The sequence below is a fragment of the Desmodus rotundus genome, chromosome 5 (assembly GCF_022682495.2).
Source record: "Desmodus rotundus isolate HL8 chromosome 5, HLdesRot8A.1, whole genome shotgun sequence".
NCBI lineage: Eukaryota > Metazoa > Chordata > Mammalia > Chiroptera > Phyllostomidae > Desmodus > Desmodus rotundus.
The window spans coordinates 113,086,856-113,231,034 of NC_071391.1; the positions used below are offsets into that span (position 1 = coordinate 113,086,856).

General features: G+C 34.8%; 1 pseudogene; it reads left to right on the top strand.

Moving 5' to 3' along the window:
- The first annotated feature begins 19,969 nt into the window (after positions 1-19,969).
- Positions 19,970-88,066, top strand: LOC112303000 (large ribosomal subunit protein uL6 pseudogene; annotated as a pseudogene).
- Positions 88,067-144,179: the final 56,113 nt, after the last annotated feature.

Below are 144,179 nucleotides of genomic sequence, written 5' to 3' on the forward strand. Positions count from 1 at the left end.
TCCATGTTTCTCTCTTTTTTTCCCTCCCTTATTCTCCTTCTAAAGATAAATAAATAATTTTTTAAAAGAGCAAACATAAGTGCACATCTTTAAAAACATACGTACATTAAATATTCATGAAAACTAGGAAAATATGTCTTAATAACATATAAAGATTTTTATGAAAATCAGTAGAAAAAGAATGTTAATATTATGGAAAAATGGATCATAACTCACATTTTACAGATGTGAAATTTATAATAATATTTAACACATGAAAATATAATCTACCTATTGTTATAAAAGAAAACACAAAGTAAATTTATAATGATGCCATTTTCATTGACAACATTGCCACACACGTTAATAACGTTCCCTTGGCAAGGACGTCAGGAGACAGGCAAACAAAACAGTGGCCATAGCATGATACTTGAGCCGCTTGTGACTTTAAGGTCCCTGATATTTTTGGCAGTTGAATTAAATAATTTCATTCTTAATTAGGGCTTAGGTAGTTTTTAACTGTTTCAATTCATTTGGTTGTCAGGTAATTTATAGTCAAAGATTAAGAAAGTATGTTACTCTTGTTTTGAAATACTGCCTGAAAGCAAGTTCCAGGAGAAATGTTTAAAAGTACACTTTGCTTGAGGTAATGGAAACACATAGCTAGTTAAACACAAAACAATGATAACTTAAATAGTGGCAATAACCACAAGATGGCTAGTTTCTGCTTTTTGCTCTAAAGATAACATTAGTGATACATAATTATGAGATTGCAGAATATAGTTTCTTCAACCCAGCACAGCTTGTTATGACAATATAATTTTGTCAAGCAGGAAGAGAGAACTTCAGGGTCTTGAGGAGTGTTCATGAGTTTATTTGGCAGAAGGAAATGTGTCTCCATGGTAGCTGTGACCAGCTGCTGCCTCCCGGAGAAGTCTAACTGCACAAAATGTGCATTGATTTCTAATGAAACACAGACTTCCTCCTTGGTCTCCTGAAACTCCCCCTCCATTAGTCCCTAGCTGCATACAACTCCCTACTTTTGCTTACCAGGAGAGATAGATTTGAGATATCTTGCTCTCTTGTCCTTTCTCTTAGGCCTAATAGAATAAATCTTTCACTGTCTCCAAGCACCTGTGTCTCAATATTTTGGCCTAATAGCAAATCCGGTCCATGACCCTACAATTTGGGAGGTGATTCTGCAACAGTATTAGAATCTTGTACTTACCAAAATTTCAAATATGTACAAAAATTGACTTAATCATCTCATTTTTATTGTTGAAACTGCTGAATTACTTTAACAATGACTGGCAGCATTTATGAGGTTTATTTATGATTGAAAAGGGCTTTCAATATGTTACATATTTAGCAAAAGAGGATAAAAATCATGATACAGCCATACAAGGGAATAAAAACTAGACAAATGTCCAAAAATCTTCTGTGAATTTAATTCTAAAATAGGATTTTAGTCATATGTGGGATAGAAAACTGAGAGCAACAGACTAACAAACATGATAAGCAAAGTCATAGACACAACCATCAGTATGCTGGTTACCAGAGAAGTACGAGTGGGGAGACAGGAAAAGGTAAAATAATTGAAATACATGGTGACTGAAGATGACTTTACTTTGGATGGTGGACACACATGCAGTATGCAGACCACGTAGTGTAGAAATGTGCACTTGGAATTGATGTATTCTTATCAACCAGTGTCACATCAATAAACAATAAAAAATAAAATACAATAATGAAATTGTTAAGTAAAATATTAAAAAATAACAAATCTAAATATTTAAGATATTTGAAAATTTTAAAGGAAAATAAGTAAATAATTCATAAGAATGAAAATAGGAGGTAGGATTTAACATTGCAAATATATGCATAATTTACAAATAAATGAATTTTTGAAACTTTATTTAACCAACATATCCAGGAGTGCATTATATCCAGAAATGAAATATACATGAAAGCTCCAATGACTAGAACACAATGACACAATACCAAACTAGATCAACAGAGCCTAAAAAAGTCTACAACAAGTTCAGTAACAGATATTGGGAACACAATTAGTGTAGCTTTCCAAATTTGATATTAAAGACAAACTATTTAAAAAATGTACAGGAAATATTTAATTAATTGATAACTATATCCTTATCTCATACTCCAAATAAATTTCAAGTGACTTAAGTTTCTATGAAATTATTTAAAGTTTTGATATAAGAATGTAAGTTTATATTTAGACATGAGATTTATAAGACAATGTCACCAAAAGCAAGTAAATAACATTTTGTATGGTAGTAATTATATTATAAAACTGATATTTATTGGCTATTGCTATATGCTAATATTTCCCCATTTTTTTCGTACTAATACATGAAGACCTGTCAGTTCATAATTCTTCTTACAATTTAGTTTAAAATACAAACATATTTAAACTGTCAAATTTTTATAGCATTACAGATAAATCTGATATTATTATATTAAAAAGCATTCATGTTGTTACATGAGGCTGAATCAGCAAACAGAGAATAAAATTCATCACTATTTCTTCCTTTTCTTTCTTTGTTTTTTAATGTTGCTCAAGTACAGTTGTCTCCACTTCACTCCACCATGCCCCCCTGCTCCACCCTTTGCCTCCCATCCTCAAACCTACCCACTCTTGCTTTGTCTGTGTGTCCTTTATATGTGTTCCTTGATGGACCTTCCCTCCTTCTCTCTGGTAACTGTCAGTTCGTTCTTTATTTCAGTGTCTCTGGTTGTATTTTGCTTGCTTGTTTGTTTTGTTGATTAGATTCCACTTACAGGTGAGATCATATGGTATTTGTCTTTTACTGTCTGGCTTATTTCACTTAGCATAATGCTCTTCAGTTCCATCCATGTTGCCAGGAAGGGTAGGAGCTCATTCTTTCTTTCTGCTGTGTAGTATTCCATTGTGTAAATGTGCCACAGTTTTTTGATCCACTTGTTTACTGTTGGGCACTTAGGTTGCTTCCAGCAGTTGGCTATTGTAAATTGTGCTGCTATGAACATTGGGGTGCATAGGTTCTTTTGAATTGGTGTTTCAGGATTCTTAGGGTACAATCTTAACAGTGGAATTGCTGGGTCAAAAGGCAGTTCCATTTTTAGTTTTTTGAGGAAATTCCATACTGTTTTCCATAGTGGCTGCACCAGTCTGCATCCCCACAAACAGTGCACTAGGGTTCCCTTTTCTCCACAACCTCTACAGCATTTGTTGTTCGTTGATTTGGTTAGGATGGCCATTCTGACCGGTGTAAAGTGGTATCTCATTGTGATTTAATTTGCATCTCTTTGATGGCTAGTGATGCTGAGCATCCTTTCATATGTCTCTGGGCCCTCTGTATGTCCTCTTTGGAGAAGTGTCTGTTCAAGTCCTTTGCCCATTTTTACTCACTATTTCTTTCATTTTGTTCTCTGCATCTGACCAATTCTTTTCCTCACTGTATGCCTGGTCAGAAGGAGTTGGCAACCACTTCTTTAAATTTAAAGAGGGAAGTCAAACATATTTTCCCCAAATGTCAAACAAATCCCAAAGTAACAGTTTAATTGAACATTTTTATGACCTAATTTTTTAATTTCCTTACTGGACTAGTAATTGTCATGCTAATGAACTTATATCTCAGCCATGTGCCCCACCCTAGAAGCAGATGGATGGTTATGGAGAAAAAACAAGGATGATGTATCCAACAGTAAAGTGGATTGAATCTAGTGGGGGGAAAAGAAGAATTGTTCACTCCAAATATATGTGACAATTAAAGTATAAATATTTTTAATATATGAAGAATATCCTCAAGTCACTAAGATATAGTGAATCTTCCCAATATAAACATCAGTTAAAAATAATATGAAAAATAATGCTAAAAACTAAATACAAGTCAATAGACATGTGAAAAAAACTTAACAAACGGCACTTTAGTAGTGATGGATGGGATGCCTAAGTAAACCATAATGAGTCAGGAATTTAGGTCCCTAAATTAGCATATAATACTTTGGTTGTTTTAAAATACGATGTTCTTGGTGCTAAGAATAATGAAAATAGATATTCTTCACTGCTGGTAGGAATGTACAATAGTATCTAGGTTTATATGTATATCTATACATCTATACCAATATATTTGTATATAAGTATGTGAGTGTGTGTATGAGTGTGTGACCAGTGTGTAAATTTGACAGTGTGTATTAATACCTAAAAATTGTCTACCTAACATAAGCTTCATAATATAACTATTTTATTACTGTATATTCATGCTTAAGGAAAAAATCATAAAAGTGAACAGAAATGCTTTAACAGAAGTCATCTACAGTGATTTGTTTTTCATTTATAATCTATCAAACAAAATATTCCTATTTATGATATAATATGGAAAGTAAAAGCATTAATGTTGTATCATTGGAAATTATTATAAACACGTGAAACATTCATGATGTACTAAGTAAAAAGATATCTATAGAAAACTTGGAAAATAGAAGTACTAAAAATAAAATTTATTATCTTATCACCTGGAACATAAACCCTGTTAGCCAAGAGGAAAGGGGTGGTGCGGTGACTTGCGTGTAGAACGCACGTACACATGCAAGCCTTGTGTGTGCGGATTTGTATATTTTCTCATTGCTTCTGCATCAGGCCTAAAACGCATCTTTAAAATGGATGTTAAGTATAAATTTACTTTCCTTAATAATCTCTGCAAAAATCTTTACACTTTTATGAAAAATTATTGATTTTTGAGAGATTAAAATTATATAACTGAAAAAACTTCCCTTATATCTACTAATTTATTTTAGATTCATTTTTCTTTATCAATGTTAGTCTTTATTCTACCTTAAAAGTGTAATATATTCAACATTTGAAGAAATAAAGCTAGGTTGTATTTTGTCAGGACAGAAAATAATACATCTATCATTCTGAACAGCATATTTTAAAGTTTCTAACCTATAATAACAATTAAGTTTTAGGCATAGTTTCAGCATAGTAGTGATTTATGTAGAGATTACTGTGAATAGGATTAATTGGGCAACATATGTACGTTTTATTTTAGATGTAGTGGCGGTTATGGCTATAAGTGCTTTTTTAAATGAGAGGGTAAAAATATAATGAGTGTGAAATTTACTTTCCTTCTATTCCCTTCTTTCTATTGTAAAAACACTAGAAAAACTTTTTCCAGCTCAATTTTATTCAGATATTGAGGTAGTGAGGCAGACGCTAAAATAAATTCTAGAAGAGAAGTTCTTTGTGTATAAAGGACACATGGAGAAACCCAAAGAGGGTAGGATTGAGGGTGGGAGACTGGGGTGGGTGGGGTGGGGAGGAGAGGTGGAAGGAAAATGGTGACAACTGCACTTGAACAACAATTAAAAATAATGTTGATTTTGCTGAAAAAAAGAAGATAATTTTGTTAATAATATCAGGAGAGTGCTTGATTGCTTGAAGACCATTAAGATTCTCAGGTTTTATCTCTGCCAATCTACATACAAGCTCAGGTTAGTAGCCTTCTTAAATGCAAGCACAGATATGATGGTAAGTCTGATATTATTTTTCTTGAGAATGTTCTGAGTGTCACAGATGCTGTTGCAGAAATGGAACTATCCTGGAGTCATTCAGCAGACTCAAATACAGAGAAGAGGAAGTAGGAAAAGAAAATTATAGGGTGAAAACTGTGATGTACTGTGAAGACCTCCAGTGATGAGACCAAAAAATGGGCTCAATTCTGTGTTCTAATTCTGTAACTGGTTATTTTAGCAAGACATTTCATCCACTGAACCTCTTAAGTATTTATGAAATTGTATATTACTTTTATTTCAAAAACTCTTTCTCTCTCTCTTTGTCTCAGTCAGTTTCTCTCTCTTCATACATGCATGTTTATCTATTATATTGTGGATAAATACATATTTAAATTTCAGTCAATTAAATTATTTAGAACTAGCAAGTAGAAATTGTAATTAATACATATTAAAAATATAAAATGTCAGATTAAAAGAGAAGTATCTATTCATTCTATATATTTTATTTTGTATCACACAGGAATGATTCATGATGAGTTTCCCTCACTCTATGGTGTATTGTTCATTTCTTTTTATTGATTTACAGGGAGAGAAGAAATGAGAGAGAGAGGGAAATATCGAGTTGTTCCTCCTATCAATGCACTCATCCACTGGCCCCTGCACGTGCCCTGGCTAGGGATCAAACCCATAACCTTGGCATATTGGGATGACACTCTAACCCGCCCAGCTACTCAGCCAGGGCTGTGGTTGTTTTGTCACAAAGAGTTTTCAACATAATGTTCCCTGCTCACGTTGTGGGTAAAACAGTCTCTTGAATGAGCATATTAAGAGAAACAAAGAGCATTTGCTTGGTTTAAAAAGTTAGGATATCCCTATCACTGGCAGAAATAATACTACTCTAACAATATACTGTTTCTTTTTTTAAATTTTTATTGTTATTCAATTACAGTTGTCTGCCTTTTCTCCCCACCCCTCCACCCCACCCCAGCTGAACCCACCTCCCTCCCCCACCTCCACCCTCCCCCTTGATTTTGTCCATGTGTCCTTTATAGTAGTTCCTGTAATCCTCTCTCCCCACTCCCCTCTGGCTATTGTTACAATGTTCTTAACTTCAATGTCTCTGTTTATATTTTGTTTGCTTTTTTTTTGTTGTTGATTATGTTCCAGTTAAAGGTGAGATCATATGGTATTTGTCCCTCACCGCCTGGCTTATTTCACTTAGCATAATGCTCTCCAGTTCCATCCATGCTGTTGCAAAGGATATAAGCTCCTTCTTTCTCTCTGCTGAGTAGAATTCCATTGTGTAAATGTACCATACTCTTTCTTATTATAAGCTTGAACTCAATTTTACAAATTAGTTCAGTTTTTTAATTCTTTAAAGCTTTACTTTAAAGAATTTTGAATTAAATTATATAATTCCAGTAACTTCCCTTTAGTATGAAGTATAGTAAAAGGATTCCATATTTAACTAAACATAGATGAATATAATTTATTTTTATTTTTCCTTTTTGTGCCAAGTTCAGGCAAGCCACCAAATTTATATTGATTACGGTGGTTTATGATATTCTTATTCATCATCTTATTTCTAGCTGCCCTTGAGATATCAGTGGACAAAATCTTAAACTAAGAACAGTTTTTTTTAATGCTTCATCTGAAAACATGTGTATAGTAGATATAACAGAGATATGCAATTAATTGCCCCTCCCCCCCAAAAAGCAACAACACTAAAGGTAAAGTGCAAAGACAAATAGTTGGAGTTGGTTAAAGAAAATAAGTGATCACTATATTAGTGGAGAAGAAAAAGAGTGGGCCAGAAAATAAAATCTTCAAGAAATGAGGTTGAAAAAACCAGAAGTCCTGAAAAGACTAAAATGAAAGGAAAAAATTTGAGCTTTGAATGAGCTGGAGATTTAAGATATAAAAATAGAGAGTAAATATGGAAGTAGAAATGAAGAATAAGGTGAGTATCTATACCACCTCCAGGTCAATGGAATATTGAAAATATTACAAAAAACATTGGAAATATTGGAAACAAACAAACTAACACAAGAAACAAATTTCACTATAAAGTGCTTTTGGAATAGCACTTTGGCATACAAGAGATTGTCCTCATGACTGAAAATGCATACCACAGGTACACTGGAAGTGTTCTTGGGTTGGAGACCAGAGGGAATTGAGTGAGACCAGATTGTAAGCCTGAATGGAGATGAGAGTCCATAAAGGAGCCCGTCAAAGATGTCACATGATCTGTAATTAAGAAGTGTTCTCCTCAAATTAACAGACAAATATCTAAAAGCATATTTTAGCAGCAAAAAAAGTAGACTCCTAATGAAAATAACTGCAATAACAGCTAATATTCTACATATTTTTTATTTTTAGTTTTAAGATGTTATTTATTTAGTTTTAGACAGAGGGAAAGGGAGAGAGGAAGAGAGGGAGAGAAACAACAATGTGTGGTTGCTTCTCACGTGCCCCCTATTCAGGACCTGTGCCCTGACTTGGCATGTGCCCTGACTGGGAATTGAATTGGCAACAATTTGATTCAAAGGCCTGAGCTCAATCCACTGAGCCACACCAACAAGGATTTTTTTAAAAATACACGACAATTATGAATAAATTTTACTGATATTCCATTAGTTTACAAAGCCCTGTACTTATTCCTTTCCGCTTGATCGTTACAACATAAAGGTACGATTTGAAAGACAGTCTCCACCATTATCCAAATGTGGTTACTTAGTGAGAAATAGCTGAGTATTTCAATCCAGGTTTTCCTGTTACATAACTTGTTTTCTTTGTCTCCGATTTTGCTGTTTTGCATAATAAGCTAGGACACATTGTTCATCAAATAGGACCACACCAGTTGGAAACAGAGAAGATTATTTACTTTTAAAATATTATATAACTGTAATATTAGCATAATATAAATATATATAAAGAACAATAATATGTATCAATTGTTTGTCATTTGAATTTGCTTTGATAATTACATGCATGTATATTACCAATTGAAATAATGTATACTTTGAAGGTGACTGAGGTGTCATTGTCTTATGTACAATGTTTCTTGTATCTTCTTCAATAAATGCCTTTATTTTTCGTTAAAAAAAGAAAGCAATAATGGCTATCAGATATATCATGAAATAGCTAAATTTAAGAACAAAATTCATATTAATAAAATATAAATCATAATATAATGGCTAAAAACTACTGGGATAACGAGATTAAAAACATTTTTTGACTGTTAAAATGATAAATGTAAAGAATGTAGAAGCATAAAAGTGGTTACAATGTCTTGCTTATTAAACATGTAAAACATATACTGCAATAATTTTATAATTAATATTGTGAAAAGGAGGGAAAATGACAAATTAGTCAAAATCACAAATTATCAAAATTATCATTTCATATGTTCTTAAGATACAAAATAATACATTTATTTTTAGGGTGTCCAATTTGTAATTTTCTTTCCTTTTCAAAAAGTTCCCATAACATTTTCTCATTAAAATATACAAGAAAAAATGAAATATTTTGAAGCTACGGTCCAATCAGTGGAGTGTCTCTTCGCACGGCTTTACCTATTGGGTAACTCCGATCTGCATTTGCCATGACCCGTTCTCTATACTTTTTTAAGGCTGTGATCATAGACACAACCCTGGTCCTGTAGTGACCCTTCACTCCAGTCTGCCAATGCAGCGTTCTGCCTTCCTTACTGTTTGCTGGGTTAGTCAGGTCAGTGATTCCCCCTCCTGCCTGTTGAACAGCGTGGCTTGAAAAGAACGTAAGTGTTCATCCTCACCTCACATACATAATGGTTGAGAGTAGGGGACGTGTGGGAAATCGCAGCAGACTGCATCCATAAGTCAATCACAGTAGAACAAGGACGGCAACTCTCATCTTTTAAATTTTATCAAAATTCAAGCTGCGTCATTTGTGATGTTGTGCTTTATATTCATAGATAGTAGGTGAATCATGCATACCTGAACTAAAATTTCACATTCACACTTTCACTTTCTTTAACAATTTAGAGTAAACGATCAATGTAGAGAATAACAAGATATTTACAAAATTCTAAAACTATTGCTTGTTAATCATCACAGACTATAATTTAAATAAAATTAATCAATTAATTAACTTCTATGCTACTTAAAATGTGCACATAGTTAAACAACTTCAAATCCTCTTGAGGGCAACACACTAGTTTCTGTTATAAATGCAAAGTATATCTTCTAAGACCTTATTAGCTAAATCCAATCATGTTCAATAAATAGGCCTTTAATTTACCATGTTCATAATTGCTTATTTTGAGCTACTTGAAAATCAGTTAACAAGAGTAAGAGAAAGTATTCTGTAGTATGAGTAAGAGAAGGAGTCAGATCTCTAGTGTAATGTTAGGATTTTTCAAGCAATTCCTTCCTTTTAAGTAATAAAAATGTCACTAACACAAATGGCTTTACAGATACAGTGTGAATGAAGGAAGAGGGAAAAATTCATGAATCAGACCAGAATTACATTGAGCTCAAAGGATTATTTAGGAAAATATATTTAGGCTCATATTGTGACATGAAAGCTCCAGAACACATGTCTTCCATCTGCTGTATTTACTACTGAGAATTCCAAGGAGGAATCACTGTCCGTATTTGAGACACTCGGGAGCAAAGTGCCTGACCTATCAATCATGAGTATTGAAGCTTCTGGACAGATGTCATATGCTGGGGACCTGAAACACCAGTGAGTTTAGGTAATTGCATTATCTTTAATATTATATTGATTCTAAATGCAAAAGGAAATTTAAAAGTGTACTTAGATATAAACACAGTCCTCGTCTTTTAAGAATAACTTAGAAAAGCCGTTGAAATTCAAAAGAAACACCAATATCTAACACCAATACTTTTACAGGTATGAAAATATTTTAAAGATAAGCTCTATTGAGAAACATATGTAATCTTACTCAATAAAAAAGATTTATATTTTGTCATAATGTTAACTTAGAGCAATAATATCTCCAACTAAAAATAACTATTAAAGAAGCGATTATAATTTTTGTCTAATGATGGTATTTGATTTTAAAAATGTATAGCTGTCATTAAACTTAGAAAAATTTGTGTTAACTTGAGAAAGTTAAAGATTTATGTTCCCATATATTCTAATTTTATTGGTTCACAGCATAAAAATAATTGTTACTGATATGTTAAGAATATTGATGATATTAAATTTCATTATATTTTATTACTCATCAATTATGAATATTAAAAAGAATAGCTCTTCAATGTAGAATGTAAACAACATGAAGTTTAAAGCCATATTTGAATTGTGATATATATTCTCTCAGAACACTCTGATGAATTCAGTAGGAGATATAAATGGGACATTGTTTTCTTTTAGTAGTCCGAATTTGGACTAATACAGAGGAAGGCAGGAAGGCCACTAGACTTTACTGATAGGTTTAAATATAAGCCCAATAATATTTCTGTAGGTGGTATGTACACAGATTTCTTGTGTCTCTAAGTTGGAAGTTGAAAAAGTTGAATTTATTGTTTGAACATTTGCCTTCCCATGAGGTTGAAAACTTCGTTGCAAAATAAGAAACATATATCAATCCTCCAAGTGTCTTTAAAAGAAATGGGGACCTAAAACAATTTGAATTCCTTGGTTCGTTTTTCAGTTGCAAGTTGTCAAGAAGCATTCCCTCTTCCCAAGGCCTACGTGGTGTGCTGTGGTAAATTGCTTTTGCTTTTTGACAGGCTGCTATTCTAAGAACATAGCTGTTAATTTTAATAGGGAATTTTTTTTAAGCTACTGAACTTTCTAGTCATGAAATGAATTTTTTGTTATATAACTGAACTTTCAACTGTCTGAACCCTAAATACATGAACATTTTCCCTATTTCTCAAGATTTTTGTGTCATTTATTTTTCTTCTTTCCATATACATGCGTTTTCCAAGAATACAGCAAGGGTAAGTGGAGGAATTAATGGGGAGAAATTCACATGTGAATTCACGATCTATGAAAAAAACTCAAAATGATTATATTTCTCTTGGCCTAGTGAGTAAGGCAGTCATTCCAATTTCCATAGTGCTTTTTTCTCACTCTCTGTATGTCTCCTAACTGTCCAAATATGTAGATTTTCTAAATGCTTAGATAATTATTTACAGTGTTGGTAAAAGGTCAATATAATACACAGCTAAATTCTGTAACAAAAACTAACCTTTCGGGTATTCCCACTCCAAGGATCATCTCTGTCCTGAGGTCTTGCACCTTTCCCACTACTACCATTTTTATAGGTCTATAAAAGAAATTTAGGGAGAATTTAAATATACAAAGACAATTACTATTTATGGAATTAAAAGGTAATTTTTAGGAAAAATTTCATACAATTTTTTTACTCCAGTATTGATTTCAATGGACAAGACAGTTAAAAAGAAAGGTATGTTTTAGCAGATACTAATAAAAGACAGGATGCTCACACATAATGGTGATATTACAATATATTATTACTGTTTCTATTAATATTGACCCCTATAATAAAGTGATCTTGATATTCATTGTTTCAAAGGCACATATTAGGGCTACTTTTTTCAAGTGATTCAATTCATCAAGGAAACAACGTTGCTAATGTTTTCCAAGGATTTTGACATCCCCCATGGCATTGCCCTTCTTGGTTCCAGGATGCTTAGTTATTGCAGAAATTTACTAAAGTGAACATTTTGTTACAAAACAGAAACACAAAAAAAAAAAACCTATAAGCAAAACAAAGATAATCCCAATCATTCCTTCCTGAAAACCAGTTTAAAATAAATGATTTATAGATATCTTCAAGAAATAATTAGCAATAAAAAAACAAAGTTTTTCAAGACCACAGATTTAGGTGTGCACAAGGAACCATATGTCTTTTGGGTTAATAAGAAATTATTCACTTCTCCAAGTGGAATATAAAATAGTATTAAAATTTTTGTATATGTATTGTCAGGAATATAAAGAATTATTTGACTTTAAAAATCATATTATATAAGCACCTGTTCACCCACTTGACCACCAGTAAAAATCTTTTCAATTCTTTCTCTAATATTTCTACTTCCTACACATTAACAGCTTATTTTTCTTTGTTTCAAATTATACAAGTAATTAGTAATGCATCTAGATCATTTAAAGGAATTCTTTTGTGAAAACAATACTCCATGAGGCAAAGAGAAGATTTACAAAGATAACCATTAAGTCTTTAGTCTCTAGGAGTTTAAAACATGAGTGGATGGGCAAAGGTTATTTAAGGAAGAAGTTTTCTAACTGATTGATGTGGGGGACAGAAAAAAGAGCAGAAAATGGGGTCTGTGTGGCAAAAACTTGAAATATAATTTTTCCCAAAGGTCAGTATCATCCTAAATGGGGAAACACTTAGAAAAAAAGTATGAAGTTAGAAAATGTATTTAGGAAAAGGATAATAATTTTAAGCATAAGAATTGTAAAACAATGAATAACATTAAATCCATTTGCAGATGGTATAATATTTTTATCACTAATTCCTTTGGGTTGTTCATGTAGAGTAAATGAAAACAGAAAACAATTCTCTAATATAGCAGAAGGTAATATCAAGATACAAAACTCAGTAACTATCATATACATAAACAATAAAAAGTTAAAAATATAATGGAAGAGCTTATTTATCATGGCCATACAAATAAAATATTTAGGAATAACCTTAATAAAATTAGATGGAGTAACCCACATAGACAGGAAAACAGTGAAGCTAAAACTAAAAGTGGTGTTGGTGGATGAATAAACTAGCAAGTAGAACAGAATAGAAAGTCCAATGTTTACTAAAGAAACTTTAGCATATCATAAAGTTTCTCTTCCAAATTTCTGGGGTCAAAATTAGCCATTAATAAATGATAGTGGGATAATTAGATAGCTAATTACAAAGATAGAAGTGTTTCATTTATTAAAATACACAGGAAATGTGTATTTTTATTAAAATATACAGGAAAGCTTAATGGATAAAATCTAAATGTAAAAATGAACAATATAAACATCCTGGAAAATAAGACAATTATTTTAAAATGTGTATGTGTAAAAAAACTATGTTGCAAAATTCAGGTGTAATAATAAAAATAATTAACAAATCTGATTTTTAAATCCTTCCATTGCAAAATAACCACAATATCAAAAACAAATCACTAACTGGGTAAAATATTTACAACATATGCCACAGAATAAAAGGACCAATAAGTTTTATATATGAATATATGAATATTTATATAAGAATAGAATATTTATATAATATATTAGGTATAATATTAAACTTTGTATATTGTATATCCATTTGTAGATGTATACGAGATATAATATTCTGAAGAAATTGAGGGAAGAAAAGACTAAAAACTAGATGTGGTAATAAATGAGTTGAATTTAACTTTTAAAATAATCCAAAAATATACCAAATAGTTCTAATATATGAGAAAAATATTTGAATTTACTTATAAGCAAAATGCAAAGTTGAATTATACTTAGTGTCCCAGCATCTCACCCATGAGAGTGACAGAACTCAAAGACAGGACAATGTGCACTGTTGTGTTGGCTGACCTGTAAGGAAACGCATTGTCGTGTCGTCGTTGCTGCCGTGACCGTGAAATGCTACAACCCCTGTGAAGACACTGTCTGTCCAACCTACATATATATTTACCACTCGTCCCTATGTCACACTTCCTAAAATTTCCACTGGTGTTAAGAGGAAAGTGTGTATGTAAGACATAACAGGAAACGAATGTATGAATGTAACTGCTCAGTTTTACAGAAAATAATTGGTTACCTACAAAGAACGGGAGTGAAAAAGACGGTGGGGAGAGGAGAAAGAGTGAGATTTTAGATGGGTGGATAGATAATAGATGATAGACAGACAAATATAAATTACTTATAAATTACTTTACTGAGGTATAACTGACAACTGTCTGTCTGAAGTGTGTTTTCATGGCATACGAACATAGTTGTAAACTCAATTCCTGAGAACATTTCACCTACCTAAAACCAAATTTAAATGAACTAGAATGACTTAATATAGAACGTAAATAGAAAGTAATGAGCCTACGTACATATCAAATTGGTAATGTTTACACAGAAGGAAATAAAAAGAATTAATACCATTAAACTTTGAACATCATTCTGTGTGTTCTCAGTAGGACATACACTAAAGACAAAGACTGCCCAGAACTATTGAACCTTACTAGCAGCTTTACTGTTGCTGGCGGTCCTGTTCTCGTAACCATTATTGTGTGTATGATGCAGCATAGTAACAAAACAAAACAAAACAAAACAAAACAAAACCTTGAGGATTCCTTTGGGAATCAAGGTTTTCACTAGATAAGTTAACTACAGTGGAGAAAAATTCGGTTTGTTGGATAAGAATTGAAGCCTCGATATCAAGTTGTAATTTCCATCGCAGTTATTCCCCTTCTCTCCACTGAAACAGTGTGGACCCAATGACTTTCAATAGTAATAAACAAAGCAAGTGCCCAGATGTTTATTTCTAAATTCCATTGCACATAATTAAGGCACTTTTATTACCCCTTATTAAATTCATTGATTACTAATATGCTGATTACAGCTCTAGAGAAAGTAAAAAACAATCTGTGTTCAACAAATTTACTTAAAAATTAGTAATTTTTCAAAGATTAATTGTGTGAAATTTCTGTATCTAAGAAAATAGTAATGATAATGGGTTATAACATATGAATAAAATAATTACTGACAAGCTTTTTACTGATAATCTAAATAAACATAAAAGGGAAGGAAAGAAGTAGTAAATCTCTTCTCAACAGAAGAACAGTACATAATACACATAAAAGAGAAGATCAAATTAGATAACTTCACTTGGTCACTTGCTAACTTGGATATCTACTAGTTCTCTCTGTCACTTAATATCACCAATAACAGGACAAAGTGATAGAAAAACCTCCTGTGTGATAAACACACATCACTTTTATTGTATTCCTGCCAAACATTCTAGCTAAAGTCCAATCATGAAACAGCTATCAGAAAACCAAAAGTGTACATATTTTAAAATAATGAGCCTATACTGGTCGCCAACAACAACAAAAAGTTCAATTTAGAAAAAAAAAAAAAAGAAAGAACCTCTGTAAATTAAATTTTGCTTTAAGAATATAATAACCTTAATTAGTGTAATTGGATCTTGGAATAAAAGATAAAAAATGAAGTTTGTTACAGGGAGAATTGAAAAGCTGCATTGTGTCTCTCTGATGGCTAATGATACTGAGCATCCTTTCATATTTTTCGAGGCCTCTGTATGTCCTCCTTGGAGAAGTGTCTGTTTATGTCCTTTGTCCATTTTTTAATTGGGTTGTTTGTCTTTCTGGTAGGGAGTTGTGTGAGTTCTTTATATACTTTGGAAATCAAACCCTTGTCTGAGGTATCATCAGCAAATATGTTTTCCCATACGGTTGGTTCCCTTTTCACTTTGCTGATGTTTTCTATAGCCATGCAGAAATTTTTTTAATTTGATAAATTCCCATTTGTTTATTCTTCCCTTTGTGTCCCTTGCTTTGAGGATAAATCAGTGAAAATACTGCTGCATGGAATATCTGAGATTTTCCTGCCTATGTTCTCTAGGACTTCTATGGTGTCATGACTTGTATTTAAGTATTTTATCCACCTCGTGTTTATTTTTGTGTATGGTGTAAGTTGGTGATTGAGTTTCATTTTTTTTTTGCATGTAGCTGTCCAGATCTCCCAACACCATTTGTTAAAGAAGCTATGTTTACACCATTTTATGCTTCTGCCCACTTTGTTGAATGTTAATTGACCACAGAGACATGGGTTTTATTCTGGGTTCTCTATTCTGTCCCATTGATCTATGTGCCTGTTCTTATGCCAGTACCAGACTGTTCTGATTACAGTGGCCTTGTAATATAGTTTGATGTCAGGTATTGTGATCCCTAATACTTTGTTCTTCTTTCTCAAAATTGCTGAGGCTATTCAGAGTCGTTTATGGTTCCATGTAAATTTTTGAAATGTTTGTTCTATATCTGTGAAATATGTCATTGGTATTTTAATAGGTGTTATGTTGAATCTATAGATTGCTTTGGATAGTATGGACATTTTGATGATGTTAACGCTTCCAATGAACACAGCATCACTAGCCATCACAGAGAAGCAAATTAAAACCACAATTAGATACCACTTTGCACTAGTCAGAATGGCCACTGTAAATCAACAAGCAACAAGTGCTGGTGAGGTTGTAGAGAAAAGGGAATCCTAATACTCCGTTGGTTGGAATGCAGACTGGTGCAGCCACTGTAGGAAACAGTATGGAATTTCCTCAAAAAACTAAAAAAGGAACTGCCTTTTGACATTGTAATTCCATTGCTGGGATTATACCAAGTATCCTGAAACACCAGTTCAAAAGAACCTATGCAACCCAATGTTCATAGCAGCATTATTTACAATAACCAAGTGCTGGAAACAGCCTAAGTGCCCATCAGTAAATGAATGGATCAAAAAACTGTGCTGCATTTACACAATGGAATACTACCCACCAGAAAGAAAGAAGGAGCTCCTACCCTTTGTGGCAGCATGGATGGAACTGGAGAGCATTATGCTAAGTGAAATAAGCCAGGTGGTGAAAGATAAATAGCATATGATCTCACCTATAAGTGGAACCTAATCAACAAAACAATCAAGAGAGAAAAATAGAACCAGAGACACTGAAGTAAAGAACAAACTCACAATAATCAGAGGGGGAGGGAGAGGGAGATAATGGGGGAAAGAAGGGAAAGAGTCATCAAGGAATATGTATAAAGGACTCATGGACAAAGCCAAGTGGTGGGGAGACAATTGAAAGTGAAAGGTGGGTGTGGGGAGGGCAAAGGAGTGTAATAGGGAAATTGGGGACAACTGTAATTGAACAACAATAAAAATTTTTAAAATGTAGAAGCTGCATTGTATCAATGTTACATGATTGAAAAAGATGCAGATATTATATTTATGAAGAAGAATGTTCTTTTTCTTACATGTTGAAATATTTAAAGGTAAAAAGACAGTGATTTCTTCAAATTGTTCTCAAATGTATTAGCAAAAACTACTATTTATGCATGCATATATATTAAGTATGTATGTATATATGTATGTCTAAAAGTTGGAAGGAGATATGTCAAGCAAATAATCATTAGATATAATTGAAGAGAACATGGGTATGTTTTCGATATATGGTAGATGTAATGCTTATATAAAATTTTAATTGAATTGTTGTAAGTATAAATAATCCAGGACAATTCAGATATGTGTCCACTGTTAATGGAATCATCAAGAAACCCTCATATGCCAACCAAGATCTGCTTCAGAATAGATACCGCAATTCATTTGTGGCCAGAGACTTTAACTGGGCCAGGAATGGCTCAATTATGTCATATTTGATTTTGCTACTCTAAATGGTCAATGGGGCTTTGCCTAGAAATTAGTAACTGAGGAGTAAGGACTCACCATGTTGTATACTCTTACCATTGTGTGCATGTAAAGGAGCTTCTATTTTAAAGATTATATAGCAAGAGAGTAAAATGTTCTTAACTCTTTGCTAGTTAGGGAAGAAAATAAATCCAAAAAGTTGTTGAAAGATCTTATTTTTGCATCTGTACTCAGATTATCAGAAACTATTCGGGAACAAATTACAACACAACACAATAGAGTGGATGAAACTACTCGTGGATTTGTTTGTTTGTTTGTTTGTTTAGTCAGGCTCAACTAAGTATAATTAACAGTCAACTATTGAAATTTTGAATGTATAATTGAAAATCTAGAAGGCTGGAAAAAAGGAAGGAGTAAAGAAAGAGAGGAAGCAAATAAATTATTCCTGTTTAAAGAAGTTAAAAATTGGAGGAACAAGTATTTAGAAATGTGAAATAATGAGAACATTCTCATGTTGGCAAATTCAATTGCAAATAAAAAATGGCATGCCCTTAATTTTTATTAAATAATTTATATAGACAATTGGAAATGAATAAGACAAAGAAAACATATATTTGAGGAATATGTCTTTCTGACTGCACCAAAATAATTAAATCTAAAAAAATTATAGACTTTAAAATGAAAAAGTGTAAAAATATTATACAGTATCAGAAAAAGCTAAGTAGATATAATATTAGTTACAGAGGTGATTAAGAAAAAATATTGTGTCATTTTAATGTAACTATTTTTTAAATTTTATAACATTATTATTAGTGTAATTTTATATGTCTGTTATTAATGACCAATATTATTTAAGTAGAAAACTTAAATAAACCACCATCCTGTTTTGTAGAATTACAATAAAATATTGTCAAACTGAATATTTTTCAATTGCTTACAATCAGAACTTATATGTGAAATATGCCATACCGTTTAAAATTTCCCAGATCACAATAAAAGTAAATTAAAGGAGAGGGGTGCTAACGCACTTAGAGCTAATCTAAATTGACACACACACATGAAACAAAACCAATGAAATAATGAGGCTGTCCTTGCTTAGGTAGATAATTATAATTGTAAATGATGAAAAAGTGGTGGGAATTGTTGAAAAATAATTATTTTATTTCCTGCATAATCTCATAAGTGTGTAAACAGACTGCTTCTTATCTTAGTAGATAAAATAACACTTTAATATCCACTTACAAATGTTACAAAAGATTTGAAAATTGAGAAATAAAAATGTCAAAATTTTCAAAAGGCTTAATCAATAAACAATGCCAAACACAATGTTTTGGAGCTTATTTCTTATTTTTACATGTGATCCAATTCCCTTTATTCATAAATACATTCCTCGTATGATCCTGAAAAGGAAATATGCATTTCTGAAGGGGGGAATCCCTTAATGAATGCAAAAGGCTAAATGTCAAAAAGAAATTTTTACCAAATATGTATCTTTTTCTTTCATAGTTTTCCTACTGGGATTTTAAATGTGACATCTAGAAATTTAGGAATCACCCTGCAACTATGGATGCACAGTCTCAAGGAAGGACGGTAGAGCAGTCATGTGGAAAGAGTCTCTGCTTCACTGATTTCACTGAGAAGCTTCGGGAGCTTGCACTCTTGTTCCTAGAATCCCTCTAGTCCAGTTTTGTTTAAAGGCAGCAGAATTAAACACAAGACGTTAACATAAAATTTATGAGGATTTAGTTGTGACCATTTAATGGATAAATTAAAGGAAATAAAGAAACATAAATGAAATACACATTGGAAAAGCCAACATTATTGTTTATTACGTGAGTGTACACCAAGCAAACAACATTATTAATTGAAAAACTACGTACCTTGGTAAATATATAGAAATTAAAAATGTAAATCTTGTATAACTTCTTGGGAAAAATTTGCATGAATACATTTCCAGGGCTCTTTTCTAAAAATCTACTGAATTTTCTAAGAGAATAAGAATGCATAAATACAAACATAAAGAGTTAAATGCTTAACTATGTTAACACACTCTATAAACATTGAAAATATGAAGCAAATCCAGAAAAAAGCCATAAACGCTAATGGATGTGTGCTGGATGCCTTTGACCCAGGTTTTGTCAATATTGCTGCTACATCACAGGTTCCTTCTGACAAGAGTGGCTGGCAGCAGAGGCCTGGGTGTGCAGGAGACGTGTCCAGGGACGGGTAATATCTTCTTTTCTTGGACTGGTTAAATTTGAGGTGCTTGATGGTCATTGATAACATGTTTAGCAATTTTGTAAGAGGTTTAAAATTCTTACATTTAGTGACATTATGGAGAACCAATCATTTGTTTTAGGATGCTGCTACTGTTTCTAGTATCAAAACTGAATGTATTTATGATAATAATATTTTAAATTTAATTATGACTACTGGAAAGTGTTGAAAGTGAAGTAGCAGCAGAAGCTAAATGGTGAACAAATACAAATCAGGAATTATCATAGGCTTAGGGACATGATCTGCCTGAAATGTTTACCAATTTTGGGAGCCAATTAAAAGTGACACTGTAACTAAGTTAAGTATAATTAATGTTACTGACTTTGCTGGAGTGGTTGATAGAGGATCCAGTTATGGCAGATGGGAGAGTGATAGTTATGCAACATGAGAGAACTAGTACTTAAAAAAACTAGACAAAAATAATTGTATGATTGAAATGGTATAAATAGATATTATTTAAAAGTGAATAAGATATAAGAGCATGTAGAATATATTTATATATCCCTTGTATATATGAAAAGTTAATTAGTTTTAACATATATGGGTTTACATCCTTTTTCTTAAATAAAATTCAGCCCCCAAATTTAAACATCCATGTAAGTATTTTATTTTATTTTTATTGCATTTTCCCATTACCATTAAGCCCCTTTATATTCCCCTCCCTCCTACAAATACCAATGTCCAAGACCTGGAAGCAGCCCAAGTGTCCATCCATAGAAGAGCAGATAAAATAACAATGGTACATATACACAATGGAATACTACTTGGGCACAAAAAAGAAGAAAATTTTACCCTTCGTGACAACATGGATGACCTGGAGAACATTATGCTAAGTGAAATCAAGCAGTCAGAGAAATACAAGTATCTCAATACCATGTAATTTCTCCCATATGTGGAATCTAACGAACAAACCAAACTAACCAGCAAAATAGAAAGAGACTGACAGAGAGCAGGCTGACAGCTCAGGGCAGAGGGCATTTAGGAGGTGGAGGAATTGAGTAAAAAGGAAAGAAGATCTATGTAAATAGTGATGCTAAATGGGAGACAAGACAAAAACTTCTGGGGGGAAATTTCCAAGTGTCTAGAAACATGTTCTTCAAAATTTAGTGTGTCCAAACAGAAATAATCATCGAGTCTACAAGACCACTCCAGCTCCTGTATTTTCTATTTCATTTTGTCACCTTGATCTTCCCATTCAGAAATACGGCCAAATGTGCCTCACACACTTGAAACTCTGTCACTCTATTCTGTCAAAACGTTCCCTTTAACCTCTCTTTAATTTATTTTGTTATTTCCATTTCTATTGCTTTTCCCTGAGTTCAAATCACTATATTGCACCTCGATCACAACTGACAAGTAAAACTTTTCTCTAGTAAGACTTTCCTTTCATCTTCCTTTTCTCTGCCGATGCAGTTAACTTTCTAAGATGCAAAATTGCTTGTGTCATTTCCAAGCTAGATTGATAGTGATGATAGTTTATGTGTTTTTTTTTTTTTGATAGTTTATGTTTTAAAAAATACAATTGTTTATGCTTACGCTCTATGCCAACTGCAACCTTGGTTGGCATCTTACTGACAATATATTAAATAGTCATGGATGCAAACTTCCAAGTATCTCCGAGGTGATTGATAGAAGATACAGTGTTCTCTGTAGCTAAGGGAAGATTCATTTAAAAGAAGGAAATAAGACAATCACCTAAAACAGTTGACAACTACCTTTTTTTTTACTAAATAAAAAACAGCAAAATTCATTTCAAACCTATTTGCTGTACTATACATATTGTCTTCTCCAAATGTCCAAAGAAAAAAAATAGCACTGCTATCAAAATGAAAATGTCTAGAAGATTCAGCAATTCTGTAAATGATTTATTTCTTAGCTACATTTCATCTATCTAAGTAATATACATCTTTTTTTCTCTACTCTTTCCTTTAGTGCTTCTCTTCAGCTTTATAACCACTATTAATGTAGAATCCAAATTGAGTCCAGGGCAATAAAAATTTGTAATATCCTCATTGTCCTTCTTCTCTATGCATTTGCTTTATATATCCCTACATTTTGAGATAAAAACTAAAATTTTGAGGTATTACATATTATGCTTGTCATTCCATATCTAACAAATACCAGAGTAATGTTATTCAAAATGAGATACTTGATGAAGGTGTCAGTGTATTAAATGTCAAAAGAAGGATATAGGCCCTGGCCTGGCAGCTCAGTTGGTTAGAGTATCGACCCCATAAGCCAAGGTTGAAGGTTTAATCCCTACTCAGAGTATATATAAGACAACCAATGAATGAATAAATAAATGGAACAGTAAATTGATGTTTCTCTCTCCTTATCTTTCTCTAAAATCAATCAATAATTTAAATAAAGAGGGATACAAACTGAGGTTTCAAATGTTAGTCACAACCTAAAGCTCTACTGTCTTTCCAGAAATCAAGACACATGGTTTAAAATATTTTAGGATCAAAACACTTACATTTTCTGTTGAGAACTGCCCTGCCTGGTTTCAGAGGCTGTAACCCCTCATGGTTAAGGCTGAGTCAGAGTTGGGACCATAAGCCACTAAGGAGACAAAGTTTGTCTCCCTGGCAGGTGTACCACCTCTGCCTACTTCACCCTGCTTGGCCCTGAGCTTGGCCAGTTAGCCAATGATGGGTAAGAATCCTCAAGGGAGGATCAACCTAAGACAGGCTCTGGTTACGGAAGAGGCCCGCAGGGAAGGACTCGGGGGGCTGTGGAAAAAGGGGGTGATGGACCCTCGCCCCTCGGCTTTGAAATAGCCTGAGTCCTCATTCTGTCGGCAAGAAGTCTCCTAATCTCTTGGCTGTCTTACTTCCCTTGCCTGACTTAAGCCTGAAGCAATAACAGAGGGCAGTGCAGTCCTGTGCTGGGAGGGGCGGATTCCCTGGGGAATCAGGCCTAAGAAAAATACATGCATTCCTGTGAAACCTACTTAATTTGTACCCTCAGTTTAAGAGATAAGGATCCAGACCTGAGATGAGTCTGGCGCCTAAAGTTTTATGGCCCTCTAGCTGATTGTCTGTAGCTCAGACTAAGCCCTCAGAGTTCTCTGTAAATCTTGTATTGTTTAACCCTTACTGGCTGACAATGACTGATGAGCTTTATCTGTATTCCTATGCGAATGAACCTAATAAAAGCCCCTGGAGAGAGAGGCTCTGGGCCCTTCTCCCCTTGAGAGAAGCGGCCACCTTTCCTCCCCAAGCAGATCATGTCTTGGTAGTCTTTTTCTTCGTCCGTGGCGGAACCTGGGGGGCCGCGTAAAGCCCCCCGACAATTTTCAACAAGACTTTTTATTTAGATTTATTACTAATGGTATTGTTTTCATTATTACGTGCAAATACTAAGTCATCTGCAGATGTAATTAGATACAAAATATGTTTGCATATGTGATAGATTATATGAGTTGAATAAGATCTGATGAGTGTGATGGGTATATTAGAATATTGGTTTTAAAATAATGGACTTTTATACCTGGTTGAAAGGATAATATATTTTGCCAAATGTCCACAATATCTTGTGAGTGTGGACAATTTTTGAATGCAACTGATTTCACCACACATACAAATACACACACGTATAGACAACAGAAAAAGATTAACAAAATATCTGGTCTCTTGGTCCTCCAAGATAAAAATACCTTATTTATACTAACTTAATGAAAATCATTCAATAGTTTATTGCAGAGGAAAAAGGACAGGACCAAACATTAATATATAAGTGATATTCACTTTGGTGCAGTGCTGAAAGAAATGATTTCTGCTTGAGTTGTAGACAGGATGCTTATGGAGCTCAGTTTATATTCATAGCTGTACAAATCCCCAGATATTTGTAAAGGTACATGTCCCAGTCCATCTGTTCTCATGGCAAACAGGAGAACTCTTCAAAGGGATAAGTTTATATAGACAATTACTCCTTCTACTTCTTCAATATTCTGAGCCTAAATATGGGAATATCTTAACAACCAGTGTTTTATAAAGAAATATATTTCTACCCCTGAGTCTCTCAATGAAACAATTACAACCAGAAAAAACAAAAATATTTTACGTGTTTCTGCTAATATATTGTTTAAATTTGTCAAATCATTTAAAATCCACTTCAAGTTTTATAGATTCCACTGCAATCTATTCTTACACAGAATTACTTTTCAAAAAGAAATGTTATAATAAATCAAAAAATGTCTGAGTAGCTCTTGAATTTTTTTTCATACAGTAAAAAAAGTTCATGTTTTTGTAAATGTTTTCTCTCCATGATATTGTTCAGAAAAAATAGAGTCAAATAAGAATCAAATATGGAGTCAAAGAATCAAATAAAGAATCTATGATCAAGCACTACAATTTTAATGAAATGTAAATATTTTAGCATGTTTTATTTTAAAAATAAGTGTGTATATATATACAAACATATATTTTATAAAAATATTGTATAGCATTCAAATATGGCCAGTATTGGCCATTGTGATTGACAGAAATAATGGCAATATGTTCAAAATAAAAATACGGAAACATAAATATACATAAAATTTAAGGGTGTATCAGCACCAATATATAAATGCAAATATTACTGAATGTGCATCTGTCCTCATACGGGAGAGGATTTGCCATACTTAGAATAATGGAAGAATAATAAAAGTAAAAAGAAATTTAATTGTATAAATATATAATAGCTTATAAGCACTTTTAAGCAAAAATAAGAATCAACTAAGATCTGAGAAAACATATTTATGGGAAATATGAAAAACAAATATGTTAAATTATATAACATCCATAAAAAATGTCTTGCTCTGGCCAAATTGCTTCTTTGGGTGGAATGTTCTCCCATACACCAAAATTTTGCAGTTCAATTCCTAGTGAAAGCACATACTTAGATTTTGGGTTTGATCCCCAGTCGGTGCATGTGCAGGAAGCAACAGATCAACATTTCTAACATTGATGTTAATTTTAATTTCTCCCTTTCTCTCCCTCTCTCTCTCTCTAAAATCAATAAATGAATCCTCAGCTAAGGATTCAAAAAATAAAAAGAATATCATGTATTAATGTTATGGGAAGTCCTGCTAATGAATACATGCCATAAGTAGATGTACAGATGAATAAATGCATATGAACATCAGTATATATATAAAACATATTAGTCATTTGAAATATAGATCATTTCTATTTGTCTTTCATTTTACGTTTTTCCCCCTCCATTACGGGTGGTTCCGTTATGTATTAAATGTATCTATCTTCTTCTATTTATCTATCTATCATCTATATATATATATATATATATATATAATCTATCTATCTGTTATCTTTCTATCTATCTATCTATCTATTTATCTATCTATCTCTATATGAAACATTAATTTGCCACCAAATGTGAGCACTGTACAGAAAGATAAACTCAGGTACGTGTCATCTCTCTATATTCCTTCTCTTATGCCCCATTGTCACCCATTGCTACACACCCTTGTGGGAAATATCCATTAATTTTTCTTCCATCTTTTTTGCACTACTTTGCACAAATGAGCATATATTCTTATTTTCCCTGGTACATAGGTTTTGGGGCTAATTAGTGTACCCCCAAAACTATGGGTTGGAAGGCCTAATGCCCAGTAGTTCATAATATGACTCTCTTTGGAAACAGAGTCTTTAAAGAAGTAATTAAAATTAATGAGGTCATTTGGTTGGTCCTAATTCACTCTAACTGATGCCCTTACTAAGAGAGGAAATTCGGACACACAAAGAGACACCGGGGTGTGCGCACACAGAGGACACAGGAGGACAAGCCTCAGCGAGGCCTCAGAGAAACCAAGCTGCGCACCTTGATCTTGGACTATAGCCGCCTTAGAACTTAAACATTTCTGTTGTTTATGCCACACAGTCTGTTGTATTTTGTTATGACACCTTTAGCAAATCAATTCACATAGTCATAAATATTTATTCTATGTTTATATTAAAAGATCATCATTTAGATTTATAAATAAGTAATTATTAGGGATCATTCATTAATCTCTAGAGGAGACCTAACTATATGAAACAAGAATAATTGCTGTTAAATTATATTACAGCCAGTAGAGATAATTTTATATAGGTATTATTAAAATAAGTTCAGTGAATAATCATAAAATTCTTATGACCCTCTAGGCAAATTGGTTCAAAACACTTTATTTGGAAAAACAATAAATAACTTGTGTGTCTTCAGAGGGATGTTCATATAGAGAATTACCCTTTCTATATAGCTTTAATGCGTCATGTTACCAACTTTAACCCACACTGTATGGGAAGTCCACACATTATTGTTCCTGTCACTCCCCAAGTCTTGTGAAAATCCGGTCCACTGACAGTCTGGCCCCTGGGCAAGAAGGCAGGCTGTGTCACATGGCAGGGATGGCGAGGAGAGGTGAGCTGAGCACAAGCCGGAGTGCAGAATGTTGCTCCGATCTTTAAAAAAAGTACCGGTGCAGTGCTGGCTGCCCCAATCCTATCACACAAGGCCAGACTCAATATATGTACAATTTAAAAGAGTCAAATGATATATGTGGGGAAAAGTGAATAAAAGCACCATATTTCCACCACACCAACTGCTGACCTGAAGGGAGTCTTTTTTTCTTTTTCTTCCAACAAAGCCAGATATGATTGAAGCAGTTTGATAGTGAAGATTATTTTCTATTTTCTATCATATTATACAGCTCAATTTCAGTATTTGTTGTAGTTCAACATATCAATCCTGTTTTGTGGTGTTAACAGTCGATGGATAATTGAGAAATAATACCCTTGCAAACAAGGGGTTTCAAGAGTAAAACTGAAAATCATTTTGAACAGTTGAAGTCTCTAAGTGAAAAGGACATTCGTTAAAAGTGGAAGAAACATCAATAGTTTTGCTACAAGAGATTAGAGCATCCGCAGGAGCAGTCCACACCTTTCCAGTCCCATAGTTTGTCTGTCTGTTCAGTTGTAGAAGGACAACAGGGCATAATCACATTGGGTAATTTGCGGAGAGTTTAATACATGGGCTATGTTCAAAGATATGAGAAAAGTTCAGGTAAATTATAAAGAACAGCACGCTATCATCCAAGTAGTAAGAGGTGGGAGGGAAAGTCTGTTAGGACCCCACTGTCGGAATGTGTGAGAGCAAAGGAGAGTCGTTAGTGGAAGTGCACAGACACAGTCTCCTGTACAGAGAGTCCACGGCAGGAGGCTGAAGTCTATGACAACAAATCCAGTAGGAAACAAAAAAGCTCATTCCCTGACCTCAGGTTTCCCACCTCAGGTCTCCTGCTGGAGTTCATCACTGAATATGTCAAGCTCAATGGCAAGTGGAATTTCATGTGCCAACTAAGCTATGGTGTGGCACCTGATTTTTGGGCAAATACTAGCCTCGATGCTGCTGTGAAAGTGCTTTTCAGATGTGATCAACATTTAGATCAGTAGACTTTGAGTAAAGCAGATTATCCTGTGTAAAGTGGGTAGGTTTCATCCAAAGACCTTAAAAATACTGAGGTCCCCCTATGAGGAAAGAATTCTGCCCCCTAGAGTACCTTCAACTCATGACAGCAACATCAACTCTTGCCAGATTGTCTCACCTGCTGGCCAGCCCTGCACATCTTGAACTTGCCAGCTCCCCAAATCATGTAAAACAATTCCTCAAAATTGATCTCTGCCTGTCACCTTCTCTCTCTCCCTCATACACACACACACATATATATGTGTATGCACACACATATTCCTATATGTATATATGTATGTGTATATATATATATAACATATATAAAATGTTTTATTTTATTTCTGGAGAAATCTAATACAGGGAGTGCCTGCCAACAGAATTTTCATGTGAAGGATTTGTGTACAGGTTTTTGTATGCAGACATATAATACTGGCTATGGTAAAAACAGTCTGAAATCTTTCAGGGAATACTAAGAGAATAATAAAAAGTTTTGAAAGTTACCTGGCTGGCAGTAAGTAAACCTTGACCTCGGATGAAGCTGCCTTTCTGTTATGCTAAAGTAAGTATCCAAGGCTCACCTCATTATTTTACAGCAACAGTACAGCGGCAGTAGCAGAGCCTGGGAACTTCTCAGAAGTGCAAATTCTCTGGCTCCACCCCAGATGTTCAGGATCAGCAACTCTGGTATTAAGCTTGGGCATATGTATTTGAGCACGTCATCTATCATCTATGTAATTATAAAGCATGCTAAAGTTCAAAAATCAAGATTATAAGTAACATTGGAAACCCAATATAATTTAACATAGTGTCAGCTTGTACTTATCATTATTTAACTGAACCTGTGACCATGATGAGAAATAAAGATGATTGTGCCATTCAAGTAGAGCCTATCAGCGATGTATATTTTTAATAGATGTCAAGTAGTAAACTACCGTTGGGGCTGCTAACAGTCTTTTGTTCCAAACCCACCTCTGGAGGTGACACAAGAGCCACAGAGAAGTATATAAATATGATACATTAATAATGATTTTGGAAGGTGGTCAAAAGGTACAATCTCTTAGTTATAAAATAAATGTTATGAGGATGTAATATAGAGCATACTGACTATAGTTGATAATACTGTACTGCGTATTTGAAACTAGCTAAGTAGACCTTAAAAGTTCTTATCATGAGTAAAATATTGTAACTATGTAAGGTGATGGAAGTTAAGTACAGTTATTGTGATATTTCACAAAATACAAATATAGAACCATTATGTTGTATATCTGAAATTAATATATAATGTTAGATGGCAACTATATCTCAATAAAAATAATTTCAAGATGAGGGTTATCCTTGGGAAGAAATAAAAAGGCAGGAAAAAGGCAGTGAAGAAGAGATTCAGTTATCAAAACTGAGAAATAGACACATCTCTAAACATGAGTGCCTGCCTTATCAGAATCTCCTGCAGTACCAGCAAGAGATGGGAAAAGAAAAACAGCTTTTGAATAAAAGCAGGGCCTAGGCTGAGGGTATGAGGCAGGATGTGGTGTGCTGTCCTTGGAGGTGCGCGGGCCAGGCTGTGGCACTGAGGCTGTCTCCTCTAAGCCACTCATCAACTAAAATTCACCAAAAGGCCATAAGGAGGGACCTGGGCATCCACCACTCTTCTCAGGTGCATATTAACTGCTCAAGTGGCTGATCACATCAAGGGAAATGAACGAATGGAAAAACAATTAGGTAATTGAGGAGTACAATCACTGTTAAAAAGAAGGTGACATGCCCAACAGAATTCCAATAGGTGAAAGGAAGCTCTTTAGGTCATGGAGTTAGTATTTACAAATATGAATAGTCACATGGAAACAAAGTATTAAAATATACATTTTAAATAACTCAAAAATGTGGCAAAACCAAAAACAAATTATTGAGCTGGAAAATCTAGTTGAGCAACTCTTTGCTTCACAGAAAATAATAGAGATGGAAAATATAAAAGCAAGGTTCAAACACATGGAAAATAGAAACGAAAGTGCCAATATCTATATACTAAAATTGCATTTTTTTAATGTTTGGTATGGAATATCTAATTTTAGGATGCCAGAGAAATTTATATTGGATTAAGATTACAGCTCATAACAAGTATGGAAATGATATTAAAAATAATATTTAAAGCCATTGGAGAGCAACCATTTGGAGGAGAAACAACTTGCAAGCCAAGCCCCCTAGACCCTCCAGCATGCCAAACACCAAGCACATAAATGATACCATTCAAGGTCGCCCAGCCACACGGGGGCCTAAACCAGAACCGTCTGCTTCAGACACTATCACTATAGTCAGCACTGCTGTGGGGTATATTTGAAAGTTGCTTTTAAAAAGCAGATCCTAAAAGTTCTCATCACAAAGGGAAAAAGACATTTTTCTTTTTTGTTTTTGGTAACTATGAGGTGGTGGACGTTGACTAAAGTTACTATGGTAATCGCTTTTCAGGATATGAAAATCAAATCATTATGACTTACACCTTAAGCAGTAAAGTATGCCAATTAGATCTCAATAAAACTGAAAGAGAAAAAAATAAACTCTTGGTGTGATAAAAGAAGCATGCTTATTTTAGAAAAAATACTTGACTGAATCTAACATGACTGCTATTCCAGAAGTCAGACCTCCATATTATGGAAAAGGAGCTGGCAGTGTGTACGTGAATACGTGATGGTGGGCATTCCTTGACTGAGATGATCTTAAAGGTCTTTAATGGAGAGAGTGGTCAGGGCAATTCTGTTCCATCGCTATGTAAAATACAGAAAACAAAACGTAGAAGTGAGAAATGAAATCCCAATAATATAGTTCTAAATCACTATTTTGTGGTGGTTTGTTATGCAGTAAATACTCCTACCTGAAGAAAATCACATGCAGTCACATCTAAAGTAGTTGTGCTACTTCACGCTGTCTTTAGCGTTGTATGAAAGTTGTAGTGCCTACACATCCTTGACAATAATTGGTAAGTCGATCTTTCTCATCACAGTCGTTCTTATAAGTGTATAGTTGTATTTCACTGTGGCTTAACTTCTATTCCCCTAATGCTGGTAACATGGAGCACGGTTTACTGTCCGTACTTGCCATCATATGTCTTTTTGGTAAAGTGTCTGTTTAAGTCCTTTTGGCCTATTTTTAATTACTGAGTTTTGAGAGTGCTTTACATGCCATTTATGAGACATATTATTTGCAAATATTATCATCCAAGTTACAGCTGTTCTTATCATTCCCTTAACTGTCTTATTTGAAGAGCAGAATATTTTAAATCAGTGAAGTCCAACGTATCACTATGTCATTGTATGGACTGTACTGTCCTCACGATATCTAAGAAATTTTAGCCCGGCCCAGGAGCACAGAGTTTGTGTTATTTAGAGTGTGGATTAGGGTGACGTGAGCAAGGCCCGGAAGGGACACAGTTTCCGGAGGCACTCAGGCTCAGGGCCACGCAAATGTGCGTGCACTGTTCCCCTCCCCGTGCCCTCCCCCCGCCCCGGCACTGAAATGCAGTTGTTCTGATGGCAAAGATTTTTGTCTGTTTAGCTCTTGTCTACGTTCCCGGGGATTATAACAGTTCCTGGCATATGCTAGGAACTCAATAAATATTAGTTTAATGAAAGAATAAAATAAAGAACGACATTTTCAATTTTAGAGAGCCCATGACATGTAATCACAAGATACAAAAAAGCGTTGCACTGCGACATATAAGAATTTAACCATTGCGGAGAAAGTACATAGATAAATACATCAATCCCAGAAAAAGATATTATTTTATTTATAATGATCTTGAGATAAAGGAGTCAGTGTAATTCGAATTTTCTTTTTTATACACTTATTTGCAATTTTAAAAACAACCATCCATTTTTTTTTTTGAGACAAGCAAAGCACTGGAGGTTTAGAAAGGGTAAATGTAACTTTTTATATTCTCATAAAAGTACCACAATCACTTAATGCCTGGTATACATTAGGAACAGATAAAAAGAAAAAGAACAATGGTCCATTATTCAGTTTCAATAAAGAGCGCCTTATGTTCTCTCCTCCTTTAATAGCCACAGTGGAATACCACACAGGAGTCTTTAAATATTTAATTAGGAAGAATAAAACGATCTGTGTTTGGATCAAGAGAATTGCCTCCAAAATAATTCACATTGTTTTACAATCTTTTTTTCCTGTAAAAGGGAAAAATCCCTTGGCTCTAAAAAACATACTACCTCAGTAGGTGCTATTACTTTTACCTAGATGTACTGTAAAATACTTTATGTGCATTAGAGCTTCAATAAAGAAAGTAGTTTCTTTCCCTTTGTCATTCTTTTCCCCTAATATTTCCACCAATAAAATATAACTCCCATATAATGGGTTGGGAGGTATGTAGTTTCTCTCACATTTATCAATTTTTTCAACTTTCTTTAAAAATGAAACACCAATAACTATAATTCTCCCAAAATTTCCATTTGGGTTACTTATTGCTGTCATTATTATCAGTTTTTGTTTATTTTAATTTATTTCTTCATTGTTTTTTATTTTTCCTGAATTTATTGGCGTGATGCTGGTTAACAAAATTATACAGGTTTTGGGTGCACAATTCTACAACACATCTGTGCACTGTATTATGTGTTCGCCACCCCGAGTGAAGCCTCTGTCCATCGTCACTTATCCCTCACGCCCTCCTCCACCTCCCTGTACTCCCTCTTCCTCAGCAATCACCACACTGTTGTCTGTGCCCATGAGGTTTTCTCCTTTTTTTTCTATTTCTTGCTCAATGCCTCCATCCCTGCCTACCTAGCCTCCCCATTCCTTCCCCAGACAGCTATCCGCCTGCTTCTGAGAGTCTATAACTATTTTGCTTGTTAGCTAATTTTGTTTATTAGATTCCACGTATGAGTGAAATCATATGGTACTTGTCTTTCTCTGACTGGCTTAGTTCTCTCGCTCTGTCCATGCTGTTGAACAGGGGAAGATTTCCTGCTTTGCTGTGGCTGAGTAGTATTCTATTGTGTAAACGCATCAGAGCTTTTTGACGCACTCGTCTGTTGATACTTGGGCTGCTTTCAAATCTTGGTTCTTGTAAATAATGCTGCAGTGAACATAGGGGTGCATATTTTCTTTTGAATTAGTGTTTCAGTTTTCTTTGGGTGTATTCTCAGAAGTGAAATCGCTGGGTGATTTCTGAAGTAATTCTACACTGCTTTCCACAGTGGCTGCATCAATCTGCATTCCCATCAGCAATGCCTTTTCTCCATATCATAGCTTACACTTGTTGTTTGTTGATTTATTGATGATAGCCATTCTGACCAGTATGAGGTGATATCTCCTGGTGGTTTTACTTTGCATTTTTGATGGTTAGTGATGTGGAGCAACTTTGCATAAGCCTATAGGCCATGTTTGTGTACTTGTTGAGAGGTGTCTATTCAGGTCCTTTGCCCATTTTTTATTGGATTGTTTGTGTTTTTTTGATGTAAAGTTTTGTAAGTTCTTATAAATTTATAAAAATTGGATATTAACCCCCCATCAGATGTATGTGAAAATGTTCTCCCACTTAGTACATGGTCTTTTCATTTTGTTGATGGTTTCCTTTGCTGTGCACAAAGTTTTTAGTTTGGTGTAGAGCCATTTGTTTATTTTTTCTTTCATTTCCCTTGCCCAAGGAGATATATCAGAAAAAATATTGCTATGAGAAATGTTCGATATTTTACTGCCTATGTTTTTAATAAGAGCATTTTATCTGAATTTTTAATTTTAATCAAGGACATAAAATAATAAATAAAATATGAATGTTTTCCTTGTCAAATAAAAGGAAATTGTGTGTATATGTGTGTATGTTTCTGCACATACTCAGTTATAAGAATAAAGTCTATGATTTTAAGGTATTTTATTTAGAATTCTAAACTAGTTATTATTATTTACTAATTATGGTTTATCATTGAGTACTGGTCTCAATTGTTCAAGAAATAATGGCATATCTTTGCCATTTATTATTATTTTATAATACATGTAACCTAAATAACAAGGTTCCTGGAAAACACATTATTTTTTGTCATTAAATTAGTAATTTTAATTTATATAAAATGAGTATATTACTCAAATTGATTATCTTGTGATTAAACACTAACTCTTTTACCTGGATTTTCTTAAGGTTCAATTTAAATGGAGTAACTAAAAAATAATTATACATTTTGGATTAATTTATAGCTAGGATTCAGGGAGTTTAGGTCTACCATTAAAGAATATTTTTAGTTTTCTACCAAAAGAAAATTTGAAACTACATTTTATCATTACCTCTGCATAATTAATTTTTAGTTGTTGGTGTATGTATGACAAATAAACCCTTTATAAGATATTTGTTTGGGGGAATTGTGGCCTATTTACTCAGAACAAATTTCCGGCTAACACAATTTTCAAATCTGGCAATTTCCCCCCCTAATTTCTTAAAAGTGTGAAAGACTTAAGGAGAGGAGATAATTGCCAACTAAATTTAAGAGAATCTAAGTATCTAGAAAGATAAGAAAATAACTCTCAATGAACTTACACCCTGCGGAAAATTTAAGGTCAGAGAAAACTGAGGCTTTAGACCACTGACCTTCAGAGGAAAGTAGGTGAATGAAGGTTCAAGATCTACCCATTATGGGAAACCTATCTTTAATAAGCTGCAGATGCAAAGGGACACAAAATTAGGAAAAAAAATAAAGAAATCTACTTCTTCCTCATGATAACTCCACTTCTAGAAGACTGAAAGAGTGGAGTTGGTAAAAAAAACATAAAAAGTTTTTGAGAAATTGTGGCTACAGATCTCCTCTCTCATTAATTTTTTTTTGGGGGGGAGCTAGAATTTTTTATGCCATAATGTATCATCATATAAGGTTATCTCTGATTTCCAAAGACTTGAGTATCTTGCAGCAGTAAAAGATAATTCTCTGAAAGAAATAATTTTCATTCAAAGTCCAAAATACCCACAAAATTATATAAGCATCATGCCTTTAAAGATAATTAGACACAAAAGATAGCATATATGAAAATACCTCAGATATAGTGATTACTAGACATGGAATATAAAACAATGAAGTTTGATATTTTAAATAAATAAAATACAAGTTTAAAATATCTGTAGAGGAAAAAGAATTATAAAACAAGATATCACATAGTTAAGAAAAAAATGAAATACACAAAATAAGGAAACACATAAGAAAACATACAACACACACACACACTATCTCACACGAGGGACGGGTCCTTTATGGTGTATATCTCATACAATATTGTTTCTTCTCTCACTATGTGCCTTGTCTTCACTATTTTAAAATTTCTGAATTTATCATAATCTAATTTGGCCACTATTTTTCCTTTATGGTCAGTACTTTTTGTATTCTGCTTAAGAAATCATTGCCATCTCTGAGATAATAAAGGTATTTCTTCTATTTCTTTTCTCCAGAGGCATTACTATTTTGTTCTATGGGTATAAATATGAACTCAACCAGTAATGATACTTTTAGTTAATTTTCATCCACTTAAATTTTAAATTCCACCAAAACTTTCTCTTTGCTTCAAAGAAACTCTTCACTGGGAATCATGTAGAGCCCTTCATTTATCAAGTATCATCTAAATCGTATATTCGAGCAATTTTGTTCTGCACTTCTCTACTTCGAGGAATTTTCTATGATCCTAACTTTTGGTTTTATGGAATTAAAAAGTGCAACATAGGCCATAGATGAGAAGGAATAAACAGGAAAAGTGTATGTGAAATTGTGTGTATGTGTTTGATGATCATTCCTTTATTAATGCACTTGTTTTGAAAATATTCAAATTTAATGATTTATAGTCATCTTCAATTACTTTATCCTCTGGATTCTATTATGCAGGTTGCAGAATGTGTGAATGGGCACAGCTTCCTGGACAGTTTACAAGAAAGAAACGAAGATGACTGGGCTCTTGTAAGATAGTGCTCTCTACTGCTTGCTATATTTAATGGGTGTAACCCAAAGTTTTGTTGCTAATAAAAATAATCTTTGTAAAATTACCCAGTCATTTGGAGTGCTATAAAGAAGCTGTTGTCAATAAAAGCTGTGATTATTACTATGGTTTCATTACATTTCTGTGGTAATTAGTTATTATCATTATTTATTACTTTTTTATGGTTATTGCTTGCAATTTCAGACTTTAAGTACTGAAAGCATAAACAGTGCTAATTTAATTACAGTAGTAGAATTCTAAAACTACATTCAATATTGGGATTATCAATAAGTATACTTCAGATGACTATTCTAATAACATTTTGCATTTTGCCTGATTTCTTGTTCATTATAATTTTGAACAAATTCATATGTTTGCGGTCTTGAAAATTGTCTTGCAGAAATGAATGCCATTCTCATGGAGTTAGTTTTAGTAATTAAACTTTATGATGTTTATAGTTAAGTAAGGCGATATAACTGGTAATGAGAAATCTTATACATTTAATCAATTATATAATTATTAATAAAAGCATCTTCTAAGACAGACCTAAAAACTTAAAGTAGCACCCAATATAAACAATGGGAAAAAAGGATGACATTTAAACCCTTCTGTAATTGTTTTCTTTTTGATAAGATACAGGGTCTCTATATAAAATAGTTTTGTTCAAAATTTATCTTGAACTTGCTGATTCTATTTAACTTTGTACTTCCAATCCTTTGTAACATTAAAGCATCAGTGATTTGCATCATTGAAAGGTTAATAGATTTCATGAGTCAGAAAAATAATCCTTTTTGAGCAAATATAAACTAACCAGGAATAAAGTGAAGATGGATGGAATTTAGGATTTTGAAAAGTCTTCTTGTGTACCTTAATGAAAGGTAATAAATTAAAGATAAGGATATTAATACTCTGGCAATACCTTATTGTAACAACATTCTTGGAGGGATTAGAGATGAAAGGCATTTCTATGTGAACTATGAAGAATAATATACATCATATATGCACACATACACATATACAAACACATACACACAAACCTTCAGAGAATAACAATTCACCCCTGGCTGGTGTGGCTCAGTGGATTGAAGATTGGCCTGTGAACAAAGAATCTCTGGTTGTATTCCCAGTCAGAGCACATGCCTGGGTTGGGGGCCAGTTCCCCAGTGGGGGATACATGAGAGGCAACCACACACTGATGTTTGTTTCCCTCTCTTTCTCCAAAAATAAATAAACAAATAAATACTAAAAAAAAACCCCAAAACAAAAGAAAATAACAATTCAGTAGGGTTTGCAGGTTCATAAAAAGTAAGATGGATATATTTTGGTAGAAACAGAAATATATATATGAGTGACTCCATTCTGATTCCCCAGGAAAGAATGATATAGAAGTTTGCACACTAGAAATTTATTGAGGAGTGTTCTCACAAATGTCTGTGAGAGAGCAAGGGAAGCAGGATTGAGTGAGAAGGAGAACTAATCAACTTAGCCTGGTGCAATGAAGAGCTTGCAAAGTCACATACTACTCAGAATTCTCTCCCATTCAGGCACTGTGAGAGTCTTAGAACCACCATGCAGAATAGGAACTGAAGTTTAGCTCTTCCTGGTGAGAGTGTGTAAGGAATCTCCTGAAGGCAAATCCCATGAAGATACTCCATTCAGAGCCAGGAGCCATGTATAGCCAACACTCCTGGAAACTAGAGAAATGAGGGTATTAGTTTTGGGGGAAAAAATCTAAGTGGCACATTATGCAATTTACTTTAGCGATTATTGAAAATGATATAGATCCCCAAAAGTTCCCAGAGGTGACATTAACAAAATGTAGAACTAGGAAGCTCCAGGTTTTTCCTCTACAGAGAATAAATAACAACATACAGATCAGAAAATGTGTGTGAGAATTTGAGACCAACTGATTTCTCAGCAGAAAGCTAGTTAAGCCAGAAGAGAATGGATTGATAGAATTGAAATGTTACAAGAAAAAAAGAAAAAAACTGTCATCCAAGAATACTCTATCTGACAGTAAACTGTCCTTCAAAATGAAGGAGAAATTAATATTTTCCTAGATAAAAAAAGTTGAGGGGGTTCATAACCACTAGCCCTGTATTACAAGAAATGTTAAAGGGAGTCCTTCAAGTTGACATAAAAGTGTGGTAAATAGCAACACAAAGCAAATAAAAAGCTTCTCTAGTAAAGTTAACAATATGAAAATTATATTAACCTATAGTATTGTAAGCTTGGAGCATATAGTTTAATGGCAAAAATGTATAAAGTATAAATGTATATTAAAGATTAAACAACATACAAAGATGTAACTAGTAATATAAATAAGACAATGTGGACTTCTGGTCAGATGGTGGCATGGTAGACATGGCTCATCTCTCACAACCACATACAAATTACAACCAAATCATAGATCAACCAGCACTCGGAATCAGCATAAATAGTAGAATGGAAGTCTGACAACTACAGAATTAAAGAAACCACGTCCATCCAGACTGGTAGGAGGCAGCAGAGGTAGAATTGGCTGGTCCCACACCCATGTTTGGTGGATAAAAATTTGAGAGGGATATCTTGAGAGTTAGGAGTCTTAGCCCCACACCAGACCTCCCAGACTAGGGTTCCAGTGCCAGGAAGATAAGTCCTCACACTTCTGACTGCAAAAATGAATGGGTATTGAATCAATGGAAGACTATGCTGGAGCCTCATGCATTTCCTCTTAATGAACCCACACATGGACTCACCTACTTAGACTCAGTCCCTCTGAGCTCCAGCACCCGGGCTGTATCTTGAAAAGCAACAGTGGTATACAGGAAGAAACTGAGGTGTCTGGCATCAAGATGAGCAGAGGCCATTCTCCCTTTACTAAACCATTCCCCTAAAGAGCCACAGAGCTGGCAAACTTGTGTCATATCTCAAATTCTATCAACCTGGCTAACACTGTTTGACCGGCCTTGGAGATCCCCAGAGACTCTGCCCCACACAAATTACGGACCCACCCAAGCTCTTTCCCATATGAATGGCTGGTCTTGGCTCATACTATACAACTTCCTAAATACCAACAAAATAGCAACAGCTGGCCTCAGTGAGCCCCAGGCCTGGCACTAGCAGCAGCCAGCCTGGATTCACAGGTTGGCTTCACTTGGGAATCTCCAAGCCGAGCAGAAGTACCAGCCATCTCAGATTGCTTTGTAGCTCAGACAGGGTGGCCCCAGGTAAAACACAGGTTGGGGATGACTTTGGCCTGTACCACCAAGGGGATCCTAACACTATCATGCCCAGTGGACAGCTACCGACCATGTCAAAGACATCACCCTGCCCCTGAACAGCTGATCTTCCACAGAGAACAGAGGTTTACTGTCAGTGGTCACAGACAATCCTTGCAGCTGACTGGCCTGGGTAAATCCCTCCCACTGACCTGCCAACGGCAACCAAGGCTCAACTACAGGAGGAGTGTGTACTCAGCCCACATAAAAGGTGAACCTGAAAGGTGAACCTCAAATACCCAGCTCCAGTGATAGGGGAGGCTGTGCCACTGGATGCTACAGGGCACCTACTACATTAGGGCACACTATCAAGACATGAAGTCAAAGCAACTCTACCTAGTACACAGAAAGAAACACAGGGAGGCTGCCAAAACAAGGAGACAAAGAAACATGGCCCAAATGAAAGAACAGTTCAAAACTCCAGAAAAAGAGCTAAATGAAATGGAAATAAGCAATCAATCCAATGCAGAGTTCAAAACACTGGTTATAAAGACGTTCAAGGAACTCAGTGAGGACCTCAACAATATAAAAAAGATCCAATCAGAAATGAAGGATACACCAATTGAAATAGCAAACAATTTACAGGGAAACAACAGCAGAGTGGATGAAGCTGAGAATCAAATCAATGATTTGAAACATAAGGCAGAAAAAAACAACATATCAGAGCAACAAGAAGAAAAAGAAGCCATAAAAATTAGCATAGTATAAGCAGCCTCTGGGGCAACTTCAAGAGGTCCAACATTCACATCAGAGGGGTGCCAGGAGAAGAGAAAGAGCAAGAAATTGAAAAAAAAAAATAGTGAAAGAGAACTTCCCTAATTTGGCAAAGGAAATAGACATGCAAGTCCAGGAAGCACAGAGAATCCCAAACAAGATGGATGCAAAAAGGCCCACTCCAAGATACATCATAATTAAAATGCCAAAGTTCAAGAGAGAATCTTAAAAGCAATAGGAGAAAATAAGTTAGTTACCTACAGGGAAGTTACAAAAAGACTGTCAGCAGATTTCTCAAAAGAAACTTTGCAGGCTAGAAGGGATTGGCAAGAAATATTAAAAGTCATGAAAAGCAGGGACCTATAGCCAAGATTTCTCTACCCAGAAAAGCTATCAGTTAGAATCAAAGGGCAGATAAAGAGCTTCCCAGACAAGAAAAAGCTAAAGAGTCCATCATCACCAAACCATTATCATATGAAATGTTAAAGGGACTTATTTAAGAAAAAGATCAAAACTAGGAGCAAATAAAGTGGCAAAAATACATATCTATCAACAATTGAATCTAAAAAAAATTAAACAAACAAGAACAGAGACAGAATCATGGATATTTTGATGGTTGCCAGATGGAAGGGGGATGTGCAGAAATGGGTGAAGTAGTGAGGGAATTAAGAAGTTCAGATAAGTAGTTACAGAATAGCCATGGGGATGTAAAGTACAGTATAGGAAGTGGAGTATCCAAAGAATTTATGCCTATGACCCATGGACATGAACAATGGTGAGGGAATTGCCTGAGGGAGTGGGGTTGCTGGGTAGAAGGGGGAAAAGGAGAAAAATTAGGACAACTGTAATAACACAAACAAACATAACATATATATAAAATATTTATATAATATATATAATATATAATATATATATATATATATATATATATATATATATATATATATATATACTGCAATTGTGTTGCTGCTTGTCAAGACTGGGCAGGTCCACTCTAGCTTCAGAGATAGAAGAAAATACACAGAGCTGTGGGGATATTTGACGTGCCTTTATTCATGGGCAGGTAAGATATGCATGCTACAAGCTGTGGGTCCCCCTGTGTGTCTCTGCATGGCACACCTGTGGCCCTGGCTCTCCAGCATGGCACCCAGCAGGGAGTCCAGCTGCTTTTTAAATACTAGAACAAGCAAAGCCAGCAGCAAAAAGCCAGAAAATTATATAACACAGTAAAATTCTGTGCATTCAAGCCCACTTCATGTTATGGGAACAGTTTATCAGATCCAGTCTCAAGGCTATGAGAACACTATTTATCAGGCCCATTCAAGGCTATGGGAACTGGTTCCTTTAGTTACCCAGACACCTAGGTGAGGAAGCCAGACTGCCTCCACTTACCCTACAACAATGTAGAGGGGGTTGAAGTGTAAAGGTGTAGAGTTTTTGTATGCAATCCACTAAGATATTTATAAAAATAGATATTTTAAGGAATTACAATGGAAACAACAAAGAAAATAGCTATACAACATACACAAAAAGAAATGAGAAAGAAATCAAAGCTTATTATGGCTAAAAGAAAGGCAACAAGAGAAGAAAGGTACAAAACAGCAAGACATAGTACAAATGATTAACAAAATAGCAATACTTAGTTCATTCTATTGGCAATCACTTTAAATATAAATGGATTAAACTCCACAATAAAAAGACATACATTGGCTGAATATATTTAAAAACAAGATCCAATATATGCTGTCTAGAAGAAATTCACTTTAGATACAAGGATACACATAGACCAGAACTAGGAGAAAGAAAAAAGATAATCCATACATAGTTACCAAAAGAGAGAAGGTATGTCTATATTAATACTATACAAAATAGACTTTAGTCAAAAACTCTCACAAGAAACAAGGAAGAACACTACCTAATGATTAAAGAAATCTATTCACCAAGAAGATATAAAAATTATTAATATTTATGTATCCAAGTCTAGAGCTCTAAATATATAAACCAAACATTGACAGAATTGAATGAAACACAAAGAGGAACACAATAGTAGGAGACTTCAACACCCATATTTCAATAATGGAAAAACAGACAGAAAATCAATAAGGAAACAGATAACTTGATTAACTTCTTATAACAGACATAAAGAGAACACTTCAGTAAACAACAGGATATACACTATTTTTAAGGGCACATGGAACATTCTCCAGTACAGACCACGTGATAGGACACAGGATAAGTTTTCACAAATTCAAGATGATCGAGAAGGTGTGGTACATAGATACAGAGGAATACTACTCAGCCATAAAAAGAGATGAAGTATTGCCATGCGTGACAACATGGATGGATCTTGAGAATGTCATGCTAAATGAAATAAGTTAGACAGAAAAAGTCAAGAACCATATGATTCCACTTATGCGGGGTGCAAGACTGAAAGCAACAAATGAACAAACAAGACCACCAAACAGGAACTCATAGACACAAAAAACAATATGCTGGTTACCAGAAGGAAAGGAGGGTGGGAGATAGTGAAGGGTAGATGGGGTCGATTGTATCGTGATGGAAAGAGACTTGACTTTGGGCAATGAGTACACATGCAATATATAAATGATGTATTATAGAATCGTATACACTTGAAATCTATATAATTTTATTAACCAATGTTATGCCAATAAATTTAATTAAAAATTCAAGAAGATTAAACATGCAAAGTACTCTTCTGATTACAGTGGAATAAAACTAAAAATCAATAGCAGACAGAAAACTAGAAAATCCAAAAATATATAAAAATTCAGCAGCACACTCTTAAACAACTTAGTGTCAAGAAAATCTCAAGGGCAATTAGGAAATTTCTTGAGACAAATGAAAGCAGAAACACACTACATGCCAAAACATGGAATGCAGTGAAGCTGCGCTACAAGGGACGGTTATAGCTCTAAATGTGTAAGCAACGACTTAACCCCTCAGTGAACTAGAACAAAATACTCAACTAAACCCAAAGCTAGCAGTAGAAAGAAAATGCTGAACATAAGGGCAGGGATAAATAAAATATAGAATAGAAAACCAGTAGGAAAAAAATTGATGAAACTACGAGTTTTGATCTTGAAGAGATATGTGTACACCTATGATCATAGCACCACTATTAACAACACCTAAGAGGTGGAAGTGACCCAAATGTCCATCATTAGGTGAACGGATAAACAAAATGTGCTATGAAAAAGAAAATCCCGTCACAAGCTACAACATAGAGGAATCTGAGAACACTATGTTAAGTGAAAGAAGTCAGTCACAAAAAGGCAAATACTAAAAGCTCTCATTTATATGAGGTATCTAAAGTAGCCAAATGCATAGAAACATAAAATTGTGGTTAACATGGAAGGGTGAAAATGGGATTGTTATTTAGTGGGTGTAGAATTTCAGATTTGCAAGGTAAAAAGTTCTGAAGAATTTTCACAACAATGTGAAATAAAATATAAACAGTGATATTTGTATATTATTTACAATAATATAAAATAATAACATGGTATTTCATTTATTAAATATGTTAAACATTATTTTATATACTTTAAATGTATGACAATTTATATAATATCTATAAATGCATTGTATATGTATATATGATCTCTGGGGTTAGAATCCAGGTATCAGTAATTTTACCACTTTGTGGATGAAACACATGTGTGGCTATGGTTAGAAAATTATAATCCTCTTAGTACTGAAGCAATAACTGGACCTAGTACATGGCTCTGAAATTCAGTTTCCTTATTTGTGAAATGACAATAAGAAACCTTACCTGTTTACTTACAAGATATGAGAGAGGGCTTTCTAGACCTCAAAAATAACCAAAAATCAAGTTTTAAAGTAAAATCTTGATAGACTCTAAGCATTGAGGATATGGGTTGTTGACTGAAATTCTTTCAACTTTACTATATGTATACAATATTTTTTAATTTAAAAATCAGGCTTTGTTATATTGCAAAAATTGCTAAAATTTAGACATTATTTCATGGTATTTCATTAAAAAAGTTATTCTTAGTCATTTGGTATGGTAGAAGTATTCTTGGGCCTAATGATTTACTTCTCCCTCAGTGAGAATATTGTATTTATTTGTTCTGTGAACATCGGGATTTGCTATGTGACTCGCTTTGGCCAGTGAGATATGAGCAAGAAAGACTCTTCTGAGAGGATTCCTTAAGAATTGTACCCTGGCTCTTACTGATTGAGAGCCCCTTTTTCTCCAAACTGAGGTTGCTTCTTCAGCCTTTGGACCTTGAATAAAGAAAAGAGCTTCAGGTGAACCATGAGGATATATAAAAAGAACAGAAAGTACATTTTTGTTGTGCAAAGTAACTAAGATTTGAATATTTTCTTAATGTAATATAAGAGGTGAAGCTAGTAAACAAAATCTTACTAGCACAATTTGAAAACTCTTAAAAATAAAATTACCCCTAATAAAGTGAATAATTTTAATTAACAAAAAATAACACCTAAAGGAACTCATGTTTACAGGCAATTTCAGAAAGATCTAGTTAAAAAAATAGAATAAAGAACTTATAATTAATGCTACTCCTTGGTAAATGAATAACAAAACAAAAACCACAATAAACAAACAAACAAAAATGCTCAAATGCTATCTGTATCTTCCTCCCTTAACATATTTTTTGGATCATTTCATATTATCCCAAGTAAAATCTATCATCTTTTGTGATAAATTTATTCTATTTTAAAGTTGTACTTTTATTAACCAATTTTTTGATTGGGAGCCATTAAGATTTTAATCTAGTCTTAATACAGTCAATGTTGCAATAAAAGTCTTTGGAAAAAACAACCCAGTTTACTAAATGAACCAGACTTCATTCTTTTTTTAAAATTTTTATTGTTGTTCAATTACAATTGTCTGCATTTTCTCCCCACCCCTCCACTCCACTCCAGCCAAACCCACCTCCCTCCCCCACCTCCACCCTCCCCCTTGATTTTGTCCATGTGTCCTTTATAGTAGTTCCTGAAAACCTCTCTCCCCACTATCCCCTCCCCACTCCCCTCTGGCTATTGTTACATTGTTCTTAACTTCAATGACTCTGGTTATATTTTGTTTGCTTTTTTCTTTTGTTGATTATGTTCCAGTTAAAGGTGAGATCATATGGTATTTGTCCCTCACTGCCTGGCTTATTTCTCTTAGCATAATGCTCTCCAGTTCCATCCATGCTGTTGCAAAGGGTATAAGCTCCTTCTTTCTCTCTGCTGTGTAGAATTCCATTGTGTAAATGTACCATGGTTTTTGGATCCACTCATTTGCTGATGGGCAGTTAGGTTGCTTCCAGTACTTGGCTATTGTAAATTGTGCTGCTATGAACATTGGGGTGCATAGGTTCTTTTGGATTGGTGTTCCAGGGACTTCATTCTTTTTTACTGACTGTCCCTGCAAGATTGCTCTGTGAGCTCATAACTTCTTCATGCTTACCTAATAAAATATCTCCCAATCATTTAGGACATCCTAACTAATGTTATAGCAATGATAAATTTCATCCAATTGAACAATTGTTTTTCCTCTCCAGTTTTAACCTGCCTCAACTAGGAAACCTACAGTGAAGTAGATGGCAACATAAACTTGTCTGTCTTCCTTCGTCTTAATTTTCCATAATAGCTGCAGTTTGGGGCTCTTCTAGGTTTGGAGTATTGAGTACAGGAGAAAGGTAAAATATCAGAAATATTTTATTTGACTGCTAGAAAAAAATTTGTAAGTATTTTGTCTGGTAAATTTTGGTATTCTGTTGGCCTCTGGATATAGCAGAATCCTCTGATGATCCCTTATCTCCTATCACTGTTTTCTGGATTCTTTAAATAGTCCCTTACCTCATATTGCTGAGGATCCTTCATCTGTAGTATATTTGTCATAGACAATGCCATCTCCAACTGGCAACTTAAAAGTCTCCCCTCACTTTGGAGTTCCCAGCACCTCAGAATCCTAGATGCAGTTATGGAGTCATTATCCATCCCATGGGAAACATGCACACTTCTGCAATTGCAGCCCTTTTACGCTCCTGTCTCTTTGCTGTACCACAGCACTGCAGCCACAGTGAAAGCATCTTCAGGCATAATTCAGGAACTGGACTCTCTGTTCCTTAAACTGAACAAAAAACATGTCAAGCAATCTTAGAAGTTTTTTGAAGGCCCTGTCACTTAGATTGAGAAAGATGGTAAGTAGTTCCTTCTCCTTTCACAAGGCGAAAATACAGAATGTAACACTCTACTGAAAGCTTCTCAAATTCTCTCTGAAGTTAACCTTATCACTGGTCTCCTGACCCACTCAAGATCTTAGCATTTTCCTTTATAGCCCAGAAAGGAATGGTAGTAGGAGAGTTGGCTTTACAATTTCTCAGCATGTTTAGGCTGTGCTGTGAAGTAGCTTATAGGGAACTGTTCCAAGCATGGGAAATGTAGCCGAGCTCCCACTTGGAAAAGCCAGTGGGTGCGAGGTTTGGCAGGCAGGACCCATGCCCATGGACAGGTTCTTCCGGGGGAATTCAGGCCTGCATTGTACCTAGGCTGCTGTGGGAGTTGCTTTTGCTAAAACTCCCTCACCCTGAATTGAGGCAGCAAATGTTTACTGAGTATCTTTAAGTTCCTAAGGTCTGTGCTAAACCACCCAAGTATGGAGTGTAACCAGTTCAACCACTTCCCCCCTTGATCTATAACATCCTTCTCTTTGAAGTAATTAGCAGTATTCTGTCCTTTGTTGTCTGTAAAAGGTAATCACCTACAGTGAACCTGTGCATAGTAAATGAGGACCATCTTTGATGTAATATACCCAGAAAAGCAATAAAAGCCTGTCCAGGCAGGGGTGAGGCTCACTCTTGAGCTCTCTCTAGCCCTCTCATGCTCTCTCACTTAGAGAGTGGCCATGCCAATTGTTTTTCTCCACAGGATTTCTGTAGTCCGTGTGTATTTGTCTATTGCTGCCACAACACAGGATCCTGCTAGCCGGGATCCCCATTAGTAGCTGACTTTAGAATATTCAGGATATTACAGTTTGATACAGAAAATAAGAAAACACAAAAAGACATCATTTAACCTATTATTTTATATCTTGACATTCACATGTGATCTGTATATAGGAGGTATGCTGGAGATGTAGTTGGTTTGTGAAGTAGGTCCACTGTTAAAGGAATTGCCTTGATACCCCACCAAGAGGCCATATCCATTTCCATTATCACCAATAATTTCAAATTTCTTTTTAACCCATTCTTTGTTCACTCAGTTTACATAGTATACTACTTTTGCCCTTTGGAAAAATGAAACCAAATTGTGATGTTTTTAACACAGTCTTTTAAAAAGTTTTAACATTGCATATTTTTATTGTCTTTTATAATTTTTAAAGTATTTATTTTAAATACTTTATTTATTTATTTATTTATTTATTTATTATTTATTTATTTATAGAGAGGAAGAAAGGGAGAAAGAGAGGGAAAGAAACATCAGTGTGTGATTGTCACTCACACATCCCCAACTGGGGACCTGGCCCTCAACCCAGGCATGTTCGGTGACTGAGAATTGAACTTGTGACAATTTGCTTTGCAAGTCAGCACTCAATCCACTGAGCCACACCAGCCAGGGCTTATTAAATCTTTATATATGTATATGTTTTGAGTTCATATTTTTAAATGTGGACTGCTTCACCCACTTGTAGGTCATTTTACAGATACCATAATAGTATTAGCATTATAATTAAACTTCTCCAGATTTGTTGCCAGAGAGAATAATAACTGTAATTTGATTGATGATAAAGAGATTATGATATTATAGTCTATTATTTAATTCATTGAATAATCCTCTTAATAACTAAGTTAATGAAGCTAGAAATCTAGGCATCATCTTGACATTTCTTCATGTGAACAATCTTTGCTAGATGTTCACTTCTTTCATTCTCAAGGCATATCAGATATTTTAAAATTTTGTACAAATTTTGACTCAGTAATTCCACATGTAGATGTAATAAAATATGTGCTCAATGATCTAATGAAGAAAAACTTGTTATAAAAATTCTATGAAGCCCTGACTAGTGTGGCTCGATTGGTTGGCATCATTCAGCAAAGCAAAGTGTCACCTGTTCAATTCCTGGTCAGGGCACATGCGTGGGTCGGGGGTTCAATCCTCAGTAGGGGTACATTTGAAAGGCAACCAATCAGTGTTTCGTTCCCTCTTTTTCTGTCTCCATTATGCTCTCTCTAAAAATAAATAAATAACATATTTTAAAAAGTTCCATCAAGGTACTGAGGACTGTTTATACAAATTAATTTTTTCATTATGATTAAGCAATACCTTATTCTATAAAACATTTTATTGATATAAAGTGCTTATATTTAAAGACAAGGTAAACTTTTTTTAAATAAATAGAGCATTTTATCATTTTGATAACTATATTTTTACATATCTATGTGTAGATATATATGATATGTACAATTACATGTGTGTCAAAGCCCATTTATAGAATATGTATCTAATACATGAAACACAATGTGGGGCACAAGTGAGTTTACAGTTGTGAATACACGAAACACAGTGTATTCTTGTATCATTAGTTACTCATTATTGTATTATTTTTCATACGCACAACTTTACATGCATTTGCCCTACCCTGTGTATTCAGTACACAATATATATGCATCTGTGAGCCCATTCAAAAGACTAAAGCTTGATTTATACAGACAAATAATTTAAGTACAGTGCTGGTGTATTTCTTTAAATAAGGGTATTACAAATGCTTTTATTTATTTATTTTATTGGATTATTATCCTTGTTTTATTTTTTAATTTAAAAAATTAAAAATAGATTTTAGTGATTATACTATTGGTTTTGTTTAAGCATTCTCTTTTGACAATGTAATTGTCATTTAGAAAGCAATTATATGTGATTTAATAGATACGATTACAAATTAACAATTAGGTTCAGTATGAATTAATGAGTTAAATAATTCATGCTAGTAAATAATAATACATTATAAACAGAAAAAAAGAAATGTACACATATACTATTATAAATCTGCTGGAGATGAACCATAAATTTGATTCTTCATTAGACATCAGGCCACTAATAGTCAGTACGAGGATTATGGAACAGGTCAGTGAAGCACAGGTTTTCCATGGTTTTGCAAAGCGGAGCTTATTTTTCTCTTTTTGTCCACTGAGACAGGGTACTGGGATGTGGAGCAAGTGGCAATACTACTTTCCAACCACAATGACAGATTTTATTGGGCTGTCTGTAATAACATTTGGTGGCCATAGAATGATGGTATAAAATGTAATATTTTGAAACTTGGAAAAACGTTATGACTGATAAGGTAAGTTAGGACGAAAAGGGGGACAATTTAAAAATATCGAACAGATGTCAAAGCTCAGTGATTCTCCCCCATGTCTAGTTTGATCTTGATTATATCTTTCAAAGGTTAACACCCTTGGGGGCAGATCCTTTTTGTGGTAAAAGTATTCAATTTTAAAATTACCCATGGTGAAAAGTTGCCTGTGCTCTAGGGAAAACTCTGGAGATAGTAAAGTCAGCTATTATTTGGAGAGATTTTCAAGATAAAATTTTCTTGTGTGTATACTGAATGTTCAGGAAAAAAATAATTGCCTCTTTACAATTCTACCATGAAATTATAAGGTCTACAAAAAAGACCCTGGAGCAAAACCTATGAGTATGGAGGAGGATGTGTATTATTTAACCAGCTGCTATAAAATTAATGTGTAACGTTATCGTCACAATGAATTTCATTGATTTTTTTCCAAATTACTTATCTACACATTTATTTTGTCAGTCCCAAATTTATTTTACACTGAATTTCAGTAAGGACATATAAATTAACTGCTATTTAAAACGAATGTAAAGAAATATGGTTTAATTTGAATAAGGATTTAACTGAATATAAGTATTGTGCTGATATTTAATTTTTTTTGCTTAACTTTGAAAAATGCCACATAATTTGATATTTATTTTGTCAACATGTACAGCGTGACTCCCTTTGAAAAAAACTTAGTTTGTGTTATCCATTGTATGGTATATTTATTAACCTAAATTGATTATTTCATTAATTTATACCAGTACCATTAAAATATATGACTTCTAATAAACTAAGGAACACAAAGACTCAGTAACCATACCAAGCACATAAAATGTTAATGGAGAAAACATCCTTTATTGACATTCCTTTTTCCCATTTTATAAGAAGGAATTCCATATTACAAAATGGAAGCAATTTTAAGAATGTGTCTTACAAAGATAGATTTTTATATTTTAGGTCACAGTTGCCTTTGCGTTTGAATCTGTGGGTAGTTGAATCTGAACCCAAAACATTTTAATCCCACAGATATTACAACTTTTTATTTCTTCCTTTCATGCAAGTTATGCAAAGGAGGGTGTTTTAAGATGTTAATAAGATTGAATTTATATGGAAGTTCAAACTTCCACATAAGTTTTTATATGGAAATTTTTTCTGAAGTATATGCTTATGATTTATTCATTATCTTTATGTACCTAAAGCTAAACAGAATAAGAAAAACAAATCTGCAAAACATCCTCTCTATGTTAAAGCCAATGTTCTAACACCTGATTTTAGCATTTGGTGCTTAATAGCAACATTTATCTGTGGTTCATAGTATTTAGCCCATGCTTTGTATATTGGAGTTTATAGGGCTAATAATTAACATGTCTTGTATCAATTAGTGGTTGCAACAAAAATGCTGCACACTGTAACATGGCTGAAAGCTATAAGAATGTATTCTCTTGGATATACAGAACAGCTGGGAATTGGTTGATCTATGATAGTTTCGGCTGGATGGCTCTACTTTGCACTTGGCTTTCACTCAGATTAGCTAAGGCCACTCCCCAAGTGTGTTCAAGCAAGGGCCCAAGCTGAATGGGCAGCAGATGCAAAAAGAATATTTATTTTGCAAAATGCAAATATCCTTAGTCAGAGAATTGCAACTGGTACATTTTCACTTCCTCCCCATTTATTTAGCTAAAAAATATTTTTCTTTACTGGATTTCTGAACAAATAGAGAGGCAGAAATCAAAGAATTGGAGAAATAAAAAATTGAAGAGTATCTTTTGATGTGGGCTAAGTTGGCTTGGTCATGGTTCACCTTTTTATTAGTATAAGTTATCTTACATATGTGTGGCAACAGTAAAAGAGTAAAACTAGAGGCTCACTTTCATTGAGAATTCCTATAATTTTATTGTATTATAATGCTGAATTGCACATACCCAATTGTTCTTATAACTCTCTCATTAGATTAATTACTGATTTTATTCTTCCAGTGAGACAAGAAGAAAGATTATGGAGAATTCACACAGATGAAAACATGAGGAAGGAGAATGAGTGTCAAATAAAATAAAACAAAACAATTGAACTTAATAAATTATACTAAAGTATATAATAATAACAAAACATATAAAAAGAATTAATGCAGGTGAACTATGAAAAGAAGAAAAATAGAAATAATAAATGAAACAAAAGGAAACATGTTGAAAAGATCAATAAAATGGTAAGTTCCTGGACAAACTCATTAAAGACTATGTCACGGTGAGATTTATGGATATATACCATTTGTACCACACAGTAGGTAGAGAAAACAGGGCTGGTTGCTGAAATTCTTACAAGCAAAGGCAAACAATAGTGCCCACGATCTCCTTAACTCTTGGTCTGATACAAATAATATTATTTATTCTGAAAAAAGCTTCAGTGAAACTAACCTGGCCAGTCTTCCTGAAGCCCCACATCAATAATGCTCAATGCGTTTACAGAAAAAGAGCCCAGTGACCTGTGTGTGACTATGTAATGATGAAGCTTCTTTAACTAAGCAGGTGGTCTTATTATTAAAAGTGTGAAGAGGACATCCAGCTGCTAAAGCTACTTTGTTTAATCTCAAAGTAAAACAGAGAAAGAAAAATACATGTGATAAATTAAATGCAAATATATATGGGAAATGTTCCAACTTTTAAATATATATAAATGTATAGTTCCATTTCCACTTAGGATATAGCAAGACACAAGGGAATGCAACTCTAACAATGACAAAAGTGTGATTAATTTTAAAAAATGTAATTGTTCAAGTTCACCGTAGTGCTGAATGTTCAAGGCAATCATATCAAACAAATTCTAAAGAGTGACAAGTGGCTCCAAGGAAGAACAGATAACATCACTTCTTTCAGCTTTGGTAGAGCATAGTAGAAAGAAGTGGAAGCCATACAATTAAGTAAAAAACAAATAACTTTAAGTATTTACATTTTTGCAAAAGCTGAGTCAGGGCTGGAATGACAATTAGAGTTTTAAGAACCCCAACCAAAGGATGCACGCATTTACCTGCTAGGCATTTTCTGTAGACTTTCACAGCCGCTCATAAGAAAGACTGGGTGGAGGGCACCTTAGTGGAGCAAGTGTGCACGACTTGGCAGGATTTCATGGTGGAGCTAGTAGACTTGGTAATCTGTGTATTTGCAAGGTGAAGGTTGACTGTCACTGGCAGATAAGCATGAAACCTGCTTGCACCTTGTTCTCATGTGATGTCAATCAAATGTTATCTGCTTCTAGGGGAGTGTTACAAAATTTACCTATTCCACCACAATTTTTTATTGACACTAGGCTATAGCAATCTACTGATTGAGAAAGTAAAGGAAACTTGCTTATGTGCCTAAATTTCTAATGATTCAAGGCAAAATTCAACTGCCATAGATGGGAGGGACAGAAAAGCAACCTTGTCGACAGCAAGTAAACTATAGCCTGAAGCCAAATCCATTACTTGGACTGTTTTGGAGAGGCCCATGAGATAAGAATGTTTGATTGTTTGTTTGTTTGTTTTACATTATTAAAAGGTTAAAAATTTAGAATATGCTATATAAAACTTAAAATACTTGCCATCTGTTTTTTTAGAGAAAATGTTTTATAATTTTGATCTTGAGTCTAATTCTGGTGAAAAACTCAGCACCAGGATGGAACAGAGTGCGCAGACTTTTATCTCTGAGGCCTGAGTACACGATGTCTAAGACAGAGCCTGGAAAAAGAGAACTGAAAGCTCTATGCACCTACCGGCAACCTTAAGCCCATTACCACGCATTGCTGAGAAAGACAGACTGTGCCACGTGTTCCATGGCTTCCAGGTTCTGAGGGTGAAGCAAGAATTCTGGGAATAACTGTCCAATTCTCCTGGCCTCACATTAAGCACAAAGAAACAACTGGAGCTCAGGTTTTTGAGATGCTGACTCTGCTAAATGACCTTGAAGTGTATGATGCCTTGAACGTCACCACACAAATGTCCATCCTCATTATTTGTGGAGTATTTATTTGCAAATGTGCTTACTTACTAGAATTTATTTGCAATTTCCAAATGAAAACCTGCAGTATTCTTGTAGTCATGCATGGATATGCACAAGGCAGTGAAAAATTTGCGTCATCCAAAATGCACTTTCCTTACTGAGATTAACAAAAGCAATGCCCAGCCTTCTTGTTTCAGCTCTCATGCTCTAAACAAATGCCTCTTCGTGGTGTATTAGTACCATGTTTTTCATATATTTATGTTTTTCTTTGATTATTTTCTGTTTAGAATGATCCTCAATGTAGTGTTAAAGTGCTGTCTACAGTTCTAAATGGTAACAGGGCTATGATGTTTTTTTATATGGAGAAAATAAACCATCTTCATTCAGGTATGAGTTATAGCGTTGTCGGTCATTAGATCAAGGTTAATGAATCAGCAATATGTATAAAATAAAATTTCTTTAAGCAGAAAAATTATATCAAATCAAGTTATATATTGATAAGTTAATGAAAATGATATGACTTGATAATCTCAGTAACCTAATACTGTAATTACTCTGGAAGCAATAGTTTTGCACTTACTAATTCTAATTTCCTAGAAACTTTATAGGACATAACCATCTCAAATAATGAGAAGTGTCTATACAATACAAGCTAAATCGAGGTCAACTGCAGATTAATTAGACTCAACCACCCTTGTTGAGACTGACAGAAGAAACACATGTCCAATTTCTAACATAAATATTTACCAGACTTTGCCATTTTTTCACTCAATGTCCAGATTTACAATAAAAATAAAGAAATTCACATATTGTAAAAAAAAAAGCAATCCATGGAAAATCATGAAATAGTCAACAGAATACAATAATAAGATGAGCCAAATATTCCATGAGGATAGAGACTTAAAATAATTGATAAATGTGTTAAAAGTTCTTGTGGTGGAAAAAAGATGATGCATTGAAAAAATTAGGGAGATTCAGAAAAAAACTATAAAATGGAGTGAAATGGAAATGATAGAAATGAGAAACATGATATCAGACATGAGGAATTCATTTGATAGCATTATAAGAACAGATAAAGAAGAAAGAAATATCAAAAATATTGAAGATAAATCAATATAATGTATCCAAATTGAAATGAAAAAAAAAATAAAACAGATTATCCAAAAGCTGTGTAATAGTATCAAATGGTCTATAAGACACATAAAGAAAACTGAAATCCTAAAAGGGGAGGCAATAAACAGAACAAGGCAAAATGTATTTGAAAAAGTAATAAATTAGAATTTCCTAAATTTAATGAAAGACAAAAACTTGTGTTTCTTGAAGCCTGGAGACACATAAGAGATTAAATACAAAGAAAAAATTACCTGGAAGAGCATAGTCTGATGGTTTCTGAAGACCGAGAAAAAAGAAAATCTAGAATGCAGCTAAAGATCATTTTATGTATATAAATATTTATTTATTTATTTATTTATTTATTTATTTATTTATATGAAACAATAGTGTGACATTGCCAACGAATGGGGACAGGGTGTTAACCTCAAATTATATTTCCAGTGAAATACCCTTCAAAATTTAGAGACAGTCCTAGCTGGTGTGGCTCAGTGGATTGAGTGCTGACCTGTGGCGAACCAAAGGGTCACTGGTTCGATTCCCAGTCAGGGCATATGCCTTCATTGTAGGCCAGGTCCCCAGTAGGGAGTGCTTGAGAGGCAACCACACATTGATGTTTCTTTCCCTCTCTTTCTCCCTCCCTTTCCTTCTCTAAATATAAATAAATAAAATCTTAAAAAAAACACAGACAAAATACTTTTTTTAACATGAAAAAGTGAGAGTATTTATTGCCAGAAGTCCTATATTGTAAGGATTGTTGAAGGCAGTTCTTTAGGCAGAAAAATTATACCTATGGAAACAAGAATCTAGAAAGTAAATGAAGAGAACAAAAATAAAAATGTTGTAAAACATAATTGGTTATATCTTTAAATTTTTAAAAATATGATTGAGTAAATGGGATAGAAAACAAAATAATATCTAAAACAAAACAAGCATAGCATGAAAAAGAGCTACAAGACTTGATATTGTGTAAGCAAAACTGTGGAGTAAGGTGACGGAAGGCAATGGCCTTTTAGCATCTCCAAGAACCAAGATATCCAAAATTTTCAGTAAGTAGTCAATGGAAAGTTCAGCAGGTCTAAAGCAAAGAAACAGCAAAACCATGAAGATCTGTATTCCTAATTTATATCACAGGGTATGAGAAGGACCATGATAAGGTTTGAAAATATGACAGCAATGTTAGTCTTGTGACCTCCTGAACTAACCATCTAAAACTTTGTCAAACAAAAGCCCTGCACTGAGGATTTTTACTTGCAGTAGAAACTATATCAGGAAGAACAGAGACTAAGAAAAGAGCAAATGCACAGAAAAGGGACACCAAACAGTGGAGACACATGTCAGAAAGGAGAGGGAACATTTTCATCAGAAAGGGAATGAAGACGGATTTGCGGAATTATACAGGGTATCAGAGAAAATTACTGTTTCCCTGCTAAAGCTACAAAAAATATATTTCTCTTAAGACAGAGCAATGATAAAGGACTGTGCTCAATCCCATATCCCATATAAGTTTAGTACATAAATTATTATAAAAATCAGCATAATATTCCTACAGATACCAAAGATATGCTAGAAATGTACATTTGCAAATTAAGTAAAAATAATGCTTTAACATTTTAAAATAAACTAAAGGAATACTTAAAAATCTAAGTACATATACTTTAACCAAGTTTTTAAAAGTTCTATCAATAAAATAAGTATTACTATTATAATCCAATAAAATTTATTAAAATTAAATAAATGTTATCTTAAATTTATTATTGTTTTGTTATTTCTAAATACATTTTAAATGACATAAAGCCATATGTTGAGAGAGTATTGTTAATATAGATATAGAGATTGTTAATGAATTTTAATATGTTTCTTAAGGTAAAATAATTCATCAAAAATGAGTATAAGACCAATAGCTTTAATATTATTATTGAGTTGATAGTATAAAGGTTACAGAATGAAAAAATTAAAAATTGTAGAAAAAATGAAATCATTGATACTTATGTCTGTACATATATAGGGTCAGACACAAATAACACCCCTTTTTATTACAAACTCTTTTACGACAATATCATAAGCATATAATTCTGTAATATATATCACATTTTAGGTGAAATGTTCAAATTAAAATTATAAATTACTGCACCCCATATTATTACCCTACCAGCAGCATTCAAGCAGGCATTACTTCTGCCAGACCCTGTATATTGTGTGTACATGTGTATTGTTATGTGTGTATAATGTGTTCAAAAAGAGAAAGACCTCTTCTTAAGATTATCATTATTTTTAATAGAAAGTGATTACCTTTGCATAAGAAGGAAATCTTTACATTAGAAGATTAAATGCAATATAACTCACTTTCCCTGTATTCATGTATAAATTCAATGTAAACCTAACCCAAATCACATGAGATGTTTTTTACCAATTAGACGGGCAATATCCAAAATTCTGATGACATATTCCATTGACAATCACTTTGGAGTATAGGCACTTGCACAAATTGATGGTCTGATTCAAAAATAATGTAACTCTGGTTTCAGCTTGGAAATTTAGAGAGTTGGAAAGACATCACTGTCTTCCATCCAGAAAATTAATGACTTTTCTTGAACTCATCAAAGAACTAAGCTCTTAAGGCAAACCAAATCAAAGAATAAAATGTAGTAAGAGAATTAGGTTTTGAACAGAAAATGATTGTTAACTCTCCATAGAGGTCAGGAGATTACATGTAAATAGGAAGAAATGTTTAAAGGAAATGTATTTGCAGGGATTTTTTCTCTATTATTTATTTGCTTTTTGAGAAGGGAAAATTAAATAAACAAAAGATAAGCACAACTGTGAGGAGGAAGAACACTGATCTCATTTCTTTAAGAGAGAAAATTCACTGACCTACAGCAAAGGTTTCAGAAAATGAAAAACATTGGACACTCTGCAAAATTGGAATATCAGATAAATAACAAATATTCTATATGTATGCCATATAATATTTGGCACATTTTTATGTTAAGTGTACATTCATTGTTCAACTGAATATCACATTTATCTGGCTGCCCTACATTTTATCTAATAGCACACTTTATAACAAATGTGATTAAAAACACAATAAATTCATGCAGAAATATATTTAGAATATATTTAGAATATAAATTTTCACTCAGAAACTCTGCAGGTGAGTTCTAAGGAAAGTATGTAGAGAACAAAATGATGTAAAAAATAACATATACACTGCCTTTTTTCAGATATTTTTTCTATTCCTCTTTGTTGTCCTGAGCATATGTTTCTATATTACTTTATAATCCTACCTGCTGTTTAAAAGATAAAGATGCTATAAATACATCTAGTTTGATTATTATATGATACGAGTATGATTGAGTTGCTCAAGATCTGGGAATCATGATAAATTTAGTACCAGAGGATCCAGTTGATAGATGAAAAGGAAGCAGCTGCAAACTGTAACTTCATTTATCAATTATATCCATTCTTCTTAGTGGCATAATGAATAGTTAGGGAATGTCTAATGCCAAGAGTGGGAAATAAATAAGGAGGCGGGAGTAGTGTAATATGGAACAAAAGATTTGAAAAATCAAGCACATCATGAAGAAAATCTCACTATTTTGACCTCATAATCAATGTCTGCTGAAACAGAGGACTAGAAAAGGAGTGAGTACACATAAACCTTCATTCCGCATATGCTGCTGCTGACTTTCCAGAGGCAAAATATGCTTTATCCAGAAGTCAGATGTCATTTCTATAACACATTTAGGCAGAAATAATTACGATGATTTCAGTTGTTTGGTTTACAGAAGAAAAATCCTAAAATATAAAGCTAAAAAAGACATGTCTTGTTTCCATCTCCTTCTCTCTCTCTCTCTCCCTCCCTCCTTCCCTCTCTCTCTCCTTCCCTCCTTCCCTCTTCCTCCAGACATTCAGAAAGTATGGTGCTTGGAAAGAGGTTATTATTGCTTGCTGTAAAATCTGTCCAGTAAGCAATTTAACCATCACTACAAAAAATATATAGTTGAACAGATATCTGTACTCCCATACTCACTGCGATATTCTTCACAGTAGTCAAGGTAAGGGAACACCTAAGTGTCTGTCAGTGGATGAATGGATAAAGAAAATGTGTGATATATACACAGTCTGGCAGTTCCTAAAAAAGTAAGAATAGAATTGCCGTTTGACCCAGCAATACCTCTCCTGGGCATCTACCCGAAAAACTTAAAAGCACGTATTTGCAAAGATACATACACCTTATGTTCATTGCAGCATTATTCGCAGTGGTTAAAACATGGAGACAACCAAAGTGTCCTCTGATAGAGGATTGGATAGAGAAGACGTGGTACATATACACAATGGAATACTACTCAGAGATAAGAAAAGGCAGAACATTGCCATTTGCAACCACCTGGATACACCTTGAGAATATCATGCTAAGTCAAATAAGTCAGCCAGTAAAAAACATATGGTTTCACTTAAATGTGGAATATTAAACTGAAACTCATGGGCACAGACATCAGTGCGGTGGTTGCCAGAGGGAAGGAGATGTGGGATGGGGGTTGAATGGGAGGCCTACTATATGATTATGGAACATGGTTTGACTTTGAGTGGTGGACACACAGCGCAATATACAGATCTACTATCTTAGAAATGTACACTTGAAACCTATATGACCCCAATAAATTTTATAGAAAGAAAGAAGAAAGAAAGAAAGAAAGAAATGAAAAAAAAAGAAAAGAGAAAAATATTGAGGGGGAAAAGAAGAAAATCATGTTGGTCATAGCAACATGAATAAACCTGGAGAACATTGTACTAAGAGAAACAAGCCACCTTGAATTTATTTTTGTGTATGGTGTAAGTTGGCGACCGAGTTTCATTTTTTTGCATGTACTTGTCCAGGTCTCCCAACACCATTTGTTGAAGAGGCTATTTTTGGCAAAGGACTTGAACAGACACTTTTCCAAGGAAGACATACAGAGGGCCCGGGGAAATATGAAAAGATGCTCAGCATCACTAGCCATCAGATCGATGCAAATTAAAACCACAATGAGGTACCATCTCACACCAGTCAGAGTGGCCAACATAAACAAAGCAATAAACAAATGCTGGAGAGGATGCGGAGAAAAGGGAACCCTAGTGCACTGTTGGTGGGAATATAGACTGGTGCAGCCACTGTGGAAAACAGTATGGAATTTCCTCACAAAACTAAAAATGGAACTGCCTTTTGACCTAGCAATTCTGCTGCTGGGATTACACCCTAAGAATCCTGAATCACCAATCCAAAAGAACCTATGCACCCCAATGTTCATAGCAGCACAATTTACAATAGCCAAGTACTGGAAGCAACCTAACTGCCCATCAGCAAATGAGTGGATCCAAAAACCATGGTACATTTACACAATGGAATTCTACGCAGCAGAGAGAAAGAAGGAGCTTATATCCTTTGCAACAGCATGGATGGAACTGGAGAACATTATGCTAAGTGAAATAAGCCAGGCAGTGAGGGACAAATACCATATGATCTCCCCTTTAACTGGAACATAATCAACAAAAGAAGAAAGCAAACAAAATATAACCAGAGTCATTGAAGTTAAGAGCAATCTAACAATAGCCAGAGGGGAGTGGGGAGGGGATAGTGGGCAGAAGGGTTTTCAGGAACTACTATAAAGGACACATGGACAAAATCAAGGGGGAGGGTGGAGGTGGGGGAGGGAGGTGGGTTTGGCTGGGGTGGAGTGCAGGGGTGGGGAGAAAATTCAGACAACTGTAATTGAACAACAATTAAAAAATGTTTAAAAAAAAAAAGAGAGAGAAACAAGCCAATCACAAAAAAGACAAATACTGGATGATCTCCTTACATGCGTATCTAAAAAAGTCAAACTAATAACAAGGAGAATGTTGGTTATCAGAAGCTAGGGGGTGACAGAGATAGAAAAATGTTGGTCAAATGGTAAAAACCTTCAGCTACAAATGAGTAAGTTCTGGAAACTCACAGTACAGCATTGTCACTATAGTTAATAATAATGTATAATGGACTTGAAATTTGCTAAAAAAGTACATCTCAAGTGTTCTCACCCCACAAACTCACACAATTTCTAACTATGTGAAGTGATGGATATGTTAATTAGCTTGGTTATGATGATCATTTCACAGTGTGTACATATAACAAAACATGTCTTACACTATATATAATATATCTATATATGTGTATACATATATAGATATATATAGATATAGAATCTTTACTTGTCAGTCATACATCAATAGAGCCTACTGTCAGCCTATCCTACCAAGATCTCATTTGTCTTTGCTTTGTTCTGGGTGCAATCCTTAAAACAAGAGATAAACCAAATAAGCAATTTTGTATACGTAGTAATTAATTCATAAAAAGTGATCAGTGGTTTAAGAGTTAGTAATACAAATGATGAAGGATTACAATCCCATGTCCACTTAAAAAAATCTTCATTTACTCTAATAGGTCTCTCTCATCTCTGATTTTCTTAAAAAACAGAATCCTGGCCATGTTTATTTGCTGTACACTTTGTAGTAAAAAGACTTCTGGATCAGAAGAGGAAAAATTTTTGATTGATACAGAAATGATCTTAGGCTTGTGTTTACTTGTCTGGCCTTGTACTTTATTTCATCTGGGCACGAAATCCTTCACACGGCTTCTCTGAGCGCCAAATAAACAATTACTATTCACATCAGTGTTTTAATCTTGTCTTTAATTACACTTTTTAACATCTCATTACCCACATATTTTGTAAAATCTTTGGGAATAGTAGGACCTTTCCTAAAGCATTCCTTTTCCATAATATCTGCCATTTTCTGTGTAAATTTATAAAAGTAAATTTTTTCAGGCTCTGTGTTGAGTATGTTTTATGCATTATGTGAATTACTATTTCTTAATATAAGACTATCATCACCTCTGTTTTACAGGTGGGTGAAATGATGTCTAGATAAATAGAGTAATTTTCAAAAAGACACACAAATATTGAATTCCAGAGCTAGTGTTTTAAAAACCAGGGCTTTCTATGTTCAAACTCAATGCTAAATCTCAGTGCAATCTGCCTCTCTGTGTCTTGTATGCCAGGTAATTAGTGAATTCATTGAATAAATGAGATGATGCAAAGTACAGACTATCATTGCTTCAAATAATAAAATCTAAGAGCAAAACAACAAGTTGTTTATATCCTTCAAGATGAACATCTATTGAAGAGAATTTGGGGTTGTCAGTTATGATTTTGGGTTCTGATTTTCTCTTAAATTATTTTGCAGATGTTGAAACACACTCAAAAACAGGGAAATGCAAGAATAGCTGGAGTTCTATATCAAGACATTTGGCAAATAGATATAATGCCATGTCTTAGAAGTTGTCTGTGATTCCACTTATGAATTATAATAAAGCTACTGATTCTCAGATGTACTTGTGCATTTGATAGCTTGACATAAAATGAGCGTTCATGGGCATTACCAACAGATCAAGATTCAGTATGTTAGAAAAACTCCGTAAGTGCACATTTTTAAAAGACACCACAGATCCTTCTGATGTAAAAGACTCAAAATTCCTGTAGAATATCCATTCACCTCGTTGCAACCACATTTTTAAGTGAGAGAATTGTTTAGTATAGCAACAATATTGTCTTCCATTGTTCCATTATAAATATAGAAACTTAATAACAAAGTCATAAACAGTTTTAAATAAATCTGAGTTCTCAGTGAAATCACAAATAATTTAAAGTCAATGGAGAACGCCTTATAAATGAAAAAGAGAAAATGACTTTAATATATAGATTAAGGATCAGATATTTTAAGTAAAGTTATTCTAATAATTACAACAGAAACAACATATATAGTAATTTAAATAACAAATTAGAGTTAAATGCACAGAAATCAACTCTTGGAGTCAATAATTTATAGTGGTTTTTATATTTTATAATCTTTAAAGACAAAGAGAGGATTCATTTAGATATTGTCCACCTGAATCATCTTTCTTTCATTTTTAATTAAGTATCTTTTACATCCAAAAATTTAAGATATAATCCACAATCATTTTGTTTATTTCCCTTAATTAAACAAATCCTGCTAAAAAATACTGACATAAAGCTATAGACTTAGTTGTAGATTTTTATGGCATTCTGAATAATTCTTGTGTGTGTAAGTTCTTTTTAAAAACTAATCAGAAAGGAAGATACACCATATACAAGGCAGGTAAAGAAAACATATTAAATTAATATTTTAAAAACTCTAATATCAAGTAGGCATAATTTGTTTTTTTCATTAGACCTGAAGTTGATCCAAAGAATAGTAACATAAAGCAACTACTTACTGAAACTTACTATCTGCCAGACACTTTGTCCAAACTTGTGAACAACTTCCTCACAACCTTGAGGTAGCTCTTGGGGGAAAATTAGCTACTAAGTTTATTTTTCAAAGCGTAAACTTCATAAAAATGATATTATTTCCAACACTATAACCAAAGGTGGGAAAAAGAGAAAATGCCAAAGTTCTGATCATGCATACTTTTTACATTTTTAACTTATAGGAAATATATAGTTGTTATAATCTGAGTAAGTTAAAAGTGATTGTCTTAGAAATAATTTGTCATTTTCTTAAAAACAATGGCTAAATAAATTTGTAAATGCCCTCACAATGATGAAATGAAACACCAGCCTAAACTAGTAACCTTTCCCATAGACAAATGTATAATTTGCATGTGCTTTAAAGAAGAATAAATACCAATCTATCCCACACTCCTCAAAAATATGGAAAAAAAGGGAATATTTCCCAGCTCATTTTATGAGATCATCATTACTCTGACACACAATCTGACAAAGATATTATAGGTAAAATAAGACCAATATCCCTATAAAATATTGATGCAAAAATCCTTCACAAAGTATCGGCAAAACAAATTCATCATCCCATTAAATGGATTATATACCATGACTAAGTGGGATTTACTCATATACCTGCAATAGACTGACATAAGAAAATCAATAAAATTCACCACATTAACAGAAGGAAGAATAAAAACTATTCGATCATCTCAATTGATTCAGAAAACATGACAAGATTCAATATCCTTTCATGGAAAAAAAAAAATTCAGCAGCCTAGGAATAGAAGTAAACTACCTTAACGTATAAAAACCATATATAAAAAGCCCACAGCTAACATACTCAGTTTCGAGGACTGAAACTTTTCCTGTAAGATCAGGAACAAGGCAAGCATACCCACTCTTGCCATTTATACTCACCATAATACTGGAAGTCCTAGTCAGAACAATTTGACAAGAAAAATAAATAAAAGAGATTCAAAATGAAAAGAAAGAAATAAAATTGCTATTGTTCACAGAATAAATAACCTCATATACAGAGAACTCTCTTTTTCCAATAATTTGATAATACAGTTATTTATTTTACTAGTTTTACAGATGAGTAAGCGTTAAGTACTGGCTAAAGTACTGGTTATAGTACTTATTAAGTACTTGTTAGGTACTGGTTGTGCTGATATCATCAGCATGACATTACCAGTAAGTGCCAGAGTCTGTACACCAACCCAGATCCATCTGAAACTAAAACGCTTTTTTGGTATTATATTATGATGCATCTTGTTTTCTTTTATGATTATTTTAAGTTTATTTAGCATAATACCCACCATTTTCATTCATGTTGTCAATAATGGCAAGATTTCTTTCAATTTATGGCTAAATAATATTTCCTTACGTATGTACACTACATTTTCTTTATTCATGCATCTACAGAAGGATGCTTAGGTTGTTTCCATAGTTTGGCTATTGTGAATAATCATTCAATCATGTGAACTTCACAGAAATACAGAAGGAACTGTGGTTGCCAGGGGCGAGGGGAAACAGGAAATGAGTTGATGCTGGCCATAGGGTACACATGTGCGGTTGTCAGTTCTGAGGAGCTAATGTACATTAGGTCCTTGAATAATGTCATTTCATTATGACATTGATAAGATGCCACAATTAGCCTAGGGTAAAATTCATTTCATTATAATTCATTTTGCTTCAAGTCACAGAACCTTTTTAAAAAATATTTTATTGTTTATCCTATTACAGTTGTCCCAATTTCCCTTGTTGCCTCCCTCCACCCAGCCTGCCCCCCCCCAACTTCCATAGACACTGTTGTCCATGTCCATGGGTCCTTCATAAATGTTGACTAATCCCTTCATCTTCTTTCAATCAGTCCCTGCCTCCCCCTCCCCTTTTATACCTGTCAGTCTGCTCCATTATTCTATGCTTCTGGTCTATTTGGCTCATTGGCTTATCTTATTAGATTCCTCTTATAAGTTAGATCATATGGTATTTGTCTTTCACTGACTGGAATATTTCACTTTGTATAATAGTCTCCAGTTCCATCCATGCTGTTGCAAAAGGTAGAAATTCCTTGTTTTTTACTGCTGTATAGTATTAGTTGAAATATCTAGATGTATTTTCAGATCATCTGTTTCTATTAGGTGTCATAATATTTTAAAAAATTCTCTGAGAATTTAATTTTCATTAATGCTTCCATTAGTATGAACATTGAAAGTTTTTTGCAAACCTTCCCTAGCTTAATAAAACATCTGAACAAAGACATGCTTACCACCTCAGTCAGCATGCAGGTTATGATAATGATGTGGAAATACGTGATTTAGGTGTGTAATTCTATCAAAGTATGGGTAGGACTCCTTTTATTTTTCAAGAGTTCTAGTGTTAGACTAGAAAAAGATCTAGAAACAAATCTACATATGTGGTTTGTTAATAGCTTGACTAGAGTTTCAGATCAGATATCTGGTGGATATAAGCCTGGATTTTCATACTCAAAGATTTTTTTTCATTATTTACACAACTTTGAAAATTTCTTTAGCTTGAATATCTGGACCAGATAAATACTGGTTTTTTAGTTATTTTTAATTTTAAAAAGTTTATTAGTTTCTAATTCAAAGAAATACCTGCTTACTCTAGATAATTTGAAAAACAAAATAGAGAAGAAACCCAGTAACATAGATAGAAAAATTTTAAAAGGAATATTATTGTATAATTTCTTAATGTCTATCTTTCTATCTACCTATTATCAATCTACCTATTTTAAAATAAAATTGCTACAGTATTGCACATGCTTTTAAAGAACATGTATTTTTGTACATGTATACAACAATTATTTGTACTATTATTAAACAACTGCAAAGTTGTCCATCTTAAGTTGATAATGTTATAAACAACACTGGAATTAATAAATGTTAGAAGTATATTTGCAAATAACCATGAGTAATTCCTTAGGAAAAATTCATAAAAATGTAAATGCAAGTTCAAATACACTTTACAATTGTCAGATTCCACTAGAAAGGTCGTACCAATTGGGTAGAGTTTAATTATGTAATAGGTTAAATAGCGTATGTAGTTTTATTAGTTTCTATTTTTATAACTTTTTGGATAAAAAATTTGGTCTGTAAAATTTCTCTTCTTTTGGAAATGATTAAGATATTATTTGTGCCATTATGGGTCTATATTATAAGAGATCCAGATGTTGAGAATAGAGCCGAGTTAGAGAGAGCTGAGCTGATAGCTGTCCAAGTAGCTAACTAAGGCAACAAGCCAAAATAAAGCAACAAAACTTTAATTATTTACTGTATTACATAAGCAAGAGACTGAATTGGAAAAACCAGTACTTTTCCTACTGTTCCATTTTTTTCTCGTGGAATAGTGCCCATGATAGTTGGATGGATTATTACAGATGTGGGAGGTAGTCTCATTGCTGAGAGAGCCCTGAGCAAAAAGTCTTTGGGTTTTACGGAGCTGGGGGCCAAAAAGAGGGAGAATGGCAAGGGCTAGGAGTGAAAAATAATTGCATCATAGTCAGTAAAAAGAGCCTTTAGGATTTCTTATCTCAACCCTGGCTGGTGCAGCTCAGTGGATTAAGCATGGGCCTGTGAACCAGAGGGTTGTTGGTTCGATTCCCAGTCAGGGCACATGACTGGGTTGCGGGCCGGGTCCCCAGTGGGGAGTGTTTGGGAAGTGACCCCACATTAATGTTTCCATCTCTTTCTCCTTCCCTTCCCCTCTCTCTAAAAATAAAATGTTTTAAAAAAAAAGATGTTTCATATCTTCATCAGATAAGGGGGCTTCTCAGCAGAAGCGAGGAAAAGACCTTCACTGAAGGCTCTAAGAACCTTCAATACTCAGGCCTTTGAAAGGAGGTGCTTGGGCTGGTACTTCAGATATGCATCAAACCGTGGTCAGCTAGGTTTGCCTAAGTCCTTGACTGCCTGAAACCTTGACTCCAACTACCTTCAGAAACTGCAGTGCATTAACTATGATTACCCCGTGTGTGGGCAGGACAGCTTTTCCTCCTGTGAGGTATGCCATAGGGAGCCTTTGTAATCGCCGGTGGTTAGGCTTGTAAGATTACAAATAAGTTTTTGGCCACGAACTGGACTCCTCAACAAGACATGTAAAATGAAGGTAAATACTTCACATTGCACCTACACATATATATTATATCACACAAGTGTTAATTATGATTTCATGAAAAATAGCAGATTTTTTGCAGATGAGTAGATTTATCAGTCTGCTTCCTGCCAGGGGAATTTTGCAAATCCAACAATTTTCTCTCATTTATAGTCTCTCTCTTTCAGTTCAAGCTGTCAGTATTTCAGCTGATAATGCAATTCTCAAGAACTTCATAGGTCTCCCTTATGTCACGTGGATTCAGTTTATTTAACAAAAGGTACATGCACGCATTTTAGAAAGATACTTCCATCTCTATTGTTGCCTTCTGCTGGAATGGTGAGACCAATGCAAATATGTTTTTAGAGGACCACTCGTTTGGTTGAGGGGATATGCAACCCACACCCTTAATTTCTTGTGACTGAATACTCTGAACTTTTGTTTTTTTCCAGTTCTAAGGAAAGAAATATTGAGTTAAATGTTTGTCTTTTACTGTACAGCATGCTTTTCTGATAGTGAATCTCTTATATTAGCATCTTTTACGTCTGGATAGGCTGAGAAGCAGCCAAATCATCAAGTCCCAATTATTTTTTCTTTTATAATTGTACCTTCAATGGGTTTTTATTTTTCTGTAAGAGGCAAGAAGAGGCCAGTCCACAACTTTAACACCTTGCTTGGAAATTTCCTGGGATAAATATCCGAATTGATTTACCAATGCTATTTTACATAACTGTAAGACACAATTTTGTAAAACTGCCTGCCAGCTTCCATTAATATGTTCATCACCTTCTGAGGCTTATAGCAGCAGCACCTTTAGTGTCCGTATGTTTACTATTAGTCTGCTCAGAATGGCTGAGGCATGCTCTAAGACAATGTCGATCTTCTGTTATGCTACTAAGTTCTTTGGATTCCTTATTAGCAAGTGTGTTAGCACCTCTTTTGCTACTAACAGTTTTTTCCAAGAAACTCTAGGCTTTTTCTTCCATGTTTATCAAAATTCCTTCAGTTATTGCCAAATACCCATTTCCAAAGCCAGTTCCACATTTGTAGATATTTGTTGCAACATACCCCACTTCTGATACCAAAATCTATATTGCTTTTCTATTCTTATTATAACAAATTACCACTAACTGAAGGGATTAAAATAACAAGACTTTATCTCACAGTTTTGTAGGTCAGAAGTCGGGGTGACCTCAATACCAGAATTAAGGTATTAGCCATTGTGGTCCTTTATCTGAAGGATCTGGGGGAATAGCCACTTCAAAGTTTAATTTGTTGGCAGAATTCAGTGCCAACCTAAGGTGAGGTTTTGAGACTGAAGCCTTTGTTTCTTTGCTATCAGTGAGGAGCCGCTCGCAGCTCCTTTAGCCAGCAAGTTAAATTGTCCCTTCTCTGTTCCAAGAACAAATAATGAATGGAATATTTCTCCCGCTTCCACACTTTCCAGCATCTTCTTCTTCTACACCTATCTGCCTCCAGCCAAAGAAAGCTTTCTTCTTTTAAGGCTCTTGTGTTTAAATTGAGATCACCCATAAAATCCAACATAATTTTTTTTCTTAAGGTATGTGAAAAACCTAATTATACTTACAAAGTTTCCCCCCCTGTAACATAATACATAAACAGGTTCTAGCAATTAGTGTATGAAAAATTTCAGGGAGCATTATTATGCATACCACTTTGAGGTTACACACACACACACACACACACACACACAGCTGACCCTTGAATAATATGGGTTTAAACTGCATGAGTCCACTTATACATGGACTTTTTCAATACACATTCTAATACTTTAATATATTTATAATGCATTTATATAGAGAATAAATATATAAATACATATATTTATATATTTCATATATAAATGCATTTGCATAAAATATGAATATATATTTATATATATATATCAGACTCCCTTTCTCAGCTCTAATGGCAAGGGACAGATGTACATAGCTGCCCAGTATAATTCTAAAAAATAAATATTGTTCTCCAGACTTGTTTATTGAGGATTTAGTTTGTAAAACTTTCTGTTATTATAAAGATTTAATTATGATTTGCAGTAAGGACATTTTAATTGCCCTTATAAAACAAATGTCTCATTATAAATCTTTGTATTGATTAAACCAAAGCAATATTAAGTGTAATGACAAATTATAGCCCCTCATTTAACTCCAAAGTGCAAGGGCATAAAGAGGTCAGTATATGTCACTATAAAAGCAGCATTAAAATGAGAAAAAATATATTTTTTAAATAGTACTTGTAAGCGTGGAGCAAATATAAACTAATAAAATTCTGTAGTATAGCATAAAAGTATGAAGAAAACTTTAAAAGACTTAGGAGCTTTAAAGGAAAAAAGCAGAACAAATGAAGTGTAGCTAGTCTGAAAATTATACATAGGAGGATATTACAATATTTTCAGTAACTGTGAATAATAATTTTTAAATCCCATTATTTCACTAGTTTTTTAACATATTGTGCCATGGACTTAGCAGTTTAGGTAGAGAGCTTTGGGAAAGTAAGTTATCCACAAACTCCGGAGGTGCTTGCAAACTGTAAGAAATTCTCATAAGCCGCCTTCAATCATAATTACATTTAAACTGTCCATAGAATTGGACAGCAATATTTGCTTACTCAGACATATTTTTTGGCAAACTTGAAGGTTAGTGAACATATTATTCAGTATAACTATTTGCCTAAAATCCTTGTAATTATGCGTTCTAGAACCCAGCACTGAAACCTAAATTCATGTAACCAGTATATTCAGATGCCAGACAACAGGAAGCACGTTCATGGAACATTGAATGCGTTAAAGTCCCACAACTGACTGACTGGATAACTGTTAGGAATAGAATTTACGCATGCTCTTTGCATTTTTAAAACACATGGGGAATGAAATTCATTTTCTTTCTTTCTTCAATTCCACCTGAGGCAGGCCTTGAGATCATCTGGATCGCCTGCCCCCCAGAGAAACACTGAATTCTATGACTAGCAGAATCGAAGTCCCGGCTCTCCTGCGGGAAGTAATTGGCCCAGGTGTGGTATTTATAGTAGGCAATACTTTTCCCCTGTTTGTAATTTGAATAAGCTAGTATCTTTAGTAAATTATAGTACAAACTCCCAAGTGATTCCAATTTTATTAGTAGAATGACAAAAATCTATAGTAGTTATTGCAAAATCTCCTCTAAAATAGTAATCAATGCAACTTAATGAAAATATAAGCCTATCAAAAAATTCACACTGGGAGTTCACCTACAAAATATGTGTGTAGAGGGAAGAGGAGGGATTGTTTATAGACTATTAATAAAGCTAATGGACCTATGGTATGTGAAATTAGGTTTCCCTTCTTGGACAATCTAGGCTTCAATCCATGAAATAGATCCCATATAGAAAAAGCATTTTTGTCACTGCATGTATCTCAACTTAGAAACCATATTTCTATAGTGGAAGAGCTCCCTAAACTATATTGGATTTTTTTTAGAGGTGAAGCCCATTGATTCTACTCAGCCCCTACTCTTAGCCTTTACAAACTATTCAGATTTACCGACATCCAGTGCAGAAAAGTGAAGGGGAGACTAGAGGAAGGAGCTTTAATACGGCTCACTGTTTTACAGGAAGATTTCCTTAAAAAGTATTCTAGGGGTCATTAACTATGGGCAGAACGCTTGCTGCAGTTTATGCTTAAAGCATTTTCTTTTATTTCTACACTAGTTTAGCATATTATAGTAGCATAGAAGACTTTAGAGTTAAAATATTTAACAGCACTCTTGCATGAAAAAAACTTTCTGAGAAATGAAAATTTTTTCCAAGAGTCATACCAATTATTCTAGCCCCCAACTTAACTTTGAGAAATGAATTCTACCACCATCATTTAAAGAGTAAACACAAGCATCAACCTAAGGTTTTAGGAAATATCAGGACTAAAAAATGTTTCTTTATGTATAAATAGGTATAAGAAAAATATCTAAGGTCTCACATTTCTTCCGTGTTTACCTAAAAGTTGCTAGACTACTCACATGTGCCCTAAGCTGAAGGCTAACCCTTAGTGCATTTTCTCATGTAACCAGCTTAATGGGTGTGGTTACAGGGTTGAGTTACAGGCCACTGCCATAAGAGAGATTTCTGCCTCTTTGCAATTTCATTTTAAGTTTGATGAAAATGAAGCAGTAGAGACAAACTTTTCTATTTGGCTTTATTAGTTATCTGTGGTGCCTGCATCATACATCAAACCTTGTGCTACTGTAGGATTAAAGGAAACAATTTTACAAACAGCTTGATACATAGAAAACACTAGTTCTATGTTGGCTTTTGTTATAAATGCTGCTTATCACCACATGGAAGAATCTGTCACGCGGTATGATTACTTTTGTTTCTGGAATAGGTGTATTTGAATCCTCATGATGTAACATCGTTCCAAGTCAACTTTCTTAGTTTTCTTCCAAAATTGATCCTCACCCTCCTTCCTGACCTCTAAATGTTGACACACTAAAACACTGACTTTCCAAGTCATTGTGTGTTCTTTGCTCTTGTCTAGAATACATTGTAGGTTTTAGATAACCCTCAAAACTTGGGACAAAGAAATGGGAATTTACCTAGTTGCCACCTATTATTATGATTTCTGATGTTTCCCATGTTTTTTATTATTCTTTTTATATTTTAACTTAGATTTAGGTATTCAAGGGTCAGTTCTTGAGTTCAGTTTGTATTATGATGATGTCTTCTTAGAATTTATTTCTGTCTTTATTTTTGCCTCTCTTTTTCTCTCTCTTTCTTTTATTATTTCTTTATTTTTTTAATTTCAAAATTAATAGCAGATTGGAATATGACAGTCAGTATTTTAAATGGAAAACTCAAAGAAATGTTGCATCCTGAGAACACTTAAATAACAGCCACAAACTACAAGGTTAACACCACCCTGGGTAGAAGTTGTTACTCCCAATGTAGGAACTCTGAATCTTTCAGATATGAGGAATGAAGAACTTAATCAACAGAAATGGGTTTAGATCATTGCATGTACACAAAATGATGTCCAGTTCTGTATCCGTGCCTTTAGCTCTGTCTTGAATACTCTACCCAATTAACTTTAAGACTAGCTCCTACTTGCCATCTTAGCTTTTCTCCTTGCAGTAGGCAAAAGTCAAAGAAGGTGTCAAGTTTCCTGTTGAGTGTGGATGGCATCTGTGAATATGATGGTATTGTCATCCTTATGATTATTCCACATTATATAAAACTCTAGTTTAACAGACTGAAAGGAGATTCTCCTTGCTTTCAAGAAGTAGGCTTCTAGTCCTGGCCACTGTGGCTCACTTGGTTGGAGCTTCCTGGGGTAAGCGGAAACAAGTTCATTTCTTGTTTGATTTCCTCTTTGACCCATTGGTTATTTAGTAGGATGTTATTTAGTCTCCACAAATTTGTGGATTTGATTCCCAGTGGTGGGTATGAGAGGTTCCTGGTCCACAAAAGTGAGATGTTTCTCTCTCACATCAACGTTTTCCTCCTTCTCTCCCTACCTTCTTTTCTCTTAAAAAAAGAAATAAATAAAAATCAGTAAAATACTCTTCTTAAAAAGAGAAGTAAGCTTTTATTTTGTGAAGGGACTGAATTGCTAGGATTTGAGCTACCCTATAGTCACTGAGTAGAAAACAGAGACTTTATACTTACCAGAAGAATTGAATTTGCTAACAACTTAAATGAGCTTGAAAAATGACCCAGGGTTTCAAATGAGATTGATGATCTTGTTGATTGATATGCAGCTTATTGATACCTCGATTTCAGTCCGGTGAGACCCTGAGCAGAGGAACCATCTTAGCTCTGCCCAAATGTCTAACTGACCAAACTTAACAATAAAAAAATAGGTGTTGGTAGTTAATATTTTATACCCCAATAAAAACCTATTGCACCTCTCAAATACCAACTTATCATATCCTTTTTTCCAGTGCCCCAATCTGAAACATTCAATCCCATGTAGACAGTGTCAATTACCATTTATTGTGTGCCTGTTTATTTCCTTTACAGAGCTTACCACCATCTATTACATACATTTTAGTTGATCAATAAAAAATCTAACAATAGCTAATAATAACTGCATTCTTGTATCAGTTCTTGTGCATTATTCATTTAAGCTTCATCCTCACTTCATGAAGAAGGCAAGATGATTTGTATGTTATGCTAACTATTCTGAGACATTGATATATTAAGCCAGAGATTTTCAACCAGTGTGCAATACCTAACTATTTAGTCAGGGGCACTGACCTCTTTTTTCTTAGATTGTTAAATAAAAAATTGACAACAGACAACACCACAATAGTCATCTATTGAGACTGAATCAAAATTATACCTATGTTTTGTCACATTGCAAAAAAAATATTTTTTGGTGTGCCACAGAATTTTAGTAACTGGTTTATGTGTGCCGTGATATGAAAGGGGTTGCACAGCACTGTGTTAAGCAATCAAGACCACATAGTTGTGAAATGGAAAGATTTGGATTTAAATCAAAGTTTTTCTCATTTGGTATCTCTCACTATATTTTTCTGCCTGAGGTAATATATTTCATATTACTATAAGTTGCAGTTTAATTTATTACTTTAGTTTTCTTGCTGCAAATTTTAGTATTTTTTCACACAAAAAAGAAAAATAAAACATAACAAGTTTATGATCTCTTATACAGCCAAGTATTTATTTTCAATCCTTCATGTCAAAATATGCTTTCCCCTTCCACATCATGATTGAAATATCTAAAATAAATTTTTCTTATGAAAAGTTGGTGACATTAAACCATCAAAGCAATAAACCCCAGAAAATCAATGGAGTTTTAACACTGAAGATCAGTCACATAATTCTTCTTCCATATTATAGTGGAGAATCCAATGGCTTTATCTGACAGTTATAACATGAAATCGTATCTAAAACATGGATAGAAACAAACTATCATCTATCATAAACGCAAATTTTTATTTTTATTATGAAAATAATGCATGTTTATTGTGGAAAATTTGGACAATCCTATTAAGGAAAAAAAAAAGAAAGAAACTCACAGATAGTCCCCCTGAATAAGAGATGTCAATTATAAACTTTTATCCATATTATTTCAATATTTTCTATATTTACATTTATGCAAATAGGTTTATGCTGCATGTAATTTTTAGAAGTTTTCCTAATTACCAATATATTGCAAATATCTATTCCATACATATTAATTCTATTACTATATTAATCACTATACATATATTTTTATTATTGAACTCAGGAAAAATTTTTTAGTTGTATGATTAATTAAATATGCATGCGGCTCAAAATTATTGTAGATAAAAACATAGGCATACCCTTTTCTGTTCCTGTATGACAAATTGCTCTATCAAAAGGAGCATAGCCACCAACCCACCCACACAGAAATGTTCTGTGCAATTTTTCTATCAGTTTATACATCCATAGGTTGCCTATAAGCATCATCATTGTCTCTCCTATTGGATACTGACATTTTTTAACACCCCTACCATTACTAACCACTCACATATTTAAATTGTATGTGTTAACTTATTATTTTAAAATTTTATTACTTTTTCCAATGATTAGTTTTTAGGAGATTATTTTCCTTCTTCATGGTTTTTACATACTTTTGATATTGAGTATTTAATTTGGTCCCTCTCTCATATGGTTCCAAAAGCATTTCCAAATAAATCTTTGTCCTTTAAAGCCAGATGTTAAAATGAAAACACAAAGTAGGGTATAACAGAATGTACTGTAATTAGAAAATCATTAATATAATATAACATATTGAATCAAAAGGAATACCATGGATGATAGCCTGAGCTAATATCTATTTCCCTGGTAGGAATTATCTTCAACCCCCTCCATTTCCTCCTCATCTTGCTGTTAATACAACACCTATTCTTTCTGAAGTTAATCTCTCCGCCTGTGTCTTTGATCCCATCTCTTTTTGCCTTCTCATGAATGTTGCCCATTTTATTTCTACTCTTCCCTCCTGTAATTCAGGCTGTCCACATCTAATGATTGATTTTGTTATTATATTTCTATAGAGTTCTAAAAAATGAATTCACAGTGAAGAAAATATATGAACACTGATTTCACCATTTGGGCAGAAGAAGGAGTCTATGAATTGATTGAAGGTGAAGGAACTGAGTTGTCTGGCTTCTGGCCAAAAATCTTGTGTTTGATTATTCAGGCCCAACTACAGATAATGACAAAGGCTTTATGTGTCAGGCCCTACAGGGAAAAATTGTCCTTTCCCCATCAGATCTGTTGCATGCAGTGCATTGCAGTCTACCAGAGTAGTTGTAGTCCAGAACTCAGTTACCCTGGTCAGCCGTGCCGTTAACACAGCTGAATTCCTAGCCCAGGCGCTTTTATGTGGAGGCCACTTTATCTGCAGTACCTCTGAAAAGACTTCCTTATGGAAGGAGAAGGAGAGGGAGAGGACACTAAAGACACTTTAACACAGTACTCAGTACTTTCCCATTTGAATAATTCCACTCTGCCTCTCTTCAGCTCTAGGGTCCATAAAATTGGAAGATACATTTAGAAAATGCAGTGCTACTCACAGTATGGAACTAAACTGCCACATCTGACCAAGGAAACTAAGGTGCTACTCACAGGAACAGGAAGAACGCAGGAAAAGAGATGTCACTGTCCCCACCTCCTGCTCTCCAGTCTCCCTGGTGGGCTCTCTAATGGAAGAAAATTAGAGAAGCAGCTGATGTTGTTCAAATGTGGTTTACAGAGTCTCAACCATATCATTGCAAAATATAATACAGAGGAGAAGGACTGGAGCTGAGAGACAATTATTTAATAATCAGCATACCATTTGACTGTTATCATACATTTATCACCTTAAGTTTCAATTTACTCATTTCCAGCGAGTGTGTATGTGTGTCTGTATACACACTTTTACATTATATCAGGTTAACAAATTTACATAATGTAAAATGTGGGGGAAATGTCTAGGAAACCCTAATCAAGGAAATATTTTATTCATGACATTTATAATAGACTATGAATATTGGAATCATTATATTTCTTGTTTCTATGAAGCCCAGTTTTATTTTTTATTTTTTGTTTTTTTAATTTATTCCAAATTGGAGTTGTGCTTATATTACAAGAGTATATAAACCACTGTATATATATCAACACTGAGATATACATGAAATATAGTCATCCTATATACTATCCAAAATTATAACTTTCCTGAAATATCTTGAAATTTGCCAAAACATATATATATTCTTGGACTATACATTTTTTTTAGAAAATAAACCACTCATATAAATTAGGTAAGTAGACTTAATAATCTAGTCATGCATTACAAAATAAATTCTCAGGATTGGCTAATTTGTATATGTGTGTAAAGGTAACACTGCCTGTAACAGCACTTAGTATAGTAGTTACACAAGGAATATTGTTAAATATCTAAATATCAACATCACTAGCCATCAGAGAGATGCAAATTAAAACCACAATGAGGTACCATCTCACACCTATTAGAGTGGCCAACATAAACAAATCCACAAACAAATGTTGGAGAGGATGCGGAGAAAAGGGAACCCTAGTGCACTGTTGGTGGGGATGCAGACTGGTGCAGCCACTGTGGAAAACTATGGAATTTCCTCACAAAACTAAAAATGAAACTGCCCTTTGACCCAGCAATTCTGCTGCTGGGATTATACCCTAAGAACCCTGAAATACCAATTCAAAAGAACCTATTCACCCCAATGTTCATAGCAGCACAATTTACAATAGCCAAGTACTGGAGGCAACCTAAGTGCCCATCAGCAAATGAGTAGACCCCAAAACTATGGTATATTTACACAAAGGAATTCTACACAGCAGAGAGAAAGAAGGAGCTTATACCCTTTGCAACAGCATGGATGGAACTGGAGAGCATTATGCTAAGTGAAATAAGCCAGGTGGTGAGGGACAAATACCATATGATCTCACCTTCAACTGGAACATAATCAACAAAAGAAAAAAGGAAACAAAATATAACCAGAGACATTGAAGTTAAAAACAATCTAACAATAGTCAGGGGGGAGTGTGGAAGGGACAGTGAGGAGAGGGGATTACAGGAACTACTATGAAGGACACATGGACAAAATCAAGGGGGAGGGTGGAGGAGGGGGAGGGAGGTGGGTTCAGCTGGGGTGGGGTGGAAGGGTGGGGAGAAAAGGCATACAACTGTAATTGGATAACAATAAAAAATTTTAAAAAGAAATATAAATGTATATTTACAAATTAAAAGTGTATTGTGATGCATAGAAACAACATAATAAATGTCATTCCGATCCCTAATTCAAAAGACTTCCACGTCAGTTAACATTACATGCTCAGTGACTGACTGCCAGTCATTGTACTAAGCACCTTGCATACAACATCTCATTTAACCTCTGAAGATCACATGACCAGTTGGTGGCAGTGACAGAATCCAAATTTGTCTATTTGCCTCCAGGTGTTCACAATTTATCCCACCGTCCTGCAGCAATGTCACCTTAGTGCATGCTAAACTTGGAACTGTGGCATCTAGGCAGTGGTTAATAAAGAGATTTTGTTTCTTGTTTCTTATGATCATCCAACCTGAGTATAAAGTTAGTAAATGACCAGGATTCTAAATATAGATCTAGTATAGGTCAGCGATGCTGACTTTTCTTCCACAGCCCTCCAAAAGCTCCTCTCTTCCGGAAAATGTGTATTTAAAAACCTTACTATCACATGGTATATTATGCTTTGTGAACAAGACACAGTTTGTTCATTGGCTTCAAATAAAATAACTGTCTAAAAAGAAAGAGGGAAATCAGGATGGCAAGATAAGAAAAAAATAATCTAAAAATTAGTTTCCAATCTTGTTTGCATTTGGCAGTCAATACAGTGTAACAAATGGTACAGCAAGGGGTGCTTTTTGTGCACAGGGCAGGAACTGCCCACTTTATGATTCCTTCTTGACGTGATTCAGTGATTTCACTAGGCCAGCACCGACCTCGTGCATGGAGCAAGCAAGAACACCAGATTTATTGTCGTGAAGAACTGTGACTGAAATTTCATTTTTATTTCACTTTATGAGTATCACAATATCAGACTCACTGCCTCAGAGAATATTGGAAATAAAAGGTATATTTGAATAACTTGATATTTTCCCCTCTTTCTTATTGCCTGCTGTTCTTACCTCAATGTATCTTTGTGTGGGGACAGTCAATACTCAGACACACACCTTCTTGCTCACCGTGACTATGGATAGCATGTTGTCAGCCCACTTGGGTGGCTGTAACAGAATACCACATGGGTGGCTTCAAAAAAAAGAAATTTATGTTGTCACATTTATGGAAGTTAAATATTCCAAATCAAGATCCCAAAATGGTTGATTTCTGGTAAAAGATATTTCTTGCTTCGAGATGGCCATCTCCTCTCCGTGTCCTCATATGTTGCGGGCAGTGGGGGAGACACAAGCTGTCTGGCATCTCCCCATATGAGGGCGTCAATCCTATGGCGAGGTGCCCACTTTCATGACCTCATCTGAATCTGTCACCCATCTCCAAAAGTCAGCACATTGGGGGTTTGGGTTTCAACATGTAAACTAGAGAGAGATACAATTAAGTTTATAGTACATGTTGTGTTAAATTTAACTTTCCTTATTAAAACAACTACATTAATCTACATTATGCCTTTCATTGGTCATTTATCAATTCAAGTTATCTTTGTGAGTAAACTTCTTTAATAGAACATACACTTTGGCAGAATTCAGTGTATTTATGTTATTTGTAAATTATCTGAAAGATGACTGAACCTGGATTTCACTTAGCAAATAGGCTTCCGTTATTACATATACTCTTCAAACATTGTTTTTCTCTGTTTCTTTCTGGTTATCACATAGACAAGGACAGATGTGGCCTGATTCCCATTTACATTGCCAAGCCTGCCATCGTCTAATTTTATATGTTCGGGTGAAATGCTGAGGAATCAGAATTAATTTCCCAGAGGCATTTTCAAAGTTATAAAATATATGCAAAACCACAGAGAACATAGAGATCGTTCAATGAAGACTTTCTGATCACTGCCTTTGTTGCTCTGTTATTATTTCTCACTCCCCTGGAAGAACAGCTAGAATTAAAACAGATAATTACTTATCACCACTTTTTGTACTGTTATTTATCTCACTTTATGTTATTTATTTTAATTAACATGTAATAGTCGTTACTATTTTAATTTTTATTTACCCCATGGAGAAAAATAAGATGCTTCTCTGTAATTAAGTTGTATACAGATATGAACATTACACTATGGGAATGTTCTATGCTTTAAGCAGGTATGTAACACACAGACACACACAAAAGTAGCAATTTCCAGTCAATTATTTCATTAGATTAGATTCCAAGACTATCTGTCTCCAAGTAATTGGAGGTAAAACCTAAATGTAAAGTCACCGAGTAAGTTAAGGAAGTCTTTTATAAACATTCCTAAATTTCAAATTTGTTTGCTTAAAAACTCTTTATACCTTATAGAATGGATTGTAAAAATTATTTACAAAAATGTTTTTGGAAAAAAGACATTCAAATATGCAAAAACTTAAAACTTAATGAGAAAACAGACTATTAAAAATGGGCAAATGATATGAACAAAGAATATATAAATATATATGGTAACTAAGTATATGAGAAGATGCTCAGCATCTTACATAATTAAGGCAATTGAACTTCAGATGCAAATGAGATACTCTTACATATCTATTAGCAAGGCTAAACTCAAAAAAAGCTGAAGGTACAAAATGCTGGAGAGGATGTGAAGCAACAGGATCCCTCGTTCACTGCAGTAGGAACACAAACGATACAGCCACCTTACAAGACATTTTGTCACTTTCTTTCAGAGGTAAATATAATTTTCCTACATGATCTAGCAATCATGCTCCCAGATGTTTACCCAAATGAGTTAAAAAAGTATGTCCACACAAAAACTTGCAGCTTTATTCTTGATTGCCAAAATCTGGAAGTAATAAAGATACCCTTTAAAGTTAATTGATAAATAAACTCTGGTGCATCCATATAGTGGAATATTAAATTGATAAAAATAAATGAGCTATCAAGTCATGCATAGATACAGTGGAATTTTAAATTCATATTGCTTAGTGAAAGAAGCCAGTCTGAAAAAGCTAGATATTATATGATTCCAATTATGTGACATCATGGAACAGGCAAAGATAAAAAAGGCAGTAAAATTTGTAGTGGTTGCCAGGATATTTGAAAAAAGAGAGGGATTAGTAGGTGAAACACTGGGCAATTTTAGGAAATGAAACTATTCTGCATGATACTGTATTTCTGAATACATGATATTGTGCACTTGTCAAAACTTGTAGACCTACATACACAACACAAAGACTAAACCCTATGTAAACTAGGCACTTTAATAATATCAGATCAATGTTGGCTTATCAGTTGTAACAAATGCCTCACATTATGCAATATGTTAATAATGGGAGAAACAGACACTGGGGAAGAAAGGGAGGATTTGCCAACCTTCTGCACTTTCTGCTCAATTTTCTGTGCACATAAAAGTGTTCTGAAAAGTAAGTTGACTGTTGATTAACCGAAAAGGAATGGAAGTGATTTCCCACTTCTCCTCTCAACTTTGGATAGTATAAATATGTGTGTATTATTATTTAAAGTTGCTACATATACCAGATGATCAGTGAACTGGAAGAAAAACTACACTGAAGATAGAAATTCACTCCTGCAGATCTAATGTTAATTCAGCAAACACACAAAAAACGAGAACCTTAGAAACAATAATAAAACATAATGGGGATTTGAAAACTTTCATAAAACTACAGTTAAGTTTATATTTAGGACAGAATAAAAAAATAATTTCCTGCAATCAAAAACATTATGTAGTGACCCTTGACTAAGTCACAACGCACAAGTACAAGGAGGTAAAGCTGTAAAACAAAAGTAAAAAGACAAGAAAAAATGGATTCAAGAGATATAGTTACTGTCTATTGTGAGTTCTAAACAAAGAAAATATAAATCACAGAAAACTTAGCTAGAAGTATATTTCATTATTTTGTTGATTATAGCAGGTTAGAGATACACATTAATTAGATTAGGTTTTTGACTATATGGCTGTGAAATCTTAAGAAAGATAATATGTACATAGAGTGAATATACTCAACAAGTTTGAGGGATTATGGACCAACAATATGCAGAGGAGATGAGAGAAGATATGGGACTAGCAAGTAGATAAATGGTTGGATAACATCTGGGCAATAGTAAACATGACTTGGCAAATGCAGAACTCTACAATTTTAAAAAGCTTATTTAAAATACTTCAGTAGATCTATTGATGATAGCCATTCTGACTGGTGTGAGGTGATATATCAATGTGGTATTAATTTGCATATCTCTGATGATTAGTAAATTCCGCATCTTTTCATATGTCTATTTGCCCTCTGTATGTGCTCTTCAGAGAAGTGTCTATTCAGGTGTTTCACCCATTTTTAATTGGATTGTTTGTTTTTTCTAGTGTTGAGTTTTATGAGTTCTTTATATAATTTTATATGATAACCCCTTATCAGATATATCAACAAATATGTTCTCTGGATCTATGGGTCATCTTCTTATGTTGTTGATGGTTTTCTTTGCTGTGCAAAAACTTTTCAGTTTGAGATACACCCATCTGTTTATCTTTTCTTTTGTTTCCCTTGCCTGAAGAGTTAATTATATCAGAAAAAAATATTGCTACCAGCAATGCCTAAGATTTTACTGCCTATGTTTTCCTCTAGGATTTTTATGGTTTCAGGTTTAATATTTACATCTTTAATCCATTTTGAATTTATTCTTATGTGTGGCATGAGAAGGTGGTCTAGTTTCATTTTTCTGCATGTATTTGTCCAATTTTCCAAACATCATGTATTGAATAAACTCTCTTTAGCCCATTGTGTGTGCTTGCTTCCTCTGTTAAATATTAATTGAATATAAAATTGTGGGTTTATTTCTGGGCTTTCTATTCAGTTCCGATGATCTGTGTATTTGTTCTGATGCCAGTACCATGCTGTTTTGATTAACGTGGCCTTATAGTATAGCTTGACATTAGATGGTGTGATTCCTCCAATTTTGTTCCTTTTTCTCAGGATTTCTGTTGCTATGCGAGGCCTTTTGTATGCTGTATAGATCCTGTATAGTGTGACATGAAAAATTTACAGCTTCATGTAGTATTTTATATTTTTCTGATGGGTTTGCTTAAATATCAGGCCAGCACTGAGATATAAATTGGCTCAAGCTATTTCAGATCCTGAGATACAAGGTCTGTCCAGAAAAAGTCCAGTCATTATTATGAATATAATGAAAAAGGTTGTAACCTGGTAGCGGTGGTGAGTGGATGGAATGCACATGCATGAACAATGACGACTTCACTGTACTAGTCAGCAGGGGGGCTGTAGATGGCTTTCAGTGAGCATGTGTACTGTGTGTCCTTCACATTCAAAATGACTAAGTGAGTAGAGCGATGAATCTGCATAAAATTCTGCATTAAACTTGAACATTTTTCCATGGTAATTATTCAGATGATTCAGAAGGCTGCAGCTATGGGCAACTGGTGACTGGCAGCTTCCTCACAATGTGTCTGCTCAATGCATCATGTCTTATGAGAATGTTTTTTGTGAAACATCAAATCACCCAGTGACTTAGTCCCCCTACAGCCCAGATTCGGTGCCCTGCAAAATCTGTTTCTTCTCAAAACTAAAATAGCCTTTGAAAGAGAAAATATTTCAGACCATTCATGAGATTCAGGAAAATACAATGGGGCAGCTGATGGTGATTCCAACAAAGGATTTTGCAGAATGTTATGAACAGTGGAAGAGACTCTGGGAGAACTGTGTGAGGTCCCAAGGTACCCACTTTGAAGGGAACTGAGGCATCATTTTCTTCTGTACAATGTTTCTGGTATCTTGTATCTTCTTCAATAAATGTCTGTATTTTTCATATCACATGGCTGAATAAATTTTGCACATACTTCATATTTTCAATATGTGGAAGATCCTTGACACATTTAATTTTGAAGCAGGAGTGAGAAGATTCGTCCTAGCTGTATAATGTTCCAGTGTCTTTTGTTGTATACAAAACTATGGAGTAATTAAAATATAACTAACATTCCCTTAATAAATTAATTCAATTTACTAAGGTGTTCTTTGATTCAGAGATAATAGAGATAGAAATACGTTTAAAAATATATAAAAAACAAACTGTAACAGAAAAAAATGCTACTATTAACACTAACTACTGTGTAGCTGTTAACCTAAGTGTATTCACTACTAATTTCCTTAGCCCAGTCCAAGCAAACAGGAAACTCTTGAGTCACAAAATTATTTCCTAAAATAACCAATGCAATATTTTTAATGCAGTGAGATATAAGCATGGGCTTTTGATATGATTAAAACAACTTGATAGTCATTGACAGTAATACTACCAAACATACCTAAATCGGGGTTTATAGTTACCTGGAAGAAATTGCACACCTGTACTGGTTGTCAATAACTAGTAGGTAAAATCTTGTGGTAGCGAGCTTCCTTGAACCTTGCCACCACTCACACATACCCAGCTGGTCCCCTAGACATCTCTTTGGTGAAGCAACTAAAGAATTAATTCCTGGCACAGCTGGCTTATCTGGGATCTTGCTCTAGGTGTAAGGTCAGCATCTGTTCTGATGGGTTAGAGATTGTTCAAGGTCTTGAATATTGCCTTTGTTCTAAACTATCCTCATTTGAACTCGTCAAAACTTTGGAAGGTGGTATAGTCATAAAAGGCCAGGAGAAAAGAAAGCAGAAGAACATTTTTGTTTCTTTTAATCTATACATGATGCTGAAACTCAGAATTTTAAGATATTGAACTGAATTATATGCAACAACATGGTTTTTGCTAAGCTAATTTGGTCTAAATATCTTATCAAAACTACACATTTAATAATTGTAGGAGAGTACATTCAGTAAGAGAAAGAAAGCAAAGAGCTCAAGATTTAGCATTTATCTCCTGGGCCAAGTGATGATCTGGTGATGTTACTAGACCACTGCTCATTAGAGCCTCCTTTCTGGCTGTCAGATGGGAGGAGGGAAAACAGAGGAAACACCTGGGCCTGCACACAGAGGACAGACCCTGGGAGCCATTGTTGCTTAGACAACGTAAATGCAAGACGGAAAGAGGCTTCTGAAAGCATGCCTGGGTCTCATCTCATAAACTAGGCTCAGGGTCACTGCAACCTAATGGTAGAGAAAGGAGGGGAGTAGAGACAGCGAGAAGCATCTCTGTGCACACCAGATTCACCACACATTGATCCTGCCAACAGGTAAGTCCCCATCCTGCAATCTATCACTCAGCTTCGTGTTATTAATAAGTTATGTTGCCTTAATGAGTTAAGAATTTGACCTTACTCATGCCTACAAATATTATGGGGATAATAGACATAGATTTTCATATGTTTCTTATACTTTGCATGTCATACTCTTAAACTCATTTATGCATAAGTGTTGAAAGTGACAGGATTGGGGTCACAAAGAAAGAGGAATGTGGATTGCTTTGGCAAGACTTCAGAAGAGAATGGAAACTTGAAGGTTAGAATCTGATCATTAGTTTCAGAAACATGATTTTCTTGCCACACTTATTTTTGCCCACATTTTCAGAAGAACTAAGACATGAACTAGAATTTCTTCTATCCTGTACAGAATCAGAGCAAGAAAAGTTACCTGGAGGTTTTTGATGGGAACAAGCTGCGGGGTCTGTAATACCCAGCGCTGTTGTAAAGCTCATGTGAGATCAATCTTAGAACACCTTTGTTTGTCTGAGCACAAGACCCTCTGGGGAGAGCTTAAGATGCACTGACAAATACCTTCCCGTAGGGAATCTCACTTCATTTAATTGATTTTATTGTACATAAAGTCTACATCACAACGCCTTTAATTTTAACCAGGGAATTTAATTTAAGATTACCTAGTAGTTATCTCGCTTAGATTTAGGTATATTGTCAGCCATCTACCTGCAGAACACGTATTGGGATGAATCGTTTCTTCAGATAACAAATTGGATTTATTTAGTTACTGATTTTTAAAGCTTATCTGTTAAATGGTCATTTTACAATCATTCTCTGAAGAAAACTTCCTTTAGCGCCATATATTCCAAAAGCATTGTTGTGTGTAAGGAGAGAGGTCACGTGTGAAATCTGAAAGCTCAGGGGAGGCCAGTGTGGCAGCCTTACAAATTCTGAGACCTAAAGTTACCATATAGGATGGTGTGAAATTAAAAAAGAGAGAGAAAGTGGTATATTTACACCGTGAAATACTATGACACAAGGAAAAAAGAAGGAATTCCTATCTTTTGTGACAGCATGGATGGAACTGGACACCCTTATGCTCAATGGATAAGCCAGTTGTTGAAAGACAAATAACATTTGATTTCACTTATAAGAAGAATCTAATGAATAAAATTTAAAAAATGAGCAAAATAGAACCAGAGGCATAGAATCATGGAATAGACTAACAGCTCTAAGAAGGGAGGGAGAGGTGGGGACTGATCAAAAGAAGGCAAGGGGATTTATTCAAAGAACATGTGAAGGACCCATGGACATGGACATGGACGTGGACATGGACAAACAGTGTGGGGACTGACTATGGAAGTACAGGGTGGGCTGGGGGGAGCAAGGTGAAGGGGAAAAAGTAGAGCAACTGTAATAGTATAAACAATAAAATATTTTTAAAATAACTTTCTAACTAAAAGCAGTTCATGGTGGGTAGTTATGTCTTAGTCTGCTATTCTGTTGGCCAAAAAGTCCATTTAGTTTTTTTCCATAAAATAAAACACATATTTTTCATCTTCACCAATAACTTTATTGATTTGGATATTTTGGGTATATTGGCTATTTCTTGCTTTGTACAAAGTTGATTGTTCTCAATTAATATGTCAATATGATCGCTGTCAACTTCAACTGCTCTACCCAACCATGCAGCATCATCCTGCCAGAAATATCCAGCATGAAACGTGGAAAACCCCTTTTGACACATTTGATTGGTCACAGCACCTTCTCCATATACTGCACAAATCTTCTGTTGTGTTTCAGTTGTGTTTTTACCCTTCTTGAAATAATAAAGCACGATATGGCAAAAATGTTGCATATTTTCTTCAAACTTCAAAACACAGAAATTCACCAATTTTTTTTTGGTGATTTTTTTTAATGCACACTGATATGAAGTTTACTACATCATTTCTTCATAAACCATAGGACAAATCAAAAAAGAACATGTGGAATAAGAAAATGAATTTTTATCAGAGAAAGTTTCCAAAAGATATGGTGATGGGCTTAGGCAGAGATTACTAAAATTGGCCATTATGACATTTTTTCTCTTTCCCTATCTCATCCCATGCACCAAGTAGAGAGCAAGGGGGATAAGATCAGCACTCAAGAAAATATATTTCCTTTCCACATGTAATTTAAACTCCAGCAAATTTATGACTTCACTAAAATTATATTACAGTCTTTTCACTAATTGTAAATTTTAACTGAGAAATTTCAATGACTATATATTACAATTTTATCATTGATTAAGGGAAATCAACACTTTTTGATTACTAAATTTCTTTCATATCTATAATTATGTGTAAGTCTTTTATCTCCAATTCCTTTTTTCTTCTGTCATACCACTTGGCTATCAGGACTACCACGATGACATCTTATTTATTTTTTCTTTGCTGAGCTTGTTTGTGTAGCAATATAAATAGTTTTCTTAACATGTAGACAACTAGAAAGATGTACAGCTGGGTTCTGCTAGGTGGGAAGAGAAAAAACGCCTTCAAGTTCAGCATAAACACATTAGCTACATGTGAAGATTTAAACAATCTAATTTACATAATGAACATTTTATGCCACATTATTTGCACTTGGTTTACAAATTTACTGAGCTTTTCACAACAATTACCAATGATCATATCAAAATGTCAAATATGCCAAAGTGACATTTTGTTAGGGAGTTATAAAAAAGATTTATTTTCCCATTGGTATTTTCTGACAGTTTAATTTGTTCCAGTTTCTTACGTAAGGAGAATTATTGAAATTTTTTCTTCTTATTTTGGTCATGGAAAAAATGAAGAAGAAAAAATAAATGAAATTTTTGTTCTCACAATCTCAAAATATTTAATACTTCAGTGTAAAGAAATGTATACATCTTTTGAAATATATTTATGACAAAAATACTTGGTAAGTTAGAAAATGTAGATAGGAAACCAGCATACATTTTATGCCCTAAATCTTGCTCCATAAAAATCATTGATAGATTTATTTCTATTACTCTCAGCATTTTATATTGTGTCTTTATTCTTATATAAAATGAGATCAAATGTACAACCAATTTTGTAATTCTTTTATTTATGAACATATCACAATAGGTTTATGCAGATAGATATTTCTAGTAAACAATTTACTATTTATATTGCATTGCATTGTACTACTATAATTCATCTAACAAAGCTCTATGTAGATAATTATAGTGTTCTTAATTTTACTGTTTTAATGAGGATAACAATGTACATCCTTGCATTCAATGCTATCATACAATTGTATATACTTTTGTGACATAAATACTTAGAATGTGAGTTCTTAGGTTAAAGATTAAGATAAAATTGAATACTCTTTAATTTGTATTACTAAATTGCTTTCAGTAATTTTGCAATGTATATAATATATAATATATATATGTTTACTTATTACTAAGAAGTATTATTGAAACTTCCGTCAATGTTTTGGAATTCAATGAATCACAGGGAAATGTTTATATGAGATATTCACAGCAATATCACAAAGATACTGAAGTGTGACCTCAAACAATTAAGAAAACAGTTTTCTTCACACTGAACAAATACTGGGGTTTGAGATCAAATTGTCATTTAAGAGGATTTGTTGAACAAAAATGAATATAAAAGAAATTCCACAAGTAATGAGTTCAAAGTTTTCTAAGACGAGATGGCAAAAAAAAATCTGGGGCTGGTAAATTTCCAAAATATTTCCATTTCTGCAGAATCAGCCAATATTTAAAGTTTTCTGGCCATATGCAGGGCCCTGATGGCTACAAGAACATGAGGACGAAAGACACTCTTTCTTTGCCACTTCTACTGTGAGGATCAAGACCGTTCTCAGCAATCAGACTGTTGATATCCCAGAAAATGGCCACATCACTCTGAAGTGGTGCACCTTTAATCACATCAACTCGGAACGCAGTCAGTCTCCTTGGAAAGAAAAAGAAGAGGCTCTGGGTTGACAAATGGTGGGGAAATAGGAAGGAACTGGCTACCATTCCCACTGTCTGCTGTCCTGTATAGAACAAGGGTGTCACATTGGGCTTCCATTACAAGATGAGGTCTGTGTATGCTCGCTTCCCCATCAACGTTGTTATTCAAAAACAATGGCTCTGTTGTAGAAATCAGAAATTTCTTGGGCAAAAAATGCATCTGCAGGGTTCTGATCAGATCAGGTGTTGATTGTTCAGTATCTCAGGCCCCAAAAGATGAGTTGACTCTAGAAGAAAATTACATTGAACTTGTATCAAATTCAATTGCTTTGATTTAGCAAGCCACGGCAGTTAAAAGCAAAGATATCAGAAAAATTTTGGAAGGTATTGATGTTTCTGAAAAAGGAACAGTTCAGTAGGGTGATGAGTAAGATCTAAGTTGTCCAGCTATAGAAACAACAAGATGCTGAGTAATTCTTCACACTTATTTGTGATATTCCTCACATTTATTTGAGCAATTTTAAAGATGCAATAAAAGTTATGTATTGATTTGGGGAAAAATAGTTTTCCAACCTTTCAATATTCTTTTTTGTGTGTGTATGTATGTGTTTTTTAATGTTATTGTATTTTTTATTACCACTTATCCCCCTTATACCCTCATCCACCTCCACCATCCTCCACTCTGCAGTCACCGTATTGTTGTCAATGTTCATGTGTCTTTTTTTTTTTTGTTCAGTCCCTCCACCACTCCCCTTAAGAGCTGTCAGCCTGCTCTCTATCTATGAGTCTGTCTCTATTTTGCTTGCTAGTTCATATTGTTCATTGGATTCCACATATAAGTGATATCATATGGTATTTGTCTTTCTCTGGCTGGCTTATTTCATTTAGCATAATGTTCTTCAGGTCCATCCATGATATCGTAAAGGGTAAAATTTCTCCTTCTTCCTCTTCTTCCTCCTCTTCTTCTTCTCCCTCTTCCTCTTCTTCCTCTTCTTCTTTCTTGTTCTTTTATTCTTATTCCTCTTTCTTCATCATTATATTATTATTATTATTATTATTTCTTATTCTTATTCTCCTTTCCTCCTCCTCTCTTGCAGTGGTGGCTTGGTGGGGACATACTCTTTTAGCCTCCTTTTATCTGGGAAGCTCTTTATTTCACCATCTATTTTAAATGAAAGCCTTGTTGTATAGAGAAGTCCTGCTTGTAGGTCCTTGTTTATCATTATCTGGAATATTTTGTGCCAATTTCTTCTAGCTTGTAGTGTTTCTACTGAGAAATGTACTCTGATAGCCTTATTGAGCTCCTTTGTATGTTACTTGCTATTTCTCCCTTGTTGCTTTTAAGATTCTCTCTGTGTCTTTAACATTTGGCATTTTATTTTGTTATGTTTTGCAGTAGGCCTCTTTGGATTCATCTTGATTGGGATGCTCTGTGCTTCTTGAACTTGAGCAACTTTCTCCCTCATCTAATTTGGGAATTTTTCTGTCATTATTTTATCAAACAAGTTTTCTTCTATCCCTTGCTCCTTTCCTTCTCTTTGATATTCATATCATGCAAATGTTGTTAGGTTTCATGTTGTTCTAAAGTTCCCTTAAACTATCCTAGTTCTTTTTGAGTCTTATTTTTTTCATTTTGTTGCTCTGCTTGGGTATTTCTTTCTACCTTGTCTTCCAGCTCATTAATTTGGACCTCTGCTTCATGCAACCTACTTGTAATTCCTTCTAGTGTATTTCTCATTTCAGATATTATATTCCTCATTTCTTCCTGGACCTTGTTCAGAGTTTCTATTTCCTTTTTCCTGCTGCTATAGTTCCCACTCAGTTCCTTATAGTAGTCACCGAGTTCCAGTGAGGCCCGAGGAACCAGTGTACTTTGTCTCCCTGTGGGGTTCAAAATTCACCCTTTTAGCTGTTCCTCTTGCTGTCTTTCTCTTGCAGAAATGCCCCCTGCAGTGTCGTTAAGCCTGCCCTGCTAGTTTTGCAGATCTTCTCCTGTTCCTGCAGGAGGTGGGTGCTGGGCTCAACCTTCCCTTCCCAGAGGTTCTGCCAAGGAAGGGGCTCAGTCTGGCTTTAAATAATCTCAGACACATAGATCCCGGCCCACTGCCTTCATAGCATACAGTAACCTGCACTTTCTACTCTGCAGATGCACCAGGCTAGGGCTGAGAAACTCCTTTGTTTTGCACTTTTTTTTTTTTTGATAAATTTGCCTAGCTGTACTGACTTGGAGCAAATCGAATCCTCAATCCTTTTTCCTTGTTGGCAGGACAGCTGTGTGCACAGGGTCCCTGTCCAGCACACCTCAGCTCCCCTTTTTAAAAAGTCTCTCTGGGCACTCCCACTGCAGCACTGAGTCACTGTCTGGCTTTCCATACATGCCACCTCTCCAAAAAGTCAAGAGTCTATCACAGTCAAAGCCCTCCTCCTACGCCAGGTCCAGGTGCAGATTGCATCTTTCTCACTCTCCTGCACTCTCCAGTTGGTTGGCATTTGCCAGTGCAGCTATGGGTGTGCTGCTAGCTGTGTGTGTGTGTAGACTGGTTCTCCCTGAAGACTTTGTGTACTCAAGTTTCTCCCAGCCCGAGTCTGGGGATTCCATGCTCTGGGAGTGGAGGGAGCCGCTAAGCTGCCATCTCTGACCAGGATCTCTGTGGATGCAGGTGCTGCGGCTGCTGGCCCTGTGGCTGCTGGTGCCACGCCTGCAGATTTCCCCCCGTTCACCTATAAAACCTCTTTACCGCCCATTTTGAAACATCTTCTGTACTCTGGTTTCCAAACTTCATATCGGCTAAGAGTCTGTTGACTGTTCACATTATTTTTCAGAAGAGCAGCTAAATGTCCAAGTTGGGTGCAAGAGCAAGTGGGCTCGACTTCCACCTACTTACCTGCCGACTTCCACTCTCAAGCCCAACTTCTGAACTCAAATCAGAAATAAAAATTTGCTGAGCTTCACCTTTTGGGAAAAAATAGCAAACTATAAAATAATTGGTGGTATTAATGATTACAAATGATCTTGCTAATGACCTTATGATGGTTTTTGTGTGAACATTAATATTTAGACAAAATCTATTTATTTTATAGCTGATTCAGAGCCTCTGGATTGAGATATTGATCATAACATTGATTTGCTGTCAGGCACCAAAGAAAGGCGTTTAATAAGCTGTCAGTTAATACTTCTGAAAATGTGGAACTGAATGTGATCCTCATACTGTTTTGACAATTTACCAGTAAAATGTCAAAATACTTACAAATCAACATATTTAATAATGTCACTTTCAGGTATTGCTAACATAAATGCCAATATGTAGTCATATTTTAAAAACTGCTAATTTATCCTTTCTTCCATGATGCCAATCACTTTACTTTTCATATAGGGTAGAAATTCCCAAACATATGATGAAAATGTAGTCAAGGCAAAATTTAAAATACATTTAGGTTAAAATTTGGGCCTTTATATGAATGATCCAGAAAAGTAAGTTATATTCATGCTCTGATAATATAATAATCATTTGCCTTTATAAAAGTGTTATCTTGAAACTGAGATCTTGGAGCAAATGTGCACAAAGGTGTAATAAAACTTAAGAATTTAAATATAAAATAGTAGTTCAGGAAATTAAGCCTAAACACATTTTAAAATGTGTACACACACACACAAATGCACACCATAGTTTATAGTATAGTATAGTACTGGTATAGTGTAAAGTTGAGCTATAGGCTGTAATTCCTGTCTTGCATAATGAACAAAATAGAAAGAAATGAACTTTTTATAAAGTAGTTACAGTGAGCTAAAATATGGCCTTTTTTTCCTCTGCCATAATGTATTAATTGAGAGAGAGAAAAGAAAGTAAAAAGCCACACAAAATGTATTTAGCAGCTATTATATCTCAAGCTTCATTCAATTTAGTGGAAAGCAGTTGGGGAAAAACTTTAAGGTCTCTCTGAATAAGTTAGAAAAAATCAAGGTGAATAAGGGAGTTTTCTGACAGTTGGGCCAATTAATTAAACTAGCAATGTATGATGATTGTATATGGTATGGTATACACTAATAGTGCAAGTTATTAAGTGGATTATAAAAGAAAACCCAAGGAGTTTGACCTTAACCAACTCCAATCAAGGTGACAAGCCTACACTCAGAACTGGAAACTTACAATACCCCAAACACACTGAATTTATGATATGTACCAGGTGGTCTTTGCTAAGAAGAGATTAATGGTTAAAATGGGTTAAGAAACATACAAGCCAAAAAGGGACAGTTTGAAAGTGTTTAGGGAACACTGACCAGCTGAGATTGAACTTGAGTCTAGATGATAATAAATGATTTGATCATCAGTTTTATCATATTAGTGAGCCATAGATAGATGATAGATAATAGATAGATAGACGATAGATAGATAGATAGATAGATAGATAGATAGATAGACATATAGATAGATAGAATCTCCACACACACCTATATTTGAGGAGAAGGCATGATACATTAGTCTTCACCATCAGCTGGTTACAATATTAGTTATCATTACTTATGTTTATGTTTATTATATTTATGTTTTCCCCCTTTTTACCTAATACAGTAGTTCCCAAAGTGTTGTTACAGGTCCAACAAATTCCATTTATTTTACTTTCTTTAGAATTTTCTTTTTCTACTTCAATCTCTTTACCACCAAAACAGAGGGCCAGACCTGGAAACTTTGATTTAATCTAAGCCCTAGTTTCCTCATCTATTTTTCAAAATGGAGAAAATGATTAAAAATAGATGCTTATAACTAATTGTGTGAACCAATTACACTAATGTATAAAGCCAGTTGCTGATATTGGAGTATGTTTATTACATACTAGTATAATGACTTTTTACAAGTTAGGTAAATATGTATGTCTTTAAATGAAAATTGTTATATAAATAGGAGAGAAAAATGTCAGATGTCAAAATGTTATCACTGACAATGTATAAAATGTAATACTCCAGAATTCTGGATCAGAGATCAGCAGTCTAAGAACCACAGGACAAGTCCAGCTCACCACCTGTTCCTCTGTAAGCTAAGAGTAGTTTTTACAATTTTACATACTTTAAAAAGACAAAAAATATTTAGTGGCATGTGAATACTTTATGAAGTTAACATTTCAGTGTCCATCGGTAAAGTATTACTGGAACACAGTCATGCACACTCATTTACGTGCTTTCTATGGCAACTTTTGTTGTAACCACCAGGTTGAGGAGTTGAAACAGAGACAATGTGATATGGCTTAAAAAGTCTAAACTATGTACTATCTTGCCCTTTATGAAAAAATGCTAATTTCTTCTCTATGTCATTCCTGTAATTATTTTATGCATGGCCCTATTTTTCCAGATATTTCAAATGGAATTGAAATTATTTTGTAAAATTGAAGAAATTATCTATTCATCAATAATTGTAAGTCTGTTTTAAAAACCATCCTGCTCCACTGAATGTGTAGTGCAATGACTCCCTAAAATATTTACTACTATTTTAGAAAAGAGTAAATATGAAGACATTTCACCTTGATCACTTTGTTTAAAAATATACTTATATTTCGACGAATGCTACTTTGAAATCTTAAACAAGCATTTCAATAGAAAACATTACATGTATGTTTATGAATTTCATTGCTTATTTGCTTTCTATGATTGATGTAGACAGCTAACATCCCCATTAGTGGCAATAAGTGGCAAAGTTGTAAGGTTAAGTAATCAAAGTAAGCCCAAGGATTTTTGTACCTGGCTTGCAGGCAAAATAATTTCTCAAATGGAAGCATCCCAAGAGAATTATCTAGCTCGCCTTTCAAATAATAAATGGTTCACCACAGTGATAATTACTGCTTTTCTTTAAAAATGACCTCCCATTGAGAACACATTGAATTGAAATAAAAGGTACATTTGCTCCTATGAAATAAGACAATTGATTATGACCTTTAAAGGCATCAATTATAGAACATTTATCTTGTGTTTATGCATTATTAAGTAAATCACAAATACAAATGTATATATAATATTTATAAATAAAAGGCATATATATGCATGAGCATATATGTGTGCTTATATATAAGTTTCCAAGTCAGGTGATAGATGTCCTCATACAGTGAGTCCTTTTCAAACAATTTACTGGAGAGTATTCATTTATTAATATTCACTAGGCTGTACTATATGTAATAGAAAAGAAACAAATTATATATCAATTTCACTTTGAAATATAGAAAGAAGTCATCTGAAAAGTTTGTAGCCAAACTTTTTAGATATGTATTGCTTTTGAATATTTCCATTTGCCAGAAGAGGTAAAGTAGGGGGCTAGGAAGAGGTGTGCCTTTAATATATTCCAAGAGCAGTCAAATAAATAATATGATACACAACTTATTATGCATCAAGCTTTCCAAGACACAGCAATTTCATAACCTCCATTTGCTATGTGTTCTGCTTCTGTTTGTTAGATCAAGGAATCCAAATATTATACATAATTTGCACCTTTGCTTATGTCTTTCAAACCAGGAAGCTTTTATGCATTGCTTTGATGAGCAATGCGGAGTTTAATGATGTTTATTCTAGGGGTGGCAAGTGAAAATTGGATTCCAGGGATTTAATTATAGATCATCTTGGTGCCTCCTTCTGAGTCCAATAGAGAAACTAATTTGATAGCCAGTTGCAGGATTTTATTGAAGAAACTCCCAAAACGGGATTTCCTGCCCATGCCTTACATTCCTGCTTATGCAGGTTGGTCAATGTAAGAAAGTTAAATATCAAAACCCTCATTTTCTAATATTTTTTCCTTTTTATTTGTGTTTATTTTTCCTCTGACTAGAATTTAATACTCCAGATATAAAGAAATATTTATTCCATTTTAAATTAAAGTAACCAGGCATCTTCTAGGTGTGAGGCAGCAGGTTTGCATGGAAAATACAAAAATGAAAAAGTATACATCTCTTAGTAATCTTCCCATCATTAGAATTATTATATACAAAAATAAAAAAAGAATATATCTTTACTTGTAAGTAATACACTTATTTAACATAAGACAATGACATTTTAATGCCATGGATTATTCCTAGAGTTGGCACAAATAAGCAATTAATATTGGGTGGGTGAAGCTAAATGGGTAACCCAGACCCTGGAAACCACCATTATATTCTCTGTTTCCATAAATGTGGCTACTCCAGGAACGTCACTAAAAGGTGCCATACACCATTTGTCCTTTTGGGACTGCCTTATTTCACTTAGTTTAATGTCTTCAAGGTTCATCTATGTTGTAGTATGTGTCAAAATTTTCTTTCTTTTTAAGGCAATAATGTTATACTGTATACTTATATACCACGTTTTGTTTGCCCATTCATCTGCTCACGAACACGTGGATTACTTTCACCTTTGGACTATTGGGAATAGTGCTGCGTAGAACATGGATATTCAAGTATATATCTGAGTTCCTGTTTTCACTTTTTGGGGATATATGTATATCCAGAAGTGGGATTGCTGGATCATTTGCATGGTCATTCTATGTTTAAATTCTATGTTTAATTTATTGAGGAATTACCACACCATTTTTCTTTTTGTATTTATAAAATAATCTTGGAAATAAAAAAAGAAATTTAGAGGAAACAGATACATTTATTTTTTATTTGAGAAGGTACTTTTTGTGTAGTTGTCCCTAAAAAAATTATCGTCTTTACCTCATTTTGCTGATGCTTCCTTTTTATAAAAATGGACAGAAGCAAGAAAATATTAAAAACACAGAATAGCTAAAGGATGACAGAGATTTCAGAAAAAGTTAACAATTTTAACCACACGGTGTCAAATACTTTAAGAGCTGGGTCTAAATCCCTGGACCTCTCTTACAAGCTCTCCGCATTTAGCCATGACCTTTCTCAAGTTTTCCTGTTATCAGCTCATGACTGAAGCCATCATTGGATGCCTTTGGCCGCTAGAGCTGCTAGATTTTCAAGGAAAACAAGTATTTTCTGAAAACTTTATGATCTTGGGGACAGTGCATGGTTAATGATGAATGTTTGCCTACACAATAATCTATTGTATCCTTCAGAAGTCCCTAAGAGTCTGGGTATCCCCTGAAATCACATCCATGTTTGGCTTTCTCCCTTTTTCTAGCCTGCTGCCCCTACTCTATTACTAATTTCTCCTGGAACAGTTGTTGCTAAATCATTTACACTCAAATGCTTGGGTCTACTCCTGGGCAAACCCAGCACTAAAACATACACTTGCACCACACACAAGATTGTCTTTCCTGAGTGTAAGTCACCAACAGTGACAAGAATAATGTGCGTTTTCAGAATTACGAATACTTTTATTTGGGTATTAATGAAAACTAGTTGCTTAAAATATTGTATAAGATGAGGGATTAAAATATTTTGTTTATCAATCAAAGACAAAGCCTGGAACATTACAAAGGCTGAATAAAATATTATTGAAATACCTGCCTTGTTATGATAAAAAGGCAAGAAGGAAATAAACTGCATTAATTGAACAATTATGATTTAATGATACTGTTTTATGAGGGGTTTTTTTGTTTGCTTCTTTTTTAACCTAAGTAACCAACTATGTTTTGTTATTTTCATTATTACAAAAGCCTATGTTTTGTTTTGTTTTTTAGCAAAGTCCATTTCCAAAGAGAGTTTCACTTATAAATACAGTGAATACTAATGCCTTCTAATAAGTACTTATTTATATCAGTTGGAGGGAAGGGCCAATGTTTTCTTTCTTTACACTGGGGTCATCTAATTAAAGATAATTATCAACAGATTAGCTATTATTCTAATGTTAATATAAACTAAAAATACATCATGGTGGGGGGAAAGGCATATGGGAGAAATTTTTCTCTCATAAGAAAGCATTAGAGCATCTTATCAAAAATAGCTTGAATCAGAGAAAGTGATGATCTACATTATCAGAGCCCGAAATAAAGGTGCTGTTAAAAAATAAGATACTTAAATCCAAAACTATACTTAGTTCCTGTAGCAGAGAAACTCATTAGTCTTTTATCAGAATAGCAAGTCACTGTAACATTTAACCTTGTAAACGATAATCAATAGTTGACTGTTGAGGATATTGCAAAAGTCTAACAATGTCTCAGTATAATGGATTTTTAATGTTCAATATCTTCTGTTCCTGAAACTTCCCTGTGTCCTAAAGAAAACCCACTTTCTAAGATCTCAGCTAGATTGGTATTCTACTGGTAAGTGACAAGAGTCTGATTGAAAATTTATAAACTTGGCGGTGAAGAGTAAATACTCCGGCTGGACTGGAATCTGGACCCTGACGGTTAGATAGACCTGTGTGACCTGGAAAGTTATCTGATCTCGCAGGGTCACAGAACCTCCTCTGGCACAACGGGTTTCAGGTGTGTTAAAAGACAAGGGCATGAGACCGATGGATAAGAAAAAGAAGAAAGAAAAAAAATTCCACTGGACCTAATAAGTACTCAAGAGTTGAAAATACTAAGGCTCAATCAACAGTGACAGCAAATATTAAACAGACATTTCATTTTCAGATTTTATTTTATTGATTGTTTTTAGTTTGAAACTTTTAATATCTATATACATATTTAATAATTGAAAGCACCTAGAAGCAGAACTTTTAAAAGACTGCTTAACTTTTAAATCATGAATGGGAAAACTACAAGCATTTCTTATGCAAACAAATATGAAAAAGAAAGAAAATATAAAATCAAAAAATATATTACTGGACAGAATAAATCAGATAAAAGAGTTACATCAAACAGCAATTGTGACAATAAATGTCAAAGTTTCACACAACATTGTAAATCGACAAATCCGTCAGATCCAGTAGGAAAATCAAAGGTTACAATATGCAATGTAAAAATGATAATCTAAAGCTAAAAGAATCAGAAAGAGACAAAACAAAGTGTACAAAAGTGTATTACAGAAAATTAATACAAGATAAAGAGGAGTGATGATATTAATGCTAAATAAGAAGTTAAATAGAGAGGAAAATAAAAATATACATATATGAGCATTTATATTAAATAATGGAGCTCTTGTAATGAAAATATGCCTCATGTATGTCTGCAGCATTAATATGGACAAATACATCAATAAGTATGTATCAACATAATTTATAACTACTACATTTTATTGTATGGTTTTGAAATGGCTGATTTACCTATGGCCCTATATTCTTGGCATTTTAGAGATATCTACATTTCACACTGTATACATATATCAAACCATCACACTGAATACCTTAAGTATATAGACTTTTTATTGGTCAAGTACAGCTTAATAAGGTGGGAAAATAAATAATAAATGGATGATAAATAAATGATAGGTAGATAGGAACTGCTGCAAAAAGGCCTTTAGTAACTTGGTGAGGAGGTGTGGGGTGGGCAGTGGAGGAGCATTCTGTAACACCATGACTAGATTCCAGTCTTTTACTAAGCCAGTGCCTCTCTCCTCTGTGAACTGCCTAAGAGTTTTAGTTCACCCCCCTGTTGTGAGCATATATTCACGATATAATCTTTCCTGTAAATCAGGAAAGGGGGCCATCAACTCCTTGCAAGAAAGAATCTTTGCAGCCAGGTGAGCATCAGGGCAGATGACATCCTTGGTCCAGCAGGGTGCCTCTGGTGGCTGATGCTAAAGGAGATCAGCTCAGTGTGGGCCAGCATCTTGGTGTGCAGAACTCAGCTGTCTCAGCAGTGTCTGGAGCCCGCTTCAGTTATGCCTTGCAAGTGGCATACTCCACACTTTGGTTCTCTTGATAAGTGTCTTGGCAACACTGATGGCAATTGGGGAATTTCCCCAGAAGCCTGTCTATTCGTAGTCCCCCTTTGCAGGTATGGCTGTCTGATTATATGTGCAGGTATCTTAGGTGTGTCTCCTTGCTAGATGTATCTAACATGACGTAGGTAGTTCCCCTCTTGAACCTAAGTGTCATGTCCGACTGGCAGTTTTCTGGGTTGATGTGAGTGACTCCATTTTGTTTTATATACTTTACGCTATCTTGACTGGACAATGCCATTTATTGGTCCTGCTCTCCACAACCCCATTGTTGGTGGGACAAGGTGGCTAGGTAGGATAACACCTCAGCAAGATAAGTTTTGGTTGATTAGTTTTTCTGAGGGTAGGGCTTGTTAAGAACTAAGTGCTTTGGCATATTTCACAATGGTTCCTTTTTCCTGACCCTGAAAAAAGAGGGAATATTTCTCTGACAATCACTATGGGAACCTGGTAGAGATCCTGGGGCCTCCTTGAGTTTTTAATTCTCAGGGGCTTTCACAATAACCCTCCAGGAATTCAGTTACAGTTCAGGGTTTCTTGCCTGGCACTAGTTTCCAAGGTGATTTCCATTCACTTGTGAATCTCCACTCCAGGAAGTCTCAACTTCCTTTATTCACCTGTCTGTTTCTCCAATTTTGAGGGCAGCCATTTGCCCTACGCCCTCCACCCTGTTATGGATTAAAGATAAAATTTTGAATTTTAAATCTGTTTAGCGTTTACTTGTTAGGAAACAGTAAAGCTCCTTACATGTGGAACCAGAAACAAGTCATCAGGTCACTTCTGAAGGAAAATTTTGCAAACCTTAATTGTAAGAGACATAAAATTATTCGTTTTTACATGTACCTCAAAATATGTAACCCTGGCATGTTAAATATCTTAAGCTGAAAGAGTTTAAGAAAATGAAAACAGTGGAAGCAGGAAGCTCACTGGCCTCTTTCCATTTGCCCTCCTTTCCTGAAATAGGTCATATAACTCCTTTGTCAAAGATACTCTTCCTGTTTCATGAGGAAGGAAGACATTCTTATCACCAGAGAAGGGGAAATCGGGGCCAAGAAATTACTTATTTCACCTCATTATTTTCTATCTTGATTGTGATTTATTGGTTTTAGAGAGAGAAAGAGGAGAGAGAGAAAAAAGAAACATCTACTTGTTATTTCACTTATTTATGCATTCATTGGTTGCTTGTTATATGTGCCCTGACTGGGGATTGAACCCACAACCTTGGTGTATCGTGATGATGCTCTAACCAACTGAGATACATGGCCAGGGCTCACCTCATCATTTTTTATATTATATATGATGAAAATAAGCTTGCAAAACAAACTTATAAAAATATAGGATTAAAATTTTATTTATTTGTTAAAATTAAGTACTATATAGCTATGAAAAAAAGATCATCAAATAATAATCAGGAAGATCCCGTAAATACTTGAAAAGTGATGTTGAGAGAAATAAAAACCTTAACAACATAGTCTCTTACTTTGATACGTACTTATTCATTATCAATTATATATTTATTATGAGATAATTATCTAAATTTAATAATTAAATAATGCTCCTTCCTCAAAGCAGCACATTATATGAAAGCAGTTTAGAAAAAGCAGATAGAAACTTCAACTTGTTTAGCAATTAAAATACATGTGTGTAGCAGTGTGTTTCACACATCAGATCTTGTTAAATCTTCATAACAATGCTGCTAGTTACACCCTGTCAGAAACTGCAAGGGTTCCGAGAAGTTAGGGAACCAAGTGTGGGTGAAGTAATTCTAGATTTCAAACCTGGGTTTTCCTGGCACTTTACCTCCAGTTTTTCCGTTACAACTGTCCATAATGCAGGTAATAGCCTTTTGCAACTGGCAGCAGGTCATGTAATGGGGTGTAGGCTGGGAAGCCCAGGGTTCCCCCAAAGCGGGGGTTTGTAATGAGGTCCAGAACTTGTGGTGTCTGGGAATATAGGATATCCCCCACAAGTCTCGTTGGGGGAAGGGAGACATGGAGCAAGACCATTGAGAGTTAATTTGCACATCAATAGCAGCAGAATAGCTTCATATCTATAGCAAAAATGGTTATTTTGCATATCAACAGCAGGCTAGTAGTGAGATGGGCCTGATTTTGACCCCTAATGTAACTGGGAGGCAGCTCCCCTTATAGCGCCTGTGAGCTCCATTCCTGGACTTACTATGGCAGCCAAGAAAGGCTGAAAACTGCAGGAGTGCTGGCAGGTGTAGCCCACTGTGGGAGGAGTCAGAGGTAGGGTTACAAAGGAAGTACCAGGTTGGGATTTAAACTAAAGGTGGGCCACCATGTGGGATGAAAGACAGCGGGGGTCCAATGCAGAACTAGGAGAGACAATGCAGGACTATGCAAGAGGACAATGCGAGACCATGTGGGAAGAAAAGGGGTGAAAGGACTCCGGCTGATGGTCCATGAGGAGGTGCCACATGGTTTTGGATTAAGAACTAGACATCACCGTGACACAGCTGATGGAGGTGGGGACTGTGGGAGGCCTGCCCAGCTGAGCAGGGATTACTGGGAGCAACCAGGAGTCTAGCCCAGCTATGAACTTCTATTTCTTTTTCCTGCAATACAGTAACCCTGACTGCCTGGTGGAGCAAAGGGGGGAAGGCAGGACTATGTGTATGTGTTTGTGGGTGTTTTAAAGGGACTTTGGGGTTTTAATGGTGACATTCTGACATTACTCTAAACCTGTATGACTTTTAAATAAATAATTTCTTTCCTTTTCACCAAACTCTAGCATTGAGAGCTACAATTCCTAACACCTGGCAGTGGGCAAGATCAACCTAGTACAGAAAGACGCTAGGGGATGGAGATTGTGTTGGTAATCCTTTTTTTTTTTTGGTCCCTCCAAACAGCTACATTTGGAAACAGTCATGCATGATTGTCTATCATACAAGACAGTCTAAATCCAGAAGTTGCAGCAAGAGAGAGAGTTCTTCAGTTCTTCAAATTTGGCGAAATTCTTCAGAGCTTTCCAACCTGTTTCTGCTTCTTTTCAGCACTGACCCAAGCATAAAGGGAGAGGAAAGAAAAAGATAGGAAGGAAGGAAGGAAGGAAGGAAGGAAGGAAGGAAGGAAGGAAGGAAGGAAGGAAGGAAGGAAGGAAGGAAGGAAGGAAAGAGAAAAGGAAAGAAGGAAGAAAGGCCATTAGGTAAACTGTGTGATTTTAAGAACATTGGGCTTCTGGGAAAAGATTTCTGAGAAAAAAAAATACCTTACATACCACAAAAAGACATCTCATTACACCCTCAGAAGTAAATCCCTTTAATTTAACAGCATTTCTTTTACAGTGCAAATGCTTTAACTTCTTTATGGCTCAATCACAGGTAGTATGAGTAAGAAGCTCTATTTGAATGATAAATAAGGATCAACTGTGAAAGAAAGGAGGTAAAGTTAATGAATTGAAAAGTAGAAAAAGATGATTTTAGAATATTGATGTGAAGAGTTTTAATATTGAAATTTTGAAAGAAGCATTAGAAGGAAGAGACAGGGAAGCACGAATTTGGGCATCTAGCTTTGCTTATTCTGGTACCCACAGTACTACCCCTAATCACAGTCCCGTTCTCAGTCCAACAGGGGGCCTGAGTGAATTCGAGCAGGTGCTCTTTTGCATAAGTTCTTATTTTCTCTGTGAACTTCCCCAATACTTATGCCAGTAAAAATGATTTTATTTTTTCAACAGAATTCAAATTAACACAGGGGGAAATCTTAGGGAAAAGTCAATGAATAAGCTGGTGATTGGCTTAGCTCCTCTTTTCATTTCTTGTTTCTTTATTCCTTCCTTTGTAGCTCCTTTCCTTCCTCACTTCTAAAGTTATTTCTTTCTTCGTCCCTTCCCTACTGTGGTCTGTCAACCCAAGCCTGTAAGAACTTTTATGAGTTTCTTTGGTCCAAACTGACAGTTGCCAGGATACAAAACCTCAGTGGATTGAGAAAAATGCTTCAGAAAATGGGAGTTAGCACCTTAATTAATATGGGACAACCCCCCCCCCCCCCCCCCCCCCGCAAATACTAATCTTCTGGCAGGCAGGCCTCTTGTAGTACAGGTTTCCCCAGCTAGGTGAGTGTTCTAGGGATCCATCCATCTGTACCAGCTGGCATTGTTATGAGGCTGAATTCAGTGTCATTGAATTATTTTTGAAGACTCTTTCAACATTTTTGTCCATTTCATAATGGGTGATTTACAAGCACACCTGCCCACATCGTGCTGAATATTCAGCAATTTTTGACCAAAAACAGCCACACCCTCCCTAGTCACTGGATCTTGCCCAAAGCGCCTTTTTTTGTTATTGTTTCCCCAGATGAAAAAAAAAAAAAAACTCTTCAAAGGGAAACAGTCTGCTGATGTGGGAGTGGTGAAACAAACAAAAAACATCAACAACAACAAGGCAAAAATACTAAGAGGCATCAAAATCAATGAGTTGAACGACTGTTTTGAGCAGTTAAAAAAATGTCTCCATAGGTGTATTGCATCAAATGGAGGGAACTTTGAAGGTGACTGAAGTTTAAACATGTGAGAATAAATACACAATTGTTTTATGAATAAATTCCACCTTTTACATTACAATGTACAAGGGTCCCCCTTGTACATTACAATCAAAAGAACAGAAGAAACTGAGTTACATGAAATTCACTGGTGATAGATTAAGGAGGTGGGAGAAAGCAAAGTGGGGAAGGGGTAACCTCTACGACTGGATACAAAGTAAAATGATAGACACATTCGTCTTTTACATAGGTGGACACAAGGTTGTTAACAGCCAACAATTAACATGATAACAATAACAGAGGGAATTTATGGTCTCCCCACTGTGCTGTGCCTGGGCTTTGAGGGGTCCAGAAAAAGGAAATGTGACATTCTAAAAGTATGCTATTGTAGATGCAAAAAGACAGTAGACAGGATCATTTAAGGTAAAGATTGACTTTTGTCAGGGAAGATTCTAGCCTAGGACATGGCTACCTGCCATACTACTTTAAGTTAATGAGTTTGCATTTCAGACCATCCTTGTGGTTACTTTGGGTCTCCGGGTTGATAAGGCTGCTGGGCAGAAACACTCCTGAGCTGTCAGCTTTAGTCTGTGCCCTCTTTTTGTCCACAGGTCCTACTTCCCACAAATATTTATCTTCTTGAGTGTGGTAGATTTTTTTCAGATAGTAAATATAAAAAGAATGAGACTTTATTCTTGTGCTTCCAAAATTCATAGTCTAGTGTTTATATTCTTATAAATAACTACAAAGAAGAAAAGCCTCTTTCACTATACACAAAAAAAGGAGGAAGTTGGCTAAATTTTAAACTATCAACTGAAACAAAACTGTATGTATTTATTTAGGGTTTTAATTTTATTAATGAAGAATATTAAGATGATTAAAAATTATGTTTAATTAAACAGTGTATGAGGGATAACCAAAACCCCCCAGGAATTTATTTATTAAAATTTGTGTAATTTTGTATGTTTAAACTTTAGTCACCTTCAAAGTACTCTCCGTTTGATGCAATACACCTATAGAGACATTTTTCCACTGCTCAAAACAGTTGTTGGACTCATCAATTTTGATGCCTCTTAGTGCTTTGGCCATTTTTTATTTCATATGTTCCATGTCATCAAAAAAATAAGAAAATTGCTCTGGGGGGAGATAAGGTGAATAGGGGAGGATGGGGCATGGGGGTCATGCTATTTTTGATCAAAAACTGCTGAACACTCAGCATGGTATGGGCATGAAAAAGGCAAATACATTGAAAGAGTCTTCAAAAACAATTCACTGAGGCTGAACACAGCCTCTCACAACAATGTCCGCTGGTACACTGATAACAGATGGGTTCTTAGAACACTCACCTAACTGGAGAAACCTGTACTATAAGGTGCCTGCCCTCTAGCAGATAAATCCATTTGGGGGGAAATCTCCCCCTTGTAGTTGTTAGTTTCTAGATCCTGGAACTTTTGGTATTCTCGATCTAATCCTGATGCTTATATGTTAATTCTTGAATTTATTATTTATTTTCTGTAGGATATGATTTCTATGCTTGTGACTATTATTATCTGGAGGCATTGAGGAGCTCCCACTTTAAGGCAGAGTCCACCTGAGCCTTCAGCTCAGAGAGAAGGGTTGGGGTGGGAAGTTTTATGGAAGGGAAGGTCAGGGGAAATAAGAGAGGTAGTGTAAATTTGTACATGCAGTTTTACATTTATTTGTATTTGCATTATTTTATGTGGCACATATTCATGTTTTTATGATGGTAGAAAGTTCTTCATTGTCTCATTTAAAGACTGTATGTCTAAATTCAATCATAAAGTAAATGTGATATTTTCTGTTTATTTTTAATATTATTTTTATTGTTTATGGTACACTATCACAGACGTCTTCATTTTCCCCCTTGCCCTCCTCCCCCCAGCCCTTGCCCTGCCCTTCTCTCAGGCCATCAGCGCACTGCTGTCTGTGCCCACAGATTGTTCTGTATGCTCTTTGACTGGTCCCTTCACCATTTTACATCCAGTCCCCGGTCCCCTTTCCTCTGACAGCTGTCGGACTGTTCCATGCATCCACGCCTTGTTTCTCTTTTGCTCATCAGTTTATTTTGTTCATTAGATTCACAAATAAGTGAGACCATACAGTATTTTTCTTTCACTGACTGGTTTATTTCATTTATCATAAAAATCTCAAAGTTTATCCTTCATAAATATTATACTTTCTATTTCATTGGTCCTTTTATATACATTTTCAAGTTGTTTTATTAACAGATAGGCATTTTAAGAACTTTGGATAACACACTAAGAAAAATAACCTGTACTCAATTGAACTTCTGCTTTTAAACTATCTGCCTTAGCATTGCTCTGAATAATGTACTCACATTAAGTATAATTTGTTTCCAAAATTTCATTTTATACAACATCAGTACTATACTTCTATATTAGTGTAATTACAGAGATCGATGTTTTGGATTCTTTACAGGAAAATGATGCCTTGACCATTTTACTCTATGTAAATGTTAGATTCTTTTGTGACTGAGGGAATAAAAATGCTGTATACTTTATCATCACTATACCAATCCAAACATATTCCCTTTCCAAAAATCTGAGGTTTTGCATACTCTTTAGTTCATGACGTGATATCTACATTGGTCAGTACAAGTGACAGTGGCAACAGCAGTAGAAAATTACCTGAATGTAGAGAATTAATTAATCCCCCATAATGACTAAAACCTAAGCATTTCCTTTATAAAGTTGGCACTGACTCTTAGTGCAACCCACAGGGCTGTAAGGAAAGGCACAGTGGTGATTACATGGCGGTGGAAAAGCTATTTTGGATTCAAAGCTAATAGACTGCAAATAATCCAGATGTTACTCTATGGGCTTCAGATAGATTGTTGAACTTCCTGGTATCATCACTTCCGAGATAGAAATCGGCTTTTTTTTTTTAAGAACCGAATAGGTGATACATTTTGAGATCTTTCCTCCAATATAATTGAACATTTTCTTTTTAAAATTATAATGAAGGAATAATTTTTTAAATTATGTTGAAAACTTTAAGGAAGGAAAGCTATATTGATAGTTTTTTTTTTTTCAGCCTCAGAAATGTTGCTTGAAACTTCAAATCCTTAGGTGGGGGGGTATTTCTTGATTATGCTTCTAAAAGTTTAATAGTCTGAGACTAGGTTTTGTTCAAGTTTAGTAGACTGATAGTGTTCGTATGGTGTGAACTGAGTCATAAATTTAATTCTTACAAGTAAAGCATTGCCCCTGCTATTTGGCTGCCACCGTTTCCCACTTCAGGCCTGGTCTTCAGGAGGCGTCTATTGAAACAGATGTTTTTGGAGGCAGAGCAGCTTTAGAAAATGCTACAGTTAATTTCACAATTTATGTTTGCTTGTTGTTGTTGTGCTTTTCTGAAAAAGGAAAGCTGTAGACTTGGAGAACTAAAGTAGAAGGAAACCTAAGATTTAATTAAGCCAGAGAGCCGGCATGAGAGTGTGGCAAAGGCACTGCACTTATTTGTCACTCTCCCGTTTCTTAATTTTCTTCTTTACTAATATGATGTTCACCAGATACATAGAGTGACAACCCAGTGCAGCACACTGAGCTAAGATTTCCTGTGGCCCTAGGATAAAATAGCAGTCCCTGACCTCCTTAATCACACCTTCTGATGGATGAGGCAGACAAAAACAATCATTAGTCTTTAATGCTAAATGCAATATATGATCATTAGAAAAACTGCAGGTATATCTGAAAATGTAAAAGTGTACACATACATAAATAAGCACAAACATAGTCAAACCTGACCCTTAATTTCAATCCTCTGAAGACATTGTTTTTAAAAATATTTTAGTGTATTAGACGTAATACTTGTATCATCAGTATTTTTCTCCTTAGCCCTGTAACTTTATTTGTACATTTCTGACAAAAAGGATGACAGGAAATAATAGGGTTCTAAGAGAGATGGCAAATGGAGAAATATACCCAAGCAGAGCATCAAGGAGAAAGAGACATTGTATGTGAATTTGGAATGAAAATAAGGGTTAACATCTCAGTGCTTTTGAAAGATTATGAAAGTACGGCTCTCAAAATTTGAGAAAGCCTGGAGGTGGAAGGAAACAATATGACTTCTGGCATGGAGTAACACTGGGATAGTGACACAAGAAGCTAAGAGGTTTCCAGAAGGCACCAGTTACTTTTGTGAAGCCAACGCTAAAGAATGTCTGTCTGGTAAGGAAAGTCACTAAAGGGTTTTAACTAAGTTCATGACATAATAACACTTGAATTTTTAAGTTGCAAGTCAGCATGCAACAGTGCGAGGAAAATGTGGTGCGAAAACATAGATGAAGAGAGAATAGTCAGAAAACTATTGCAGTAGTCCTAGTGAGCAAAGGTGAGAGTTCAGACCAGGCTGGACGCGATGGAAATGAGGCCTCTTAAAGAGGTAGAACATCAATGATTAAAACCAACACACAAAACACATACGCACACCTGGACATCCATGGCATCAGAGGGAAAACTTAGTTTCCTGTATGCGCAAAGGCAAAGGAGTCCCCCCACCCATAACGAGGAACCTGAATTTGAAGTACTAATTTGCTTTCCAAATTTGCCAAGCTCAGGTGACACCCATACATGTTAGCAGCAACACTATTCCACACTGTAATTCACCAAAAAAATTGAGATATGTAACCTTAAGACTGGGATAAGGATCTTTTTACCTCTAAAATCAGTGATCCCTTTTCTGATTTACCTAGCAGACTAAATGTTGAATATCACACCTCCTCCTAAAATACGTAAGAAGGCAAAGAAATGGATACAATTTTAAAATAATCCACGGAATGTGAGAATGATGGCCACTTTTCAGAATCTAGAAGAAATTTCCAGTTAATAAAAAGTGACATTTGATTGATGAGTCGCTACTCAGTCTTCCCCTTAAGCTGCCTCCCTAAGTCACCTGATGAAAGAGAGCCAAACGTCCCAGACAGGCTCAGACGCTTGCATCCTACCAACCAGAAAACAGCCTGCTTTCCACCTTGTATCCAAGTGAGAAATGGGAAGGGAGCTTGTAAAATATCTCTTCCACCCTAGTTTTATTCAGTCTCTGATATTTATCTATCCAGCAAATATTTATATAGCCTTTGATGACACTGAACTAGGAACAGTGAAGATACAGTGGTAATGAAGGTTTGCATTTGCCTTGTCTTCCTGGAATTTAAGGTTTCAGAGAACTGAAAATTTAGGACAAATAGGACAAGACAGTAACTCACGGGTTACAGTTACACAAATCCTTTGAATCTCATTACAATACTACTAAATGGTCTTCTCTGAATCTGCCAATTTATAGATAGCATCATCCTGGCCTGTACTCCTCTGTACTACACTCCTTCTTTTCAGTCGAGTGTAATCTGTCTGAGCCCTGAAAATGTGTAATGATTATCAGCATCATGCATCCATTGTAACCCTGATGCTAGCAGGAGCTGACAAAAGGCTTGTATATGGCTAGTACAGGGCATGTGAGATAAGAATATTTTATTTCTAAATGGTTGCAAAGCAAAAATAATAAAAGAAGTAGGAGGAGAAAAAGCAGAAAGAGGAGGTGGTGTGAAAGAGGAAAACTGTGGGATAGAAAATCTATATGGCCCGCAAAGCCTAAAATATTTGCCGTTTGTCATTTTATAGAAGTTCACTGACTCTGTTAGCATATAGTAAAGTCCCAACAAGTACATATTGAATCGATGCATAAATAACGTTTCAGGACAGATAGGATCAAATACACACATGCATTCAAATCATTAGCAATGGTGCACGCTATTTATTGTTGTTTCCTATGAACTCGATCAGTTAAAAAAATGACAGGAAAGAGAAAGTAAGAACAGCCAGAACTAAGAAGTAAATGCCTGCTGGAAAGAAACCATTGGACTACAAAATGACACATTATCTCAGTGTATACCAACGAGATATTTTAATAACATTCAGGAAATGTTACTGGAAAGGGGACCTGGCCCTGAGTGGGTCTGACTAGGGCCAGCAGGTAGAATGTGGGTTCTTGACTTGGAGCAGGAAAGATTTCACAACCCAAGTCCAGGTGATTGAAAGTGTGTTCATTAAAGCTGGGGACGGTGAAACAAGGAAGGGCTTAGCGTGGGAAGAGGAAGCAACAGGACCGTCCAGGATGGGCTGCACAGGCTCTCTTCAAGTGTTATAGGAAGGAAATGAGCCTAGGTGGGGCTGCTTTTAGCTCTCTGGGAAGTCAGAGAAAAGGGGCCCTTGGGGGCGAGCTCAGGGCTTTAGACCAGGATGTGCTGCCACTTACCCATTGCTGCCCCTTGGTTTCAAGTCTCCTGGAGTGCCTTAGAGTTTAGGAGACGGGTGCCTGTGGGGGGGAAAGAGGAGGAAGGGAAAGAAATGGCCGTGCTTCCCAGGGGGAGCACGTATGCTGGTTCCTTTGTCTTGAGGCTTGTATCTCTCTCTTGCAGGCAGGGAATCTCAGGGTATATCTCAGGGGACAGTTTCAGCAGAATATTCATCAGCTTTGCAGGTGTGCGCGTTTAAGGTTGTGGTCTGCACTGATTGGTCAGCACCAGGGCAGGGGTCATCGGTCATTGCAGCTGGTCCTGCTGTTGCTCAGCTGGTGTTGCTGCTTTTCTGGGCCTGGAGCTGAAATACAACTGAGGCCTAAATGTATCTGGCTATTAATTGCTCAGTCAGTTTATTCAGCTGTCTCAGTTTCCCTATTCCACTTGACATGGCTTACTGACCTGTCTCAAAACACATCTAAAATAAAATGAAACAGTGTTTAATAAACTTGAACATAAAGAGTATTTGCCTATTAAAAAATATCTAGTTCCAACTATGTGAGAAAGAGCCTTTTTTAGTAGAATCAGAATATATTATAATCAGTAGAATTAGGTATATTAAAGTCTATCCAATATTATTTATACCATTAAATATTAACTAGATTTTTTAAGCGGGGGATTATTGCAAAAAACAATACATTTAGCCCTGACTAGTATAGCTAAGTTGATTGGGCATTGTATCATAAAGCAAAGGGTCACTGGTTTGGTTCCCAGTCAGGGTACATGCCTGGGTTGCAGGTTGGGTCCCTGGTTGGTGTGTGTGCAAGAGACAACCAATTGCTGTTTCAGTCTTTCTCTTTCTCCCTCCTTTCCATGTCTCTAAAAAATGAATAAACAAAACCTCCAAAAAACATTATGCTAAATCTCATAGAAGTAATTAAATAATGAGATTAGTAATACTAATTTTGTAGCAATAATTTATGATCATGTTCAAATATCAACTCTGATGGCTCCTGGCTGGGAATAACAAATTCTCACATCTTGTTACCATTATTTGCTTAGTCCACAAATGACAAAATTAATCGTATATATTTCATAGCTATATGAGAATTAAATGAGTTAATACGAGTAAAGGCTGAGAACACAGACACAGTAAGCATGTTAGCATTTATATGAGCAAAGTGTCAGCAATCACGATGGAATATCTCCTAGATTCACTAAAACTAGAAAACAGACCACAGAGTTCACGTCAGTGTGAGAAGCAGACCATTGCAAGTCAGTTGTTTAGAACACAAATTGCACGGTCTTTTGGGGTAGCAGTTACTCAGCATTTACTAGTAACATAAAATCTGCAAAATTTTGTCCATTCCTGTTCTTTGAGTATTTATGCTTGTAAAAATTAGATATTTGCAAAGTATTGTACATGCGATATATCTTCTCACACACTATTAACAGTATAAAAATGGGAAAACTCAGTGTCTTATAACCATGAAATGGTTATTATATACACCAGAGTATAGACACGTGAGACAAGTCGTGTAGCCGTCCAAAACTGGATTTTAGAGAGTTCACTACAGACACCAGGGAACACTTGTGATGTAGTAATGTGTTCCTGCCCCTCCCACCCCACACCAGGCTGCTTTCGAGGTTTTCTTTACCTGCCTGTGCATTTCTGCAGTTTGAGTACGACATACCCAGGTGCAGATTCTGTCCTGTTTGTGTTCTCTCAACTCCCGGATTCGTGGATTGGAGTCTGTAATCGTTCTGGTAGAATCTTAACCAGCTTCATTTCACCTGCTTTCGTCTTTCTTCTTTTTCTAGTTTTCCAATTATATAGATGCCGTATCTTTTGAAATTGCCGGGCAGTTCTTGAATACTCTGCTTGTTTGTTTTTCTTCTTTTCTCTTTCCATATCAGTTTAGGAAGTTTTATTAATATATCTCCAATCTCACTGATTTCTTTACTACATCCATTCTACTGATGGGTCAAATATATTTTTAATTTCTGTTAGTGTTTTTCACTTCCAGCATTTCCTTTTGCTTTTTTCTTTGAATTTCCTTCACTCTGTTTATATTATCTATTTGTTCATGCATATTGTCTACTTGTACCCATAACATATGGATGATTGTAATTTAAAAAATTCTCTGATGATATCGATTTCCATCCCATATCTGAGCTAGATTCTGGTGCTTGCTATGTCTTTTCAGACTGTTGTTACTTATTTATTTAAATGACTTGTAATATTAAAAAAAACTGGTATATGTTATCATATAGAAATGGATGCAAACAGGACTTTAGCATGAAAATATTTATTAATCCGACTAAAGTTAGACTTTGTTCAATTCTTGTTGTAGCTACAGGTAACAACAATGTCACATTTTAATGCCTTTGTTTTTGTCTCCTGTGTTGTCATGTACTTCCCTGAGAACTTCTTAAACACAGCCCGAACCTCACAGCTCCATCAGCTGTAACCCCCACGTGTTATATGGGAGAACTGTTAACGTACAGTCACATGTTGGAGGGGAAGGGAAGCTTTCTCTAATCTGTGGTTTAATTTAAGTCTTTTAGGTGTCCTGTGTCCACAAACTATGGCCTTTACAGACGTTTCTTTCCCCCTTACGTGAGACAGAAGTGGTAGAGCCTGGATTTGAGTAATTGCCCTGTCCCTAGGTGCAATCACAATGTGGCAAAATCTTTTCTCCTAGAGATGAGGCTTTGGTTACGAAGAATATTCCAGGTACATTTTAAAAATGGTTTATTTCCCTTTCCTCTGCAACAAACATGAGGGCATTTGGTGGTGGGGACTCTTCACCATTAGAAGCTACTGGAGTTTCTGAAAGTAAAACCCACAAAAATATGGGGGACCCCTAACTGAGACCCTGAGAAGTGTCTTATTCATATCTTACTCCACACACAGCCACCAGCCATTTGTCAAAATTGCCACTCAAATATCCCTCTCAGTTTATGGATCTAACAGATTCTGTTCTGGGGGGGTCGACCTCAACTGCGATTCCTTGTGTTCCGCTGTGTTTCCAGTCTTCAGAGTGTAGGCCCATCCTGTGACCTGAATTCTCGGTGCGACCAAGAAAAGTCATTGATGTTTATTTTCTTCTTCTTTTCTCTTATTGTAAAAACAGGAGTTAAGTTCCCAAGCTTTTTATTGATTGAAGATTAAAGCTAAAGTCAGATTAAAATGCAGAATTTATAGAAATGATTACAATCCTGACAAATCTACCAACAGTTTAAAATACTTTCCTTTGGATAGGAGGGTAGCAGTTGATCTTCTGTTCTTTTAACCTTGTCACATTTTCCAAATTGTATTCAGTGACCGCACTTTACTTTTACAATTGCAAATGTATCGGAAGTATCCTAGGATTCCAAGCAGAAATGTAATGTAGTTATTTCAGGGCTGTAGAGAAAATTTGCCTCGCTTTGATTCTTGGCTCACCTCATTGCATTTTAAGTGTTCCTGGATGAATTTCTTAATTCTTAATTAGAATTATTAATCAGAATTTTTAATTATTTATCAAAATTACTTAATTATAAGACTTAAGTGACCAATATATGAAAATGGCCTAGTACCTTAAATAAATACTGTGTTTATTATAATGCTTGGTGTAAGCCATTGAGAAACCATTTCATTTTTTAATCCATTAAAATAGGTGTTATTTATTATTCATATCCCTGATGACTCTGTAATATGAGTTATTCATTATCTCTCAAGTGGGTCAATTAGGCGTCCCCCAGCATCTGCTCGGCCAGTGCTCCAGGCTCTGCTTCCAGGCATGTGCAGTGGCCTTAGCAGAGCGGGAGTCTGAGAGGGCTGGAAGGGCCCCAGCCTGGAGAGTGTCTGCCAGGAGAGACAACACAGGAAAAATGTAGAAATATGTACAAACATAAAATATGCCAAGGTTTAAACATTGTTTTTGCAAATCTTATCTCTGGCTTGTAACACCAATGTTAGGACAATAAATATAAATACGTTTATCCACCGGACAGTCACGCCTCTGTGAAATGAAGGTGTGATTTGTATGAGGGATTTCAGTGGAGTTGGCAGGGACCATAATGGACCTACCTTGTTTATTATACTTTTCGCTAATATTTGTTTAATTCTTATTTCAAAGAGCAAATGTTTTTATTTCCAACTATTTCCTTAAAAAAAGACAACAGATGTAATATATTTTGCAGGCTTGAAACTATCAGCAGCTTGAATTGATGTTCCTGATTAACCCATTCTTGGAATAATAATTCATTATGTAAACTTTTATTGTCAGTAATGAAAATGAAATAACAATACTATACTGCAAAAATGCTCTTAAACTATGCTTATCATAGTCTACCATTTTCCATAGTTGTCTTTACTCCAGTTAGAGTTTAGTCAATACTTCTGTTTTTCACTTGAATGTCAGCAGAATTTTTACTAAAAAGCTGCAATTATTTCTTTTTTTATGATATTTTTTCCCATTACTATTTAGGCCCCTTATACCGCTCCCTCTCTCCCCCCACAGCCCCCATCACCACTCACAGACATTGTCCATGTCTGTGAGTCCTTTTTCCTTTTTGCTCCGTCCCTCCACCTCCTACCCTCTCCCCACTTAGCTGTCATTCTGTCTATCTATGAGTCTGTCTCTATTTGGTAAAAATTTACAATTTTAAATGTAATTTTAAAGGTAGGTACTAAAGAAATTACACGGGGCATTAAAAATTGTCTGCAGTAATTAAAACAGAATTGGTTCAAAGTCCTTATTCAGATTATTTACTGTGTATTCAACAGAGAGAAGGCATAGAATACAGAGAGATGCAGTAATTTGAATGCTAATGTTGAGGTATATGCCAACTGGATTTTGCTTTAACACAGTATGTCTATTAGATTTAAAGATACACACATTTAAAATATAATGAGACCTGCTGATAAAATTCACATTTTTTTATCCCTTGCACAAAGAGTTTTATATGCTTTGTATCTAAAATCTCTTTTAGTCTCCCCAGTAGCCAATAAACTAGATGCTACTGTCATCATCGTTTTGCATACCTGAGTCCCTGGAAAATCTATTATTAGAAAGTCATGTGATCATTCATAGCATTTTCTAACAGTTGTGAACAAAGTCACAGAATCTTTAGATTTTTACCCAAGACCACAATCCATTTACGCATGGTGAATAAAACTTTAAGTGCCAAACCCCCCCCATAATTTCACTAAAGAAATATTGAGAAGTGTATTTTTCAATACCAGCAAGTGTTGCATTTTATTTCATACCATGCTGACACTCAAAGTGGAGATATAGTTGTAAATAAACATAGTTTCATTTTTATAAGTTCAAATGAATGTTATCCATCTAGTACTTGGATATTGGCTGTTAGTTAACATTTGAAATAATAGAAAAAATACGTTGTAACAAATCTGGTTCTGGAATGCATTTTCAAATGAACAAGAAGAATCTGGTGGTTGGAGGTGTCAGGTGAATAATAATTCATTATAGTAATAGTAACAATTAACCAAATATAGAAGCTTTTGTTTCTTAAAAACATGGCAAACTAAACTTGGTTTTTCCCCCTTCTTTCTTGAAAGCAAAGGCTAGACATAATACAGGAAAGAATGGGAAGTTTAAATATCTGAAAATCTAACACAAGAATTGTGAGAAACCTCTGATACAAGAGAAGGTGGTCATTCCTAGATGTGTATTGAAATACATGAATGTGGAGATGAGGAAGGGAAGAAGGAAGAAGAAAGACCATGACCTATAGATAAGAGATATGCTGGGAATAATATTTTTCTTAATGTTCTATTATGAAAATTTTCAAACATACAGAAAAGTTGCAATAATTACAGTAAACCCTCATTTACTACATTCTATCATTAGCTTTTTTGTTTCTTTGTTTTCATTGTATTTTTCTATTACAATTTATTCTCTTTATACCTCCTTCCCCCTGCAATCACCGCACTGTTGTTCAAGTTCATGAGTCCTTTTTCCTTTATGCTGAATTCCTCCACCCCCTAACCCACCACCCCATAGCTGTCAGCCTGCTCTCTATCTATGATTCTGTCTCTATTTTGTTTGTTAGTTCAGTTTGTACATTAGATTCTAAACATGAGTGAAATCATATGGAATTCATCTTTCTCTGAATGGCTTTTAAAAAATATTGTCATTATTTTTTTTACATAAAATGCTTCATTTATTGTATTTTTCCATTACCGTTTAACCCCTTTATGCCCTCTCCCCCCTACAATCACCATGTCCATGATTCCTTTTTCCTTTTTGCTCGATCCCTCCACCCCCAGCCTCCCCACCCAATAGCTGCCACCCTGTACACTATGAGTCTATTTTGCTTGTTAGTTCAGCTTGTTCATTAGATTCCACATAAAAGTGAAATTGTTCACTTATTTCCCTTAACATAATGTTCTCCAGGTCCATTCATACTGTCACTAAGGGTAAAATTTTCTTCTTCTTCTTCTTTTTTACAGCTGAGTAATATTCCATTGTGTAAATGTTTCATAGCTGTTTTATCCACTCATCTGTTTATGGACACTTGGGCTGCTTCTATATCTTAGCAATTATAAATATCACTACAATCAACATAGGGGTGCTTACGTTCTTTCAAATTAGTGTTTTGGCTTTCTTCAGATATGTTCCCAGAAGTGGGATTGTTGTGTCAAAGGACATATCCCCTGTTAATATTTTGAGATAACTCCATACTATGTTCCAGGGTGGTTGTACCAATCTGCCTACCCACCAAAAGTACAAAAGGGTTCCCTTTTCTCCACATCCTTGCCAGTACTTGTTTGTTATTTTATTGATGATTGCCATTCTGATAGGTATATCTCATTGTGGTTTTAATTTGCATTTAACAATGCATTTAATATGCATTGTGGTTTTAATTTGCATTTCTCTGATGATTAGTGATGTTGAGCATCTTTTCATATGTCTGTTATCCATCTGTACATCTTCTCTGAAGAAGTATCTATTCAGGTCCTTTGCCCATTTTTAATTGGATTGTTTGTTTTTTTGGTGTTGAGTTTTATAAGTTCTTTATAAATTTTGGATATTAACTCCTTATCAGATTATTGGCAAATGTGTCCTCCCAATCTGTGGGTTGTCTTTTTATTTTGTTGATGGTTTCCTTTGCTGTGCACAAATTTTTAGTTTGAAGTAGTCCCATGTGTTTATTATTTTCTTCTGTTTCCCTTCTCTGGGGAGATATATCAGGTAAAATATTGCTATAAATAATGTTTGAGATTTTACTACCTATATCTTCTTTATGATTTTTTATGGTTTCAAGTCTAATAGTTAAGTCTTTAATCCATTTTAAATTTATTATTGTGTTTGGCAGAAGAAGCTGGTCTGGTTTCATTCTTCTGCACATTATCTGTCCAATTTTCTGAACATCATTTGTTGAAATAAAGATGTGGGTTTATTTCTGTGTTTTCTGTTCTGTTCCAATGATCTATGTGTCTGTTTTTATGCCAGTACCAGGCTGTTTTTATTACTATGCCTTGTAGTACAGTTTTCTATTAGGTAGTGTGATTCCTCCAACTTTGTTCTTCTTTCCCAGGATCACTGTTGCAAAGTGGAGCTTTTTGTGGTTCCATATAAATTTTTGAAATTTTTTCTAATTCAGTGAAATACATCATTGGAATCTTGATATGAATTGTGTTGAATCTATAGATTGCTTTGAGCAGCATGGGTATTTTAATGATGTTAATTCTTCCCATCCATGAATACTTATGTGCTCCTACCTATTTATATCTTCTTTAATTCATATCTTCTGTCTTCAGGGTCTCACAATTTTCCGAGTACATGTCTTTTACATCCTAGGTTGGATTTATTCTTAGGTATTTTATTCTTTTGAAGCAATTGTAACTGGGATTGTTTTCTTAATTTCCTTTTCTGATAGTTCATTATAGACACATAAAAATGCAGCCGATTTCTGGATATTAATTTTGTATCCTACCATTTTGCTGAATTCATTTTTCAGTTCTAGTATTTTTTGGTGGCATCTTTAGGGTTCTCTGTGTATGGTATCATATTATCTACAAATAAAGACAGTTTTACTTCTTTCTTTCCACTTTGGTTGTCTTTTACTTCCTTTTCTTATCTGTTTGCTGTGGCTAGGACTTGCAGCACTATGTTGAACAAGAGAAGGGAAAGTGGACGTCCCTATTCTGTTCCCCACCTTAAGAGAAATGCTTGTAGTTTTGGCCCATTGAGTTTGATGCTGGCAGTGGGCTTGTCATATATGGCCTTTGTTATGCGTAGGCCTACTCCCTCTATTCTTACTCTGCTGAGAGTTTTTACCATAAATGGGTCCTGAAATTTTTCAAATGCTTTTCCTCTATCTATTGATAAGATCATGCAGTTTTTATCCTACACTTTGTGTATGTCATGAATCACATTTACTGATTTTTGAAATTTGTGCCAAACTTGCATTCCCAGAATAAATCACACTTGATCGAGGTGTGTGACCTTTTTGTTGTATTGTTTGCTAATATTTATTGAGGATGTTAATGTTTATATCCATAAGGGACATCAACCTCTAATTTTCTTTTTGTAGTGTCTTTAGCTGGTTTTGGAATTAAGATAATGCTGGTCTCATAAAGTGAGCTTGGGAGCCTTCCCTCCTCTTGAATTTTTTGGAATAGTTTGAGAAGGAAAGGTGTTAGTTCTCAGAACATTTGGTGAAAAATCACTAGTGGAGGCATCTCATCCAGGGCTTATGTTCATTGGGAGTTTTTTGATTACTGCCTCAATTTCACTAGTTGTAATCTGTCTATTCAGATTCTCTGCTTCTTCCTGGTTTAGTTTTGGAATATTTTATGTTTCTAGAAATGTATACATTTTGTCCATGTTGTCCAGTGTGTTGGCATATAGTTGTTCATGATATTTTCTTACAGTTCTTATTATTTCTTTAGTATCAGTTTTTGTTTTTTCCTCCTTCATTTCTGATTTTATTTATTCAGAGCCTCTATCTCTTTTTCTTGGTGAATCTGGTTAATGTTTTGTCAATCTTGTTTATCTTTTTAAAGAACAAGATTTTTGATTCATTGTTCTTTTGTATCATTTTTAGACTCTATTTCATTTATATCTTTTCTTATATTTACTACTTCCTTCCTTCTATGCACTTTGGGCTTTGATTGTTTGGTTTTTTTCAAGTTCCTTTAAGTGCAAAGTTATATTGTGTATTTGAGCTTTTTCTTTTTCTTTTTTTGAGAAGGCCTTTCATAATATGAATTTTCCTCTTAGGTTTCTATCCTTAGTTTTTTTAAGTAGACTTTATTTTTGTAAAAGTTTTAGGTTCACAATATAACTGAGAAGAAAGTGCAGAACTCCCATATAAAACCTGCCCTCTCACAACTCTCCTCACTGCCAACATAACCAGAGTAATACATTTGTTAAAATCAATAAATCCATATCAGTACATCATTATCACTCATGATGGTTCTCATTCTATGAGTTTTCACAAATGCATAATGATATACTTATTAGTATATCATTGTCTGAAATAAGACAGAAGAAATAAGACAGAATAGTATCATTGTCTGAAAAATCCTGTGATCTCCATACACATCCCTCCCTCCTCCTAATCCCTAGCAGCCACTGATCTTTTACTGTCTCCATACTCTTGTGTTGTCCAGAATGGCACCTTGCTGGGAATCATAGAGTGTATAGCTTTTTAAGTGTGGCTCCTTTGAATAAGAAATATGCATTTGAATTTCCTCCATGTCTTTTCATGAGTTGATAGCTCATTGATTTTCATTGCTAGACAGTATTATATTGTCTGGATGTACTACAATTTATTTGTCCATTCACCTACTGAAGGGCATCTTGGTTGCTTTGAAGTTTTGGTAATTATGCATACCCTTGCTATAAATACTTGTGTGCAAGATTTTGTATAAATATAAGTTTTTAACTCACTAGGATAAATGCTAAAGAACATGGCTGCTGGATTCTATTGGAAGAATATGCTTAGTTTAACCAGGAACTGTCAAACCATCTTCTAAAGTGGCTGCTATGGACCAAATTATGCCCATAGTCGGAATAACACTTGTGGCACTATTTGAAGATGAGACTTTTGGAAGATAATTATGTTTAGATGATGTCATGAGGCCAGTAGGTCTGGGACCTCATGAGGGGTTTAGTGCCTATACAAGAAGACACTCTGGAGAGCTTTCTCTCACCCTCTCTCTACCATGTGAGGATATGACAAGTACGCAGCCAACTGCAAGCCAGAAGAGCACTCTCCATGGAACCTGAACATTCTGGCACCCTAATCTTAGACTTCCAGCCTCCAAGATCATGAGCAAATAAATGTTGTTGTTTAAGCAGCTGCAACTGACAAACAGAAGTATCAGTACCAAGAAGCAAGATACTGCTATAGCAAATACCTAAAATGTGGTAGCAACTTTGTAACTGGCAATGAGTAAAGGCTAGATGATTTTTGAGGTACGTGATGGACATAGGACATTAACAGCCATTCGGCTGAAATCTCAGACAGCAATGAGAAATAGGTTATTGGAAACTAGAAAAAAGTCTATTTTTGCTATAAAGTGGCAAAGAACTTGACCAAACAGTGTTCCAGTGTTTGTGGGTGATAAAACTTTTGATAGATGAAATTGGATATTTGGCTGGGGATATTTCTAAACCAGTGTTGAAAGGTTGGTTTGGGTTCCCCTAACCGCTTATAGTCAATGTGAGAGGAGAAAACAAGGGATTATTAAACCAAAAGAAACCAGGCTTGAAGATCTGTAGAATTTTCAGTCTGTCCATATTGTAAGAATGATATTAAGAAGCATGCTGTAAGAAGTATCAAGTGTGTGGGCTGTGCTATCATTTGATAAAGAGTTTGGTATGATAGGAATAGGAAACACTGACCATCTGAAATGAAGAAGACAGAGACGGCACAGAGTAATGAAGCTGAAGGATTTCTTGAATTTGACAGGATGAGATGATAGAGCTATTTGGCTGTAAAAGTGTCATTTTTCAAGGAGAAAAAAAAAACTGACCTCAAATGCAATTTGTAGATCATCAAGGCCTTGGTTTGAACAGTTTAGTTTGTCTCCACCCATTCATTCAGCTGGATGCATGAATACCTTGCGAGCCATGGAGTTGGGACCACCAGCATAGCCTTGAGGTCAGAACCCCAACCCAGCAGAGTCACGGGGACAGAACTTCCATTTGGAGCCATGGGGATTACGTTGTCACCTGCAGGGTATGGAGATAGAGTATGAAGTGAAAGAGGGTTATTCTCAGTTCTAAGATCCAATGGAATTTGCCTTGATAATTTTTGAACTTGGTTGGGACCCATCACTCCTTTCTTCCTGAGATGTTCTCTCCTTTTCACCTAGAATGCCTATCCTATGCCTGTCACACCATTCTACTTGGTTTCCTGTCTGTGAAACGTGTCTGGTTTCCCAGGTTCTAGAGGGGAATTTTACCCCAGGATGAATTGTACCTTGAATTTTACCCATACCTGGTTTAGATGAAACTTTTGACATTCGATTTATAACTGGCGCTGATTGAGTTATGATCTTTGGGGCCATTGGAATGAAAGGAATATAATTTGGAAGAAAGAAAGACATGAGTTTGGGGAAGCCAGGGATGGCAATTTGAGTATTGTGAGTCCTCTGAAATTGTTTTTGTTCAGTATAATGCTGGTTATTCTGAGTCTTTAAATTTCCATGTGAACTTTAGAATCAATATATTCAAAATAATGTGTGAGCATTGTGATTGGAATTGTGTTTAATCTATGGATCAGCTGTGGAAGAACTGACATCTGTACAGTACTGTCTTTTTATCTGTGAACTTGGAATTTTTCTCTTTTATCAGTTTATATTTTTCCTCATATAGATCTCATATATAGATCTTGTAAAAATATTTCATATTTTTGTGCAAATGTAAATGATACTATGTTTTAATTCCAAATGCCAATTGTGCCTCGTTAGTATATGGGGAAGCATTCAAATATTTTATGTTAACCTCGTATGTATGCTTCAACTCACATTAGTTTCAATAAGTTTTTCGTGTTGTTGTTGCTGTTGTTGTTTTTGATGCCTTGGGATTTTTCTACATAGATAATCATGGAATCTGTGAACAAAGACAGTTTTCTTTCCTTTTTTTAATTTTGTATATGTTTTATTTCTTTTCTTTGTCTTATTGCATTAGCTATGACTTCCAGTGTGATATTAACTGGTAGCAGTGACATAATATGCTTCCACAGTTGCTGATCTCAGGTAAAAAACAATGAGCCTCTTACCATTAAGTATAAAAGTCCATATAGAACTAATGGACTTGGTATTAATTGCCATTAATACCAAGGAGAGTTACCAAATAATTAACCTAAATTCCAATTTCAACAAACTAGAAAAACAAGAGCAAGATAAGTCTAAAGCAAAGAGAAGGCATCAAATAGTAAAGATGATACCTAAAATTAATAAAATTAAATATAAGAAGAAAAATAACAAAACCAATGTAAACATTGGCCATTTGAAAAAATCAATAAAATAAATAAATCTCTATCAAGCTAGACAAAAATAAAAGAAAGAAGGCACAAATCACTTGTATCAGTAATAAACTTGGAATATTATTATAAGTCTTATATCATTAATAAGTTGTTAAAGTAATGCTACAAACACTTTACCTTCAAAAATTTGAAAACTCTGATTAAATATAACAGTTTTAAAACACATATGAGTCAACTGTGACAAAACAGACAATTTGAATATCCTCATAATTATTATATGAATTGAATTTTTAAGTAAAGTCTTCTAAATATTAATCCCCAGATTGCTTCACTAAAAAGTTCTACCAAATATTTTTTTAAAGTTAACACTAATGTAACACAAAGTATGCGAGAATATAAAAAGAAAGCAACATATTCCAGCTTCTTTTATGAGACCATTATCACCTTGTTACCAAAGACAGAAATAAACAGAGTACAAATAAACAAAAAAAACAAGTGTAAACTAGTAGAAATAGTACAGACCATAAACAAAGATGCAAAGTCCTGCACAAGCTATTATCAAATTTAATGCAAAAATGTATAAAGTAATTATATACCATAACACCATGACTAAGTGTGATTTATTTCAGGTATGTCAAGCTGGTTTCACATTCAAAAATCAATCAGTATCAATTACTGTGTCAACAGGCTGAAGAAAAAAAAATCAAGTAATTGTATCAATTGATGTAGAAAATTACAAAACCAGCCTTGGCTGGTGTATCTCAGTGTATTGAGCTCAGGCCTGCAAACTAAAGGGTCACTGGATTGATTCCCAGGGCAAATACCTGGGTTGCAGGCCAGGTCCCCAGTAGGGGGCACATGAGAGGCAACCACACAGTGGTTTCTCTCCCTCTCTTTCTCCTTACCTGTCTCTCTAAAAAAAAAGAAAGAAAGAAAGAAAGAAAAGAAAATTAAAAAATCATTCATGGTAAAAGAATGAAATCTTTTTCAGAAAATTAGAAAAAAGAAATACATGGACTTGATAAGTAGCATCTAAAAATAATCTATAATTGATATCTAATGGTGAAAAATAAATGCTTTACCCTTAAGGTTGAAAATGAAGCAAAGATGCCCACTCTCATAACCCTTATTAAACATAATACTGAATGTTTTAGGCATTGTAATAGGCATATGTGATATATGATGTGTAGCATAATATAATAATAATAATAATATATAACATACATATCCTAATGCCATATATATGTAAATAGAAAGCAAAGTAAAATGTCCAGAAGTATATAAAACTAAGTTTTTTTAAAAATATATTTTAGAGGGTATTATGCTAAGTGAAATAGTCAGAGAAAGACAAATATATAATTTCACTTATATGTGGAATCTAAAGAACGAAATAGAAACAAACTCATAGATACAGACAACAGACTGATGGTTGCCAGACAGGAAGGGATTTGGAGGACGGGGTGAAAAGGTGAAATGATTAAGAAGTACAAATTGGTACTTACAAAATACTCATGAGGATATAAAATATGCCATAGGATATATAGTCAATAATATTTCAATACCTTTGTATAGTGCCAGGTGGTTTCTTGAAATATCATGGGGAATACTTTATGAAATATATAATTGCCTAACTACTATGCTGTACACCTGAAATTAACACTAAATAATATTGAATGTAAACTGTCATCGAAAAATAAAATTTAAATTAAAATATATGTTTTTATATATTAATTTATATAACTTAAAAGAATTATGGACATAAAGGTAATACTTTAAACTATAAAAATTTTAGGAAAACATAGAAAATATTCAAGGTCTGTGGTTAGGCAAAAAATTCATATACTTAATGTGAAAAGAATGTTGAAAAATCCATGACAAATTCTAAACTGGATGGGACTTCAGTTAAAACAAAACTGTACCCTGAACATGGTCAGGTAATGAGTGCTCTGCTTGCGGAGGATTAATATTTCCACTGCTGGAGACAAAAGAGCATCGCACCAAAAGGGTTAAACACAAAATATGGTTGTCTTGACCAAGCTATTTTAATATTTTTCCCCAGAGAAAGAAGAAAAGACAAGTCTTTGAGGACCACAACTGTAATTTTACTCTAAATGTTGAATATATTGAAGTGTCATATTCTTAAGGAACACCCCCTAAATCATTCTACCAGCTATTTTGGACTGATAATAATTTGAGGCTTATATTTATATAATGGAGCATAATTCAAGAATCAACTTGCTCAATAATATTTCAAGTAGTTGTCAATGCATGTAATTTATTTTTCCAAATATACAAAGACTAATTTTAAAATGTTAGATAACAATATATTATCTTTATGGCTATGGTAGCAACCTCTTAATTTACTTGACCTTAAAGTTTTTAACAGTGATCAATACTTCTATGGCTATCATAAATCTTCATGGCGTGTGACAAAGAAATGCATTACCACATCATACAATGAAAATGCACTCATGCCATTCGGAACATCCCCTTCTGTATTGAAGACACACACACACACACACACACATAAACTCAGGTCTATTTTTTAAAAGGTAGTAGAAGTTATTTTTAGTGAAAAAATATACTGGACTAGAATAAAAATAATTTTTTATCAACCATCAATCATGCACTATTTATCACCTCGCCAATTAGTACCGTGTTGTTTGATTAAAAAAGTAGTAAAATCAAATCAGAATGAGTGGGAGGGGAGACTTATGGAATAAATAAAATAAGAATGGATGACAAAGGACACCGATATAGGAGTAATGAGTTATTTGTTCCAGTATGGTCATTAAAAATTTAAAATAAAACCTGCTCCTATTATCATCTTTATAAGAGAAAGGTATACTAACATTGAAAGAGTAACAAGAGCAGTGTCACAGTATAAAGAAATAATTATAAATAGTATCAATGTTTTTATATGACAAATTCACCAAATAATCATCTTTTAAAAATATATTTTGCTTTGAATTAATGAAAACTTTTCCATGAATCTTTACTTAGGTTTAGATATTGAGAGCAACTCTACTAAACTTATTTTTTCTTAGATATTTTCTTTTTTTTGAAATTGAGGATGTTTACTTTTTACCAATTGACATCAATTAACTCGAAAGTTACTATTAATAACATGAAGGAAATATGAAGCAAAGAAAAGTGGTAATCGGAAAAAATATATAGGACTTAAAATTGTAAGAATAGTCAACTGTAAATAATTTCTTCCTAAAAAGAAATGTGCTTAGCCCTGGCCAGCTGGCTCAGTTGGTGAAACATCCTCCCATACAGTAAAAGGATACAGGTTCGATTCTCAGTCAGGGCACAAACCTAGGTTGCAGGTTCAATCCCCAGTCTGGTCACGTAGAGGAGGAACCCAGTCAATGTTTCCCTCTCACATCAGTGTTTCTCACAGCAATGTCTCTCTCTCTCTCTCTCTCTCTCTCTTTCTCTCTCTCAACAATGAACATATCCTCAGGTGAAGATTTTTAAATATGTGCTTTAAGCAATGTAATTTTTTTTGTTTTCTTTCATTTTCATATATTAGTAAAGTTGTATGTTCAGTTTCCCAGTCAACCAATATATGTTAGATGTAAATTTACTTAGTAATCATTAGTTCCCATGCATCAGGAGAGGCACAAAACAGGGATGGAAGAGTTAGAGAAGCTGTTGGATATTTAAATACGGCTTTAATGTCCCTGAGGATACTATGTAAATATATGCTACAGAAACTGTGTGTACTTGCCTACATGCATATTTCCCTGACCGCTCATGATGGAGCATGTGGTAAACAGCATTATAAAAACTGAGCACATTCAATTATAACGTGAGATTTGTTCGGATCCTTTGCCGAGGACTCTGACTGGTGAATGTCTATGAAGCCATCCGTTGTCACACCGGTGCTGTCAACTTGAGGACATAGAAATAGGACTTCAAGTAGAGTAGCTCCAGGGGGAAACAGAAGAGCAGGTAGACTTCGGCAATACCACTCATTTTTTATGAGATTTCTCGAGAGATTTCTCGAGACCCGCAGGATAGAATGTAGCTGTCCAAATCACGCAGACTACATTAACAAAGATTCCTGAACTGAATGTTTCCAGCAATGCCTGGATTATTGTCCAAAAGTAGGAACGACAGGTTTCCACATCTGAAAGTACAGAAAAAGTTAGACAGTTGGCTATCAAGGATTTATTTGAATGCAAATGCCTTTGTGACATTTTAACCACTGTTTCTCAACAATTCTTGAATGGTGTTTCTAAAAGCATCCAATAAAATGCCTTAAATAAGATTTACATATAAATTGTTTTTAACTATTATGTTTTAGTTCCTCCTTTTTGTTCTTCCATTATTCTAATCTTATCTCTGAAGTGACTATCACAGTTGTACGATTTACTCTATAATTTATTAGGTTTTATAACCAACTCCCAGGAGAAACATACAGCTATGAAACAAACAGGAGAGGAGCAAAGCCCTAGCTCTCCACAAGTAGGCTACATAGTAAGACAAAGAGGTGAAAGAGCATTTGAGTGTTACTATGCTATATTACAAATTTTACAGTTTTATAAAGGTATTCCTTTCAATTAAACTTGTTCCCTTATTCTTCTATATTTATTTTTCTACTTGATTTGACAAATTTTGAAGGAGATCCCTTCCATTATGGATATTTTCTTAAGTTATCTCTAATACTTATAACCAATTTTATAATGTTATATTATTTAAATTAAATAATTCAGAGATCATATGTCTTTAAAAATATAAAATGTCTTGAGATGACATCAGCATCCAGGTGGCATGAGACAGCCCTCATTTTTGTCCCTCCTCACCATCTAAAGTTTGACCACTTTCCACAAACTAAAGTGCACCTGTAGGACCGGTGCAGTCCAGCACTGTAACCGGAGACCCCGGAGGGGTCTTGCCCACCAATGTGACATGTATAAGGCAGACAGACACGGAAAACACTGACTCGGGCAGATGCCTAGAAACACTGAAGTCATTCCGGAAGTCCAAATTTCTAGAGCAGAATTTTCAGGACTCAGAATAAAGAGTTTGGATAGATTGGAGCAGCTTAAGAGGAACTTCGTCAGCCACATCTTCACCCAAGGGGGCAGAGCCTAGGCCAAAGGAAGTCAGGGATCCTTCTTACAGAGACAAAGAGAAAGCAGTGAGAGAGAGCCCACCTTTTCCAGCTCTATGGGGCACTACTCAGGAAGCCCATTTCTCTCCCAGAGTATTAAAGTGAGAGCTCCTTACCTAGGGATAAGGAGCAGATCAAGAAAGTAGCAGATAAAAATATTAAAGGGTACTAAGGAGATATGTTTCCTGCTGACTCCATTCAAGACTTCCCACAAGCAAGAGGGGGAAAAAAACCTCACCTGAAGATAGGAAGAATCAATGCTCCAGGGCCAAACCACACCTCCCCCAGTCTGTGGCTGGCTCCTTGTGCACACTCCAGTAATCAGTGGCAAAAGCAGACTCAGGTAAACGAGGAGTGTGCACACAAAGCAAAACAATCTGTGGCATGGGAGAAACGCAATATGGAACTGTAGTGCCACCTTTGGGAAAACAAGAGCGGTGACGAACAGATGACCAGATGCACTGTAAGACAGAGAGAGGTCATACAAGGACAAGCATTCTGCCACAGAGGGAACAAGCTGTGTTGACCAGGTGTATCCGTAGAAGACCGTATAAAGCTGTAGATACAAGCAGGGCCCTTGAACACAATGTCACATCTGAAGACAACTAGTAAAGTTTATTTTAAAAATTACTACTACTTCAAAGGCAAAAACAATGAAAACCTCCAAGGAACTTTAATGCACAGCATTATGATTATAGTTAGCAACACTGTATTATGTACTTTACAGTTGCTTAGATGCTAGATGGTAAATGTTTACATCACAAAAAAGACAGAATTGTGGGACGGGATGGAGATGTTTGCTAAAGATTTAGTGGCGATCATAAGGAAAGTGCCCGTGAAGGGGCTTTGGGATCAACAAACTTCACTTAAAATTCTAGCCTGGACAGTGAGTAGCTTTAGCACCCTCAGTAAGTTATTTAACCTTGTTGAGCTTCAGTTTCTTCTTTTGTGAAATTAATGTTGTAATATTGGTATATAGCTTGTATACTGATAATCATTTCTAATTCATAATAAGCACGAATGAAAATAGTGTTATACTTTATAATTTGAGAATGGTATAAAATTTTAAAAAAAGATCAGAGAAGCTCTTAGAATAGTTTTCCTGGTATAGAATAAGTACTCAGAAATACTAGTAATTATTTCATCTTTATTCTTATAATTAAAAAAAGGTAACAGTAAAGAAACTGTCAAACATAATGTACACAATTATTTTTTCTATAAAACTGTTATACATTCATTCCTGATAAAATAAATACATAAAATGCCAAATAATAAATTTTGGAGGAAAGAGCAAACTGCTGTTGATGAAAAATACATAACTTTATTAAGTAATATACAAAATGAATACATAAAGGCACATAATGTTCACAGTTTATATAGTGCTTATTCTGTTCTAGCCTTTTTAGCCTCTGAGAATGGAATCCTGTTAGAATTGAAGATGCTCGTATGTCATTCAGATGCCTCTCTGTAATCTGTACTAAAATGGTCATAAATAGAATATAAAACACCCTCCTGGCTTGTCTGCTCCCCAGATCCCTAGGCTGCAAGGATAGGAAAGAAAAAATAAAGAACAAACTGAATTCCTGGTGCTTTGAACAAGAAGCTGAGTGTGGAAGCAGAACAGACACTGAAGGAAAGGCATTTATCTGCTTTAAAAGCTGAGGTCACAAAGCCCAAGAGTGGAGAAGAGAAGAGGTCAGAGGGTAGTTTCCCAGATCCCATGCATGGTGGACCCCTTACTCCTAGATAAGTGTTTTTAGGAAAAAAGTAAAATATTATTATGTACCACTTTTGACCTCTGTGTGTCTAAAGGTAAGGTCATTGGTAATTGGTAATGAACTTCGACTATTCGTTTAGACTAATGCATTTGACTAATACTGATACATATATGGTAGATAGATAGATGTCATTGTCTTGAGAAGTTTTTTCCATTGCATTTGAAGCAAATGAGAAGAACGATACTCTTAATTCATCGCTAAGAAACAGCAAGGTCTCCACGCTTACTCCAATAAAACTTTGGCCATGTTTAGTGAAGAAGGAACACTGAGGTTATGACTAAATTACTTTTTTAAAAGTTTATTTTTGCCAACGCTACCTTTTGTTTGAGGTTAATGTTTGCTAGCTAGTGTGCTAGATGACACAGTTTCACAAAATTTTAGAGTAAATCTTAAATTAGTATCCTATTATGGAGTGATCATAGTGTCAAGTAAGGGAAATCTTTTCTCTGGATATTTCCATGGGCCTTGAGTTTTACTCTTCAACCAAAATAAAAAAAAAATGAGGCTCACCTTTCTTCTTTGGCCCTGACTGCTTATACACAAGATGTAATCATGGGAAAAGCTTTTTTTTTCACTTTGTTTTTATTTGTATATATTTATTTATTTGTGTCCATTTCCCTTGCAGAATGAGCTCTTCTACGGCTGTTCCTGTGGTGGCAGAAGCCCGACTTTAAGGTAAGGGCTAAAAGCTGCACAGGAAACACCCAAATGAAACTTAATCTTCTAATTAATTAGAATTTGGGGGGAATAAATATTTTGACTACTTTTGTCTTTTTTATAAAGATTTTATTTATTAATATTCAAAGAGAAGGGAAGGGGAGGAGAAAGAGAGAGAGAAACATCAATGTGTGGTTGCCTCTCGCACTTCCTGCACTGGGGACCTGGCCCACCACCCAGGCATGTGCCCTGACCGGGAATCAAACCTGCAACCCTCTGATTCGCAGGCCGGTACTCAATCCACTGAGGTACGCCAGCCAGGCTATTTTGCGTTCTCTTTGGTACTCTGCACTTTCTTTTTTATGCTGCCCAAAGTATCTCAGTAGGGATTTTCCCAGTGACTGTTCCTAAACATTTATTTTATATTCTCGTTAGGAATATTTTTATATTTGGTGTCAGTATTTTCATTATATTTATAAAACCTTGTAAGATTTTCATTTTAAAAAATAACAACTTATTTTAAAAACCTTTTAAACATTTTATTAAACCTTTTTATTTATTATTAAACCTTTTATTTTTCACACTAATGGAAGTATGGAAGTTGTCTTTCCTTGATAAGTTTTTAAAATAAGTTTCTTTATATCTTAAATTGAAAAAAATGTCTTTATTAATTATTTTTAAGAAGTTTTAGGGTTGTTTTAAGCCCTCATTGCTGATAATAGTTAACATTTAATTGAGTCATTGCTTAACACCTTTCAAGTCACAATCTTAATTATTCTGCACATTAAACAAATGATGTACATACTATTGCAAATAAGCTCAGATAAATAGATTGCCAAAATCACAAAGCTAGAGGCGGGGAGGGCTAGGTTTCAGAGTTACATGTTAAGCCTTGAAAGCCCAAGATTTTAACCACAATGCTGTGTTACCATGTGTGAATGAATTACTAGAAATGTCCTGTTCTGTTGTCACACGGGAAGGTCCCTTGGCTGGTGGATTGATGTAGCTGACTGATGTTTGGATGAAGACAAACCTTGCTTAGCTCAACCTTTTGTTTCCTTTTGTTTTCCCTTTGGAGTAAGGCAGCTGTCGAAAGCAGGCATTCTGTGCTGCTCTTCCTTGTTTAAATGTAGAGGCAGGCACTCCCTGGGAAGCACCGCAATTGTGCAGCCCTGAATGAGGCTGAGTTGGTAGGCACGATTCTTAGGCTCACTTTCAAGAAACCCATCACTCCTACATATATAAGTAATGCCCCCAGCCCAAGGCTGATACTGTAGTAAAGCTAATGCTTTGATATGTTTGCTTGAATAACCTATCTCCTTATTATATAAATATATAAAAGAAGGGTTTAACTAACTTACTGAAATTTTCCTTAAATCCCCCAAGAGCTGTTACAATCATCTTTCCCTGAAAAGTTGGTAGGTATCAGTTTCCTTTTGTCATATTTTGGTCATTGTAGTCAGTGACTCTATGTTCTGTTTCTTTTGAAGGTAGTCTGTACTGTGGCTCAGAATTTTATAATGTTTGTTTTAAGGACTCAGAAAAATTGCTACTTTGTGTCTAGGAGTAATCTGACTTTCACTGATTTGACCTTGTGGCCTATGGTACTATGAGAATGCTCACAAAAGTTTTCGGCTCAGGAAAAGTATGTTTATCATTATTATGATTACTATTTATAGTTAATAATTCATCCAGAATATTAATTATACATGTCTCAAAACTCTCATATTGTATCTTTTCCATCCTGTTGACATATTCACTCTCACATATTGATTTTTATCATTTTATATTCTTTCATTTATTAGAAAAAACATTGTGTGTATTTTCTCCTTAATATCAATTCCAATTAACAAAGTCCAATGTGAGTTTCATTTTTTTCTCAGTTTCTTTAGAGTACTTATGCTTAAATTACTTTGATTTATTTTTTCTGCCTTTTTTAGATTATTCTGATTTTTATTTATTTAGGTTGCTTTTTACATTAAATCTCATTTTCCTCTATTCTTTCTCCTGTTTTATTTTCATCAAAGATTGAAGTGAACATACTTTAGAACAATTTATTTTGACAGGGTTTATAACTAAAATATATCTTACCCAGCTCCAACCAACCTACAATTTTATAGTCCCCAGGTATAATATGTAATTATTTTTGATATTTAATTCCATATCTAGAAACAAATGTTTTTTTCTACTTATTATTTTAACTTAAATATGCCTTGTGTTTATTATTACTTTTATTATTGTCATTATTAATTTTTATTTATTATAGAAGTTGAATTTTTCACTCTCTTCCCATCCTATTCCTCTTTCCATTTTTTCTGTCTCCAATTATATATATATATATATATATATATATACACACACATATATATAAAACTGTAGTTTTAATGTGTAGTGACATAATTATGTAGTGACATAATTTTTTCGCTTAGTAGCAAAAGGTTTATATAATAATGATTATGTTAAATTCAGAAGTAAGCCACCTAACAAACTATAATTACGTTTACCCTATCAGTACAATAAATATAATTTTTCAGTGAGACTCAATATTGTCTGTTCTTCAGTTTTTAATTATTTATTTTTGCTTTTGCAGGCACAATAATTTTATAACTTATTGCAATCTGAAGTGATTATGCTTTGTGAATAGCTTAAGACTATCTGGTAATTTTCTTTTTAAAATAGTTTTATGTATTTATTTATTTTAATTTATTGGTGAGAGACATTAAGTTGTTCCACTTATGCAATCATTGGTTGATTCTCTTTTTTTATTTTTATTATAGTTTATTGATTATACTGTTACAGTTTTCCTTATTTTTCCCCCTTTGTCCCCTTCCACCAACCGCCCCCCACTCCCTCAGGCAATCCCACCACCATTATTCATGTCCATGGGTCATGGGCATAAGTTCTTTGGCTACTCCATTTCCTATACCGTACTTTGCATCCCCATGGCTATTCTGTAACTACCTATTCATACTTCTTAATCCCCTCACCTCTTCAACCATTGCCCCACACCCCCCTCCTATCTGACAACCATCAAAGTGCCCCCTGTATCCGCGATTCTGTTTCTATTCTGCTTGTTTGCTTAGTTTTTTTTTTAGATTCAATTGTTGATAGATTTGTATTTTTTGCCATTTTATTGTTCATAGTTTTCATCTTCTTCTTTTTTTTTTAATAAGTCCCTTTAATATTTCATATAATAATGGTTTGGTGATGATGAACTTTAGTTTTTTCTTGTCTGGGAAGCTCTTTATCTGCCCTTTGATTCTAAATGATAGCTTTGTGGGGAAGAGCAATCTTTCCTGCAGATCCCTGCTTTTCATGACTTTGAATATTTCTTGCCAATCCCTTCTAGTCTGCTAAATTTCTTTTGCAATATTATCTGACTGTCTTAAGGAAACTGCCCTGTGGGTAACTTTCTGCCTTTCTCTTGCTGCTTGTAAGATTCTCTCTTTGTCTTTAACCTTTGGCATTTTATTATGATGTGTCTTGGAGTGGGTCTCTTTGCATCCATCTTTTCTGGGACTCTCTGTGCTTACTGGACTTGCATTTCTATTTCCTTCACCATTAAGGAAGTTTTCTTTCATTATTTTTTCAACTAGATTTCCAATTTCTTGCTCTTTCTCTTCTCCTTCTGGCACCCATATGATGCAAATGTTGGACCTTTTGAAGTTGTCCCAGAGGCTGCTTATACTATCCTTATTTTTTTGGATTCTTTTTATTTCTTGTTGTTCTGATTGGTTGTGTTTTTCTTCCTTATGTTTCAAATAATTGATTGATTTTTGACTTCACCAACTTTACTGTTGTTTCCCTGTAAATTGTTCTTTATTGCAATCAGTGCATCCTTTGTTTCTGACTGGATCTTGTTTATGCTGTTGATGTCCTAACTAATTTCCTTGAATTTTAAACTCTGGAAACCAGAGTTCTAAACTCTATGTCTGATAGATTGCTTAGCTGCATTTCATTTATCTCTTTTTTCTGGAGTTGTGATCTTTTCTTTCATTTGGGCCCTGATTCTCTGTCTCCTCATTTGGCAGCCTCCCTGTGTTTGTTTCTATGTATTAGGTAGAGCTGCTATAACTCCCTCTCTTGGTAGTGTGGCCTAATGTAGTAGGTGTCCTGTAGGGTCCAGTGGCACAGCCTCCCGTATCACTGAAGCTGGGTACTCGAGGTGCAACCTTTATGTGGGCTGAGTACATTGTCCTCTTGTAGTTGAGCCTTGGTGGCTGTTGGCAGGTCAGTGGGAGGGATTTACCCAGGCCACTGAGCTGCAAGGATTGGCTGTGACCACTGACTACAAACCACCACAATTCGTGGAGGATCAGTGGTGCAGGGCAGGGTGGTGGTGCTCTAATGGGGTCTGTAGCTGTCCCCTGGGGTTTCCCAGGTGGTGTAGGCCAAGATCAGCTCCCACCTGTGTTTAGCCTGGGCCACCCTGCCTGACCTATAAAGCAATTTGAGAAGGCTGCTCCTTGTGCTGGGCTTGGAGATTCCCAGGTGAAACCATGCTGTGAATCTAGACTGGCTGCTACTGGTACCAGGCTTAGGGCTCACTGAGGCCCACTGTTCCTAGTTTGATAAGATTTAGGAAGTTGTGCAGCTGAGCCTACACTTGAGCCAAGACCAGCCATTCATTTGGAAAAGCAGCTTGGGTGGGCCTGTTAGTTGGGTGGGGCACAGTCTCTGGGGATCTGCAAGGAGGGGTCAAACAGTGTTAGTCAAATTGATGGAGTCTCATATATGGCACCAGCTTGCCAACTCTGCGGCTCTGTAGGGGGAGGGATTAGAAAAGGGACAATGGCCTCTGCTTGCCTTAATGCCAGACACTTCAATTTCTTCCTGTACACCACTGGTGCCTTTCAAGCTGCTGCCCTGGTGCTGGAGCTCAGGGGGAGTGAGACTGAGTAGGTGAGTCTGTGTGCGGGTTCTTTAAGAGGAATTGCTTGGCACTCCAGCAGTGTCTTCCACTGACTGAATCCCCACTGGTGTTGCAGCCAGAAGTTGTGGGGCTTTATCTTCCTGGCACTGGAGCCCTGGGCTAGGGGGCCTGGTGTGGGGCTGGACTCCTTGCTCCTGAGACATACCTCCCAAATATTTATACACCACATAAGGGTGAGGGACCAGGCTGTTCTGTGTCTGTGCCCTTCCTAACAGACCGAATGGATGTCATTTCTTTAATTCTATAGCAGTCAAATTTCCATTCAACTCAATTTCTGATGGTTCTGAGTGATGGTTATTCTGTGTTTTAGTTGTAATGTTGTTGTGGTAGTGTGAAGAGGTGAGCCATGACTGTGTATACCACCATCTTTCATTTATTGATTCCTGTGTGAGCCCTGATGAGAGATGCAACCCACAACCTTGGTGTATCTGGACAGCAATCTACAAGTTGAGCAACCCAGCCAGGGCTGGAAATTCTATTTATATCTCTTTTGTTCAGTACTTTCACTTTCCTTCTTAATTTATACCCTCATTTAACTGAACAAAATTTCCAATGTTCTGAGAAAAAGAGTAAGGGAATTAAATTTATTGAAGTATTCAATGTCTGAACATATCTTTATTCTACATTCTTAATTAATAATTTTAGGCCAAAATTATAGTGTGACATACTTTTACTTCAGAATTTTAAAGAGATTTTTATTGCACTGAATGCTCAGCACTCAATTAGGAATTCAAATGAATTATAATTTCTCATTGTATAAGAATAGTTTTATTTGTTTTATGGAAATTTACAGATGCCCTGAGTGCATATGAACCCCTGAGCTAGATATTCTTGAGGAGATTTCCATTTGTGTTCTTCTTTCTGGAATTTTTTATTTATATTATTTTAAAAATATTTTCTTTGTTTCTTTTTTCTTTTTTCTTTTTTTACTAGTTCTGAAGGTCTGGTTTTATTTATTATACATCTTAGATTGGTACTCTAATATTCTTAATTTTCCTCTGCCTATTTTCTGTCATCTTTTCATGCTTTCTTAAAAATTATTTTATTTTTGTTCTCTGAAACTTTATTCTTAATAATGATATTTATTTTTCATTCTTGCATAGAAAATATTCTCTCTCTGAGAACAATAATAGTTTTTAGTACATTTTTGTTTTCTTCTGCTTGCATAGTTTCTCTTCTATTCTTTTAATATTTACTTTTTTGTTTTGTTTTTTCTTTATCGTTTATGTTGGAGAGTTTTTATACATGAGCTATGATTTTGGTATTCACATCAGTTAACTTTTGTCACAGTATTTTCTATAGAAAAGAACTATAAAACCTCAGTGACCTTTAAAAATAAGCATGCATTTGTCACGACCTAAGGGGTTAATGAGATCTAGGCTGACTTCACCAGGACCATTCTGCTTGGCTGCACTCACATACAGATCTGTAAGTCAACTGCCTTACTCGTGCATCTGTGGGTCAGATGGGGCTGGGAGGTGGGGAGCATTTGTGTTTTGGGGGTCTGGAGGAATTAGCTCTGTACAGTATGGCACTCATTCTCCAGCAGGCTAGCGTGAGCAATTCTCATGAGGATGTTAGAGGTAGAAGAGCAAGTCTCAGTGCATGAGCACATTTCGAGTCTCTGCTCCACTCAGATTAGATAATGCCACAGTAGGTAAATGAAGGCATAAGGCTGAGCTCTGACGCTAGTTAGGCAGGAAACTCCACAAAGTGTTGGTACAGTGAGATATAAAGAATTGGGGCAGCTCATCCTTATAATTTTCTGTAGAAGTTAGGTTCACTGATTAAAGAGCTGATTATGTTATCTGAGTAAATGAATGGGCATATCAGTTTTGAGTTTCCCTAGATGATAATTTTGCCTGGCCATTTGTTTCATGTCAGTGTCTTTTGATCTTTTGTTCTGACTGGTTTGCACATTTTCTAGTTAAACATTTAAAAAGATCTTTTCTAAGAGGTTAAAGGCCTGATTTTTAGTATTTTCTGAGGCAAGTTATGAAGAGATGGTGTTTTAAGAAGTATCAAAAGAAAGTATGCATATGTATAGGCAATACACAGGCTGGCCAACAAGAGGTTTTATCAAGAATGGAGTGATACTAAAGTCGTCTCTGTCCAAAATTATCTCACTTACTTGAGACGCTTGAAACCAAATTTATGAGTGGATAAAGCAGGCATCTGCACCTTTATAAATATAATTTTGTGAGTTTTACCCTTACAATTTTAACTACTTTAATTACCCTTAGAAACTGTTTTGTAGTTTCCTTTTAGAAATAACTGAAAACGACTAACGAGATGGAATGATTAACAGATACAAGGTCTGTCCAGAAAAAGTCCAGCAGTTGTTAATATAATGAAAACAATTTGCAGAACATCAGTGTAACCTGGCAGCCAAGGCAAATGGACTGAAATGCACATGCATGAACAATAATGACTTCACTGTACTAGTCAGTAGAGGTGATAGATGCCACTGAGTGAGCATATGTACTGTGTGGTCATCTCATTGAAAATAACTGAGGGAGTAGAGCAACAGATGCATCAAAGTTTGTGTTAAGCTTGAACATTCCTCTGTGGAAACTGTTTGGATGATGTTTGGACCATGTTAACTGTTTTTTTTTTTTTTAATGGGAAGGTGTTGTCCATCATGAGTACACCCCTCCAGGCCAAACAATTAATAAGGAGTACTATCTCAATTGTCTTCATCAGTTGAGGGATACAACATGACAAAAACAGCTGTAGCTGTGGGTAACTGGTGATTGGCAGTTTCATCACAACAACATGCCCGCTCATGAAACAAATCTTATGCAGAATTTTCACAAAACATCAAACCACCCAGGGGACTCAGCCCTCCTATAACCCAGATTTGAGGCCCTGTGACTTCTGGATTTTCCCAAAACTACAATCACCTCTGAAAGGAAGAGATTTCAGACCATCCATGAGATTCAGGAGAATACGACAGGGCAGCTGATGGCAATTAGGAGAACTGTGTGAGGTTCCAAGGTGCCTACTTTGAAGGGGACTGAGGTATCATTGTCCTATGTACAATGTTTCTTGTACCTTGTATTTTCTTCATAAATATCCCTATTTTTCATATTACATAGATGAATATTTTCTGGAAAGACCTCTGTATTTTATTTTGAGGTCTGTATCATATTTTCTTTTTTTTCTATAAGTCTATCATGGTATACATACACATTTAATGAAAATTGACTGTAGTACAAAAAGAGAGAGAGTATGCATAAATTATTTTCAATAAGGTAGTATTAAATACCTTATACCCAATAAACCAGAATTTATTTATAAAAAATGTGTATTTATTCTTATTTTTAAACTTGAGTCACCTTCAAAGTAGTCTCCATCTGATGCAATACACCTATCAAGACCTTTTCTCTGCTACTCAAAATGATGTTTGAAATTGTCAATTTTGGTGCCTCTTATCAGTGCTTCTGATGTTTTTTGTTTCACCTTATTCACATTGGCAAAATGGTTCCATTTGAGGACTTTGTTTAATCCCGGAGAACAAAAAATAAAAAAATCACTTGGAGCAAGATGCAGTGAATAGGGAGGGTGGGGCAAAGGGTTCATGCCCTTTTTGGTCAAAAAATGCTAATGCTCAGCACAGTGTGTCCAGGTGTGCTGGTAAATCACTCATCATTAAGTAGGTCTTTAAAAAACATTCACTGAAGCCAAATGCAGCCTCTCACAACAATGCCAGCAGGCACAATGATACAGATGGGCTCCTAGAAAACTTACCTAGTGGGGGAAGCCTGTATTACAAGGGGCCTACCCCCCAGAAGATAATTCCTCTTTGGGGGCCCCCTCATAGTCCTCAACTCCATGTGGTGTTCCCCAGAAAGCACCTCTCTGATTATAAACTAGTATGTGACTAGAAAGGAAGAGTGAATTAGTTGCTGAAGACTGTGAGGTGGTGGAGGGAATTTAAGGATTAAATTACTTCCGAACAGCTTGTAATCAGTCCATGTTATTTTGGGCCATCTTTTCACTTCAACACTTACTTTCTTACATGTGGCACTGCTATAATCTGAGGCTCCTAAGAATTCTACAGAATAAATTAGGTTGTTTCACGGATTTTTATTTTCTTAGAATAAGTCTTGTCTTTCTCACTTCTCTTCTATGAATTACTACTTACCCATCTAAATCCCATCATCTAAGTTGCTGTTGTTGCCTTTTCTATTTTTTTATCCTCATGAGTTCATGTGTCTTATAAGAAATACTTACTTTAATATAGTGTTAGTGGGCTTTGGTGAGTGATCAGCGTGAGATCAGTGAGTTCAAGCCATCATCTTTACCCACAATTCACCTAGGGATTTTTGGCCTCAGATTTTTTGACTTTATTTTTAAGAGTAGTTTTTAGTTTACAGCAAAGTTGAGAGGAAAATACAGATATTTCCCACTTAACCACTGCACTCTTACTTGCATAGTCTCCTCCATTATCAATATCACTCGCCAGAATGTACATTTTTTACCAAGAATGAACCTATATTATATGACTCATCATAATCACCCAGGCCATTGCTACCTGAGGGTTAACCGTTGGCGTTGCATATTCTGTGGGCTTGGATGAATGTATGAGGACAGACTCCCAACAGAGTATTTTACAGAATAGTTTTGCTGCCTAAACACATTCTGTGCTCTGCTCGTTCATCTCCTCGCCCTCTACCCCAGACAACCAGTGATCTTTTTCCTGTCTCCATAATTTTACCTTTTCCAGGCATCACATGATTAAAATCATATTGTATGTAACCTTTCTGATTGGCTTATTTTACTTTGTAATATGAACTTAAGATTCTTCCACGTCTTTTCTGGCTTGATAATTCATTTTCTTGTAGTGCCAAATAATATTCTATTCTCTGGGTATAGCACACTTTACTGATTCATTCTCCTACTGAAAGACATATTGGTTGCTTCCAAGTTTGATGCTTGTGCAAATACCTGCCAATCTCTGTAGCAGGCATACATCTGTGTGCAGGTTTCTGTGTGAACATATTTTCCAGTCCTCTGGGTAAAATGCCAAGGAGCATAATTGCTGCATCGTACGGTAAGAATATGTGTAGTTGTATGAGAAACTGCCAAACTGAGTTTCAAAGTAGCTGTGCAATTTTATGTTTTTACCAGAAATGGAATGAGAGTTCCTGTCTCTCCCTCTCCCTGGCATCACTTGTTGTCGTCAGTGCTCTGAATCAGGTTGTTTTTCACATACAAGATTTAATTCCTCTTTCTGAAGAGTAGTGTTCTTTTAGTATATTTGAATGTGCTCATCAGTTCTGCACTATTTACGAGGATGTAATTGTACCTCAGATTCCCAGATCCTTTTCTTTTTCCTTTGTTCTACAATATTTTCTCTCCAATGGCTCAATATTATTATTTTTGTCACATTTCTGCTTAAATTATTTATCTTTGAACCAAACTGCATTAGTCGAGAACCCAGTGCTTTTCATTTTATAAGGTCACGATACCTGCAATAGTATTTTACTTGATACACAAATCTTCGGTGCAGAACGGGAAAGACACCTGGTTTGTGTTAATATCCTGACGTCCCCATGACAGGAGACAGGTGATGAAGCAGGTCTCAGGAACTGTCTTGTTTAAAAATCTCACTTGTAGTGTTAAAACCTTAAACATTTTTCTTCTTAATCTGTATCCATCTACATTAATTTTGTTATTAATTCCCTCCAGATCTTAACTTTTTCATAGTTTTATGGATTTTTGTAAGATTTTTAAAATTTACTTGCTTTCTATTTTTGTTTTGTGAATATTTTTTGTGATCCTCTGAAAGATTGCCTTGAAAGCAACTAATCTCACAGAGTTTTGTTATATATTTAAAAAAATTTACACATAATAATATGGTTAGGCCTGACCGAGAACTTTGCAACATGTTCTGTTATATTCTTTTCTTAACTATCCTAAAACCAAAAATTCACACTAAATGTCTTTAAAGATTCTGATCACTTTATGACAATATCATCCACAACCTTTCAAAAAATAAGACAATGAAAACCTTTGTTATTTAAGTAATACTAATACAAAAACATGACTAAGTTTTATCTCACATTCTAGTTCACCTATAATCATATTGATAAAATTTAATTTGATTTTTTAAACATATATCAATTATTGACTAACAAGTATATACAATTTTATAAGATGATATTTGATTTTGATTTGTTTTGCTTGAATTTTAAACTGCTGCTTTATAAAATAATATATTCCTATATTTGAACTAAAATTATATTTTGTCTTGCTTTGATTTAACCTGAGAACTCACAGTTGTCATAATTCTCTAAATTAAAATTTTGAAGAGAAATGATTTCTCTTTTATTTTGCATTTCAAATGATAAGTAATTTAACTTCTAGATGATTCAAATTGCTTTGATACAACATATAATATCAGATTGAAAATACAAACTCACTGTAATCACATTCTGTTTTTCTAAATCCAACCTGCTTTCACTAGCAAAGTGCCTTAGGAAAACCCGTAATAATAATATGTGAACTTAGGCAAACATTTTCATGAAATATGTAAAAGCTTAAAGTTATTCTTAATTTTTAAATTGTAACAAATTTTTAATATAATTACCAAAAATTATCAATGTCTTATCCAAAAAAAGTTACTTAAGGCTGAGGTACATGTAATTTGTTTTTATATAAAAGAACTAGATCAATTTATAGAATGGGATCATCCAGCCTATGTATAGGCATATTTTTAGCAAATGATGTCTTCTTATGAGAATATGCAGATTTTTATCTTATAGAATCTGCGTGTTTTCAAATGCACTTGTGAAGTCCCAGCATATCATTAAGCAAAAATAGCACATACAAACATGTCCTTTTATTACTTAACCTTTTAAAATATTAATGCCCTGATATTTAAATGGTGCTAACACTTACAGAAGCTCATGATATCATTACTTTCAGGTAAATTGTCTCAAAGATATTAATGTGGTCAATCTTCAAAATATTTTTGATAATTGTCAGTGTTGACAACTAGATTAATTTTAAAAAACATATTCATATACATTTTGTAGATTTATAGATTAATTTTAAAGAACTTATATTCATATAAATTTTAAATTATAAATGTAATTAGATTAAATTTAATAGATAAATTTAATAGATTTGATAAATGTAATAGATCTATTTAATAAATTTAAATAAATTTAAAATTTAAATTTATTTAATAAATTTAATAGATCTATTGAATTTAATTGATCTAAATTTAATTAGGTTGAATTCAATTAAATTTAATTAGGTTGAATTCAATTAAATTTAATTAGATTAAATTCAAAGAACTTATATTCATATAAATTTTAAATTATTTTAATTGATAGTGAACATACAACCATGTTATGTTGATTCGACCAATAAAATGATTGTTTTACTCTGTGTGGGATAACTACTGTCCTTACTAGGCTAAGGAGTTTTAGGTCAGTATTGGTAGGGGAGGGAAGGACGAAGTCACCAGCCAGCCTGAGGAATGCTCAGCCCAATTAAGACTGAAATAATCATGGCCAGATGTTTGCAACCATATAACCTCCCCATCTTGCTACATAGTTTCATATTTTTAATTTACCAAACAAATAATAAGCTCTATAATATAGGTTGGTTGACAGATGTTCTTTACATAGATGGTATGAGGTTTAATAATGTAACCAATTGTTTTGAAATATTCAATAGGAATATCAAGTAGAATGTAGTATAATGTTAACATTTTACTATTTCATCATTTCAGGTATATAAACGATCACATATTTAATATAACCATTATTCTCAAGTCACAAACTATCATTTTGATTTGTGTTTGAAATTCATTCTTTTCTGTGTTCTCTCTATAGTTGTTAAATTCACTAAAATTCAGTAATAGATATTACTTTCAACACTACATTTTTTCTCTTTTGACATGTGAAAATTAATCTATTTTCTTAAGATTCTCCCTTATTTCCATTTGGAAAAAAGAATGACTTGACTCAATTTATTAATTTATTTTTCTTTTTTTTCTTACAGAATCAAATTCTACAGTGTCTTTATCTAGAATATAAATAAAATATCAGACTCATTTAGTCTCTTCAAATAGTGATGAAATTATCTATTCATAAACTACCAATTCTTTTCAAGTGATTGTTCTTACCAAATTGTGGTGATACAATTTTAAATTAAAATATAAAAAACTTTTAAAAGTTTTTTTTATTAGAAAATAACTTTTGGTTCAGGTATTTTTACACTATTTTTAAAAGCATACAATTTGTTGGTTTCTGATTTTTAGTAATAATAAGTAGAGGATGCAATGAATTACAGTTATAATCATCTGCAGTTATTAAATAGCATATATGATTTAATATATAATGTTAAAAACTCCAGTAAAAACCTTAACTCGAGTTGTACATAAACATTTGTTTTTCTAATATTTGTGATTTTAGAGCAACATAAATTGATATTATAAGGTCTGAAGTCAGAAACGAATCTGACTTCTTCAGTCGGTAATTGGGCCCTGGAGGACTTAGCTCACAGGGCTGTTCATTTTCCCTACGCCGTCTGTCTCTCGTGTCTGTTTCTCTTAGCGGACTCGCAGGCAGGACTTTTGACATGAGCCCTGAGGACAGACACCTAAAAAAAGAAAATAAAGCTAGCTGCAGGGCTCAAATTAAAATGATCTGGGCTTCATTCGATTAAGTTATTCTTTAGGGAATTGCATTTTAACAGGGAAGAATTTTCCATTTTGGTCTGAAGGAAATAATTTTAAATGAACCATATCATATTGTTTTTGTTCCTCTCTGAAGAATATTTTAATACTTTCAATAGTTTGCTGAAATTCTACCATGTCTTATAACCCGATTGCCATGTTCATGAATTTATTGCAGTTTAGAATATGTTCACAGAATCAGAATGGTTGTAAGCATCACATATGAGGACACAGAGCCCTGTGGTTAAGAGCTTTACAAGTATGTCTGAAAATGAGGTTGCTCATTCACATCCTGGAGAATAGCTAATATTAAAAAGACTAAAAGCACCAAAAGCTGAAGGGATAGAGAGTGATCAAAACATATTAATTGTTAACTGGAATGTCAATGGGATAAGTAGTTAGTGAACTATTTGGCAGAAATTGAAAGTTAACATCTACTTTCTGATTCAGCAATTTTACTCCAAGTTATTTATCTTAGAAAAAGTAAAAAATAAGTCCTCAAAAATTTCTATACAGCCCTGCCTGGTGTGGCTCAGTGGGTTGAGTACCGGCCTGTGAACCAGAGGGTCACTGGTTTGATTCCCAGTCAGGGCACACACCTGGGGTGTGGGCCAGGTCCCTGGTGGGGGGGCAGATGACAGGGAACCATACATTGATATTTCTCTCCTCCTCTTTCTCCCTTTGTTCTCCTCTCTCTAAAAATAAATAAATAAAATCTTTTTAAAAATTCTATACAAGAATGTTCAGAGCAGCTTTATTTCTAATAAGGCCCTTTCTGCCCACTCTCTGCCCCTCCCCCCACAAAAACTCTGGAAATCATAGGCAAGTCCATCAATGCAAGCATGAATAAAAATGTGGGAGGGAGGGGGGTGGGCAGGATGGAGTGGAGTGGGGGGGGAAATGGGACAACTGTAATAGCATAATCAATAAATATATTTAAAAAAAAAAAAAAAAAAAAAGAATTTATGGCATACCATACAATAGAACAATTCTTAGAAATAAAAAAAATGGATAATTGGATTAGGCAACGATACAAATGAAATTTTAGTTGATTGAAAGAATCCGGGACAAAATAATAAATACCACATTTCTATTAATATAAAGATCACACACAAGAAAAGTTAGGTGAGAGCAGGGGGTCCTTCACTGAAATAGAGATTTACTGAGAAAAGGACAAGAGGGAACTCCTAAAATGTTAGAGATGTTCTGTGACGTGGTTTCAGGGTGATAGTGTGTACAACTGCTGGACTTATTTCACTTAGCATAATTTATTCTAGCTCCATCCATGTTGTTGCAAATGGCAAGATTTTATTCTTTTTTATTACTGTATAACTTTACTTTAAAAAGAATGTTAGCACAT